At 47.4% G+C, this 144179-nt stretch overlaps 1 protein-coding gene and 1 pseudogene across 2 annotated transcripts; both read left to right on the forward strand.

The window, feature by feature from the left end:
* Positions 1 to 11429: 11429 nt before the first annotated feature.
* On the forward strand, positions 11430 to 118825 carry LOC311233506 (matrix metalloproteinase-18; the record flags this gene model as incomplete). Its single annotated transcript, XM_084320473.1, has 8 exons — positions 11430 to 11725; positions 17769 to 17917; positions 19145 to 19270; positions 92906 to 93067; positions 102001 to 102130; positions 110691 to 110827; positions 117052 to 117211; positions 118693 to 118825. The coding sequence occupies exons 1-8, from the start codon at positions 11529 to 11531 to the stop codon at positions 118823 to 118825; spliced, it is 1194 nt and encodes a 397-aa protein (XP_084176599.1). The 5' UTR covers positions 11430 to 11528.
* LOC311232896 (putative nuclease HARBI1) lies at positions 13990 to 16241 on the forward strand (annotated as a pseudogene). The gene is made up of 2 exons: positions 13990 to 14589; positions 16211 to 16241. The product of its transcript is annotated as a putative nuclease HARBI1 (transcript).
* Positions 118826 to 144179: the final 25354 nt, after the last annotated feature.

Here is a 144179-nt window from a genome sequence, read left to right on the forward strand (position 1 = left end):
AGAAGCAGTACGACGCTTCCAGCGGACCTGTCTAGACTGTCGCAAGTGGCGAGCACAGCCCAGTATACCCATGATGGCCGACCTGCCTCCCTGTCGCCTCCGACTCGGCGAGAAGCCCTTTCACTCCACGGGCGTGGACTGCTTCGGCCCGCTCTATGTGAAGAAAGGAAGAGGGACAGAGAAGAGGTGGGGCATTGTATTCAAGTGCATGACCACCCGAGCAGTACACATAGAACTCCTTCGGACCATGAGTACGGACTCATTCCTCATGGCCTTCCGGAGATTCACAGCGCGAAGAGGAAAACCGTCTACGTTGTTGTCTGATCACGGGACAAACTTCAAAGGCGGAGAAAGAGAGCTGAGAGAGAGCTTCCAAGCCATGGGTCCAGAACTTAAGACCCACCTCGCTCCTTATCAGATCGACTTCCAGTTTAACCCCCCGAACGCCCCTCACTTCGGGGGAACCTGGGAAAGAGAAGTACGTTCCATAAAGACAGCTCTGTACGACTACGCCGTGCTTGGGGCCCAGACCGTGGCTGAAGAAGTCCTCACGACAGTCCTCACGGAGATCGAGGGAGTATTGAACTCAAAGCCCCTCGGTTACGTCTCAAGTGATGTAGCAGATGTCGACCCAGTCACCCCCAACACTCTCTTGATGGCGCGGCTGGACCCCGCGCTTCCACAGACGGTGTACAGACCTGAAGAAGCGAACGGCCGAAGAATGTGGAGGTACAGTCAAATATTGGCTGACAAGTTTTGGAACAGTTTCCTTCTCCACTACCTACCGTCTCTCCAAACCCGTCAGAAATGGGTAAAGGACAGAGACAACTTACAAGTGGACACAGTCGTTATGATCATAGACCAGTCACTACCCCGGCCGGCCGGCCGCGTAAGCAAAGTGATCACTGGTGCCGACGGAAAGGTCAGAGCGGCAGAAGTTATTGTCCAGGGGCGGACCTACACCCGACCCGTGGCGAGGCTGATAGAGTTGCCGAGGCTCCCTGACTCCCCTGATGACGATCATGACCCACTGACTTTGTAGATTGCCCTACTCCCCACAACAGACATTGAGCAGTTGACTGGACTATTAATCTGTCTCCTTTAACTAATTAGGTGCGGACTAATTAGGAGGCGGCTGTTGTGAAGGGCCAGATTAAACTGAGAATCTACCTTTATTGTTTGATATACTTTGTATATTATTTATATATATACACGGAATATCCCTTTACCTGCGTTCAAACCAGAGTAATATTCGCTCTCCTTATTGGACAGCGCCCCCAGGCGCCAGCGCGCAGGCCCCCAACGGCAGGTTCAAAGACAAGTTCAGGCATGTCAGGACATGCCCGGAGTCAGCGTATTGATACCAGACAAAGACTGCGGTTTGGGACTAGATATTCACTTAAGTATATATACAGCGCAAGGTGCGCACACCAGTAGTTCAGTTCAGTACCTTACCCCACCTTCACCCCGAGTCAACGTGCAGTGAAGTGAGCAACCTTGCGTCTAACAGAGCGGTGAGAACCACGTGCGAATAGAATAGCAAAGTGTCAGAGTTTAATGCAGTAACGTCGAGTTCGACCTAATCTAATGTGAAGTAAATAGTCGTTCATTTATTGTATATCGTGCGGCCACAGTTCGTTCGTGTGTAGCATTACCCAGCGGTTCGTCGTGTCTTTAGCTAGTGTACTTAGCCAGGGTGTATGGCCTAAATACGTCGCCCACACCCGAGGAGTCCTAGGCGGAGAACCGTTGGACATGTACACAGGAGAATCGGCGTCGGCGATTGCAGAACCATTACTGGTTGGATTATATTGATTTGGAACGTGGTACCCGGAGAAGAGCATCGTTGATTTCCACTATCGTTTGGGATTCAACCTCGTGAGGATTACAACTCGGGCTGGCCTCGTGGACGGAGGCTGGCTAACTGTCATCAATGCTATCGAGCATTTGGATTACAATTATTGCTTTGCTGCTGATCAAGGGAGTTTACAAGGGCCGACTCCTGTACCTGGAGTCTCTTTATTCCTCATTGAATCAGACGGAGCATCCGAACATTCCTCTACCCTCCAGGCCTTACACCCCCGGAGGGAACCCATTGTCTCCAGGCGGTACCAGTGTTGCCCTATATAGTTGTTACTATACGACAGGTGGTGTCAACTTAGACCCATCGTAGGATTCCTGCTATTCTTAGTGACTCATGCTATTAACTGACTTTACGTATATTCTTCGCCATACAAGCGCGACCCTAATTCTCATTCTGTAACCTAATGTTGCATAATAATAATAAATTACCCTCAAATACTATTTCTTTGTCAATGCCGTGTTCTTGTGGGTGTTCACCATCTATATTTGATGTACTGTCTGGCCAGTAATTAAAGTACATAACTAGCAGTGGTTTAATCTATCACAATCTTTAATACAGTCAGGGTTTTGTAACCCCTCAGGTACAATGGGTATATACACATTTCTTTTAGATTTAACTTTGTACGCATATTATTCATTATACATTTGATTTTAACATAAAGAAGAATTTTCTATGTAGGACATGTTTTGTCCCGACTTGCAATAATCAGTGAAATATATAATACTTTAGTAAAGTTATAATGTATGCTATTTGAGATGGCAAACAAAGTATGGTGTAAAGTTGCCAGTTATATGTCAGGATATATGTAACAGTATATGTAAGGGTTCATATTCACTTAGCTACTTCATAAACTACTTACACTCTCCATATTGAAATGCTGACGTTTTGTGATCCATTTGATGTTTGTCATGCTATTACAAAAGTAAATCAAATGGTATATGTACATATACACTTCTCATGCAACCACTAGATGGCAGTAGATTTCCATCCTTTTTCCCCTGACTGATTTCATTGCTATATTATTATCCAATATTGCCATAATATTTCAAGTGCTAATAACTACACTCCAGGCATCTGGTTGTTTACAACAGTCTTGAATTATGCTGGATTTATGTTCCACAATGAAAGGGCTGCATTTGTCCCAACGTGTGTTTTGTCGCAGCACAACTGTGACAATGTAATGAAAATATACTGTAAGTTACTATTGTAAACGGAAAGAGCAGATGTACAATGTGCATGCAGTATAAAGCTGCACATGAAACTCCACAAGTGTGTGTGTGTACTGTACATATTTAGTATCGGTGTCAGGCTCGTGCAGCCGATATGTGCTGGATCGTCTGATAAGACATCACATTTAACCTATTATCGAGCCTTTCATTATGCTTGAACATTAACGTCATATACCTGTCAGTCACAACCACGCTGACATTATTAAGCACAATGTATGAAATACTGTACAAGTATGAACATTGTTCAAACTTTTAACTGTTTGAATCCACATCGTATGTAATTATCTCGAAATCACTGCTTTAACCCTTTCACTATACCACACTACCAAATGGTTAACCCTTTCACTGTGACAATACAGAAGGTTAACCCTTTTACTGCCACATGACAAAGTGTTAACCCTTTCACAACCACACTACAGAAGGTTAACCCTTTCACTACCACACTACAGATGGTAGTGAAAGGTTAACCTTCTGTAGTGTGGTAGTGAAAGGGTTAAGGGGTCGGCGGGGTGGGGTGGTATGGCTGTGGGTGTGGGGGCAGCAGTTGCCAATGAGGGTGCCTTATTTTTTTCCCCTTGCAGAGTACTCCCAAGTGGCCTTGATGTTCATGATAAATATATAGACCATGCGATATAAACCTGTGTTTTACAATGTCCCCTCACTCTACTGTTGGCCTGGTGTATTTGAGAGTAAACCATCAAAGCACCAGGGAAAAGAGAAGAAAAAAATAAAACAGCTTGCAATGCAAATGTTTGCCTGATAATCTCAAGTTTCAAGTTTCTATACAGAAGTACAGAATACTTTTATACAAAATGCTTCTTACTGTTACGCTCCAGAGACTGTGCAAGACAAGATAAGTATGAAATAAAATAACATAGTATAGCATGTAAATTAGAAGTAAAAAATGAGGTCACAGTGTTCAGTATAGACATATGTACAATGTTCGATGCAGAATAGACGTAACTGAGTTACCATATAATATACAATACTGTGCAGTGTACTAATATACAATACTATATAGTGCAAGGCAGAAATGGGATGAGGTGCAATTTAGGTACAATTTACAGTAGGTGTACGAGTTGTAATGCAAATCCTTTATCAATAAATATAAAGTGTGTTTGTGTGCTCTAAAGTGTGGAGAGTGGGTGCTGCAGTGTGTTGTTTGTTTAAGTGAGTGCGTGTGGGTGTGCGTGCTGTGTGCATTTGATGGTTGTTGCATAGTGTTTATTGTTCGTTTAGCAGCCTGATGGCCTGGGGATAGAAGCTTCTTCTGAGTCTTTCTGTGCTCGCCTTAAGACTCCGGTATCGCTTGCCTGACCGCAGCAGTTCAAAGAGGCAGTTGTTCGGGTGGCTGGAGTCCTTGATGATTCTCTTCGCCTTCCCCCTGCACCGCTTGTTGTAAATGTTCTGGAGGGTGGGAAGCCCCCCTCCAATTGTGCGTTCGGCTGAACGTGTCACTCTTTGTAGTCTGCTACGGTCTTGTGCAGTGCTATTCCCAAACCAGGAGGTGATGTTGCCAGTCAGGATGCTCTCTATTGTACATGAGTAGAAGTTCCTAAGGATCTTCTGACTGACTTGGAACTTCCTTAGGCGCCTGAGGAAGTAGAGGCGTTGTCGTGCCTTCTTTACAACACTGTCAATGTGTGTGGTCCATGTCAAGTCCTCGGATATGTGGGCTCCGAGGTACTTGAAACTGTTCACTCTCTCAACCGGTGCCCCGTCGATGCTGAGGGGGCTGTAGTCCTTGACCCCCGACCTCCTGAAGTCCACAATCATCTCTTTTGTTTTGCTGACGTTCAGGGAGAGGCAGTTCTCCTGACACCACTGTGACAGATTCTCTACCTCTTCCAGGTAGGCCCTCTCGTCGTTGGCAGAGATCAGGCCCACCACTACTGTGTCATCAGCAAATTTGATGATTGTGTTGTTGTTCCGCTGTGCCACGCAGTCATGTGTGTACAGGGAGTAGAGGAGGGGGCTCAGAACACAGCCCTGGGGGGCCCCTATGTTGAGCGTGATGGATGAGGAGGTGCAGTTGCCTGCTCTTACCACCTGGGGTCTGCCCGTCAGGAAGTCCAAGACCCACTGGCAGAGGTCATAGTTCAAGCCCAGGTCCCTGAGCTTGGCTATGAGTTTGGAGGGGACTATGGTATTGAATGCTGAGCTGTAGTCGATGAACAGCATTCTCACATAGTTCCCCTGCCTCTTGTCCAGGTGTGATGCTGCTGTGTGCAGCACATGGGCTATGGCGTCCTCCGTGGACCTGTTGGGGCAATATGCAAATTGCAGGGGGTCCAGGTTGATGGGGAGGGAGGAACAGATGTAGCCCTTCACTAGCTTCTCAAAGCACTTCATGGCTATGGAGGTGAGGGCTACAGGGCGGTAGTCGTTGAGGCAAGCGGACGTAGATTTTTTGGGTACAGGGATGATGGTGGACTTCTTCAGACAGGTGGGGATGACAGCCTGTTCCAAGGACAGGTTAAAGATGTCAGTGACAAGATGTGGCCATATAAACTAACCCCCACTATTATTATATTATTATTATTATTATTATTATTATTATTATTATTATTATTATTATTATTATTATTATTATTATTATTATTATTATTATTATTATTATTATTATTATTATTATTATTATTATTATTATTATAGTACCAGTTGGCATTTACTTTGAAAAAGAAAACAGCCACCAAAGTTTGCACTACAAAATGTTTGTGTAGTTGTTTTGAGTTGTTTCTTTGAACGTAACTAATTATTTTAAACCAACAACAATTTGTAAAATGTATTTATTTCATTGTACACAATGCCTCTTTGCTGAAATAATGTTGTGTTGAAAATGGAGGCATGTGTTTTCTTTCATTATGCCCAAAATGTGAACCACCCTTTATTGCAGGGTGTATGACAGGGTTCATGTTGTTGCCCTCGTGTTTCATAATGGAAGGAAATTATAATTTAAGAGGGTATGTATTCTTCAAACATGTAAAAAAGTAAGAACTAATGTAAAAGCTAGATGTGTTTCAATTTTGGAAGTTAAACTATGGAATAGCCTTAGTGACGGGTTGAAGTTGTGTACTTCTCAGGGGAGATTTAAAAAAGGCTTATTAAAGAGTAAAATAATTCAGGAGTACAGTTTTGAGTAAAACATATATTTTTTCTCTCTCTTATCTTGCAAATTTTTTTAATATTAAAATATATTTTGAGTTTAAGAATTGTAAAGGATAGGCAAAAAATAAGCATGTGCTTCAGCCTATTCCTTTTTTCGGTCATTGAGTTGGGATTTTGTGTGTGAGCTTACTTTGAATATGTACATTTGTGATTTTTTCTTTTTGTAAGTCCACACAAGTGTGTTTTTGATTTGTTGTAAACAAAGACGGAAAAATCAACTATTCATTCATTCATTCATTCATTCATTCATTCATTCATTCATTCATTCATTCATTCATTCATTCATGATGCTACAGTACATGCCTCTTCTGACATGATCAAACTCTGCACGAAACGCTGTTTACCCACTATGTTATTAATTGCTTGTTATTTCACAACATCCTGTGTACCGGGATTGAGGAATTCTACTGCAAAACAAAACACGACACAACCTTTAAAAAATAAATCACGTCCTTCCTTCTCTATAAATCCATCTACACTATAACCACATCAGGCCACCAATTATCATTGCATCATTACTTCTCACCACATGTTATTTCGTCTTTACCAAGCATCATCAGCTCATCTTTTGTTTCCCTCTAAACTGTTTCAATTTACAAATTAATTTAATCAAACACAGGATGCAGCTAAACGCAGGAGCCAATTCGCTGGGTCCCTGCAGCCAATGGGAACACACTACTCTGTCCCCTGCAGCCAATGGGAATACACTGCTCTGTCCCCTGCAGCCAATGGGAATACACTGCTCTGTCCCCTGCAGCCAATGGGAATACATTGCTCTGTCCCCGCAGCCAATGGGAATACACTGCTGTCCCTACAGCCAATGGGAATACACTGCTCTGTCCCTGCAGCCAATGGGAATACACTGCTGTCCCTACAGCCAATGGGAATACACCGCTCTGTCCCTACAGCCAATGGGAATACACCGCTCTGTCCCTGCAGCCAATGGGAATACACTGCTCTGTCTGCGGGCTACAAGTCAATATGTGTGTAATCTACGCTCTTTAACCCTTCAATTACCCACCGTCATAACATTCCTTCACAGTGTTTCATAACATAATGGTTATCCACAAGTCAACCACTGATGACGACTGTGTTGACATGCAATAAAAGGGTAAACTGAGCGTTTGAAAGCCCCCTGTAACATTGTCTAGTGTTCTTTGATGGGCCGTTTAAAAAGGACCCTGGTGTGCTGCATGGAGCCACTGCGCCGCTCTTGTCGGGACAGGAGCACACGTACATAATTAACACTGGGATCCAGGTGGTCCCCACTGCCACTCCACATACACAGCTCTGCATCTCAGAGACAGAGGTTGACTTACAGCCAGAGGACCCTATATATACTGTATAGCCTATCAGACGATGGAGACGCTTTGGCTGGGCCTTCTGATTTTCACGACGCTCTGCGAAGTAGTGACCTTTCCCCTCCGACCTCCAGAAGGACCCGTACGGACCCGGGCTGGACCGCCCGAAGCTGACCTGGAGTTTGCGGAGGTATTTATTTGGTGGATGCATGGGGATGTGTGGCCCTTGGTAAGAATGATTGATAAGAGAAAATTAGACGGCCTTTAGTTTTATTTATTTTATATTTGTAAAACGTTTTTATTGAGTGGTGCTTAGTTTAGGTGTGTTCGTGTTATGGTACTATGAGGATGTTCCAGGGCTTGAGTGGTGCTTTGTTTAGGTGTGTTGGTGTAAAAACGGTCTCCCGATCTGCCCTGTTTCCCTGAAAACTTTACACTTTTCCTGTTGTGTCCCTATTGGTACTTCATGATATTTTGTCAATATTTCTTTTCTTAAATGTTTTTTTCCCAGATCAGATTTTATACCATATGTTATCTTGCACTATTATATGACAATAATAATGTATCTTTCCTCTGTGGCTTTGTATGAGATAAGATGAAATTAGTCATCGTTAGTGGGCAGAACAGCCACTAGCAACAGTTGATAATGTTAGTTAAGTTCAGTGTTATAGTGATAAGCAATGCTACAGTAGGTTAGAGCTGACCACGTACTGTACCACATCTGACATTTAAAAAAATGTACTCATAATTTGAAGGCCTTGCTCAAATCAGGAGCAAAGTAATATATTAGGATATTTTGTATCTCGAAGAATTCCTCTCTTCATTGTCCACTTTCAGCGCCATAGGTCGCTGTTTACTGTTACTGTTGAAAGGCCACCGCTTTAAATAAATGGGAATACGTGGTGGTGTTTAAAGCGCTAAAGCTATATTATAGCTATGGATCTAATAATATAGCCGATTGTCATTGAGTTTCTTCTGGTCAAGATGCAAAAAACAGATAATTCCATCCATACATTCCCGTTTTATACCGTTGTGAATATGAGTGTAGTTTCAGGGCGATCTGGTGTCATTTCCAAAAGGCTACGTAATGGCCGGCAACGTGTATTCTAGTAAACGCGTTATCGTTTCTTCCCTGGACTAGCTACTGTTCTCAAATAAAATTTATATTATCGGTATTATGTTTCATCATGAATGCGTGAAAGGGGGGGGGGGGGTTTGATGCTCTGATCGCCACCAACGGCATACGTTGTGGAGTAACCTTACAGTAACACTTTCGGATCACAATGAAGGCATGCTCGGATCAATGCAAGATTGATACCATATAGGCCTTACCTTGACTAGGATGTACTGCAAAAAGAATATTCCACATGTTGCCAACGTAATCCAGCAATGAACATGAACTGCGACTGCTTGATTCTCGTCGATGCATGTGTTATAAGCGTTTGGCCTGCCCGACTAGTTAGACTCCGCCCGCAGGCCACAGATCGACCGCCACACCAAACCACATTGTTTCAAATGGAGTGCAATAGCAGCCGCAAGGCGGAAGGCGGTGCTATTGGAATTTTGCCATCTCAAACCCATCCCCAGTGATAACACAGGCTCCCGGGATGTTTTATGAATGGAAATATCGAATAAAAGAAATAACGATGAAAACCCGACTATACTATACTCTGGTTTTCAGGGGGTCCTGGCACTCAACGTTCGGCGAGTTAACCCGACTATCATCGGATCCGGCGCTAAAAGTGTTAATGCTAATAGGATCGCCTGTATATTTTCCCCAATGGAGTTTCACTTCCGCGTTTGCTCGATCTGATTGGCCACTGACGTTTCTCTCAGCGCCAATCGCGTTACTCCTAACAAACTGGTTAAGCTTGGCGACTCTTTCGAAGTCGCTCTCTTTCGAAGTTGGTTAAGGTTAGGGTTAAGGTTAGGGTTAGGGTTAGGGTTAGTTGGTTAAGGTTAGGGTTAGGGTTAGTTGGTTAAGGTTAGGGTTAAGGTTAGGGTTAGGGTTAGTTGGTTAAGGTTAGGGTTAGGGTTAGGGTAACAGCCTGCTGGTGCGATTGTTAGGAGTAACGCGATTGGCGCTGAAAAAAACGTCAGTGGCCAATCAGATCGCGCAAACCGAACGCGGAAGTGAAACTCTGTTGGAGAAAATATACACGCAATAGGATCGGCCACACCTGTCTTCTGCACTTCTGTACAGTGCTACACTTAAAGTGTGAAGAAAGGTCTGGGATCTTTTTGTATGTCTTTAAAAAGGAAATTGGGTTTCAAAATATCAATTCATCTTGAGAGTAGAACAGATTTTAAAGGCTGTAAAGAAATGTGCATACTTCGGTCGGATAACACATTCCCGGCAAGCTCCAGACACAACGGGAAAGATTGTGAGGCCATAACTTCTGGGGATCTTCCTGTGGCTTCTGTAAGCTGATGAAATAGAGCAGCAATATTTACTGACACTGCTCACTGCTCAGTGATTTTCCTGAGGGCTAATATCTAGGTTAATGTACAGCTGCTGCCAGGGCTGGACCTAGCCCATTTGGCGTGCTAGGCAAGAATCACCACTGCACCCACTTCCCAAAAGAAACATCGAATGTAAAGTGCACACTAAAGAATAAAAAAAATAAAACAACTTAGCTAACAAACAATAATAATAATAATAATAATAACAACAATAACAAACAATAAAATAATGTGAAAATTTGCTTTCAAAGAAAATGATGTATTGTAAAATATGTTACACATGTTAAATAATCAAAATATAATATGCAAAATAAACTAAACAAAAAATAAATGACTTTTATCAATAGCTGATAGCATTCAACATGATGATCTTGTTGAATGTCTTGTCCAACCAATATTGTTGAAAATGTGCTTCCGAATGCAAACATGGGGAGACAGCTAAGGAGCGGGGAAAGGGAGTTCAAATAAACACCTCTGCCCTGGAAACAGCTCAGCTAACACACCACCAGCACACCTCAGACACACATCGGGTGCAGGAGCAACACACCTCAGACACACAGCAGGTGGAGGAAAAACCTTGATTAGGGGCTTGCTGTTCACAGGTCAATATCCAACATACAAGCACGTTTTCAAGAATGCACTTAACTGAGGGGTGATCTGTCAGACTCTGGAGAAGGCATTCTACCATTCATTCCAAAATACCCACAGCTGTGCGCATTCATTCAGTCTCTACAATTACACGAGAACACCTATTTTCCTGCACATGTTTGTTTTTAGCTCTTTAAATGCCTGGAATGTGTACAGGAAAGAGTCTACCTATTTTTTTTCTACACTTTTGCTTTTTTACTTTTGAACTAGTGTGCTTTTAGCTTGGACTGATTTACTGTAGATGAAATGCACAGAATGCTCAGCCTTCAGGGGATGAAAGAGAATGATACATACATACTGTAACTAGAAAGGTGTGCTCAGTAGAGTGTAAATCTCCTAGTGCCAGATGATTCAGAGACATACATTGTAATTCTTTTTTTTATATATAATTCACGGGAAATTCACTGTATTATTTCACAGATTACTTTTGTTTTACTACTTTAAGTGTAAATGCCATAAAAATACAGTAAATTACCTTTTATCAAAATATTAACCATTAAATAAAGGTTGTAATCTGTAAATGTATTTGATTTTACTGTAATTGACACTAAGTATTTGGCAACCATTGCTGCCAGACATTTACAGTGTTTTTTTACAGTTTTCTCTTTTACAGTGTACAGTAGTCTTAGATCTGTAAAGCATCTATTCAGCTCACATTCATTATCTTTTTGTCAACTGAGGTAATAGTTCATTCTAAAAGGGAAATCAACACCCCCCCCCCCCCCCCCCCCCTCTCTCTCTGTTTTTCAGGCCTATCTGAAGCACTTTTATGGTTACAAGCCAGAGAGACAGAAGAGGGCCGCGGACGACTCCAGTGCAAATCAGACGACTGAATTCAATAGGAAAGTTGAGACGATGCAGCGTTTCTTTGGGCTGCAGGCGAGCGGAGAGCTGACCGGGGAGACTGTAGCCGTCATGAGGAAGCCTCGCTGTGGTCTGTCGGACGTGGAGCCGCACGTAGAGCCGGTCGCGAGGAAGCCTCGCTGCGGTCTGTCAGACGTGGAGCCCTTTGGTCAGACCACGCGCTGGAAGAGGAGAACCCTTAGTTACAGGTAGGGGAACTCTGGACCACCTAGACACCTGTGAGAAACATGTAATAAATGACTCAGTCGAATGGATCCGGTTCATACGATTTATTAACGATTTACATATACGGTAGTCAGAGATATGGTTGAATGGCCCTCATCCTGTGACCAGCTTTGACACGAGGAAGTAAGAGGAAGAATCAGAGAGAGGGGGGCTCCTTTATAGTCAGGAGGGGGAGGGAATGAATGAATGAATGAATGAATGAAAACTTTATTTAACAGATTGCAGAATGGGTACAATACAGTACGGCTCAATACATACAATTGTTAAGGGGATGCAGACCTGAGAAAGACGTTTGTCTTGTTTCCATCAGGGTCCCCCCATCATAAACTGTAGATTTGGGGGAAGGGAGGGGATAAAGACATGTCCTCTCAGGGAAGATGGGACAGAGGGAGGAGACAAGCTCCATATTTCCCCCACACACCACTACAGTAAAGTTCAGACACCAGAGACACATCAAATGATTCACAGACAATAAAATCATAAGCCCGGCAGTTGCTTATACGATGTACAACAATCAATCCATTGCTCTAAATCACAAAAGGGCATTTGATAATGGATTAGCATTTTTGCATTTAACATTTTAGTTGTGTATATTGTATATTTTGTGTGGTCTACCCTGGAGTTTGGTGCTTGGTCTTTTACTCCTTTACTCTTTAGTCTTTACTGTATGAAGCACAATCTCAGGAGGGTCATAAAGAACCAAGCATTTCACTATAATGTATGCACCTTATATGGGGCACCAATGGCTCAGGAGGTACAGTAGAGCGACCCCAGGAGTTCAAAACTTTTAATCCCCATCTGATCCGATCAGATTTGTAAATCCCATTTTTTGTGATCCAGGATCAGACAACTCGGACAGATTTTGTCCCGGTATTTCAAAGCAATCCAGGATAGGATCACCTTGATCCAGATTGAGATTTTTCAAGATTACTAGATCCTGAATATCAGTGCTTTAATCCTACCGATCTCCATCTAGTGGATATGAAAAATAATACAAGGAAGACAAGAGACCACATTGCAGAGACATCTATAATGTCTATTTATATTGTTAAATACATAAAAGACATAAAATCATAATGGAATTCTAATTAACAAAAAGACTCCAACTAGGGTAAAAAAAAAAAAAAACATTCATACAAAGGCAGCTGGATCATCCAGGCTTGCTTTGAGGAGCTGAATTCGAAGTGAGGTTTCAGTTTGCTAACGCCGGCACAGCTGTATTTGTTCTTTGGCCAGACGGATCTGCATCTCTGCCCTCTCCGTTTCACGGCTCAGCAGTGTCTCGTAGGCATCATCTCTCTGCTCTGGGTGTCTGGTGCGCTTGCATCTTCTCTTTCGAGGTGGCTCTTGCAGTGTGTCATCAGGCCTGGCTGAAGGTCCAGCTTCTGCATCCACATGGGTCAGGAGGACGTCGTCTTGAATGGTGTGTGTCACATCAGGTGCATTGACTACCTGAAATGAAAGTTTATCTATATACTTTATCCCCCTTAATAAGATCATGCAAAATCATGCAACTCCTGGAAAATAGTAGTACTATAAGAACAATGACGCTATATAAGAAATATAGCCATTGTAGTACTATGAAAATAGAAATGATAAGATAATAATTGTAGTTATATAGGGACAAGGATAAAATCACACATACCTGCGACTCACCATCCAGTACAACGTTTGGTATTCCATGTAAAGATTATGACTGCTGACCACCAATGATATCAAGTCTGTATATTCTCCCCTTTTATATGGTTTCTTACCGATCTGTGGGTGTTTAGCCTGGCTTTGGTCTTTGGTAGCTTGCTGCTTCAAATTCTTCCACCTCAATCTCACTTGGTCTACCGTCCTCTTGTGTCCAGACCCTGTAGCATTCACATTGTCTGTTATCGCCATCCATATTTCATTCTTTACTTTGGATATTTCTGCTCCACCCTCTGTATTAAAACTACTAACTAAAGAGTCATACTGACACCTTACACTCTCCAGCAGTGATTGGGTCTCAGCAGATGTACAATTAGGCCCCTTTCCATCCATTATTCCACCTCACTGGTTTTGTCAAGAATGGCTTTTTATAGGTCTTGGTTACTGTTTCTCAGTGACATAAGTGACTACAAGCCCTAACAAATCTAGGCTAACAGCTCAATTTGCTCTGCAATAACGTTACAGGTGTGTATTCTAAATGACCAATTACAGAGACTCCTTATTTAGAGACACTGACTGAGGGAACACTAGCATGGCAGGTATTGTTCACCTCCACCATGCTGGAAGGAGAGGTTACCGCCAAATGGTCTATACCGAGCATCCCAAACCTCTTCAGCAATACACAACAGATGAACTTTATGCACGTTTTCGCTTTGGACTTGCTGACATTAGCTACAGTACATTGTAGATCTTGTTAGGCCACAGCTGCAACACAGAACCCTATGGAGTCATGCTCCGACTGTGGAAGAACAGATCCTCATTGCTCTGTGCTTCTATGGATCTGGAGCATTCTACCAAGTCATAGGTGACAGTGTGGGAGTCCACAAAACTCATGTTGGTGAAGTGGTAAAAGCTGTGTCCTCCGCATTGGCCAGCCTGGTCAATCACTTTGTTACATTCCCAAATGATGGCCAAATTGTAGTAAGTAAGTAAAGCGCACGTTTTTTCTTTTGGGAAACATGCCCAACACTATTGGGGTGATAGACTGAATCCATGTGCATTTGCTAGCACCTCATCGGAGGGAGTGGGAATTTGTCAACAGGAAGGGGAGACACAGCATCAACATTCAACTTGTGGGAGATGCTGACCTTGCCATCACCAACTGTGATGCACGCATCTTCAGGGAGAGCCGGTTATTCTCTCCAACCCAACAGTTCCAACCCAACAGACCGGATGGCATAATAATAATAATTAATTTAATTTATATAGCGCTTCTCAATAACCCGAAGTCGCTGACAATAGTCGGGAGCAAGAGTACAAACAAAGAAACAAAAGCAAAGAAACAAAAACAAAGAAACAAAACAAAAGGAACATGAGACCATGGGGGGAACAGGGAAGACAGCATGATAGCACAAAAAAGACTGGAGACAGACATCAATCAGGTTGGGGGGGGGGGGGGGGGGCGGGGGGGGGGGGGGTTTATGGGTGGGGGGGGGTTGAAGGCAAGGGAGAACAGGTGGGTTTTGAGGCGAGCTTTGAAGGTGGAGAGTGTAGGGGAGTCTCTGATGGACTGGGGGAGGGAGTTCCAGAGTCGGGGTGCAGTACGAGAGATCTCCAAAGTTTTTAAGCTTGGATGTCGGGACAGTGAGGGAAGCAGTGGAGGAGGACCAGAGGGAACGAGTGGGGCGGTAGGGAAGAAGGAGATCAGTCAGGTAGGGGGGGGCCAGGCTGTGGAGGGCTTTGAAGGTGAGGAGTAGTGTTTTAAAGTTTATGCTGTGTTTGATCGGGAGCCAGTGGAGGGAGTGGAGGACAGGAGTGATGTGTTCGCGGCACCGGGTGTTAGTGAGGAGGCGGGCGGCTGAATTTTGGACCATTTGCAGTTTATGGAGGGAGCGGGAGGTGATACCAGTGAGGAGGGAGTTGCAGTAGTCCAGGCGGGAGGAGATGAAGGCGTGAATGAGGGATTCAGCAGCAGGGGGGGAGAGGCAGTGACGGATTTTTGCGATGTTGCGGAGGTGAAAGTAGGATATTTTTACGATGGAGCGGACGTGGGGGTCAAATGAGAGGGTGGGGTCAAGGAGGACACAGAGGTTTCGGACTAGGGGGGAGGGGGTGATGGTGGAGTCGTTGATGGTGAGTGTGATGGGTCCGGATCTGGTGAGGGTGGTTTTGGTGCCAATGATGAGAAGTTCAGTCTTGTCACTGTTCAGTTTGAGGAAGTTGTGAGTCATCCAAGTTTGGAGTTCGGTGATGCAGGATTCGATGTGACTGAGGGGTGGGCTGTGGGGGGATTGTGTACTGATGTAGATTTGGGTGTCGTCAGCGTAGCAGTGGAAGTTGAGGTGGTATTTACGGATGATGTGACCAAGGGGGAGAATGTAGCAGATGAAGAGCAGGGGGCCAAGGACTGAGCCTTGGGGGACCCCCTGTGTGACTGGGGAGGGGGAGGAGGTGTGGCCGGAGAGGGGGATGAATTGGTGTCTGTCTGTGAGGTAGGAGGAGAACCAGCCAAGTGCTGTGCCCTGTGCAGCCTTTGGAGGAGGATGGAGTGACACACTGTGTCGAAGGCTGCACTGAGATCGAGTAGGATCAGGATGTTGAGGGCACCGGAGTCAGCGGAGATGAGGAGGTCGTTGATAACTTTAACCAGTGCAGTTTCGGTGCTGTGAGCGGGACGGAAGCCAGACTGAAGGGGTTCATAGAGGGTGTTGGACTGTAGATGGGAGTGGAGTTGGGAGGCAGCAATGCGTTCCAATGCGTAGGTGACAGTGCCTACCCACTCCTACCATAGTTGATGACACCTTTTCCCACAGCAAACACACCCTCACAGACACGCTACAATAGTGCACACGGAAAAACAAGGTGTGCCATTGAGCGTCTGAATGGGATTCTGAAGAGGCGCCTTATTTTTCACCAGACAGCACGGACTTTCAGCGGCGAGGAGTAACACGTGGGAGGCTCACGCTGCCCCTGATACTTCCTGTCTCTGCTGTACAGGCGTCACCCAACCGACCTGTAGGAGTCGCTGTCCACAATGTCCAATCCCCACCCATCGACTTTCCACCCACTACCTCTGCCAATTGAGATAGTATGACGACTGGCCCAAGCCGCAGGCAATGCTGACTCGGGGAGTCGAGACCGGAGTCTCTTGCATTGGTGACGAGCGCAATCTCCGCTACGCCACCCAGCTGCTGATGGCCTATTATTTGTAGATAATTGTTTGATGATTCGAAATGTAATTTATGATTGATATAATATTTGTTGAGATACTTTTGTGATGATAAACGTATTATTTGGTTGAATGCACTGTTCTGAGAGGTAGGCTAGAGGCCACTGTAAATGTGACAGAAAAAAGTTAATAAAATGTTGCATCCACTGAGCCTACAAACAATGGATTATTTTAATTTACAAACTCTACCATCTTTTTATATTGAAATGTATTTTGAAATGAATTGTATACTATATTTTGTTCTGGTAATCCACTCTAAATCCACCCTTCTACTGGGATCAAGGTAATCCTGATCAAAATGATCCCAATCCTATGTTAAAGTTTTGAACTACGCATTTTGAAGATTTTATCCAGATTGAAGCTAGAATTCGATTACCTGATCTGATCGGATTCCAAAGTGATCCCAATCCTGTTTTTTGGTTTTGAACTACCCATTTGCAGGATTTAATCCAATCCGATAGTCAAAATCTGATCATATCACTTTTGAACTCCTGGGCCCTGGTGATCGGAAGGTTCCCGGTTCGATTTCCGCTTCGATTTCGATTTTTCTGTGTCGAAGTGTCCTTGAGCAAGACACTTAACCCCTTATTGCTCACGATGAGCAGGTTGGCACCTTGCATGCTTGCCTCTGCCATTGGTGAGTGAATGGGTGAATGGGAGGAACAACAATTGTAAAGTGCTTTGCATAAAATCGCTATATAAATGCAGCATTTATGATTTACCATATGAAACAAAACTTGAAGATTGAAAACTTTATTACTACATCACACTGTAATAATGTAAAGGTCCAGTCCGAATACTTTTGTGATCTTTATTTCAAGCTGTCAAGTGCAATACAGGTCCAATGCAACACACAGCTGTTACTCATTATCCTACCTACTGTAAGTAGGAGCCTCCTAGGACCCTGCAGGTGAAGGTCTGACTGCCTGAATGAAAAGTAACCCACATTATAACAATCACTATGATCTATTATCTGAGAGAAAGTTGAATCGTATGCCTCTGTACTGTTCCTGATTCCGATGTAGTGGGGCCTGGCTCTTCTGCTATCAAGGCACTTGTATGGAAATAACTGGCAAGTTAGCAAGCTACGTATGTTCATTCTTTCCTGGCAGCTGGGTGACATCTCTCTGCCTGTCCCTCAGAATCTCCAGCTACAGCCCGACCATCAGGGCGTCCCAGACAAGGAGAGCCTTCAGGGCAGCATGGAAGATCTGGGCTGAGGTTACCCCCATCCGCTTCCACAAGAGGAGCAGGAGGGATGCTGACATTGTCATCTCCTTCCACAGTGGCGGTGAGGTCTATGGTGACCAAATGTGTCCACACATCACTGTGAACTGAGACGGTTATCTGTGCAATGATCCTGAGGTTTACATTATTAAAGGAACACGCCAACTTTTTGGGAAATTCATCACCTCAGAAGCCCAGTTTTTCAAAAAACAACATGGCTTTTGAGGTGATGAAATCACTGCGCCCAGGCAGCAGTGGTTCGGCCAAAAATAGTTCAGAGTATACCGTAATTTTCGGACTATAAGCCGCGCCTTTCCCCCCCATTTTTCGACCCTGCGGCTTATATAACGGTGCGGCTTATATGTGACTCGACGTGACCAAACCCAAAAATGTAAAAATCTAAATATTGCTTTTTTGACTGCATTGAAATGTTATTTATCTGTTCCCTTATTTGCTAAACTTAATACAACTTGTAAATGAGTTAATTCTTGTTATTTGTCCGACAGTATTGTGTCCCAATGCTAATTACATATGGTAATTAAACATTAAAATACCTGCGGCTTATAGTCCAGTGCGGCTTATATATGTACACATCATTCAATTTAGCTGCTGCGGCTTATATTCAGGTGCGGCTTATAGTGCGAAAATTACGGTATATCTGCTTAGAAAACGAAAATGTCAATTTCTTTGTTTTTTTTACGTGGTAAATACACAGGTTACAACATGTTTATAGGAACATTTTGGAGTTGTATTTGGAGTGTATTTTGTGACTGTTGGGAACTAGGCTACACTGGTACACCTACTTCCAGTGAATGACACTAAGCTAGGCTAACGGTGTTCCCTAAGCCTAATGCATGCACAGAGAAGAAAGGGGTATGTATCTGCTTGTCTAACTCCAGGGTAGATGGCAAATAAGCTAATTTCCCAAAAAGTTGGCGTGTTCCTTTAAGGAAGGGATCAAATCAACAGTTGTAACAACGTCTCTCCCAAAGACAACACATGAAAGCATTAAAACACAGCATGGTCTTTAATTGATTTGATTTGATTTGATTTGATTTTTATTTAGTACATACAATTTATACAAAAGTATAAAAACAAGGGGTACAAGGATAACATGTGAAAGTCTGTCGACTTGTTTCCAACATGGTCCCAAGAAGAATACAATAAATCACAAAGAAAGAGTTAAGAAGATAAGATAGATACAACAAGTAGATAAAATAGACAACACAATTTTCTGAAAGAGCCTCATTGCATATTTAAACATTTCTTTCTTTCTTTTTCTTTGTGGCAGACCATGACGATGGCTCCCCTTTTGATGGAAAAGGGGGCATCCTGGCCCACGCCTTCATGCCTGAGTTTGGACTCGGAGGGGATGTCCACTTCGATGTGGCGGAAGACTGGACCTTCAATGCCACCGGTAGGCTACTAGTACCAGAAATTACTCAAGACTGAAAATGTTGAACTGCTCTAATATTTTCAAATAGCTCATTTGCACTCTGACGAAAAGATTCAGCAACTACAGTATGCCTCCACGTTTTGCATTGTGCATTTCTGAACTGTATTAACTTTTACTATGCTAACTTAAAAACGTAAACTAGTGTTAATGACCACTAGTTTATAAGGATGTATCCACGGCTTCTCAGTTACAGTGGGTGACAATATTGTCACAAGGAAAGATGAAATTACCTACCTGGGTTCCATCCTAGAGGCTAATCTTTCCTGTGACAAAATGGCATCCAATGTAATAAAAAAAAGTCAACCAACGAACTCGATTCTTGTACCGGATCTCCTCTCTGGTAAACAAGAATACCCAGAAGACTCTGGCTGGAGCACTCATTCAAGGGTACTACGACTATGCTTGCATCTCATGGTACCAAAGCACCTCAAAGGCACTAAAAACCAAATTACAAACATCTCAAAACAAACTAGTCAGACTACTGCTTGACCTGACTTCTAGAACTCACCTCACCCCTGCCCACTTTGACAACCTAGGATGGCTTAGAGTAGACGACAGAGTACAGCAACTTGCAATGGGCCTGGTCTACAAGATACACTACACGACCAAGGTACCCATGTACATGTCAAAATACTTCCCAAAGGTCAGTGAATACCACGATCACAACACCAGAGGGAGCTCCACAAATCATGTTAAACCCAGATTCAGCTCAAACAAGGGACTAAACACGTTTCGCAATTATGCCACATCAATGTGGAACGCCCTACCCAAAGCTGTAAAGGAATGTGAATCACTACCCACTTTCAAAAACACTCTCAAAGAACACCTACGGGAGACTGCATTTCAAAACTGGCCCCTACAAATGTCCTAACCCAGTTGTACAGTAAATGACCAAGTATGGCTTTGTCAGTATTCCAATGTACAGTGTCTGTGAGGTTTGGTCCGCTCCCCACCCACTCGCTCCGTTCCTTTAAGGTATTTTGTTAATTAATTGCATTCCCCGCCACACGCTTCTTTCCTGTAAGATGCCGTGTTGATTGGTGCTCTTCCCACCACACGCTTCTGGAGCAATGATCAATTTCATCCCGCAGCTGTCACAGCTTGTCATCAGCGCCCTGTGGCTTTATATACCCTGATTCCCCTAGTATCGATGTTGGATCGTTTTGAATATTCCCTGCATCTGCCTGTCTTTCCCGTCGCTGTTCCCTGTCTGTTGCTCCCCAGGACTTTCTACCCGGGCCAACATTCCACTTGAGGACCTAGTGAGGCCATTGGAGGTATTCGCATTGGACCAACACCGCCTGGCTGACATCACTCAACGCACTTGCCCTGTCCTGCTCACCATTGCTGGTAACCACGTTGAGAGACTCCAGTTCCTTATCACCAGATCCCCTCTTGTCCCAGTAGTCCTGGGCCGGCCCTGGCTCGCGCTGCACGAGCCCCACATCGCCTGGTCCTCCGGTACCATCAAGGGTTGGAGCTCCTCCTGTCATGCCCAGTGTCTTCAGGCGGCGTCCTGTCCCCCGCCCCGGAGATCCGTTGGTGAGCCGCCTCCGGACCTCTCGACCATACCCCCCGAGTACCACAACCTCATGGAGGTTTTCAGTAAGTCCAGGGCTCAGTCCCTTCCGCCTCACCGGCCTTACGACTGTGCCATCGACCTCCGCTCAGGGGCTCCCCTTCCCGGCAGCCGCCTCTACAGTCTGACCGTCCCGGAGAAGGCAGCGATGGATCAATACATCTCTGAGTCCTTGGAAGCAGGACTCATTCGGCCTTCCTCCTCTCCTGTGGCGGCCGGTTTCTTCTTTGTTGGGAAGAAGGACGGAGACCTTCGACCCTGCATCGACTATCGCCAGCTCAACGAGATCACCATTAAGAACAAGTATCCTCTACCTCTCATGAACTCCACCTTCGAGCCTCTCACCCAGGCTACCGTCTTTACCAAGCTGGACCTCCGGAGTGCCTACCATCTAGTCCGTATCCGAGAGGGCGATGAATGGAAGACCGCCTTCAAGACTCCCAGGGGCCACCTGGTGATGCCGTTCGGCCTCACCAACGCTCCGGCGGTATTCCAGGTGCTCATGAACGACGTCCTTCGTGACATGCTGGAGGAGTTTGTGGTAGTATACCTAGACGACATCCTCATCTTCTCCAAGACCCTCGAGGAACACATCCAGCATGTCCGCCGTGTGCTGGAGCGCCTCCTCCACAATCGGCTCTTCGTCAAGGCGGAGAAGTGCCGATTCCACTCCGACTCCGTCGATTACCTGGGCTTCATCGTGGAGAAAGGCTTGACCCGAGCTGATCCTCGCAAGATCCAGGCCGTGGAGGAATGGCCGGAACCCACCTCTCGGAAGGAGTTACAGAGCTTCCTCGGGTTCGCCAACTTCTACCGAAGGTTCATCCGGAACTACAGTCAAGTGGCGGAACCGCTTACCAGACTGACCTCTCCCGCCCTGCCGTTCGACTGGTCCCCAGCGGCGTGTGCTGCGTTCCGCTCCCTCAAGAAGAGGTTCACTTCCGCCCCGATCTTGCTCCATCCAGACCCCAAGAGACAGTTCATCGTTGAGGTGGACGCCTCGGATACTGGACTGGGAGCTATCTTATCCCAGCGGTCAGCAACGGACCAGAAGGTACATCCGTGCGCCTTCTACTCGCGTCGGTTCCTCCCTGCCGAGAGGAACTATGACATCGGCAATCAGGAGCTGCTGGCGGTTGTGGCTGCCTTGGAGGAGTGGCGTCATTGGCTAGAGGGGGCCGAGGAGCCGTTTACCATTTGGACGGACCACAAGAACCTGACGTACATCCGTGCTTCCAAGCGCCTCAATGGCCGGCAGGCAAGATGGGCCAGCTTCCTCAGTCGGTTCGCCTTCTCGCTGACGTTTCGCCCTGGTTCCCGCAACACGAAGGCCGACTCCCTGTCCCGGTTACACTCCAAGGGGGCTCCAACCACTGAGGACCCGACTCCCATCCTCACAGAGGCCAGGGTGGTAGGAGTCGTCACGTTGGGCATCGAGGGGGTGGTAAGGCGTGCCCTACGCTTCCATCGCGCTCCAGGCAATGTACCGGTTCATCGTCTCTTCGTCCCCGACTCGGTCCGGTCCTGGGTCCTCCAGTGGGGCCATACCAGCCGGTTCGCCTGCCACCCGGGCGTTCATCGCACGTTCTCCTTCCTGGCTTGTCGATTCTGGTGGCCCACCATGAGGAACGACGTCAAGGAGTTCGTACTGGCCTGCGCAGTCTGCGCCCGCAGCAAGGCCTCCCACCAGGCACCCTCCGGGCTATTACAGCCGCTTCCCATTCCGAGCCGTCCTTGGTCACATGTGGCGCTGGACTTCGTCACGGGTCTTCCCTCCTCCCAGGGGAACACGTGCCTTCTGACCGTGGTGGATCGGTTCAGCAAGGGGGTTCACCTCGTGGCCCTTCCCAAACGGCGGCCGTGACGGCGGACCTCCTGACACACCACGTGTTTCGCCTCCATGGTTTTCCCCAGGACGTCGTCTCGGACCGGGGGCCCCAGTTCACTTCCCAGGTATGGCGGGCTTTTTGCAAGAGATTGGGGGCAACGGTCAGTCTTTCCTCTGGTTATCATCCCCAGACTAACGGACAAACGGAGAGGATGAACCAGAGCGTGGAGTCTGCTCTTCGGTGTGTGGCTGCCGAGAGACCAGCTTCATGGAGCCGTTTCCTTCCCTGGGTCGAGTACTCCATCAACTCCATGGTCAGTTCCGCCACCGGCCTCTCACCCTTTGAGGTATCCCTGGGCTACCAACCCCCTCTTTTCCCTGCACAGGAGACGGAGGTGGCAGTTCCCTCCGTACAGGACCACCTCGACCGGTGCCGTCGGGTCTGGGAGATCACCAGGACCGCGCTGCTCCGGTCATCAGAGCGCACCTGTCGTGGGGCTGACCGGCACCGGGTTCCTGCGCCGACGTACCACCCTGGGCAAAGGGTGTGGCTTTCCGCGAGGGACCTCCCACTTCGGTCCTCGGCCAAGAAACTTAACCCCCGGTTCGTCGGACCTTTCGAGGTTCTGAAGGTACTCAGTCCGGCGGCGGTGCGTCTTAAGCTTCCTGCGTCCATGCACATTCACCCCGTTTTCCATGTGTCCCGGGTTAAGCCTGTCTCTCTCAGTCCCCTGATGCCTCCTGCTCCGGAACCACCTCCTCCCAAGATGGTGGACGGTCACCCCCAGTGGCAGGTCCGCCGGTTGATGGGCGTTCGACGGCGGGGTCGGGGGTTCCAGTACCTGGTGGACTGGGAGGGGTACGGTCCGGAGGAACGGAGCTGGGTCTCCCGCCGGCTCATCGTAGATCCCGGCCTGATCACCGACTTCCATCGTGCCCATCCGGGCGAGCCGGGTCGGCCTGGTCGCCGGGTGGCTCCCGTGGAGGGGGGGGTACTGTGAGGTTTGGTCCGCTCCCCACCCACTCGCTCCGTTCCTTTAAGGTATTTTGTTAATTAATTGCATTCCCCGCCACACGCTTCTTTCCTGTAAGATGCTGTGTTGATTGGTGCTCTTCCCACCACACGCTTCTGGAGCAATGATCAATTTCATCCCGCAGCTGTCACAGCTTGTCATCAGCGCCCTGTGGCTTTATATACCCTGATTCCCCTAGTATCGATGTTGGATCGTTTTGAATATTCCCTGCATCTGCCTGTCTTTCCCGTCGCTGTTCCCTGTCTGTTGCTCCCCAGGACTTTCGTGAAGTATCCCTGTGGAGAACCTGATTCCCCGTACGAAGCTGCGCCTCGTTTATCTGCCCGCTTTACGCGTTGCGCTCTGGTGAGTTTTTGGAAACAGTTCTTTTTGGATCACCCGTTTTTTGTGTGTTTGTGAAACACCGAAGAGATCCTGTTTTTTGTTATACTGTTCTCACCTAATTTTTGTTGTTGGATTTACACTTTGGATTACCGTATTGTTTTTTCTCTGGACTCTGCTAACTGTGTGTATCACACCGAAGATCAAGTCACTTGGATATTTATTTGGATCAGTCACCTCTCTGTTTCTGTTGTGCGCTGGGCTAACTGGGATTTCTCTCTCTCCCTCCGTTTCCACCTGGAGTGTATGCTGGGAGGATCTGCAGAGCGGCTCAGACGTCACAAGCTAATTCCTCACCACCACCTACTGGGAGAATCTGCAGAGCCGCAACATTCTTCACATGCCAGATTCCCCGTTTGTTCTGTTGCTCAACCTAATTCTATCTTGTGACTCTGAGAATAAATACGCCCTTGCTTTGGCTAACTCTGAAACAACTCTCTCTGTGCCGTTGCGCTTGGGGTCGGTTACAAACCCTAACAGTGCCCCCCCCCCCCTACCCCCCCCCCCCCCAACCCCACCCCACCTGACATATTTTGTATCACAAACAGTACTGTATTTGCAAATCTGGTATGTCATAAATGTATAGATGTAGCAGTACTGTCTATCTGTATGTCGTGTGTGTCATATATGTTATGATGAATTGAAAATGGGGGACCCTGATGTAAACAAGATGAAAGTCTTTCTCTGGTCTGCATCCCCTTAACAATTGTATGTATTGAGCTGTACTGTACCCATTCTGCAATCTGTTAATAAACTTTTCAATCAATCAATCAATTCATAAGCAATTGCAACTATGAATCAACAGAAGCCTGTATAGTTAAGTTCTATAATCCCCCCCTCCAGTGGTGTAGTGGTTTTTCAGAGGTGTATATAATAAAAGTTGTATAATTGCCTAAGAATAACTTTACTTTGATGCAGCAAAGATATCGTACAGTGCCAATAATACTGACTTGCTCATCTGATCATCATGTGTGTGTGTGTATGTGTTTAATTTAATTTAAAACCTTTATTTAAACTCTAAATGCAACTGAGGTTTCCCTCATTTACAGTCAGTGGTGCAGTCGTAATATGGGAACTGGTAACACGCCACGCCACGTGCACACGCGCGTGCGGGTACGTGCATGCGCACAGAACTGATTTATACACACGCACACACACACACACACACACACACAAGCGCATATACGCAAGTGCAATCTTTCTATCATACAAGCTCTTCTTGCTCTCTATTTGTGTATTTGTGTGAATGTGCGCGTGGAAAGCTGGTGCGCAGCACAGACGCTTGATTCAATATCATAAGCAGGTAGACCCCCATCACGAATTCCGAGCCACATTAGTATTCACCTCCACTGCCTGTGTCACACAGAATGAAGGGGGAGATGCATTCAGATAGCCAACACCCAGACACTTAGTCTACCTGCGCTTTTTGTTATGTAAAACGGTGGCCGGGTACTTAGTCACAACGAATGGATACAGCGCATTTTTGTGTGCGCGTACACGCGAGTACACATCCGTGCGCGATCGCGCGTACTTCTGCCTCAGTGATCTGGTAACACGACTGCACCACTGTTTACAGTCACATTGAGTGATTGAGCCTACCCACCCAACCACCTCCAATGTGCAGCCCCCCCCCCCCCACATACCCAACCCCACCCAACCTACCCAACCTCCTCCAATGTACAGTTTCTTCCCCCTCAAATGTATTGTATATACTCTCTTTGTAAACTCTTTTTGTACTCATAATCAGTACTGTATATTTGTAGATCTGGTATGTCATAAACTGTCTATCCGTATGTCATGTAGTATGTCATATATTATGATGAATTGAAAATGGGGGACCCTGATGTAAACAAGACGAAAGTCTTTCTCTGGTCTTCATCCCCTTAACAATTGTGTGTGTATTGAGCTGTACTGTATTGTACCCATTCTGCAATCTGTTAATACAATTTTCAATCAATCAATCAATCAATCAATCAAGAAGAAAAGGCATATCAAATCACACAGCACATAAGAAATCACAACAATAAGACAAGTAAGGATAACAATCAATTATTTAAAACATGTACAATTTGATTGACAAAGGTTGGAGACCAAGATTTTAAACTCTGCAACAGAGGGGAGAATCTCAAGCTTTAAGAACTGTTGGAGTTCATTCCATGAGCTATAGGGGCATCATAACAAAATTCAGATTTACCAAGTTCTGAACAAACTCGAGGGACCTCAAGGACCAGCCAGTCATTAGAACAGGGTCTATAGTTACCAAAATTCCATTCCAATAATGATGTTTACAAACATACTGTGTTCGAGCCAATCAACAATACCAACTGAGTCACGTGACTAAGTTGCCCCCTGTGCGAGCTGCTGCGCTAAAAAAGTACAACAGGGCTCTATGGAGAAACCATGACACTCCCCTGACTAAAAGGTGTTTCAAACGAAAACGGCTGGATGTTCACCTTTTACATATAGCTGTGGGATAATGACCCCCCCCCAGTGTTGCGTTGCTCATATCAACACTGGTTGCACGCATCCCAGGTGGCCAAAAAGTTCCGGCCCATTAATGGCCTGTATCCGGCAGGCCGGAAGAAATTAATCTGCCCAAGTCCGGTTACCAGAGTCGGCCAAGTAGGCGGCAATGACTGACTGGCCGATTCCAGCCCGAGTACACTGGGCCAGGTCCGGGGTTGCCGGAAGCGGTGAACGTCCAAAATTGGCGGAATCGGCCCAGTAGGCGGCAATGACTGACTGGCCGATTGCGGCCCGAGTACACTGGGCCATGTCCGGGGTTGACGGAATCGGTGAACGTCCGGTTCCCTAAAGCAGCCCAGATGCGGCCCAAACACACTGGGCCAGGTCTGGTTGCCCGAAGCCTAGCCGACACTGCCAATGCAATGGTACTACACAGTAAATTCCGCAGAGTACATTTGACTCAAACTGAGTAAAGAAATTTTACTCAGTTTGAGTGAAATGTACTCAGCTTGAGTCAGCGGAATTTACTGTGTACCCAGTATTCTGCCAGAGCTACTCCACTATCTGCCTATGACCGTACATTACCGGAAATACAGTAGGAAATGGTTGATTAGTAATACAATGCCACATATTTAAGGACCCTTCCCTTTACCAATTCAGTATTGGCATGTCCCTCATTGAAAAATTCAGAAGTTTACATGCTGTCTCCTACCTCACTGAAATATATTCTCAATGTATGTGCATATTGTACACAATATACATCATTCTGCAGTGAAGCTCAAATATCAAGTAAAGTAACAATGCTACTTTTTCCAGTTAAAAATGACAACTTGAATAGATATTTAAACATTTATTAACAAAGAAATATCACATTAATCACATTAATGACTTTACTGGGCCATTACACCCAAAATGAGGTTTAATCAAATCAACATCACAATAAATCATAGTACAGATAGATTACTCAAATGCACATAAGGAGACTGGTATATATCTCCTCCTCTCTCTCTGGAGATGACCGTAAGCATGAATGATCAGTTTCAAATTTTTTCGACCTATGGTGGTAATTACATTACCTTAAAAAAAAAAACATTTGAATATCCATTATTGCTCATTATGTAAATATACCTACACCAACATACATATAGAATAATGTATTCTCTCTCTCTCTCTGTGAACATTAGTAAACATTTATTACCATAAAACAGGCCTTGAGATAATTAACAAAACATGTAACAAAATAAAATAGTCCATACACCCAACATGGGTGTAAAGAACAAAGTGCAATTAGTCAAAAGTACATTAGTATTAGGTTTGCGGATTGGTCCTTGTGCAAGACTATAGAAGGCGGGGATCTTTGATTAAACACTGCTATCAGAAGAATAGACAGTCAGAATTTTTTTTTTTACTTTTAACTAAGTACATTTAAAAGTAGAAACTTTAGTAGACTTTTACTCGTGTGTTTTACTTGAGTACAATTTTGAGACGGTACCCATACTTTCACTTAAAACTCCCAACATTTTGTGAAATTAGCTTACAGTATTCTCCAGAGAGAGAGAAGAAGATGGATACCAGTCTCCTCTGTGCGTCGAGTAGAAAGCTATCTGGCTGCATGTTAACCTAGCTTAGCACAATGAATGGAAGCGGGCATGACTGGTTAGCCTAGGCATTATCCAACTAACACCTCTCCCGAAGGCTATACACAGTCATGTCCGCTTCCATTCATTGTGCTAAGCCAGATAGATTTCTACTCAATGCAGATACGAGACTGCAGGTATACATCTTCTTGTCTCTCTCTGGAGAAGACTGTAAGCATGAATATGATCAGTTCAAAATGTTGTCTACCTATGGTGGTAATGTTCTTATGTTGGTCCACCATTCCTGAATGAAGTGTAGAGGAAACTAAACAATTTTGTCTTTCAGATCCTTTACTTAGGGATGGCTGGGGGATTTACTGTGTTTGCATGTGTATACGACAGTGGTTTGGTCGGTAGAGCAGTCGTCTTTATCCGGAGGTTCCCGGTTTGATTCCCGCTCCTGGATAGATAGAAAGATAGATAGAGAAAAGTAGGGGGAGGGGACAGATAGTTAGTTCAGGGATGTGATTGTGCCTTAAGAAAAAAACATGAAAATCTTCTAAATGATATATATATTATAAACACTCCATTTGAATGAATGAACACATTTTATTTGTATAGATTGAACTGTTCCCAGGGAAGAGGAAGGTGGGAGAGGAAAGGGACAAAGAAAATGCATCAAATATCTCAGTGTCCCCCTAAAAAATTTTAAGGGGGTCATCGGACCCCTCCCAAGTCATCCTGGCTCAAACACTAACGGTAGGACCTTATCTTTTCTTCTTTGCAACCTGTAACCGCCTCCTCTAGTCTTGCCTACTGTGAAGGGCTGCAGTTGGACTAATGGACTCTTTCACTCTCAAGTCGATTTTGAGAATGAAGGTGGTGACATTTCTCCATCTGCTTCTTGGTTATGTCTAGGTTGGCTTCTGTACCTCATGCTTGAGAGTTTGATGTTTCTACAGAGCGGTACACTGGTGTCACCAGGGTGGAGTTTTCAATACAGTCTTCACTGTGATAAATCAATAAATTGTGATAGTGTAGGCTTTTATAAGTGAAATAATCTGTCTGTAAACAATTATTGGAAAGATTATTTGTGTCATGCACAAAGTAGATGTCCTGACTTGCAAACACTAGTTTGCCAACATGAAATCTGTGGAGTGGTTAAAATGTAGTTTTAATGACTTCAACATTCAGTAAGTATGTAAACATAGACAGACAGACCACAACTTACTAAGAATGAACTTGTCTCAAGGCCCGCTCTCTCCTTCCTCCATCTCTATCTGCTGAGAGCTGAAGCCACCTTTTAGTATAGCGCTCTACATCTGCATCAGATGCACTTTTAGTGCCCGCATTGAGTCTCACGGACCCTAAAAAAAGACAAAGAAACTTCCATTAACTTTTTTTTTAATGCTTTCTTGATACTCATCCAACTATAAGTGTTTTGAGAGTCGGTCAGAGTGATGAAAGGCATTCGATTTACATCTGCTCAGAGCTCAAATAAATCAAGGATGTGATTTTTCCGGCCTGAAAATGTGATCCACGTGAATCCACGTACATTTCCGTGCTAATTCATATTTAAAGTATACAGACATGAATGGTATCAATCTCCTCAACTCTGGTCAAGAAAGAAAATAAGCATATTACCCAAAATGTTGAACTATTCCTTTAGAAGATTAAAAAACCATATAATAATAAAGCAAAACTTACTCAGGAAAACATCTTTAATTGCAAGTGGCTCGAAGGCCTGCTTGCCATTTGCCCCACGCCAGTTAATTTTCTTGGCCAGCTGGTTTGTCACTAGTTTCGCCATAGTCCTCCAAACAGTTTCTTTAACAGTCAATCCCACAGCCATCGCCAAGTAAAGGATCTGAAAGACAAAATTGTTTCGTTTCCTCTACACTTCATTCAGGAGTGGTGGACCAACATAAGAACATTACCACCATAGGTAGACAATTGGAAACTGATCATATTCATGATAGCAAAAAAAAAGAAGAAAAAGCATAAGGCCTAGTACGTAGAAGTAGCCCTAATCATGATCAAGTAACCAAATATATAATAATAAATAGAATGGGAGAAAAAAAGTAGATAAAAAAAAGGGGGCCATAGGTCAAAAGTCTCAGCAAATGTCAATTCCTCAAATATACATTTTCACCTACCAATTTTTGCTTATAAACATCCTCCTGTGCAATGCGCTCATCAAGGGTTCTCAGATCATCCAGGGTGGAAAGTGGTAACATCGTAAATGGAAGGCCATCTGGGACAAGTGTTGCTGCTGCTGCACCATTTTTTTGCAGTAAGGTGTGCATTTCCTTTATCATTTGATTAGTCGTTGCCACAGTAGTTAAAATCTCACGGAGAATAGCTGTAAAAAAACAAACACTTAACAAGTTAATATCTGAGATTTGGAAACACAGTAACATCACTACAATAAACTCAAATCGGTCTACATATAAATCAGAAAATCTGACAGGTTTGTCCAGATTATCTTAATTTGGAGGCCTAACCAAAAGTAAGCATATCTGACTAGGGGCAGGTTGGTGTAGACTGACTAGGGGCATGGTGGTGTAGACTGACTAGGGGCATGGTGGTGTAGACTGACTATGGGCATGGTGGTGTAGACTGACTAGGGGCATGGTGGTGGTGTAGACTGACTAGGGGCATGGTGGTGGTGTAGACTGACTAGGGGCATGGTGGTCATGTAGACTTACTAGGGGCATGGTGGTGGTGTAGACTGACTAGGGGCATGGTGGTGGTGTAGACTGACTAGGGGCATGGTGGTGGTGTAGACTGACTAGGGGCATGGTGGTGGTGTAGACTGACTAGGGGCATGGTGGTGTATACTGACTAGGGGCATGGCGGTGGTGTAGACTGACTAGGGGCATGGTGGTGGTGTAGACTGACTAGGGGCATGGTGGTGTAGACTGACTAGGGGCATGGTGGTGTAGACTGACTAGGGGCATGGTGGTGGTGTAGACTGACTAGGGGCATGGTGGTGGTGTAGACTGACTAGGGGCATGGTGGTGGTGTAGACTGACTAGGGGCAGTTTTCTGTGAAAAAAGAAAGGAAATGCATACACTGTATTGCTGCAACAATTACCAATGTGTTTTACACAAATGGCTAAATAAAGGAATCTGAATCTGAATCTGAATCTGGGGCCTAGGATTTACTAACCTAGACGTGTAGTGTGCTGGTCCAGCTTTAACAAATTATCTCTGTATCTTTTCAATGTAAATAATAAATCAGTAACCAGTATTGTTATGTTAGCGTACTGAGCTGCGGTTAAAGGCCTTAACCACAGGTTAAAGGCCTTAACCACAGTTGTTATGTTAGCTACTGAGCTGCTGGTTAAAGGCCTTAACTAGAGTGTTGTTATGTTAGCTACTGAGCTGCTGCAGGCCTTAACCACAGTATTATGTTAGCTATGAGCTGCTAACTATAGAGGCCATAACCACAGTATTACATATACTCTTGTTAGCTTTATGAGGCTACATCAACACGCTCCTATGAGTGCAGCATATGCAGCTTTATGAGGCTACATCAACATCCTATGAGTGCAGCTATAATGTTAGCTTTATGAGGCTACATCAACATGCAGGCTCCTATGAGTGCAGCTATTTAAAGGCCTTAACCACAGTTGTTATGTTAGCTATTGAGCTGCTGGTTAAAGGCCTTAACTACAGTGTTGTTATGTTAGCTGGGGAACCCTGATGTAAACAAGACGAAAGTCTTTCTCTGGTCTGTGTGACAGATCGGTTCGGACTCCTCTGCGTTGTGTATATTAAAATCTGATGTCCCGAGGGGGAGTCGAACAGGGGAGCTCCCGCTCCGCGGGCGACGACATAGACCGCTGCACTAAGAAGTGAATCCACTCCTAAGTACCGTACCTATGCGTCTATTAACCCTGTTATGAGGAAGTGAACTTACCAGCCCGTAATGCCACAGTCACTTGTCAACACCCCTGTTTCTGTGACCGTGGATATACTCACGGGCTTCCCCGTTACATCTGCATCCCCTTAACAATTGTGTGCATTGAGCTGTACTGTATTGTACCCATTCTGCAATCTGTTAATAAAGTTTTCAATCATCAATCAATCAACGCCAGGTGCATGCGCGCTCCCGCACGGGCGCATAAATGTTCCCAGCCTCGCATAAGGACAGACTAAAGACAGTGCCTAATTGCCTCTATGAATGGAATGTAACACCTGACGACCGGCGCTATTGATATGCAAAGTAGCCAGGTGGGTACTGCGAGTTGGCGCATCAGTCGAGTTCAGCGCATTCCTGTGTGCACTCGCGTGCACATCCGCGCGTGTGCATGCACACGCTTCTGCTCACAAAACTTTGGTTGCACAGTGCAACCCCGTCCCATGAGCAATGCATCACTAATCCCCCCCCACCCTCAAACAATCTCCCAGCCATCTTTGGCATGGATTGGTTGTTTAGATTGCTAGCATGGCTAACAAATGCAAATATATTGTAGTCTGCCCCGTTGTTCTGACCAGGATTACGTTCCTTTTGCTCACTTGATGCGTTCACTCACTGAGTCTGACATATACAGCGAACAGGTCTATAAGGAAGGGTAGCTTACCAATAAGGGCCTTACAAATGAACAAATACGAGTGTTTCTCCATCAGCAAGGATCAACCAACCTTCAAATACAGGACACAGTGATGAGTGTCGTATCTATCATTAGTGATGAATATGAGGGCAGAGCAGGGGTGCAGTCGTAATATCAGAACTGCCTGTACGCTGTTTAAATGACGCCATGTGCATGCGCGCTCCCGCGCGTGCATGCGCATACATGTTCCCTTGCGTGCGCACAGAACAGATGATTATTATGCATAAATAGTAGAATGATGAATGAATGAATGAATTAATTAATAGGAAACATGTTTGTATAGGAAATTACTAGTTTTAGTTTAGTTTTTGTAAATATTGCCTTGAAATAGAGAAGCTGAAAAAGGTAGCAGGATGTAGCCTTCAATATATAAAGAAATTATATTGTCAACAGATATGGTTGAAAAACAAACAATGTTTTAAATGTAATTGTAGATACAATATTGTAGTTACAATTTCTTTAATTGAATGAACTTAAACTAGAAAAGTAAATACAAACTAAATTAACAATGTAACTTACAGTTTACAGTTTCCTTCTGAAGCACAACGAAATGTCTACTTCCAGTCGAGACCATTTTGGTTCCACAGCTCAAGCAAACCCCCACCAATTGGTACAGGCAGGGCCGCCTGGGAGAAATGCGAGGCCCTGTGCAAGATTTAACGCGAGCCCCCCCCCCCCTAAAAGGCTAAAAAATAAATAAAAAATTATATATATATATATATATTTTTTTTTTTATTAATTTTTTTTATACAGTCAACATATTCTTAAATAATAGCGCTGCCCGAGGCGGGGCATGATACAGTCAACATATAGCAAAAGAGAGAGCGAGAGAGAGCTCCCGTTCTACAGTCAATATACAGTGTACAGAGAGAGAGAGAGAGAGAGAGAGAGACACATTGGAAAGAAATTGAAATGCTATTTGGCCCTAAACAGAGAGTACACAGTGGCAGAATACCTGAGCACTGTGACTGAAGATCCTTGACTATACAGACTCAGCGAGCACAGCCTAGCCATCGAGAAAGGCCGCCATAGGCAGACTGTGTGTGTTAGAAAGAGAGAGAGAGAGAGAGAGAGAGAGAGAGCATGTGTGTTAGAGAGAGAGCATGTATGAGAGAGAGAGAGAGAGAGAGAGAGAGAGAGAGAGCATGTGTGTGTGTTAGAGAGAGAGCATGTATGAGAGATCAAAAAGGACAAAGATCAACACTTAAATCCAAAGAGAAGAGGGTCTATAGAGAAACCAAAGCAGCAAGGAGCCAATGGCCGACATCAGCTAAATAGGCTAGCCAGGTACTGTGACACACACAGCTTTGGCCAACGGCCCAACGCTACCCAAGCTACACAAACGACCAAGACATTCACACACAGCACATGTCGTATCTCCAAATGTTGTGAAGTAGCATATGTTTTGCCTGGAAAAAAACATCGTTATTAACAAAACATTCGGGAGGGGAAGGAAGGAAAAGTGGGGTAATGTCATGACATTTTCATTAATCTTACCTGCACCAAGGAACGCAGGGCGAAAGGCCGTAACACAGGTCTCCACGTTGACGAAAGGCCTCTCGCTGTCGGGACAAAATAAGCTGCTGCCAGAGCCTTGTCATGGTGCAGGCCCGACTACATCTTCTGTCAAAGATGATGTCGTAGTCAGAGTGCCAGAACCCCCTGCTATTCTCACAGCTAATGTCAATGGTCGTAGCACAAGCTAACAGCTAACTCAAGGCTAACTGATAGCATCAAACGAACGTTCCCAGCCGAGCGCAGCCGGCAGTTAACGTCGAAGCTAAACAGCTAACTGGCTAACAGTTAGCTCAATCAGGCACCTGGCTGTATGTAGCCGCATAGCTTGCTTCTGCGTTAGCTAATGGTTAGCACAAGCTAACAGCTAATTAGCTAACAGCTGATTGAGCTAACTGTTAGCCAGTTAGCTGTTTAGCTTCGACGTTAACTGCCGGCTGCGCTCGGCTGGGAACGTTCGTTTGATGCTATCAGTTAGCCTTGAGTTAGCTGTTAGCTTGTGCTAACCATTAGCTAACGCAGAAGCAAGCTATGCGGCTACATACAGCCAGGTGCTGACACCAGGCACACACCGTTAGCTACTAGTAGTACTTATGTAATGTTAAACTTAAAGAGAAGACGGAGGTCTCTGTGTGCCCAGTTGAGGTCTGGCACCCTGCCATTGGCTGTGGAAGTGGGTAGATTCCAGGGTAAACCTGAGGAGGAGCGGCTGTGTGTTCTGTGTGATCTGGGAGTGGTGGAGGATGAATATCATTTTGTTTTTTATTGCCCTTTGTACACCACTTTGAGGAGGGCTTTATTTGAAAAAATTCAAATTGCAAACCCAGATTTGTTTTGGCAGTCTGAGAGCTGTATGTTGAGTTGTTTTTTTGTGGAGGACATCTTCGGTTTTGCAGGATTTTTGGAGAAGGCATGGCACCTGAGACAAAACACACTGTATCCTATATAATTGTATTTGAATTCACCTTGTTTTTCTGTTTTTCTGTTTATTTACATTGAGTACAGCTTGTGTTATATTACGTTTTATTGTATTTTCTTGTATTTTTCTTTTTTTATGGCCATCTTGGTCTATGTAATTTGTTAAGTAATTGGTAAAGTATATTATTATATACTTATTGTTATGTGTCTTGTAAGCCCATATGGGCTGGGCATACATCTGTATGTAAGACACGAAAATAAAAAATATCAAATCAAATCAAATCACTATTAGCTAGTCGACCAGTTTGGCTCCAGAGAGAGAGAGAGAGAGATAGGTCCACGGCGGGAATATAATAATAGCTTGACTCACCATAACGCAGTATCATGCCAATGGTAAAGTTGGAAGGAGACTTTCTTGGCCCACGGTGTAATTTCTTCTGATCCATGCTGCTTTTGAAAAGACATCCACTGGCTCCTATGAATAGCGCTGAATTATCTACCTCGTGTGTCTTCTTCTTCTTCTATTTGGTATTACGGCGGACGGGAGAAGAGCCCGGGCCGGAAACACTATCCTAAAATCTGTAGAGCAGCAAAACCGCAGAAACCGGAAAACTGCAGTCTGCAGAGCCGCAGAGGCAGGAACAAGTCAGACACATTCTACAAACGTGTCTAATGTGAAATATATAAGCATATAAGCAAAACTAGATTTTAGGTCTGTGATGAAAAAGGGCCTCGCGGGAAGGGGGGCCTCGCAAAAAAAAAAAATAATAAAAAAAAAAAAAAAAAAAAATTGCGAGGCCCCCCTTCCCGCGAGGCCCTGTGCGACCGCACTGCTCGCACACCCCCTGAGGCGGCCCTGGGTACAGGGCTTGTATTTTGGTTTTGCACTTCTCTTTCTTTGTTATGCTATTGGTATCCTATTATTATGCAAAGACTAGGTGATAGATAAGTGCCGGGTACTTGGCGCACGGCGCGACGAGTCGAGTGAAAGTTGTGAACGCATTTTTGTGTGCGCGCGCGTGCACGCGCATGCACATCCGTGCGCGTACTTCTGCTCAGAAAACTGCTGGGTCGGCGTGGTACCGCATGGGACCACCACTGCACCACTGGGGCAGAGTGATATACAGAGTGCAAGGATTTAAGGGTTGAGGCCGCAGCATGCCTATAAATAACGTCACCATAGTCCAGGACGGTGGCGGCTGGTGAATTCTTCTCCAGGGGGGCCGCTATACCAAACATTTTGCAAACATGTACAAAGGTATCACAATGTCACACACACACACAAACACGCGCATGCACACATTGGCGAAACCACACACTGAGTAGCCTACTGTGCACGTCAGAGCTTCGGCGAAACCACAAGGTACGAATATTTAAGTAGGTACAGTACAACTCAGTGGCGGCTGGTGAATTCTTCTCCAGGGGGGGCGCTATACCAAACATTTTGCAAACATGTACAGAGGCACGCATTGGCGAATATTTAAGTAGGTAGTCAAGGTAGAGTACAACTATCACCATTGCCATCAATCAATATATGATTATATGATCACAGTCAGTCAATGCAGCCACGTTTCAAATAGCCCTACACAAACATGCACGCCCAGGTCTCTCTCTCTCTCTCTCTCTCTCTCTCTCTCTCTCTCTCTCTCTCTCTCTCTCTCTCTCTCTCTCTCTCTCTCTCTCTCTCTCTCTCTCTCTCTCTCTCTCTCTCTCTCTCTCTCTCTCTCTCTCTCTCTCTCTCTCTCTCTCTCTCTCTCTCTCTCTCTCTCTCTCTCTCTCTCTCTAATAATAATCACAGTTGTATATCTTGTCATTTTAAACAAATTACCATTATATTGTCCGAAATTAATTAGTTAGTATCCGCCTCTATCTCTCTCTCTCACACAGACACACACATCCAAGCTATCGTTACAAGACTTACTTACCATCACAAGAGTTAAATGGGGCGAGATATTCAGCTGTCCAGTCCACAACAAGGCTTGTTGTTGTTGTTGTTGTTGTTGTTGAACAAGCCATAATCCACTTCAAAAAGAAACTCCAGTAACGTTTAAACAGTCTATACCGTCGTTAGCTGCATCCAGCTACCAGGTGACGACTGACGAGTGAACACAGAGTGTGGAGGGGGGCGTGAGCACAGAGTGCTTGCTTGGAGCGCCTGGAACCGCGACCAGCCAGCCCCCCAAAGCCCGCCCCCCAGATCATATTTATGACCATTGATAGGCAAAAATGTATTTACTAGATTCATTACGATTGGCCGCTTGCCAATCAATCAATGCGTCAATGCGTTTTGTAGAGCGCCCCGGATTCGGAGGTAGTTTCTAATAGACTGACGTCACTGACAAATCAATCACAAACGGGGGGGGGGGGGGGGGGGGGAGATAGAATAGCATGCAAAAAACAATGATTTAGATTTGCTATATTAATGTTATTGTGCATTTTAATAGTAATTGTAGTGTCCGCTTGTCGCTCCCCAATGAATCGACAAGCGTCCACGATGCACCCGCAATTAATTATCTTACTCAGTCCCAAAGTTTGTGATGTAAATATGGAATGTCCCAAGTTGCTGCTGTTTACAGAGTTTATTGTTGTCCAAAGGTAAATGATGGTGAATGAAGGGTTAAATCAGAACAGTTGTCAATTGCTCCATTGTCAGTTCCAAACGGTGAGACAGGTAGAAAAATGTATCCTCATCACAGGTGCATGGGATTACGGTAATTAGCTAGGCTATTTATAGAAGAGGGGCTATAATGGAGGCGGTGAGCCCTCTAGTGTTCAAACATAAATAAGACACTTATTCTAAACAAAATAATAATAATATTAATAACCAAAACACTCATATGGCCTTTACACCGGCCCCTAATTGTGTCTACACAATTATAAAACAAATAACATGGTCAGGTGAGTGTTCATTATAGCTGGCCATTCTTCTACATATCGGCGCCTAATTGTGCTTTAAACTAAACACAGTGACAAAATATATATATATATATATCGGAGAAGCTACCGACATAATCAATTTCAAATCATAATTCCAAACACAAATAAGCTTGACTGGGTCCTGGTTTTCGCTTGTTGTCCCTGTGCATGGGAAGAACAAATTAGTTAGCGAGTCAAGTAACAGTCAAGGTATTTCCATAATATCAAAGTACTTCAAGCACTAGGCTGTTGGTCAGGCTTTGGTCCAACAACTGGTTCCATTATTATGGGTACTGTTCTAAAATATAAACATACAAGATCTACATACATGAGCCAAAGAAATAATGCCTCTCTTTTTTCTTTCCTTTTTTTTTAAACAACAGAGCCATATAGCTCTGATAGGCATATAGCCAATGTCTATTCGATGGTCAACAGAGCCCTATAGCTCTATAGGCATATAGCCAATGTCTACTGGTTGTGACTCTCCATCAGGGTCATCAGGACTGTCTGCGGTAAGTCGGTCGGGAAGTCTCAGCCATTCTTTCCCAGTTTTCCTTACGCCGTCGTCTTTCGTAGTTTCTCCTCTTGGAAACTGGCACATTCGAAAGTGTTCGGCCACCACCGGCCCCGGTAACACCATGGGCTTCCATGGGCTTCACTTGATAAGCTTCTTCCTTATGTGCATCTTCCTCTTCCTCTGCTTCATTCTCTGAGGAGCTGCAGTCGTGCACATCATCTGGTTTCCCAGTACCCTCATCTGTGGAGTCATCCGATGCCTCTCTCTCATCATCATTTTCATCCTCGTCTTCATCAGGTGTACATGTAGCAGAGTCAATGGTTGGTTTTGCTGGTGCTGTTTCAGGTTCTTCCTACATTTCCTCTGCAGCACTCTGTATCATCGACACTGTACCTCTCCCTCTCAGCGTCTGTTATGTACTAGAGGCCTGGTCACTCCTGTGTCACCAGGGCAGGCAGGTGAGGGCTGCCAATTAGCCAATTAGTGCTGATTGGTTACCTGCTGGGGAGCTTCAAAGGCAGACCCAGAAACACACATGCACGGTCTGTGCCTAGTGAAAGAGCTGTCAGGTTCTTACAGTCCTTGTCCGTTGGGTTACCAGTACATTAGCTTATAGTTATATTAGTAGTTCCTTGGTTTAGTAGCATTTTTGAGTTAGAGCACATGGTTTTGGTGTTGATTACACATAGGTTGCGTACCCATGAGCCAGGGTCGTAACAATTGGGCGCTCGTCCGGGATCTTTTACCCCTAGCACTTTGTTTGGTGATTTTTTTTTGTGTTGCACGGGGTGTCATCATATTATGGTTTGGGTGGTGTTCGTTACACATGGTGTAACGTGGGGGCTGAGCCATTTTCATCAAACAGGTGAGTATGCCGTATTTGTTTGTAATTTGATGTGACTACTTATGCTGTTAAAATATATAGTTTAGTAGGCACCACATGTAGATAGGGATATTATTTTCTGGTTGTTGGTTAGCGTCCGGTGCACCGCGTACTCCTGGGGCGGTCAATGAAATGATTGTATATGATCTTTGACTGGTAGCAGGTGTGGTTGAAGAAAGTTAGGTCTACAGGGCATTAGTTTAAGGGTAGGTAGGTTAGGGCGGCCAGGAAACACAGGTAGTGTGGTAGGGCTTGATTTAGTGTTTCTTAGGGTAGACATGTGGTAGGCCGGGGTTTTCTGCAGTTTAGACGTAGAAGCATATGTGGTCACATCAGGTTAGAAGGCGCACCTGTTTGGAATATTTTGTTGGATTTATTTTGTTTGTTTAAGTGTTTGGTGAGCATACCTGGTAGCACCTAACACCCTGCGTGTATGACACGTCTATTTAGGGTGGGTGTGTTTTTTTTATATATTTTTTTTGTTTGTTTGTGCAACCTGGAAAGGTGCGCTCCGTAGAGCTCACATTTCCACCGCGTCCCTTTATGGTTGTTATTATTGGCATTACCATTCTTCATGGTTCTTCAGTGGTTCTTTGGTGGTTCTTCGTGGTTTGTTAGTGGTTCTTAGTGACTGTAGGGTAAAGTGAGTAGCTTGTGGTGACTGGTACAGTAACGATGGCTACCATTAAGGATTTTGTTGAGAACCCCTCTGACGAGATGTTGGGAAGGTTTTCCAAAGAGCAGCTTCTGAAGCTTGCTGTGCACTACAATGTGGAGCTTACTGCCAGTGAGAAGCGGTTAAAAACGACTGCCTTGGGGACTTTGAGGGCTATACTCATTGAGGAGCAGGTGATTGTGGCAACGGTGGATGAGCTTCTTTTGTCTGAGGTGTCTCCACAACTCTCTGGCGTGGCGGAAGGTGTTGCCATCGATTGGGGGCCTAGGGAGTTGGCATTTAGGGAAAAGCAGCTACAACAAGAGCGTGAGTTTAAGGAAAAACAGCTACAACAAGAGGAGAGGAGAGATGAGAGAGAGCGGGAGCTTAAGGAAAAACAGCTACAACAAGAGGAGAGGAGAGAGAGCACGATCGTGCAATGAAGGAGCTTGCATTTAAGCATGCTGCCTTGCAGGCGGGTTCTCTGCATCCAGAGTCACGTTCCGGGTTTGATGTAGGCAGGAATATTAGGATGGTGCCACCATTCTTTGAGAAAGACGTGGAAAGATATTTTCCCCTTTTTGAACGGGTGGCAACCACATTGAAGTGGCCTGATACCGCCTGGACACTGCTGCTGCAATGTGTTTTGGTTGGTAGGGCACAAGAAGCCTACACTGCTCTGTCCCTTGAACAAAGCGCTGATTATGAGCTGGTTAAAGCTTCCATATTGAGGGCTTATGAGTTGGTCCCCGAGGCCTATCGTCAGCGTTTTAGAGGTTATCGTAGGCAGGAGGGGCAGTCTTATGTTGAATTTGGAAAAGAGAAGGAGAACCTGTTTGACCGGTGGTGCACCTCGCAAAAAGCAGAGTCAAGGGAGCAGCTCAGACAGTTGGTTCTCCTAGAGGAATTTAAGAGGTGTGTTCCTGATAACGTTTCCACACATCTAAATGAGCATAAGGTATCGAAGATAGCCGACGCTGCTGTCTTGGCTGATGAGTTTGTGTTAACACACAAATCTGTCTTTGTAGAGGAGGGCCGTGTGGAGTCCAGGGGTAGTAGGCGTCCTTCTCAGGGGAGCCGGTTCCCGGCACCCGTGTCTGCTGGTCGGTTTACTTCGACTCCTAGGCAAGGTGGCTCTGCTAGTGCATTCCCAGAGGGGGTTATCTGTTTTTACTGTAAGGAGCCTGGTCATATCGTTGCTGGATGCCCTGTGCTTAAGCAGAAAAATGTAAAAACTGTGGCTCTGGTAGAAATCATAGACAGGACACCTATGCCGACATTAGAGGGTGGGGTGCAAAGTATCAAAGGTGCAGACAGGGAGCTAGAGGGCTCCTCAACATTTAGGATGGATGGATTTGTTTCACTGGTTGGTGAATTAGGATCAAGGCAGGCTATTACAATATGGAGAGATACAGGAGCTTTCCAGTCTCTCATTCTGGATGGGATTTTGCCATTTTCGGAAGATTCTTCATTGCATTCCGGTGCCATTGTTCAGGGCTTTGGAGGAGGCTTTGTGAATACTCCTTTGCATGAGGTCTCGCTAAACTCTCCCTTAGTATCAGGCAATGTTGTCGTAGGAGTGTGTTCTCACATTCCCATAAAGGGGGTGTCCTTCATTCTAGGGAACGATTTGGCCGGTGGCAAAGTGCTGGCTACTCCAGTTGTAATTCCCGTCCCTGTAGTTTCTGAGGTTCCTGATGAGCTCGCACAGAAGCATCCAGGAGTGTTTCCTGTGTGTGCGGTAACACGCGCAATGTCAAAGGTCAAATGTGACACCCATGAGGTTGTTAACTTAGATGGTGATATGACACTTAGTGACACGTTCTTTGTTGAGTTGAAAAGTGGCCCTGATGAGGGGTTTGGTAAGGTGATTCCGTCTCATGAGCAGTTGGTACTAGAGCAAAACAAGGATGTCTCCTTGTCGTCCCTCTTTGAAGAGGCGGTTTTAGAGGATGAAATGTGAAGGATCAGATTAAACCGAATATATATATTTATTTATGGATATATATTGAATAGTATTTGTATATCGTTTGATATCCCTTGTATATTCCTTGTACATATACACGGAATATTCCTTTATTCTACTACAGCCCATAATAGTTCATTCTCTTATTGGACAAAAGGACCAGGCGCCAGGGACCAGCCCCTGGCGTTCAAGTTCAAAGGTACCGACGAGACATGCCCTTACTAGCCCCGGCTCCGCGCAGGAATACGGCTACCGAAAGCAGAGTGGCCCTATTTGTTCACTGTGCGTATAAATATGGCGCAAGAAATGTAGAATTCCTCTTAGTCCTTTACCCTTCTACCCAACTAAGTAACAGAACGTGAAGCCTCACCCCACGATACCGCGTGCGGTGTAGTATGGCCTGTTTGGCCTTAGAATAGCAGTGAGACCTCGTGCGAATTAATAGCTGAATTGCCAGAGTTTGGCACCGTATTTCTATTAAGTAATAATAGTCTATTATGTATGGTGCATCGTGCGGTTAGAGTTCTAAAGTGAGCAGCACCCCCATCGCTTCCTCGTGTTATCTAGAGTCTTAACCAGGTTGGGCAGACCACACGTGGTGCTTTCATCCGAGGAGTTCTAGGCGAGGACCGAGTGGACCTGTACATTGGATTACCTACCCGACGACTGCTGAGCCCTATGCGGCATGGAATATATATTTGCTTTGGTACTTTGATTTGTGGAGCGGATAATCGCCAACACCGGTGAGTGTTGGATCTACCCCGAAAGGAGTAAAGGTGAGACGGCGCTCAGACCAGACTGAGGTCGCCTCGCTTCTTCTTCACTGTGGAGCTACAGCTACAGCTACAGCCTACAAGAGAGCCAAGGTGTATTCATCTGTGGATCAAGATTCTACTGCACTGTCTTCTGTACGTGAAGTCTCTCTAGACATCGTTGACCAGACGGGATACGGCCGACGGCTCTCCTACCCCCCCTACCGGCCTACAACCGGGAGGACCCCTACAGTATATCCAGCTATAATCATTAAGTGACCATAGATATAATTCCCTAAGAGCCAGGTTGTATACTTGCTTCCTGCGTAACCAGAGATTGGACATTCAGTGTTGATTTGCCTACGAGTACTCATTTGCCTTACAAGAGCATTCAAATCATAAATGTAATGGTGAATATTATATGTACCTTTTGCTATATATTAAATATTTGATTATTACCTTTGTGTGGACTTGGTTTCATGGTGGGAAAGTGTTCATCATATTTAGATATCGTGTACTGTATGGCCAGTAGTTAAAGTACATAAAGCGGTAGTGGTTTAATGATACCATACTTATCAATACAGTCAGGGAATTGTACCCCTCAGTTACAATTGGTCCTTCGAGCCGGAGAGTAATTAGTGTAATATTAATATAGTGGTATTAATATTGAAATGGCCTATGATGAACACTCCACGAAACGGTCCTCCTAAAGTAGAACGCCCGCAGCGTAGACGACAGCCACCTCAGTACTTAGAGGATTACGCTGCCAGTATACTACCTAGCCTTCTACAAACGGTAAACGCGGTAAAAGTAGAAAGTAAAATTATGTCCGACCCTATCAACCAGGATACCCCGACCACAAAGGCCCTAGTGGGTTCTAATGTAACTGACCAAGCTCACGGTGGGGACCAGGAGGGAACTGACACGACTTTACCCCCCGCCAAGACCGAAGAAGTAGTCCCCCAAGAGCTCCGGGAGGAAGACAACCCTGCAGAGATGGAACTCTGCACGGAACAAGATGAGGAGAGCGCCGAGGAGATAGAGCTCCAGGACTCCCCGCAGGGGAACGCATCCCCAACGGGTACAGCCAGGAGCGGCTCACCTCTACAAGCGTCTTCCCCCAGCGAGGCGGAGAGGATGCTGTCACAGGCGTTCTTCGCCAGCCTGACAGCCTCTACCGAACGCGATCGACTTCAGGGTGAACGCGATCGACTTCAGGGTGAACGCGATCGACTCCAAGCACAGACGCTTAGCGAGCGCAAACAACTCCAAGCGCAGCAACGGAGCGAAGAAGAGCACATACGGCTGGAGCTGAGACGCCTTCAGACAAAAGAGAATATGGCAAGAGACCGGGCCGACACCCAGCGTGCCGCTGCCGGTGCCCAAAGAGAAGCAGTGACAGACTACAAGCCGAGCGCGACAGACTACAAGCGCAGCTAATGGAGCAGCTGATCACCAGGGCAACACCCCCTCCCTCCACAAGGGGTTCCAGGGCCTCGTCAAGACACGTGTCAAGGGCACCCTCCCCTGACCGAGCAGGCGACCTTGAACTCGACCACCAGAGAGAGTCTACACCCCCCTCCGAACTCCTTCCCCGACCGGTCCAAGTGAGACCCAGCTACAAGGAAGGAACGGCGGACACCGCGGAGAGGCTAAATAGACGACTACAGGATCTAGATGACCTGGCAGAAGAAAAAGAGGGAGAAGAGGAGAGTCAAGCCCGACAGCAGCACATTACTCCACAGGACCAGGAGGTCCAGTACAGCCCAAGCTATACCCCCGCGGCTCTGCGCTACAGACCCCCGACTCGATTCACGGGTGAGCATGACGCACGACCAGTCCCGAGGAATAGCACCTGGACCAGCGGGCCATGGTACCCTGCCAGTACCAGCCCACCGAGAGGCGTAAGAAGAGACTCGCCCAGGAGGCCTCTCTTCCAACGCTCACCGATGTGCCAGCCATCCATGGCGTCATACATTGGCACACCGACGTTTCCAGACTTCACCCATGAGAACCGAGCACAGTACACGGAGCTACGGATGTGCTTAGAGACAATGATGGTGGATGTAGCTGATGAACGCCACAAGTATGCGATTCTATTGAAGCACCTGAAAGTGCCCAGAGCGCACAACATAGCGTTGGCCTATGCCACCTCTACGACCCCATACACCGCGGCTCTAGCAGCGCTGGACCAGAGATATGGACGTATATGGGATTACGTAATACAGGAGATAAGGCATATTGACCGCCTACCCCCAGCAACAGACAATCGCTCACTAGACGACCTGTCTATAAAAGTACAGTCCCTGGTAGGGATGCTGGGGGCGCAACGAGAAAAGGGTATGCACGAACTATACGCAAACTCGAACGTCGAGAGGATTTTAGAGAAGCTGCCGCCCGCCCGACAGGAGCGCTTCAGGCGGCAAAGAGACCACCGTGATCCTAACGGTCCCGAGCCATCCCTCCTAGACCTAGCCGACTTCCTGGCGAGAGAAGTCAGCAGCCTACGGCTGGATACGTTCGTGCGGAGCACATCCAGCTCCAGAGAGGGACCTAGGAGAGTAAACGATGGCCGAAGATCGGTGACTGTCATGCACCAATCAGAATCAGTACCGAGCAGCAAGAACCACAGTACCCCCTCGATGAAAGAGAAGTGGAAGATGGTGTGCCCGTACTGCGAGAAGGAACACTGGTTGTCACAATGTGACCAGTTCAAGAAGATGACCGCTGAAGAAGTGAGTCACTGGATAAAGTCCAACAGGCGCTGTTACCGATGTGCGCGCAGTCACATGGCAGCCGAGTGCCGCCTAAAGAAGAGGTGTAGTCGGTGTGACGGAGCCCATCTAGATGTCCTACACGACAGTAACAAAAGAAAGCCTGCACCATCCAGCAGCACAAAGGCAAGTGTTATGTACATTGACCCCGCTAGCAGCAGCGGCGCCCAGGTGCTCTTAAAGGTGGTCCGTGTAACACTGAGTTACCAAGATAAGGTCATGGACACTTACGCCGTCCTTGACGACGGGTCAGAGAAGACCCTTCTCCTCGCGTCCGCTGCGGCCCAGCTGGGGCTGCGGGGGAGCAAGAACCAGATGACGATTCGGACAATAAGAAGAGATCTAAAGACGATAAAGGGCGAGAATGTCTCCTTCACTATCGCAGCAAGCGGGCAGCCCGAGAAACGGTATAGGATTACTAATGCTTTCACCAGCCAAGAAATAGGACTATCGCAGTACACCTACCCCATCGCCAAGCTGATGGATAAATATGTGCACCTGCGTCAACTCCCTATCCCGCTCATAGACGGTGCCACCCCGACCCTGCTGATAGGCTCCGACCATGCAGACCTCATAGTCCCGATAGACCGGGTCCATACAGGACCCAGAGGCTGTCCTGCAGCAGTCGAGACCCGCCTAGGATGGACATTACAAGGCCCCCTCGCCAAGTCTCTTAACCGAACAGCAGCCACTAGCTGCCTCCACTCCAGAGCGACAGAAGGAGACACCACACTCCTGCAGCATGTCGAGAGGCTATGGACACTAGAGACAATGCCCTTTAAGAACGAAAAGAAAGACATTCGTTCTAAGGAAGATATCTACGCTATAGCCCTCCTCGAGCACGGGACAAAGAGAGTCAACGTCAACGGAGTGATGAGATACGCAACTCCACTCCTGAGGCGAGAGGGAATGCCCACCTTTCACGCCACAAAAGAGGCGACGGAGCGGTATCTATTGAACACAGAGCGGCGCCTAGCCAAAGACCCCGCTCAAGAGGCTGTGTACCGCGCTGAGATTAACAAGCGAATCACAGCGGGACACATAAAGAAAATTGACTGGGGACGTTGTGCGCTGCTCCGCGCCTCCCTGATCAAAGGCGGCTTTGATCTCAGGCAGTGGGCCAGCAGCGACCCGCAAGTACTGCGCAGTCTCTCCCCCGATGATAAGGCAGCGAGCAGCGACACCTGGATGGCGACCATCCCAGGAGAAGCCCAAGAAATGACACTAGGACTAGTCTGGCGCTTCAAAACTGACTCGCTCCATTATAGACACAAACCCCTGATCAAGGAGCAGGGAAGGTCGACGGCAATACCGACCACCAGACGGAGTGTATACAGAACACTCGCCAGACAATATGACCCGTTGGGATGTATTCTACCTTACACCACCAGGGCAAAGATGATTGTAAGAGCGCTATGGGACAAAGACCAGGGCTGGGACGATCCCATACCCGAACACCTTGCATCCACATGGAGAGAGTGGGAGACGGAACTCCGCTCACTCCCAGGTGATATTATATACGCCGCAGCTACTTCCCACCCACAGTGAGGCCAGAGACATGCAAGATCGACCTGCACGTATTCAGCGACGCCTCCGAAGTAGCCTACGGTTCGGTGGCTTACTTGCGTGCCCGAGAGGAGGGAGGAGAAATACATACTGCTTTCATCCTGGCTCGCTCAAGAATAGCCCCACGCAAGCAACAATCTATCCCGCGTCTAGAGCTCTGCGCAGCCCTAGCAGGAGCGCAGCTCGCCACGTTAATCCAACGTGAACTCACCATCCCGGTGCAAAGAACAATCTTGTGGTCAGACTCCACGACAGTACTCACATGGATCCGGTCTGATTCGTGCAGATACAAGGTCTTCGTGGGAGTCAGAGTCACCGAGATTCAAGAGTTAACAGAAGTAACCAGCTGGAGGTATGTGGACACCAAACACAACCCAGCTGACGTCATCAACCGGGGAATGTCCCTGGATGACCTCACCCGTCACAACCTCTACAGTGACGGGCCAGAGTTCCTCAAGCTCCCGGAAGAAGAGTGGCCTACACCCACCCCACGGGAGGCGAGTAAAGAGGAGGCAGAGAACAAGAAACCTATGTTCTGTGGGTTGACACACACACTCGTCCCCACAGACCCGGTTCTAGACGATTGCCTCACCCTAGAGAGTGCGCAGCTAAAGACATTTCTGTGGCACCACCCAGAGGTTCAGCCCACAACTGACATTTCAGCAGCTGACTACGAAGAAGCAGAACTTCTTCTACTACAACGAGCCCAGAGAGACTCGTTCCCCGATGAGCTAGCCTGTCTACAGGGAGGAAAGCCCGTCCCATCAGACAGCAGACTGCTCCACCTGGCACCCGAGAGTGACGCCCTTAGTCTCATCAGAGTGGGTGGTTGTCTGCGGAGAGCCCCAGACTTACCGGATGACGTCAAGTACCCGATAGTCTTGAACAGCCGACACAAGGTCACGGAGCTGATCATAAAGAAATACGACGAGGATGTGCACCACGCAGGGGCAGAGAGAGTCTTCGCGGAGATCAGACGTCGTTATTGGATACTGCAAGGGAGAGAAGCAGTGCGGCGCTTCCAGCGAACCTGTCTAGACTGCCGTAAGTGGCGCGCGCAGCCCAGTATACCCCGGATGGCTGACCTACCTCCCTGTCGCCTCCGACTCGGCGACAAGCCCTTTCACTCCACCGGTATGGACTGTTTCGGCCCGCTGTATATAAAGAGAGGAAGAGGAACCGAGAAGCGGTGGGGTATTGTATTCAAATGCATGACCACCAGAGCGATACATATCGAACTCCTCCCAACCATGAGCACAGACTCATTCCTTATGGCCTTCCGAAGATTCACATCACGGAAAGGAAAACCGTCTACATTGTTGTCTGATCACGGGACAAACTTCAAAGGCGGAGAAAGAGAGCTGAGAGAGAGCTTCCAAGCTATGGGCCCAGAACTTAAGACCCACCTCGCTCCATCCCAGATTGACTTCCAGTTTAATCCCCCGAACGCACCTCACTTCGGTGGAACCTGGGAACGAGAAGTACGTTCCATAAAGACAGCCCTGTACGCCGTGCTTGGGGCCCAGACCGTGGCAGAAGAAGTCCTAATGACAGTCCTCACGGAGATCGAGGGAGTATTGAACTCAAAGCCCCTCGGTTACGTCTCAAGTGATGTAGCAGATGTCGACCCAGTCACCCCAACACACTCTTGATGGTGCGGCTGGACCCCGCGCTACCACAGACAATGTACAGGCCTGAAGAAGCGAACGGCCGAAGAATGTGGAGGTACAGTCAAGTACTGGCTGACAAGTTTTGGAACAGCTTCCTACTCCACTACCTACCGTCTCTACAGACCCGCCAGAAGTGGGTAAAAGAGAGAGACAATTTGACAGAAGGAACAGTCGTTATGATTATCGACCAGTCACTACCCCGAGCTATGTGGCCGGCTGGCCGCGTAAGCAAAGTGATCACCGGTGCCGATGGAAAGGTCCGAGCAGCTGAAGTGCTCGTCCAAGGGCGGACTTACACCCGACCCGTGGCGAGGCTAATAGAACTGCCAAGGCTCCCCGATACTATCGATGACGACCATGACCCTATGACTTTGTGAGTTGACTGACCCTTACAGCGGACATTGAGTAGTGGACAGTGCGGTTAATCTGTCTCTTCTTAGCTAATTAGGTGGGACTAATTAGGGGGCGGCTGTTGTGAAGGATCAGATTAAACCGAATATATATATTTATTTATGGATATATATTGAATAGTATTTGTATATCGTTTGATATCCCTTGTATATTCCTTGTACATATACACGGAATATTCCTTTATTCTACTACAGCCCATAATAGTTCATTCTCTTATTGGACAAAAGGACCAGGCGCCAGGGACCAGCCCCTGGCGTTCAAGTTCAAAGGTACCGACGAGACATGCCCTTACTAGCCCCGGCTCCGCGCAGGAATACGGCTACCGAAAGCAGAGTGGCCCTATTTGTTCACTGTGCGTATAAATATGGCGCAAGAAATGTAGAATTCCTCTTAGTCCTTTACCCTTCTACCCAACTAAGTAACAGAACGTGAAGCCTCACCCCACGATACCGCGTGCGGTGTAGTATGGCCTGTTTGGCCTTAGAATAGCAGTGAGACCTCGTGCGAATTAATAGCTGAATTGCCAGAGTTTGGCACCGTATTTCTATTAAGTAATAATAGTCTATTATGTATGGTGCATCGTGCGGTTAGAGTTCTAAAGTGAGCAGCACCCCCATCGCTTCCTCGTGTTATCTAGAGTCTTAACCAGGTTGGGCAGACCACACGTGGTGCTTTCATCCGAGGAGTTCTAGGCGAGGACCGAGTGGACCTGTACATTGGATTACCTACCCGACGACTGCTGAGCCCTATGCGGCATGGAATATATATTTGCTTTGGTACTTTGATTTGTGGAGCGGATAATCGCCAACACCGGTGAGTGTTGGATCTACCCCGAAAGGAGTCAAGGTGAGACGGCGCTCAGACCAGACTGAGGTCGCCTCGCTTCTTCTTCACTGTGGAGCTACAGCTACAGCTACAGCCTACAAGAGAGCCAAGGTGTATTCATCTGTGGATCAAGATTCTACTGCACTGTCTTCTGTACGTGAAGTCTCTCTAGACATCGTTGACCAGACGGGATACGGCCGACGGCTCTCCTACCCCCCCTACCGGCCTACAACCGGGAGGACCCCTACAGTATATCCAGCTATAATCATTAAGTGACCATAGATATAATTCCCTAAGAGCCAGGTTGTATACTTGCTTCCTGCGTAACCAGAGATTGGACATTCAGTGTTGATTTGCCTACGACTACTCATTTGCCTTACAAGAGCATTCAAATCATAAATGTAATGGTGAATATTATATGTACCTTTTGCTATATATTAAATATTTGATTATTACCTTTGTGTGGACTTGGTTTCATGGTGGGAAAGTGTTCATCATATTTAGATATCGTGTACTGTATGGCCAGTAGTTAAAGTACATAAAGCGGTAGTGGTTTAATGATACCATACTTATCAATACAGTCAGGGAATTGTACCCCTCAGTTACAACGTGCTCATGAGAAAGTGGACACCACCTAACCTGTCCAGTCTGGATGACTGGGGCAGTGTGTTTCAGATTGTTGTTCCAGCCGTGTATCGTCCTGATATACTGCATCTAGCACATGATCATGATCTTGCTGGTCACATGGGGGTCAGGAAGACTTATGACCGTGTGCTGAGACATTTTTGTTGGCCTGGTTTGAAGTCAGATGTGGCACAATATTGTCGCTCGTGCCATGTGTGTCAGGTGGTTGGTAAACCAAACCAGAAGATCCCTCAGGCTCCTCTGCAGCCTATCCCTGCCGTTGGGGAACCTTTTGAGCGGATCCTCATTGACTGTGTTGGTCCCCTCCCTCGAACTAAGACAGGGAACCAGTACCTTTTGACTATTATGTGTGCAGCGACCCGTTTTCCTGAAGCCATTCCTTTACGCAAGATCACAGCCCCAGCTATATCCAAAGCTCTGGTTAGGTTTTTTTTGACTTTTGGTCTACCAAAGGTCATTCAATCAGATCAAGGGTCTAACTTCATGTCCCGTCTCTTTGCTCAGGTCCTCCAGCAGTTGTCTATCCAGCATTGCCCTTCCTCTGCCTATCATCCAGAGTCCCAGGGGGCGCTGGAGAGATTTCACCAGACTATCAAAACAATGCTGCGGGCATATTGTACGGAGTTCGACAAAGACTGGGATGATGGAATTCCTTTGCTTCTGTTTGCTGCTAGGGAGGTAACCCAGGAGTCTCTTGGATTCAGCCCGGCTGAGCTGGTGTTCGGCCACACAGTGAGGGGTCCTTTGAAACTGCTGAAGGAAAAGTGGTTGGCTGACCAGACTCCTTCCTCTACTAATTTGTTGGACTATGTGTGTGACTTCAGGCTTAAGCTTAGTAGAGCATGTGAACTAGCGAAAGAGAACCTAAAGGTAGCCCAAGGAAAAATTAAGGTGTGGTATGATAGGCGGGCCCGACATAGGGTGTTCTCACCGGGAGACAAGGTGTTGGTTCTCTCGCCTATTCTTGGGTCTGCATTACAGGCTAAATACAGTGGGCCATACTCCATTGAGCGCAAAGTTGGTGAGGTCGACTACTTGATTAAAACTCCCGACCGCAGGCGCAAGAGTAGATTATGTCACGTCAATATGTTGAAGGCGTACAATGATAGGGCTCAGATTGACCAGTCAGGGGTCAAGCCTGTGGCTGTTCTAACAGTTTCTGCATCTCCTATTGTAGCAGACTGTTCTGTGTCGAAGGAGATTTCTCAGGGCCGGTTGCCAAACACCCAGATACTAGGTGACTTGGACTCACACCTGTCGTACTTACCACTTCCTGAGTGTACGGATGTGGTGCGCCTACTTAGACAGCATACACTTTTGTTTTCTGATGTCCCTAGTCGTACTAATGTACTCGAGCATGACATTGATGTTGGTAGTGCAGGGCCAATTAAGCAACATGCCTATAGGGTGAATCCGGAAAAACGAAGGATCTTGAGTAAGGAAGTAGACTATATGGTGAGACATGGCATTGCGGAGCCCAGTTCTAGTGGGTGGAGCTCCCCCTGCCTGCTTGTTGATAAGCCAGACTGCACTCATCGGTTCTGTACTGATTTCCGTAAAGTTAATGCAGTAACCAAGCCGGACTCGTACCCTCTGCCTCGGATGGACGACTGTATCGATCGGGTGGGTTCAGCAGCCTTTGTAAGTAAATTGGATTTGCTAAAGGGATACTGGCAGGTTCCGCTTACTCCGCGAGCACGTGAGATATCCGCTTTTGTCATACCAGAGAGTTTCTGCCAGTATACAGTGATGGCCTTTGGCATGCGAAATGCCCCAGCGACGTTTCAGCGGCTAGTGAACAAGGTCCTGGGCGGGGTAGCGTTCTGTGAGGCATATCTGGATGACCTGGTTATCCACAGTTCCTCTTGGTCACAACATGTGGAGCATCTGGCCGAAGTGTTCAAGCGGTTGGGTGATGCTAACTTGACAGTTAACCTTGCGAAATGTGAATTTGGACAGGCCACGGTTACCTACCTGGGTAAGGTGGTTGGACGTGGGCATGTGTGCCCCATTACAGCTAAGGTGGAGGCTATAGTGGGCTTCCCTGCTCCCATCACCAGGCGGGAGTTAAAGCGCTTCCTAGGTATGGCAGGGTACTATAGGAGTTTCTGTAGGAACTTTGCTTCTGTTGTTGCCCCTTTGACCAATCTGCTCAGTCCTAAGGTACCTTTCGTGTGGACTGATACTTGTCAACAGTCTTTTGAGAGCATCAAGGGTATTCTGATTAGCGCTCCCATTCTGTCAGCTCCCGATTTTCAACTGCCATTCAAGTTGGCAGTGGATGCTAGTGACCTCAGTGCTGGAGCCGTCCTCCTGCAAGAGGATGCATTAGAGGTGGAGCACCCAGTGTGCTACTTTTCTAAAAAGTTTGACAGGCATCAACTGCACTACTCTACTATAGAGAAGGAGGCGCTCGCTTTGGTTCTTGCCTTGAACCATTTTGATGTTTACGTGGGATCCTCCAGTTTACCCCTTGTTGTGTATACAGACCATAACCCTTTGGTTTTTCTTCGCAGCATGGTGAATTCGAATCATCGTTTGATGCGATGGAGTTTGTTCCTCCAGGCGTATAACTTGGATATTCGCCACATTCGTGGGAGGGACAACGTGCTAGCAGCCGCCCTCTCACGATCGTAGTACCGGTGTTTGTGGTACCCGTTATCGCTGTTGTGGTAGAGGCCCTGACAACTAAGGGGTCACAGTTGTTTTTGTTTTGTTTATGGGTTGTTGTGTAGTGGTTGCCTCTTGGGCAACCAGTTTGGTGGGGGAGGTGTTATGTACTAGAGGCCTGGTCACTCCTGTGTCACCAGGGCAGGCAGGTGAGGGCTGCCAATTAGCCAATTAGTGCTGATTGGTTACCTGCTGGGGAGCTTCAAAGGCAGACCCAGAAACACACATGCACGGTCTGTGCCTAGTGAAAGAGCTGTCAGGTTCTTACAGTCCTTGTCCGTTGGGTTACCAGTACATTAGCTTATAGTTATATTAGTAGTTCCTTGGTTTAGTAGCATTTTTGAGTTAGAGCACATGGTTTTGGTGTTGATTACACATAGGTTGCGTACCCATGAGCCAGGGTCGTAACAGCGTCTTACACAGTGATTTCCTCTGTCACTGCTTCTTCCTCTCTGCTTTCGTCATCGGCATCCTCCTCTTCATCAACTTTGTCCTCCTCCTCACCGTCCCCATCATCATCATCGTCTGGTTCATTCTGAGGAAGTCTCTGGGTAGGACTCAGCAGGTCGCCTTCAACCCACACCCTGGAGGGAACATAAAGTGGGATTGAATAGTCATTGTCATCCCCATCTTCATCAACGTCGTCCTCCTCCTCATCATCATCTTCGATGTCCTCTTGAGGCACAGTCAGAATGGAGGGGACATAAAATGCGATCAAATCGTCGTCCTCTTCTTCATCCTCCTCTTCATGGCTATGTTTCATCAACCACTCCCTGGAGGGAACATAAAAGGGAATCGAATCGTCATCCTCTTCTTCATTATCGACGTCATAATCGACGCCGTCCTTGTCCTCCTCCTCACTGTCCCCATCATCACCGTCGTCCTCGCCTTTGGACTCCAACCCCAACTTTGGCTTAAGGGGGAGTTTAAGTATTTTGTACTTGCACTCCTTGGAGCTGAAATCATCACAGTGATTAATATAAACATTATCAGCGTTATTATTATGATATTCATCTGCCAATTCCTTGCTGCGCCTCTCAGTCAAGATTTGATTATACCGTTGATTTTGTTCCTCTAAACTTGACAATGTTCTTATTTTTGCAGCTATGGCTTCGATGTTAGTTTGCAGCTCAAGCTCCTCTTGTAAGGCCCTTATAGCTGCTTGCTGCTTCTCAAGCTCTTGCCTTTTCTTTAAATAGGCAAAACGTGTCACCAGGCCTGCCTTTTCAGCTTTAGCCTTTCTAATCATAGAGGCTGTCTTACTACCTCCATGACTGGTTGGACTCATCTTGGCTTCAGACATGTTATTTATTCTTTTTATTTATCCTTTGTAGTTTGAATGTTGCATTCACTTGGTGTGACGTCAGAGCCTTCAAAAGTGGGTTTCCTTTTCTTTCTGCTTATGAATGCAGTAACGTAATATAATACAATAAAAAGAAACTTAAATTTTTCACCGATGTAGGCCTATATAGAACTGGGAATTTATTGCCACACATCCGCAATGTCCAAGCGAACAATTTCGTTTCCACACGTCCAAACGACATTAATTGTGATGGTTCAACATAATACGGCATCCAATCCGTTCCATTTAATACGGCTTCCAGTCCGTTCCATAATCCACAATATCACAATTAATTTGTCTGACGTTAGGATCCTCCTCATGGCGTTCGCACAGAACTGCAACAATGTAGCAATTGTATTGTCTGAGATGTTTGTAAATCAAAAATGCAAATAAAAATGTAAGTTAAAAAAAAACAATGTAGCAATGTGACAATGTCCCGACTCACTTTCCCATTTGCAATTACAGCATAGCGTCCAAACAATTCCATCTTCACGGAAGGCGTTTACAGCTCTTCACGCTATCCATTTCAATTTCAGGTAATCCAATAACAGAGGTTTCAAATCTTCTTACCTCGCTTTCTTTTGTGAGGAAAGTTGTCCTATACTTATAATCACATCTTTTTATCATGTTTCATGAGGGAATTCTCACACATGTCCTTCTTTCGTGAGGAGTTTTTCCAGCGTTGTACTCACTCAGCACACGTCCTTCTTCCATGAGGAATTTTCCTATTATGTACTCACTCAGCACACGTCCTTCTTCCATGAGGAATTTTTCTACTTTGTAGTGTCCACTTGTCGCTCCCCAATGAATCGACAAGCGTCCACGATGCACCCGCAATTAATTATCTTACTCAGTCCCAAAGTTTGTGATGTAAATATGGAATGTCCCAAGTTGCTGCTGTTTACAGAGTTTATTGTTGTCCAAAGGTGAATGATGGTGAATGAAGGGTTAAATCAGAACAGTTGTCAATTGCTCCATTGTCAGTTCCAAACGGTGAGACAGGAGGAAAAATGTATCCTCATCACAGGTGCATGGGATTACGGTAATTAGCTAGGCTATTTATAGAAGAGGGGCTATAATGGAGGTGGTGAGCCCTCTAGTGTTTAAACATGTTTAGTTTATTTTTAGGGCTTCAAGCCTTCAAAATATCTAAAATAAAAAAACACAAGTTCTTCTTCTCCTACTATCTCAATGCTCTCAACCAGGGCGGGCGGCGCTCCAGCGGCCCTAGTGGACAGGCCGCCACTGGTACAACTATCACCATTGCCATCAATCAATATATGATCACAGTCAATGCAGCCACGTTTCCAATAGGTGCAGGCACAAACACGCACGCCCAGATCTCAAAACTCTCTCTCTCTCTCGCTCTCTCTCTCTCTCGCTCTCTCTCTCGCTCTTGCTCTCTCTCGCTCTATCTCTCTCTCTCTCGGACTCGGGAGCAGCATATTATCACTGTAATATCTTTGTGCATGCTCCCACGCGCACGCCCGTATTCAGATCCGTACAATAATAATCACAGAGGTATATCTTGTCATTTGAAACAAGTTACCAATATATTGTCCCGTGGGTTATACCCCCCACGGCGAAATTAATTAGTATCCCCCTCCTCTATCTCTCTATCTCTCTCTTTCACTCTCTCTCAAACACACAGCATGACGTGGAATCCCAAGCACTAACGTTACACAAATGAGAAGGAACTGCAAAGGATCAGACCTAGTAGTATACAGTATATACCAAGAATAACTTCAGTATGAGTACAGCATATTTTGCATATTGTTAAAAGAGCCAAGGCTGGCTTGGGTAAATTAAACATAGACTTACCATCAGAAGAGTTGAAGGGGGCGAGGTATTCAGCTGTCCACAAGCCTTAATCAACTTTTTTTTATTTTTTTTATCCACTCAAAAAGAAACTCAAGTAACAGTCCATGGGCATTGTATCTGTCCCGTCGTTTTAAAAAGCAGGAATGGAAAGCAACAGCATTTACATGACTGCATCCAGCTAGCATATAGCTTCTTGTTAGCCAAGTAGCCAACACTTCTTACCACCAGCTAGAAAACGACAGAGTATATTGTCTTCCTCTGTCTGTTGATTGTTTCTGAATTGAGATATCAGGCTGATAAGGTCGAAACTCTTTCACTCCAGTGTTCATCTCTCAAAAGGTATTGTTTTGAGGGATTTACCTGAATTTTCGAGGTTGGGATTTTCTGCCTCCATGATCCATGGTAGCTACTAGTAAGCTAGCAAATTCTCCGTTCTGTGTGGAGGGAGTGACAACACACCAGTGACCCTGCTTGCTTGGAGCGCTAGAAAGCCGCGCCCCAAGACATCATATTTATGACCCTTGATAGGCTACATTTATTTGCTTGAATCATTTACATTGGCCGCTTGCGCGCAGTGACGCCGAGTCAACGTGCGTTAAGGACTAGCGCCCAGGTTTAGAGGTAGGTAGATTTCTGAGAGTGACGTCAATCACAAACGAGGGGGGAGAAAGAATAGCATGCACAAAACAATGATTTATATACTATATTAACGTTATTGTGCATTTTAATAGTAATTATTATTCATTTTAAACATGTTTAGTTTATTTTTAGGGCTTCAAAATATCTAAAATAAAAAACACAAGTTCTTCTTCTCCCTCTCTCTCAACCAGGGGGGGGGGCGGCGCCCCAGCGCCCCCTATCGGCCGGCCGCCACTGGTCCAGGACGCGTCTATTCGAAAGGGAACCGGTTCATGCATTTTGCGAATCTGATTGGCCACTGACGTTTCTGGTCATGTGACATGTGCGCCCAATCGCGTGACGCGCCCATTTCCGCCTCGACCAGCAGCAAACTACCTAACGCCTAGTTTATCACTGGTTAAGCTTAGGCGACTCTTTTGAAGTTGGTTAAGGTTAGAGTTTGGAATCAACTGGCGTTGATTGGCTGGCGTTCTATCGCCATGCTCTAAGACAAACTCTAACCTTAACCAACTTCGAAAGAGTGCCTAAGCTTAACCGGCGAACGAACTTGCCGTCACACGATTGGTGCGACCAGAAACAGCAGTGGCCAATCAGAGCGCAAAACGCGAACGCGGAAGCATGAACCGGTTGCCTTTCGAATAGTCCAGGACTGATAAGAAAACGAAGGTTATCCTATAACCTTAGTTATATGAGTAGTGGCGAGCACTCTGCTCACTATTGAAATATTCCCCATCACATACTGTGAATTTGAAAACTTTCAGCAACAATGCACCTACACCTGTCCGGCCACGCCCACATCCGCCCATGCATATAAGCGAGGGGTGTGACCGTACTCCTGCTCTTCCCTAGTCTTTCACCGTTAAAACGGAAGACCAACAGGGGTCCTCAGTGAGTGAAGAGCAGAGTGCTCGCCACTACTCATATAACTAGGGTTATAGGATAACCTTCATTATATTTCGTAGTGGCTCCCACTCTGCTCACTATTGGAACACAAGAGCGGAGCAGAGCAGAGAGCCAGACAAATGTACCCGCTGAGGTCCCCGTAGTGAGGGGTGGGGGGGGAACAGGACACGACTGTGCAAAAGAGGAGACAGCACCCAACAAACGCACAGGGTGAGAAGACGCGGGACAGAAGGGCACGTGACTACCCGACTGCGTGCCCGCATGCTACCAGGGAACGTACGTGAAAACAAAAAGCCAGCGTCACTGCTCCCACACCTCGCGGGGTTGGGTTGTTAGACCCCGACGCTACCCGCAAGGTATTCCGAGGGGTCGGGATTAAAAAAAACAGACCCCGCGGGTGAAGCTATAGCAGCAGGGCGCGAAGGAGGTCCCAGCCCCAGGCCACACAAGGTGGGCTTACCGCCGGGGGCCAGGACCCCCAGAAAAGGGACCTGGTGAGGTCAACGAGGCTGTGGCATCGAGACCTCTCCAGGCGTTCACTGGTGACACCACCCTCTACACCGCCAGCGTATCGGACAGGGCCTACAACAGGTGAAGGCCCTTCTCCGCCTGGCATGCCGCAAAGACCCCAGAGGAAGAGGCTCTGAAAACTCCCGGAGGAGGAGGCTCTGTAAGGAAGTTCTCTCTTTGAGGAGGAGGCTCCGCTGAGGGGGGCAGGCTCCGAAGAACTTCCTAAGGAGGCTCTGAAACTCCATGAGGAGGAGGCTCCGAGGCTCTCCGAGGAGGCTTTCCCTCATAATCTCGCGGGGTCAGCTGGCGCACCGGGGAGACTCCGCCAGTAAACAGACCTTGCCACGAACCCTGATCTCGCCAATTTATTAATCCCACGGGGTCGGGGTTCAGAGAAAAAGTTCTACACAATTGGCAGACGTCATAAAACATGCGGGGGCATACCCTCGGGGAGCCGGGGTCAAACCCGGGCTCTACCAGAGAGTTGACTCCGCTACCGGCATACCGGGGAGACAACCATCCCAACAGAAAAGGGTTGCTCCCTTAACCCATTAAAAAAAACGGGAAACACAACTGCGCATATACACAGGCTATACAATGCAGTTTAAGGCGTTTCAGGCTTAAAAAAGGGTTAACCCAGGTCAACAGGTAACGAGGGCAAGGCCCGACCTGTGCCTGGAGGACCGGGAACTACACAAGGGTGCTTAGAGGGGCTGACTGACAATAAGCAGCCCCCCCCGATGGCCCCCTCCCATCCCCCGGTCGAGCGGGGAGGGAGGGGTGAAATGAATGGAGAAAGGACAAAACCCACTTAACAGTTTTGCAAAAAGGGTACAACATAGTATGAACCAACGCACACAACTGTCAAGGGGATGTAGATCCTCTTTAGAGGAAGACTTTTGTCTTGTCTACATTGGGGTCCCCCATTTTCAACTCGTAGTGGCATTTCTATGACACACAACATTCATGACATCAACCCCCGTGGCGTCTGGCCCGCCCTGGCATTTTCCCCCTGGAAAAGCTCAGGGCCCTTCGGGTTAATCAAAACGTATCTGTGACCCGGCTGGCATCGGGTTAAACTGATCCGGTCCGGCGTGAGCAGGATGAGTCCTGTGCCCTTACACGCTGACGCCCCTTTCCAAAGGAGAGGGGGTTAGGTACACGTTTCGGTAAAAAAACATCACAGAGGGCGCCACCAAGACGGTCTGCACACGAACGCACAGCTCCCGGTGGCCCACCTAACAGCCATGAAACCCCCCGCCGATGTTTGACCTTCCCCGTCATCTCCCCCCGGAGATGCACGCGAGCCATCGAGCTAGCCTAGTGTGCTGGCGCTCGGTAGAGATAAAAAAAAAACCTTCCCGGCCGACCGCATAAAAAACTGCGTTTTATGTTATTGGTCAAACCAGGGCGCGCCGGTCCCGAAGGCGGAATCAAATATTTTGAAAAACACGCCTGGGTCAGCGCTGATATCGGTCCCGTAAGACCAAGCGCTGATTTATGAACAGCGTGTAGGCTCATAAAACCCGAGAACGGTGGCGGCAAATTCTTTTTTTAAACTTTATTTTTTAGCGTTTATCGCTTTTCTGGTCAAGCATGACCGACAGAAACAGGTTGAAAATGGGATGTAGAGCAGGGGAAGACATTCTGAGAAATGACAGCGGGTCCGGGAATCGAACTCGTGTCCCCCAGATCCGTGACGAGCACGGTTTTCCCCGACGCAGAAATAGCGCCGAGATATGCGGTGAGCTACGGGAGCTCCCCCGGCGGCGAATTCTAACAAGAAAGAGCCCCTACAACGTTTCTCCCCACTGTCTGGGACGACCAGGAGGGAGTCGGTCCCGAAAAAGGACACTGACACTGGGTTTTATATACAGAGCCTGGGAAAAAAACGTCAATTCCGCTCTTTATATGAGAGGGGAAGACGCCGGGTTTATCCCAGAGAGACCTCAACGTGAGTGAATAAATTAATGAAAATGTTTATTTAACAGATTGCAGAATGGGCACAACTTTTTTTCATATTTTCATTACAGATACTAGCAGGAACATTGCAGGTATTGGTATTGTACAATCTTGTTATTTTTTTTTATATAGGACAGCGATCCGCCTACACCCTTTACAAATCATCACAAATCGAGAACTTGTCTCGGTTTGATAGTGCGACCTGATTTTGTGGTGTGACCAGGTTGTGTGTCTGGGGGTTCAGTGGGGTCTTGCTGACTGTCCATGTCTGGGGGTTCAGTGGGCTCTTGCTGACGTGTGTTTTGTCGTTGGTGCTGGGGATCGTCTGCTGTATGTTGGTAGCGGTAGATGGTGGCATATTAGTGTGAGTGTTCTCTTTGTTTTGACAGAGGTGCTGACGTTGCGTCGCTAGCTCTGACCTTCGGGTGTTTGGATGTGATAGCTCCTGTAGGTGTGTGCAGGCTCTGTCATGGTTGCAGGTCTCCATGATCCATCCTTGTGCCGGAAGCGGATTGGTGTGCCTGTGGGCAGGTGGGGCAGAGGTTTGACAGATCTGTTGTAGTATGCCTGCTGGCATTGTTGGCACACCTCTCTCTGTTCGCGAACCTTTTGTTGACTGGCGATCTGTGGCTGCAGGTGTTTTGCTGTTGCTGTTAGGATAGACTGCAGCCTTCGACTCATCAGGATCTGTGCTGGTGATTTCAGATTGTCCACCGGTGTGGTACGGTATTCCAGCAGGCTCATGTAGGGGTCTTTGTTCTCCGCTTTGGCTTTGTCCAGGATGCGTTTTGCCATCTGAACAGTCTTCTCTGCGAGGCCGTTGCTATGTGGGAAGTGGGGACTTGCAGTGGTGTGTGTGAAACCCCATGTCTGTGCGAATTTGCGGAACTCACCAGAGCTGTAGCACGGTCCATTGTCGCTGATGATGGACTCAGGGATGCCGTGTCGAGCCATTGCTGCCTTTAGTTTCCTGATGACGGCTGATGAGGTGCAGCTGTGAAGTCTCTCCATATCAAAGAACCTGGAGTAGTAGTCCACTGTGACAATAAAATAAAATCTTGTGAGTTCCATTGGCTACCACTCACCACTTGCCACGGATGCTCAGGTATGGCGTGTGACTTCATCAGTTCCTTTGGGTTTGCGCTGCGCCGTTCTTGCCATATGCTGCAGGCTGCTACAGTCTCCTCGACTTGTTTCCCCATGCCAGGCCAGAACAGTAGGTCTCTTGCTCGGGATTTGTTTTTCTCAATGCCGAGGTGACCGGGGTGAATGCGCTTCATCATGTCCTCCCTGAGTTTTCGTAAAACAATGATTCTCTCGCCGTGGAATAACATGCTGTCTGTAACTGAGGGGTACAATTCCCTGACTGTATTACTAGATATGATACTTACTACCACTACCTTTGTACTTTATATTCGGCCACCCAGTACTCGGCATAAGTATATTATGATAAACACTCTCACGTAGATGAAACGGATCCAACACAAATGTACGAAGTCGAAGTATGCGTTTATTACTACACAGCAATGGTGTGTAGAGCAAGCACGTAATCACTTAATTACATTTATGAATTGAAATAGGATGCACTTTTATGGCAAAGAGTATTCGTTGGTATATCAATAGAGAATGTCCAATCTCTGGTGGCGCAGGCGGTAAATATATGACCTGGAATAGTTAAGGAATAACAGCAATGATACTTTAATGATTATAAGACTGGATACACTAAGGGGGGTAATCCGGTCGCTTGTAAGACAACAGGAGTAGGAGGGGGGGGGGGGTAGAGTCTGGCTGCCTCGTCCGGCCAAGGGTATCCTGGGTGAACCCACAGTTGTGCAGTTCGGTGCGCCAGCGATCCTTGGACCACAGATGAAAGCAGTTGGACTCTCTGTGAGCCGGCTCTCTCCGGTCCACGGGGGAGAGACGTGAAGCGACCTCGTCTTGCAGAGCGTCTCCTCACCTTGCGTCCTCTCCAGGGGGGGGGGTTCCAACACACGGCAGTGTCGGGGGTCTTTATCCATGGAATAATCACTGTATACAAAGCATAATCCGTGCCTGGGAAGGCGGGCTGTCGTCGGTAGAATAATCCGGTATACAGGTCCACTCGCTCGTCGGCTCTGGGGCTCCTCGGATGCAATCTCACATGGGGTCGACCATCCTGGATAAGCAGCCAGTTCTCTGCCCGAAACGATGGGGTACTGACTACGATAGTATTCTCACCGCACGAAGCACTACATATGAATAGACTATTATTAGCTTAATAGACTACGTCCAACTCGACGATATAGTGCCAAATATGACTATTCAAATATTAATATACACGATGTCTCAATACCGATGGTAGGCCGAACTTGGCCTTACTCCCACACGTGGCGTCGCGGGGAGGCTTTACGTCTGTCACTCTATTGGAGGGTAAGAAACTGGACTAAAAAGGAAGTCCTACTTTAGTAACGCAGTATATATACGCACTATGAACAAATAGTACCGTTAGTGGTGCGGTAGCCAGATTCCTACGCGGAACTAGGACTTGTTCGTACATGTTGAGCGGTACGTTTGAACTGGGTCTGGGGGGTATGGCAGCCTGGCACCAAGGTCTCGACCAATAGTAGAATGGAGACTATTATGGGATGTTCAGTAGGCTAGAATGGATATTCAATGCATATTGTACAAGGAATATACAAGGGATATCAAGGAATATTAGAGAATATACAAATACAATTAAATATATATATATATAATAAATATATATATTCGGTTTAATCTGGCCCTTCACAACAGCCACCCCCTGATTGGTCCCAGACCTAATCAGTTAAGCAGAGACAGATTAATCGCGTTGTCTATTTACACATAAGGGTTTGCTGTAGGGGTCAGTCAACTTCACAAAGTCATAGGGTTATAGGGTCATGGTCATCATCGATTGTGTCTGGGAGTCGGGGCAGTTCTATGAGCCTCGCCACGGGACGGGTGTAAGTGCGACCCTGGACAAGCACTTCAGCTGCTCGGACCTTGCCGTCGGCACCGGTGATCACTTTGCTTACGCGGCCGGCCGGCCACATAGCTCTGGGCAGTGATTGATCAATAATCATGACGACTGTTCCTTCTGTCAAATTGTCTCTCTCCTTTACCCACTTCTGGCGGGTCTGTAGAGACGGTAGGTAGTGCAGTAGGAATGTCCTTTGTTGTGCACTCTCTATGGTAGTGCAATCATCTATGTTAGGGTCTGCGGAGATAACAGTGCTCAATCCACAGAACACAGGCTTCTTATTCTCAGCCTCCTCCTGACTGGCTTCCCTCGGGATAGGCGTGGGCCACTCTCCTTCCGGGAGCTTTAGGAATGCTGGGCCGTCACTGTAGACATTGCGACGGGTGAGGTCATCTAGGGGCATTCCCCGGGTGATGACGTCAGCTGGGTTCTGTTTTGTATCAACGTAGCGCCACTCTGTTTCTCCGGTTAACTCTTCGGTTAAGTCTTGAATCTCGGTGACTCTGACTCCCACGAAGACTTTGTACTTGCATGAGTCCGATTTGATCCAGGCGAGTACTGTCGTGGAATCTGACCACAGGATTGTTCTAGACACCGGTATGGTGAGCTCACGTTGGATGAGCGTGGCTAGGTGCGCTCCGGCTAGGGCTGCGCAGAGCTCTAGGCGTGGGATAGATTGTTGCTTGCGTGGGGCTATTCTCGAGCGGGCGAGGACAAATGCTGTGTAGATCTCTCCCCCCTCTTCTTGGGCCCGCAAGTAGGCTACTGATCCGTATGCGACCTCTGAGGCGTCACTGAAGACGTGTAAGTCCATTTTACATGTCTCTGGCCTCACCGTGGGTGGGAAGTAGCTTCGGCGCATATTACCGCCTGGGAGTGAGTGGAGCTCCATCTCCCACTCTCTCCAGGTGGATTTAAGGTGCGCGGGAATGGGGTCGTCCCAGCCCTGGTCCTTGTCCCACAATGCTCGTACAATCATTTTTGCCCTGGTGGTGTACGGTAGAATACATCCTAGCGGGTCATATTGTCGGGCGAGTGTTGTGTACACACTCCGTCTGGTGGTCGGCGCCGCCGCCGGCCTTCCCTGCTCCGTAGTCAGGGGCTTGTGTCTGTAGTGAAGCGAATCTGTTTTGAATCGCCACACCAATCCCAGGGTCATCTCCTGGGCTTCTCCCGGGATTGTAGCCATCCAGGTCTCGCTGCTGGCTGCCTTGTCCTCGGAGGAGAGGCTGCGCAGTACTTGCGGATCGCTGCTGGCCCACTGCCTGAGATCAAAGCCGCCTTTGATCAATGAGGCGCGGAGTTTAATCAGGAGAGCCTCGGCTTCTTCCTGGGTTGAAAGGCTTTGTAGACAGTTGTCTACGTAGAAGCTGTTCTTTACGCTGTGTCGGACCTCTTCGTCCGCTGCTGGGCCCTCTGCTACATGTTTCTGTAGTGCAAATGTAGCACAGCAGGGGCTGCACGTCGTTCCGAAGGGGAGGACTTCCCATTGGTAGATGGCTGGGTGCTCATCTCCTGGCTTCTCTCTCCATAGGAACCGTAACAGGGTCCTTCGTCCTCCTCTACTAATCTCACCTGCAGGAACATTCCTTTAATGTCCCCGCTGATGGCCACCTTTTCCTGGCGGAAGCGGAGTAGAACGCCGAGTAGGGAGGGGCCGAGTGTGGGACCGGGCAGTAACTCTTTATTCAGATTTTGGGATCCGATCTGGTAGCTGCAGTTAAATACTATGCGGTCTTTACCGTTGTGATGGACCTTGTGGTGAGGCACGTACCACGATTCAGTGGTCTGGTCAGCCTCTTTAATGTCCATCTTTGTGACGTGTCCCGCTGTGATGAGCTTCTCAATCTCAGCGCGGTATACACTCTCTTGGGCGGGGTTCTTGGCTAAGCGCCGCTCCGTGTTCAGCAGGTACCGTTCTGTGGCGTCTGTCTTGGCGTGGAAAGTAGGCATTCCTTCTCGCCGCAGGAGTGGCGTGGCGTATCTCAACACGCCGTTGACCGGGACTCTCTTGGTCCCTGTCTCGAGGAGGTGAATGGCGTAAATGTCATCTTTAGAGCGAATGTCTTTCTTTCCGTTCTTAAAGGGCATTTGTTCCAAGGTCCATAGCCGATCTACGTGTTGCAGGAGTGCGGTTTCTCCCTCTGTGACTCGGGAGTGGAGACATCTAGTGGCTGTACTTCGGTTGAGAGATTTGGCGAGCGGGCCTTGGAGAGTCCATCCCAAACGGGTCTCGACTGCTGCAGGACAGCCTCGGGGTCCGGTATGAACCCGGTCTATCGGGACAATGAGGTCTGCATGGTCGGAGCCTATCAACAGGGTCGGCATAGCATTGTCTATGAGCGGGATCGGTAACTTGCGCAGATGTGCATATTTCTCCATCAGCTTGGCGACGGGGTATGTGTACCGCGACAGTCCTATTTCTTGGCTGGCTGGTGATCGTCTGTAATCTGGTACCGTCGCTCAGGCTGGCCGCTTGCTGCGATAGAGAATGAGACATTCTCGCCCTTTATCGTCTTCAAATCTCGTCTTATTGTCCGAATTGTCATTTGGGTTTCGCTTCCCCGCAGCCCTAGCTGGGCCGCAGCGGAGGCGAGCAGAAGGGTCTTCTCTGACCCGTCATCGAGGACGGCGTAAGTGTCCAGGACTTTATTCTGGTAGCTTAGTGTCACACGCACTACTTTTAGGAGTACTCGGGCTCCACTGCTGCTGGCGGGATCGATGTACATGACGCTCGCTTTGCTGCTGGATGGTGCGGGTGAAGGGCGCCGTCTGTTACTGTCGTGAAGTATGTCCAGATGGGCTCCATCGCACCTGGTGCACCTTTTCTTTAAGCGGCATTCGGCTGCCATGTGTGAGCGCGCACAGCGAAAACAGCGCTTGTTGGACTTTATCCATTGACTTGCTTCCTCCGCGTTCAGCTTGGGGAAGGAGTCACATTGCGCTAGCCAGTGTTCTTTCTCACAGTAGGGGCACACTATCTTCCACTTCTCCGTTCTGGAGGGGGTACTGTGGCTCCTGCTGCTCGGTACTGACTCCGATTGGTGCATCACAGTCACCGATCTTCTTCCATCATTTAGTCGTCTGGTTCCTTCTCTGGAGCCAGGGGTGCTCCGTCCGAATGTATCTAGCCGTAGGCTGCTGACTTCTCTCGCCAGGAAGTCTGCTAGATCGAGGAGGTTCGGTTCGGGGCCATTCGGGTCTCGGTGGTCTCTCTGCCGCCTAAAACGCTCCTGTCGAGCGGGCGGCAGCTTCTCCAAGATCCTTTCCACATTTGAGTTGGCGTAAAGTTCATGCCTCCCCTTCTCTCTCTGCGCTCCCAACATCCCTACCAGGGACTGCACTCTGATGGACAGGTCGTCCAGTGCTCGATTGTCTATTGCTGGGGGTAAGCGGTCGATGTGTCGGATCTCCTGGATCACGTAATCCCATATGCGCCCATACCTCTGGTCCAATGCTACCAGCGCTGCTGTGTATGGGGTGGTGGAAGTCGCGTAGGCGAGCGCTATATTATGTGCGCGGGGCACCTTTAAGTGCTTCAGTAGGATGGCGTATTTATGGCGTTCATCCAATACATCCACCAACATGGTCTCCAGACACATGCGGAGTTCTGTATACTGGGCCCGGTTCTCTTGGGTGAAGTCGGGTACCATAGGCGTGCCAATGTATGACGCTGACTGTGGATACATCGGCGAGCGTTGGGGGAGAGGCCTCCTAGGCGAGTCTCCTCCCGCTCCTTGGTATGGGCTGGTACCGGCAGTGTACCATGGCCCGCTTGTCCAGGTGCTGTTCCTCGGTGCGGGTCGTGCGTCGTGCTCACCCGTGTATAGAGTCGGGGGTCTGTAGCGCAGCTCCGCTGGAGTATAGCCTGGGCTGTACCGGACCTCCTGGTCCGGTAGAGTACTGTGCTGTCGTCGGGCGTGGTTCTCCTCCTCTTCCTCTTCGTCTTCAGTTAGGTCATCCAGTGCTTGTAGTCTCTGGTTTAGCCTCTCCACAGGATATGCTGCTCCTTCCCGGTTGCTAGGTCTCGCTTGGACCGATGGGGGGAGGTGGTCTGTGGGGGGTATAGACCTCGTCTGTTGGTCAAGTTCAGGGTTGTTTACTCGGCTAGGGGATGCCGCCCTGGAGGTGTGTCTAGACGAGTTCCTGGAGCCTCTGGCGGAGGGAGAGGGTGTTGTCCGTCTGATCAGCTGTTCTATTAGTTGCGCTTGCTGTCTGTTGCGCTCTGCGTCCCGTAGAGCACCAGCAGCTGCTCGCTGGCTGTCTGCTCGGTCTCGGGCCACATTCTCTTCCATCTGAATGCGTCTTATTTCTAGACGTATATGCTCTTCTTCGCTCCGCTGCTGGATCTGCAGTCGGTCGCGTTCAGCAGCGGCGTTCAGGCTGATGAGGAAGGCCTGCTGTAGGGTCCTCTCTGCCTCGTTGGGAGAAGGCGGTTGTATAGGGGAGCCTTCCCTCGGGGTACTCCTTGCGGAGCCTTGGAGCTCTATCTCCACGGTGCTCTCCCCGTCTTCTTCCGTGCCGAGTTCTCTCTCGGTAGCGTTGTATTCCTCCCGGGACTCATCGGGGACTACTTCTTCAGTACTGGCGGGGTGTGAAGTCATGTCTGGTTCCCACTGGTCCCCACCGTGAACTTGGTCAGTTACATTAGAACCCGTAGGGGCCTCTATGGTCGGGGTAGTCTGGGCGTTGGGGTTAGACATACTTTTACTTTCTAGTTTTACCGCGGTTACTGTTAGTAGAAGACTAGGTTGTTGACTGACAGCGTAAGCCTCTAAGTACTGAGGGAGCCGTCGTTCGCGCTGCGGGCGTTGGTTAGGAGGATCGTTTCGTGGAGTGTTCATCATAGGCCATTTCAATATTAATAACACTATATTAATATTACACTAATTACCCTCCGGCTCGAAGGACCAATTGTAACTGAGGGGTACAATTCCCTGACTGTATTACTAGATATGATACTTACTACCACTACCTTTGTACTTTATATTCGGCCACCCAGTACTCGACATAAGTATATTATGATAAACACTCTCACGTAGATGAAACGGATCCAACACAAATGTACGAAGTCGAAGTATGCGTTTATTACTACACAGCAATGGTGTGTAGAGCAAGCACTTAATCACTTAATTACATTTATGAATTGAAATAGGATGCACTTTTATGGCAAAGAGTATTCGTTGGTATATCAATAGAGAATGTCCAATCTCTGGTGGCGCAGGCGGTAAATATACGACCTGGAATAGTTAAGGAATAACAGCAATGATACTTTAATGATTATAAGACTGGATACACTAAGGGGGGTAATCCGGTCGCTTGTAAGACAACAGGAGTAGGAGGGGGGGGGGGGTAGAGTCTGGCTGCCTCGTCCGGCCAAGGGTATCCTGGGTGAACCCACAGTTGTGCAGTTCGGTGCGCCAGCGATCCTTGGACCACAGATGAAAGCAGTTGGACTCTCTGTGAGCCGGCTCTCTCCGGTCCACGGGGGAGAGACGTGAAGCGACCTCGTCTTGCAGAGCGTCTCCTCACCTTGCGTCCTCTCCAGGGGGGGGGGGTTCCGACACACGGCAGTGTCGGGGGTCTTTATACATGGAATAATCACTGTATACAAAGCATAATCCGTGCCTGGGAAGGCGGGCTGTCGTCGGTAGAATAATCCGGTATACAGGTCCACTCGCTCGTCGGCTCTGGGGCTCCTCGGATGCAATCTCACATGGGGTCGACCATCCTGGATAAGCAGCCAGTTCTCTGCCCGAAACGATGGGGTACTGACTACGATAGTATTCTCACCGCACGAAGCACTACATATGAATAGACTATTATTAGCTTAATAGACTACGTCCAACTCGACGATATAGTGCCAAATATGACTATTCAAATATTAATATACACGATGTCTCAATACCGATGGTAGGCCGAACTTGGCCTTACTCCCACACGTGGCGTCGCGGGGAGGCTTTACGTCTGTCACTCTATTGGAGGGTAAGAAACTGGACTAAAAAGGAAGTCCTACTTTAGTAGCGCAGTATATATACGCACTATGAACAAATAGTACCGTTAGTGGTGCGGTAGCCAGATTCCTACGCGGAACTAGGACTTGTTCGTACATGTTGAGCGGTACGTTTGAACTGGGTCTGGGGGGTATGGCAGCCTGGCACCAAGGTCTCGACCAATAGTAGAATGGAGACTATTATGGGATGTTCAGTAAGCTAGAATGGATATTCAATGCATATTGTACAAGGAATATACAAGGGATATCAAGGAATATTAGAGAATATACAAATACAATTAAATATATATATATAATAAATATATATATTCGGTTTAATCTGGCCCTTCACAACACTGTCTATTTCTTAGATTTCAGCTCTGTGGTTCCAGTACTCCTGGATGCTGGGCGGGCATTTCTTTCTAGTGTCTGGCCAGCCAGCGAACGTGGCTCATCTTAGCGAGCTGTGCATCCTGTCCCGTTTCCTGTTTGATTTCCATGAGTCTTGTGTCGCTCACAGGAATGTTGCTGAGGACTGTGTGAATCTGGGCCTCCATCCCTTCCTGCAGGGCACTGTCATGGTACTCGGTTGATTTGCGTGACAGTGTATCGGCCACGGTATCTCTTTTCCGGGGCGGTGAATGATGTGGATGTCATATTTCTGTAGCGCTAGGATCATCCGTTGCAGCCGGGGTGGTGCTGCCGCTAGTGGTTTCTTCAGTATTGCCTCCAGAGGCTTGTGGTCCGATTCCACAATTACTCTTCGTCCATACATATATTCGTCGAACCGTTTACAGCCGAATACTACCGCGTAGAGCTCTTTCTCTATCTGTGCGTAGTTTTCTTCTGTGCTGTTGATTGACTTGGAGGCATAGGCGATTGGTTTGCCATCCTGGAGCATGACAGCCCCAAGGCCACTTTTAGATGCATCAACCTGGAGTCGCAGCTCTTTCTGTGGGTCAAAATATGTTAGTACTGGACCTGGGTGTTGTGTGATGAGGTTTTTCATCTCCTGGAAGGCCTTGTCGTGGACTGTATCCCATATGAACTCGCTGTCCTGTTTCAGAAGCTGTCTGAGAGGTGAGTTTATCTCTGAGAGATGTGGAGCGAACCTGGTGAGGTAGTTAATCATCCCGAGGACTGTCTCCAGCTCTGCCTTGCTCTGTGGGGGTTGCATGTCCTTGACCGCCTTCACCTTGTTTGGGTCTGGTTTGATGCCATCACGTGAGAGTGTGTGCCCGAAGTAGCTTACCTCCGACACGCATATCTTGCATTTGTCAGGGTTGAGTCACACCCCTCTCTCCCTCGTGCGCTTCAGCGTCGCTCTGAGACACTGGTCGTGTTCCTCCTCCATCTTGCCGAACACCAGTATGTCGTCCACTATCGCTGTCACGCCCTCCAGTCCTTCATATGTTTCGTCCACGCGTCTCTGGAACTCGTCTTGGGCGGACACGATTCCAAATGGCAGTCTGAGGAAGCGATACCTGCCAAACACTGTGTTAAATGTGGTCAACATTGACGATTCAGTGCTCAGTTTTATGGCCCAGTAGCCTGACCTTGCGTCTAACACGCTAAAATACTGTGCTCCTGCAAGCTTTGTGGTTGCATCCTCCAGAGTCGGGAGAGGGTAGTGTGGGCATTGTATGGCTTTGTTGAGAGCTCTGGGGTCTAGACACACTCTGAGTTTCCCTGTCTTTGGCTTCTCAACAACAACAAGCGCGTTCACCCATTCTGTGGGTTCTGTTACCTTGCAGATGATGTTGCCTTTCTCCATGCTGTCGAGCTCGTCCTTCAGTTTGTCTCGTAGGGCGATGAGGATTCTGCGTGGCGGGCAGACTACCGGTGTTGCATCTGGTGTGACCCGGAAGGTGGACTCGCCTGGGAACTCTCCTATCCCCTGAAAAACATCTGCATATTCCTCCATTATGCTCTGTGACACACTGTTATTTTCCTCACTCAGCCATCACTATCTTGACCAAGTTCAGGTCACGGCATGTTTTCATTGCCATGACTGGCGGGGCGTTTGTGTCGACTACATAAAAGTCCAGCATCATTGCATTGTCTCTGACTTTACATCTGAGTTGACATGTGCCTTTCACATTCAGCGGGCCTCCTCCATACTGAGTGAGTCTGTGCATGGCTGGTTTCAGTGTCACATTTTTGAACAGCGCCTGGAACATGTTGGTGGGAATGGTATTGACCTGTGCCCCAGTGTCTATTTTGAATTTAACTTTCTGTGGGGGCATGCCTATCCTAACCTCTACATAGGCCTGCCCCTTGCTCTTGCCGTCGTTCTCTATTGAGATGCTGTCTAGGTACAGTTCTGACTGTTCTCCCTCGGTGGTGCTTTCCACTGTAATGTTGTCGAAATACAGTTCTCCCTGTTCACTGTCTGTGTCCTCTTCTACTGTGTTCTCCCTGACGGCATGTACTGTACCGTGGTAGTTTCCTGTCTGTCTTTGGGAGCTAGATCTGCATACTTTAGCAAAGTGGTTGAATTTATTGCATTTAATGCACTGTTTGCACAGTAGTGGAGAGCTGGCGCAGCAAGTCACCACCCACCAAAGAAACCATCAGACCAGCCGACTGTCTCCCGGCGGGGGTGCTGGAGCCGGAGCTCGGCCACCTCACTGGAGACGGGTGCTCAACGGCTACCTGGCGACTCTTGCTCCACTCTGCGTGTCGCTTTTTTTGGCATCCCCTGTTATTTTACCCACGCGACGCCACTGGCGGCTTGGTCAGTCATCCCTACAAACACAATTGGCAGTGTTCACAGGTGGGAAGCTGGAGGGGTATGAGTCCAGGTTGTTGCAATAGCAACGGCTTCTGGTTGGTTGGGGTGCCTGTTCAGCAGGGAGGGGATATGGGGGAGATAGCATGAACCTCTGTACCGTGGTAGTTTCTTGTCTGTCTTTGGGAGCTAGATCTGCATACTTTAGCAAAGTGGTTGAATTTATTGCATTTAATGCACTGTTTGCACAGTAGTGGAGAGCTGGCGCCGCAAGTCACCACCCACCAAAGAAACCATCAGACCAGCCGACTGTCTCCCGGCGGGGGTGCTGGAGCCGGAGCTCGGCCACCTCACTGGAGACGGGTGCTCAACGGCTACCTGGCGACGCTTGCTCCACTCTGCGCGTCGCTTTTTTTGGCATCCCCTGTTATTTTACCCACGCGACGCCACTGGCGGCTTGGTCAGTCATCCCTACAAACACAATTGGCAGTGTTCACAGGTGGGAAGCTGGAGGGGTATGAGTCCTTTGCATCAAAGGTGTTAGAAAAGGTTGTAGCCAACCAGCTCACCACCCACATGTCACAGAATAACATCTGTGACAAATTCCAATCTGGCTTCCGCAAACTCCACTCCACTGAATCTGCCCTTCTCAGAGTATCCAATGATCTCCTGATGTCTGCTGACTCTGGTGAATGCTCTGTTCTGGTCCTGTTAGACCTGAGCGCAGCGTTTGACACGGTCAACCACAACATCCTTTTGGACAGGCTCAGGGAGTGGGTGGGCATCTCTGGGAGCGCTCTAAACTGGTTCGCCTCTTATCTGAGGGAGAGAAAGTTCTCGGTGGCTGTGGGTCCTTTTAAATCTGACCCCACCCCTCTCTCATGTGGGGTACCACAGGGATCGGTGCTAGGACCACTCCTCTTTGCCATTTATATGCTTCCCCTAGGCCTCCTCATCAACAAATTCACCGGCATTAAATATCACTGCTACGCAGACGACATACAACTACTCTGCTCTTTTAAACCCGACAACTTGGAGAAACTCAGCCTTCTCCAGGAGTGCCTGCTCGGTATTGAGAGCTGGATGGCGAGTAACTTCCTCCAGTTAAATGCAAATAAAACGGAGGTGCTGATCGTAGCAGCTGAAAAGACTGCAGCTAGAGTGGCCACTCACTTGGGGTCCCTTAAAGACAACTTACGTCCCCACCTGAGAAACCTGGGTGTTGTCTTTGACCAGGCCATGAACCTAGACAAACATGTCAAAACACTCACACGCACCTGCTTCTTTCACCTCAGAAACATTGCAAAACTGCGCACCATCATATCTCACTCTGAACTAGAACTATCCGTGCATGCTTTTATTTCCTCTAGGCTTGACTACTGCAACTCACTTTTCACCTGTCTCACCAAATCATCCACAGATAAACTACAAATGGTCCAAAATGCTGCAGCCAGGATACTCACAAGGTCAAAAAAATCATGTCACATCACTCCCATTTTGGTATCCCTGCACTGGCTCCCGGTACACTATAGAATTCACTTCAAAGTCCTCACTTTCACTTTCAGAGCACTTCACGGTCAGGCCCCTATCTACATCACGGAACTCATCCATCCCTACACAAACACCCGCTCACTCAGATCTGCCGATCAGCACCTCCTAGTGATCCCCAGGACCAGGCTAAAAACAAGGGGTGATCGAGCTTTCGAGGTGACAGCACCAAGGCTCTGGAACGCTCTCCCCCTGGACCTGCGAACTGCCCCCTCTGAGAACTCTTTTAACAAACAACTAAAAACACATTTGTTCAGGCAGGCTTTTAATCACACATAGGTGCCTTTTTCTGTTCTATAGTGTTGTTTTAATTAGTGACTCATGATTTTATCCAAATTCTTTTATTCTACTTTTTCTATCTGGTTTCACTGTTTTTAACTGCTGTTTGTCTGTTGTCATTTATTTCTGATTTTGTTTTTATTGTGTTTTTATATTAAGCTGTAGTGTAAAGCACCCTGTGCATTCGTGCTGTGAAGGGTGCTATATAAATAAATGTCATTCATTCATTCATTCATTCATTCATTCATTCATTCATTCATTCATTCATTCATTCATTCATTCATTCATTCATTCATTCATTCATTCATTCATTCATTGTTGCAATAGCAACAGCTTCTGGTTGGTTGGGGTGCCTGTTCAGCAGGGAGGGGATATGGGGGAGATAGCATGAACCTCTGTACCGTGGTAGTTTCTTGTCTGTCTTTGGGAGCTAGATCTGCATACTTTAGCAAAGTGGTTGAATTTATTGCATTTTTTTCTTTTTTCTTTTTTCTTTTTTTTTACCTTTATTTTACCAGGTAGTCACTTGAGATCAAAGATCTCTTTTTCGAGCAAGACCTGGCCAAAATGGCAGCAAAAACAAAAAACAAACATACAAAAATACATAAAAGGCAAAGTGGGGCAAGGGGATACATTTGAGCTGCAGCAAATCAGATTGAATGGGATTGGGGGAGATTGGAGGGTAGGGTAAAAAGGTAGAAAGAGGAGGGAAGGTGAAGCTTTGCAGGAGGTTGCTGGGGAGAGAAGGTCAAGTTAATAAATATAAAATATAACAGCACATTATGCAGTGAAGCATCGACATTCTCCCATCTCATTCTTTAAAATGCCCTTAATTTGAACTTTAAAATCAGATATGGTAGTGAGGGCCTGCAGTTTCAAAGTTTTTTGAAGTCCATTCCAGGCAGAGGGAGCAGAGAACATGAAGGCCCTTTTCCCAAACTCTGTGCGGGTTCTGGGTACTGAGGCATATAAATAGTCCTGGGATCGTAAGCTGTAAAATGGGTTTGATGTGATGGTGAGGTATGAACCGAGGTAAAAAGGGAGCTGACCAATAATTGCTTTATAAATGAAGGTGTACCAATGAAGCAGTCTACGGGCAGTCAAGGACGGCCAGTTAACTTTAGCATACAGAGTGCAATGATGGGTAAGTGATCTATATCCAGAAATAAATCTTAATACACCATGGTAAGCAGTGTCCAACATGTGTAGTGAGGTGGAACAGGCATTCATGTATAAAACATCACCATAATCTAATACTGGTAAAAAAGTGGCAGCAACTAGTTGCTTCTTTGCATTAAAAGAAAAGCACGATTTGTTTCTGAAAAAGAAACCCAACCTCACTTTTAGCCTCTTGACCAGGCTTTCAACGTGTGGTTTAAAAGACAAGCTGTCATCAAGTAAAAAGCCAAGGTATTTAAAAGTCGACACAATCTGAATAGGAATGCCTTGCGATGTGTGTATAGAGGCAAGACAAGGCATTTTTGTTTTGGATTTAGTAAAAATCATCATTTTTGTTTTTTCCGGATTTAAAACAAGCTTTAGTTGCTGAAGTTGGGATTCTATTTCTTTAAACGTATTTTGCAAACTTTCCAGAGCTTTTGTCAACGTATTAGCACAACAGTAAATGACAGTGTCATCAGCATAAAAATGAAAGTTTGCATTTGGAACATTTTTGCCTAGATTATTGATATAGATTGTAAATAACAATGGTCCTAGAACAGAACCTTGTGGCACCCCCTTGTGGACAGATAAAACATCAGAATAAAAACCATCAGCCTGAACACATTGAGTCCTGTCAGCAAGATAATTACAGAACCAGCCAACAGCAGAGTCAGACAGTCCTACATTAATTAGCCTATGCTTCATTATATTATGGTCCACTGTATCAAATGCCTTTGAAAAATCAATAAAAAGGGAAGCACAATGTTGTTTCCTATCTAAAGCCCCAATTATGTCATTTACTACCTTTGTAGCTGCTGTAACGGTACTGTGACATTTCCTAAAACCAGATTGATCACAAGATAAAATAGCATTGTTATATAAGAACTCCTTCAGCTGATTACTTACCAGAGTTTCCAGTATCTTGGCTAAAGCTGACAAATTAGAAATTGGCCTGTAGTTGTTGGGGTTTGAAGGCTCACCACCTTTTAACAGGGGTAGAACATGAGCCTTTTTCCAAATCTTGGGTATTTCATTACAAGTCAAGGTTAAGTTAAAAATATAAGTTAGAGGTTCTGCAATAAAATCAGCAGAAAGCTTTAAATAATAGGGATCCAGTTTGTCTGGCCCAGCTCGTTTTTTAGGATTCAAATTCTTAAGGGCTTTATGCACTTCACCAATAGAGAAGGGCTGAAAATCAAATGTATTATGTGATGGGGGCTCAGTTTCAAGTGGGACCTGTGTTGTGGTATTGTTTGTTACTTGATCAAAGAGAAACCCAGAAGAGACAAAGTGTTTGTTAAAGCAGTTGAGCATCTCAGTTTTCTCATACACAGTAGATAGACCAGATACAATACAGGGTGGAAGACCAGCTGTGCTATTTGGGGATAAGGATTTGATTGTCTGCCAAAATTTCTGTGGGTTATTTAGGTTTTCTGTTGTGAGAGTGAGATAAAAACTTGATTTGGCCTTCTTTACTAAGGAAGTACATTTATTTCTTAAACATCTAAAAGTGGTCCAGAGAGCTTCAGAGTTTGCCTTCCTTGCCTTGGCCCAGATGAGATTTCTTTCTCGTATGAGGTTGGATAAATCTTTAGAAAACCAGGGGTTATCCCTGCCCCTAACTCTATACTTCCTAAAGGGGGCGTGTCTGTCTACAATTGGCAAAAACATATCCAGGAAGAGATTCCATGCTAATTCAACGTCAGGTATTAAAGAGACCCTGCTCCAATCATTTAGGTACATATCCTGCCAAAATCCCTGTTCAAAAAAGTGCTTTGTATCACGTTTAATAATGTAGCGAGGTTTTGACTTCGATATCTTTGTATCCCTAACACCCGCAATAACACAATGGTCACTCACGTCATTAGGAAACATGCCTATCGAGGTATACTTATGAGGATTATTTGTTAAGAACAAGTCAATAAGTGTAGATTTTTCAGGACATTTCAGATTTGGGCGAGTTGGGGAGAGTATTAATTGCGTAAAATTCATTGAATTGCAATATGCTTTAAATTCATCTGACGCCGGAGATAACCAGTCCCAATTGAAATCACCAACAATGACTATTTCATTGTCCGTTAATTGGGAAATAATGTCAGATATTGCGGCTAACGTTTCCTTTACAGCAGAATTAGGTCTGTAACAGCCGACAACCGTGACATTGCAACCCTTTGATAATTCAATTTGTAAGGCGATTATTTCGAACTGCTTAGGTATAGATTTCGTTACTAACACTTTGGTGTGGTATTTGGATTTAACATAGACAGCTATGCCACCACCACGTTTAGGACGATCAGTACGACTTAAATTATAGCCATCAATGGAAATGTCGTTATCGCAAATAGATTTGTTTAACCAAGTCTCAGAAATTATAATGATATCAGCTCCCGTTGTCTGCGCCCAGATTCGAACAAAATCAATTTTCGGCAAGAGACTTCTAACATTTACATGAATGATGCCAAGTCCAGATCTTGCATTGAAGTCAGAAGGAGTCTGAATACAATGAAGATCAGGACCAGGATTTGGTTGAACATTACCAGAGATCATCAGCAGTAACACAACCATGCATCTTAATTTAGCCATTTTAGGGGAGTTACACTTTGAATTTACATCAGAGCTTAGAATGGAGTAGAAAAGAGAGTCCGTTGACATAGTGAAATAGTTTTTTAGTGCATAGTGACATATCATGGTAACAGACAATTGATCTGGGGATAAAGTCACAATTCTAGTAGGTCTACTACACCTGAACCTAGATAGAAAGGTCCAAGTGGATTTTGTGTGCTGGAGTGATAAACGGGACGAGAAAAGTTCACCAAGTCCATTTCCTTGCTGTTCCATTTGTGTTAGCAAATAGAACAGAGTTAGTACAGCGAACGCAACACGCATGATTTCAGCAAAAGTTCGATGCACAACAGAACGGCTTTGAACACAAATGTGTACGAGAGGGTAGGGGATTCGAGGGGTAGCAGTTGGACGAGACCAGGGGGAGGTATGAGAGGATCGCAGAGGGGTAAGGGGTCGTTGACTAGACCCGGAGCCAGGCCCGGGAACAGCAAGCAGTGTGAGATGAGCAGACCGATTATAGGAGAGGAGTGAAGAGCAGCACAGTTGGTGGTGATGCTTGGTGGTGTTTAGTCAGACGCAGTTGACAGTGACTCAGCTATTGTAGCAGCAAGCAGGAGTTTAGCAGTAAGCACGTAGTTCAGCTCAAAGATTGATTTTCATGTAGCATGTAGACTACTGTTGCTTCCAGACAAAATGATTGGGAATTTAATCCAGTTCAGCCGACATTAGTCGAGGTAAAAACAGAGACTGATTGATTGATTATCAATCAGACAAACTCACAACTCAGTTGACAGTGACTCAGCTATTGTAGCAGCAAGCAGGAGTTTAGCAGTAAGCACGTAGTCCAGCTCAAAGGTTGATTTTCATGTAGCATGTAGACTACTGTTGCTAGTGACTCATGATTTTATCCAAATTCTTTTATTCTACTTTTTCTATCTGGTTTCACTGTTTTTAACTGCTGTTTGTCTGTTGTCATTTATTTCTGATTTTGTTTTTATTGTGTTTTTATATTAAGCTGTAGTGTAAAGCACCCTGTGCATTCGTGCTGTGAAGGGTGCTATATAAATAAAGGTCATTCATTCATTCATTCATTCATTCATTCATTCATTCATTCATTCATTCATTCATTCATTGTTGCAATAGCAACAGCTTCTGGTTGGTTGGGGTGCCTGTTCAGCAGGGAGGGGATATGGGGGAGATAGCATGAACCTCTGTACCGTGGTAGTTTCTTGTCTGTCTTTGGGAGCTAGATCTGCATACTTTAGCAAAGTGGTTGAATTTATTGCATTTAATGCACTGTTTGCACAGTAGCGGAGAGCTTGCGCCGCAAGTCACCACCCACCAAAGAAACCGTCAGACCAGCCGACTGTCTCCCGGCGGGGGTGCTGGAGCCGGAGCTCGGCCACCTCACTGGAGACGGGTGCTCAACGGCTACCTGGCGACGCTCGTTGATGGCGAGCGCCTTGCCCACTACACCACCTAGCCGCCCTGGTTACGTCATTGTTGTTTCCGGCCGGTCCACCTCACTTGAAATGGCAATGTATTTCCAATGGACACATTTCTAAACCGTCTTGTTTAAAACCAATAAAGCATGAACATTGGCATGGTGTACCTTTCTGTGTGTATTGCATGAAACAATTCGCAATTAATCATAAAAGTAGCAAATTAATAATGTTTAGTGTTTACGTTTTCATTCACTGAGGAACTACACTTCACTTTGGCGCTGCTGACTGACGTCACCACAGCGCAGACTCCTGGCTTTAGTCGCAGACCTAGGACCTAGACCTGTTTCACCCAACACTAGTGCTCTGATGATGCCAGGGAACTTATGGACACGACAGTAGTCATTGCTAACGTCTAGTACGTTTAGCTAGGTAATGTTAGCTATGGTAAAGTTAACGTTGTCGTTAACGTTAGCTTAATGCAACGTGTTAGCAATGCTATGTACAGAAATATGCTATTTACATTTACATGAACTATTTACATGAACCCCAGGCTGCAAAAAAATATCAGATCAGATAATGTTAACTAACGTTAGGTATTTTAGATTTCACTGATAACTTTAGCTCGGTATCAGCGCAACGGTGGCGACAGCACTGAACGACAGGCTTTCTACTGGTAAGTGTAGTTATTTTTTAACTCATTGACCGCCACGCTGTTTTGCCATCTCTACTCAATGGCGCCAGAGTTATTGACCATTTTAGCGATGTTTGCGGACCCATCGTGTGTTCTGTATTATAGCTATGGAGACAATAGTATGGCTCATTTGACAGGCATTGTTCATAGTCCAACACTGACTAACCAGTTCATTTCTACATACTGAAGTTTGTGCGCTATTCCATGCTAAACATCGCCCCTTTCCAAAATAATCCAGTCTTTTTTCATAGTACTGGTGATACTGCCACCTGGCGGGATTCGATCATCATTGCAATTCCAACGTAGGCAGCTGTGCCAGGGAGACCCAGGCAGCTCCGAGCGAGTGTTCAGAACGGGGATCAAAGGAACAAGATAAAATGATCCAAAAACTAGTATACTTGTTTTTGGCGCTCAAGCGTTGGCGACGAAACACGAGTATACTCGTTTTTGGCACCCAAATTGTTAAGGCCAAATTAAAGGTCCCCTGTCTTATAAATTGCCTTTTCCAGTGTTTAGCATTGTTTTCTAGCAATGGGGGTTTGTATCAATGAGGTCTGTGTCTCTAATTCTCATTTAAGCTCATCAGTCATTATTATTATCATTAGTCTAGTCTCGAGTTCACGAGATCCTCCCTCACTGAACTAAGCCATTCTGATTTGACTGTTTTGCTGACGTGAATAAGGCACTGGTTGTAGTCACCGCCCACAATCAACAATTCGCTCAACAACAGAGCGAGTGGAAATACTGACACTTCCTCAAACGGGTTGACGTGCGCGGGTGCCGACAGAGAGAATCAACAATCAACAACGGAGCAGTGGGAATAATGCGGAAGCGGTCTCCCTGTCCTTGACTCTCCCTCTCTCTCTATGTACTGTATATGTATCACGCTGTGTGGGTGACTGTCATTCAAAGCGCTTATGAGCGGAGCCCAGCCCAAAACAGCTTGAAATCTTGAAGTGGAAAAATGCTGCTTTAGAGTACTTGATTAGAAATACAAAACAATGAATTTTTTTGAAAAAAACCTTACAGATGTGTTCCATAGACTCACAGGAATTGTGTAACATTGCCCAAATAGTGAAAGGAATAGCAAAACATGGGACCTTTAAACAACCTTATAACAAATTGTATTTCAACCAAAAATGCTCAAATAATAATGTTAGTGATAGAAGGGAATTCATTTTGTGCAAAAATGGAAAGCTTGCCAATGTTCATGAGGCAGAATTATTACAATAGCCGATAGGGAGGTGTAGTGGTTACGTCATTGCTGTTTCCGGCCGGTCCACCTCGCTTGAAATTGCAATGAATTTCACCATTGCCCATTTCTAAGGCCCTGGTTACACTTACAACGTTTAATTTTCGAATTATTTCGTTTGCATGTCCAAGTTAATAGGCAACGCCGTTTTGGCAGGCATTTTCGTTTTCTTAGCGGCAACGCTCAAAGGGGGTTTTCATTTTCAAAACTCCCCTGCAACGGTGCCATGTAAACTGCGCGAGCCAGATACGGAGCCGTTCATGCCCAATGCCCATGCGCAGTAGACACCGAAGCATGGTGATCGAGTGTTCGTTCGGACGTCTGCAAGGCGCGCTTTGCGATGCTCCGGAGAGATTATGGACTTTACATATGCTGTGCTCTCTCTATCTGTCTGAAGCGGAGCGGGGCTCTGCTGTGCTTTTCACACACTCCTGACCGAGGCGCACACACAAATACAAACGACAAATGACGTCTAACTTGCCTGCCAATACACAACGTTCTGAAAAGTTAAATGAAACGTTGTTGTTTTTCCTTTCATGTAACCGCAGCCTAAATCGTCTCGTTTAAGCATTTTTGGTTGAAAAAAAATGTGTGAGTGAGTTTCATTGAACAGTAGGGATGGACAAAGACAGCCTCCACGTGGCCCTCCCCGCAAGTAGCTAAAGGGTAGTTGCAAGGTTGCATGCCCTCCAAGCGAAACTAATGTCTTTACCACGTTTGCAGACCACAAGCCAAGCCCCCGCAGGCCAGGCGGGACATTTAAATGCCGCCAACTGTCGAGGCTTAGCGCTACTGCAGTTCAATGTTGAAGGCCTCACCACCGCGAAGCTCAACATCATCGAACAGATTGCCATCAAAAACAAGGTGACCATGGTTCTACTGTAGGAGACCCACACAGAAAACAAGAACTTCCTGAAGCTTCCTGGGTACGCCCTGGCTGGCTATACTGCAGACAAACATCACGGTATAGCCACGGTCGTCCACAACGACATTGACTGGTCAGCTGTAACACAGTCCGCAGAGGATGCAGAGGTGGAATGGATTACAAACAAAGTGCAAGACACCGCCTCCGATTAGGTTGTTCCCAACATCCCTGCCGGATGTCCCAGCCCCTGCCGTATATGCTGGTGATTTCAACAGCCATCATACAGACTCGGCATACAGCAGCTCCAATGCTGTTGGTGACTTCCTGACAGAATGGGCCTCGGCTGTCGATGCAACACTCCTGTATGACCCAAAGGAGCCACGCACTTTCCACTCTGCACGCTGGAACAGCACAACCAACCCAGACCTGGCCTTCAAAAAATGTTGCAACAACGAAGCAGTCCCAGTAAGGCATATCCTGGACAGATTCCCCCGGTCACACCATCACCCATCACTCATAACCATACCATCACTGATCCAGCCTGTGGAAGGAAAAGACGCCAAAAGGTGGAACTTCCGGAAAGCAAACTGGGTAGGCTTCACGCAACAACTGAACAAGGCAGCTGCTGGTCTCCCACACCCGTGCCCCTCCAACTTGAACAACGCCTATGACTCATACTGCAAGATGATACTGGCTGCCGCCAAGAACAACATCCCCTGTGGTGTACGCAAAGCCTTAATTCCCTGCTGGGATGACGAATGTGAGGACCTATTCCGCGCCCACACAGAAGCTCAAACCAGTGAAGACCGGGATGTAACAGCGAACAACCTATTCTGCAGGCTGAATGAGAAACGAAGGCAAAGATGGACAGAGACAGTGGAATCTATCGACTTCACACACTCCAGCCGAAAGGCGTGGCAGACCATGAACAAGCTGACAAGCAGGTCGACAACCACAGCACAGTGTCCCATCACGGCAAACTCCATCGCATCGCTACTGCTGAGTAACGGCCGTTTCCCCAATGCAGACAAGGACAAAGCCGAATAAGTCTAGCGACGACCCCAAGGGATACCGGCCCATCTCACTACTATGTGTGCCTTTCAAGCTCCTGGAACGCCTCCTCCACTCACGTCTCAACCCAATGATCGACCCCCAGCTGCCCAAAGAACAAGCTGGCTTTCGAAGTGGTAGGTCTACGGCAGACCAGGTGACCCTCTTGTGCCAAGACATAGAGGACAGCTTCCAGGCAGGTGAGAAGGCCGGCGCTGTATTCCTGGATCTCACAGCTGCATATGACACTCTATGGCTGCGTGGTCTCCACATGAAGCTTCTGGAAACCATCACAGACAAGCACATGGTGAGCTTCATCATGGAGATGCTGAGCAACCGCAGTTTCCGGCTACACACCAGCAATGGCCAATGCAGCAGAGTGAGGAAATTTAGGAATGGCGTCCCACAGGGCTCAGTGCTGGCACCGATGCTGTTTAACATCTACATATACGACCTGCCTGCAACTCAATCAAAGCAGTATGGCTATGCAGACGACCTGGCCATCCTACTCAGCAAGCCAACTTGGGAAGCAGCCGAAGAGGGTCTCACTGAAGATATGAACATCCTGTCTTCCTACCTGAGGAACTGGCATCTCAAGCTCAGCATGGGAAAGACAATGTCTACAATGTTCCACCTCAACAACAGGGAAGCGACCCGTGAGATGAGAGTCATTGTGGATAATGTCCGGCTACAGTACCAACATACCCCCACATACCTCGTGTGAAGCTTGACAGAACACTATCATTCAAATAACACCTGGAAAAACAACCGCCCGTGCCGCGCTGATACGAAGACTAGCCGGCACCACATGGGGAGCCTCAACAAAGACACTGCGCATCTCCTCGCTGGCCCTGGTGTTCTCTGCCGCCGAGTACTGCGCCCCGGTCTGGTGCTGTAGCACCCACGTGAAGAAGCTGGATGTTGTTCTCAACAGCGTCCTGTGGACAGTCTCTGGTTGCCTACAAGCCACACCGGTAGACCAACTGCCCGTACTCGCTGGTATTGCCCCGGCTACCATCAGACGAGAAGCAGCCACACTGGCCCTTTCCCGCAAGGCACAGATCAGTGCATCCCACCTACTTCACAATACCACCACAGAGACACCACGACGTGTGCGCCTAAAGTCACTGCGCCCCTTTTCCATCCAAGCCTACAGGCTACTCCACACAACACCATCTGACACTTGCAAGGCCTCCTGGGTCAGGACGAGATGGAGGGACCAGTGGAGGTCAACAGAACCATCCAGGCAGTGTTCATTTTGTCAAAGAATATTATGACGAAAGATTTTTTCATGACGACAACGAGACGTGACGTCACGTTATTGAAGACCACGTGACGCTAACGTGACTAAATAGTTAATTAAATAACGTTGACCACAACTGAGAACACAAAAATGTTATTTACAAAAACCAAGATGAAATTTCTCTTCATGTTTGTTGATATTGTTGACTAAAACAAGACAAGACAAAATAATTATAACTTTTCGAATAATTCATTATTATTTCAGTATTTCGGTTTCCGGCTGTGACTGCAGCCAAAGCAGCGCGTGGGCTTTGGTTCATTCTTTCCCTCACACAGCAGCACAAGCACAGAGGTCGAAAGCCCAGTAGGTGGCATACTAGCATTATCAAATAGCTCAGTCAGACAATGGCGGCCGCGGGCCAACAGCAACAGGGTGAGGCCGAGGGTCTTCTCAACAATGATCCATTATCCCGTGGGCTTGGAAGAAAACGAAGACCAGACCTCTGGGCATACTTTAGATATATAGAGCTCGAAGGAGCTACAGAATGCATTGTTGAAAAATGTGGTCATCGAATTAAGGGAAAAAACACCACTAATCTCAAACGACATCTGAAGACCTTCCACAAGGAAATCCAGGTAAATGTAAAAATGCATTAGCACCATATGACTGAGTGAATTTGTATGGACTAGTATATCATGGAGCCATTTGTGGTGGATTAGCCCGTCTGTTGCTAGCTACTAGCTAGCCCCCTGATGCTAACGCTAGCCACATGACGGCTCACAGGGCCCGGGGTTGGCTCACAAAGTATAAGTACGCTTAAACCTAGCTAACGTACATCCTGTGACTGAGCCAGACGGACACAATTAATGACCAACAGATTGATTAACAGTAGCCTAGGGTGTGACAATGCATCGAAATGCATAGATCCTAGGTGACAATTCAACTGCATCGATTTGAAAATGTTAGAATGTTAGATTGCTCTGATTCAGCTCAGCCCCTTTCCTCCTCCAGTAAATCAGGCCATTTTGATTTGAACGACTGAGTCACGTCATTCGGACGCTGGGTAGCGCACAGTGATGCGATTGGCTCTGTGGTTGGAGCTAATGCCCGCCACCATTCTACCTAGACTAGACAGCGAGTGGAAGCCACTTCCTCATGCTGCGAGGCGGAGTGGGGCCGACGCCTCTGCGTGCGCTCTGGAGGGAGAGAGGGAGAGAGAGATGGAGAGAGAGGGAGCACTTGGGGGGGGGGGGGACCTGCTGCGCGGCACACGGGAGAGGGGAGGAAGGGAGGCCCACAAGCCTGTGTGTGCAGAGGTGTCGGGTTTCGCTCTGGAAGAAGCTCTCTCTCTCTCTCTCTCTCTCTCTCTCTCTCTCTCTCTCTCTCTCTCTCTCTCTCTCTCTCTCTCTCTCTCTCTCCCACCCCCCCCTCTCTCTCTCTCTCTCTCTCTCTCTCTCCCACCCCCTCTCTCTCTCTCTCTCTCTCTCTCTCTCTCTCTCTCTCTCTCTCTCTCTCTCTCTCTATCTCTCTCTCTCTGTCTACCAGTCGCTGTGTGGGCTGACTGAAGTGCTTATGGGCGGAGCCAGGCCATAACAGCCTGAAATCTTGAAGCTGGAAAATGATGGTTTTGAGTACTTGATTAGAAATATAAAACAATGAATTTTTTTGAAAAAAACCTTACAAATGTCTTCAATAGACTAACAGGAATTGTGTAAAGTTGCCCAAATAGTGCTAGGAATAGCAGTACATGTGTAAGTGTAAGAATGGCGCTGCTCCGACCGGCTGCCTTTCTGTTCGCTCCGTCGAGACTGTGCTTACTTTTGTTAATTTTTATAGTTTTAAGAGTTTTATTTGCACCAACTGTTGGTGCATTATATGTGTATGACCGTCAGTCACTCATTGACATTGGATTAAGGAAAACTTACCGACTGGATTGCTCTCTGGATCGGATTGCTGAGCAACAACAGTGGCCAACGGGGATCCTTTGTTGTGGCCGAGGCAAGGAAGGGGGAGACGGCGAGGAAGGAGAGCCGGCGTCCGGAACAGACTGAGATCCAAACGGCACAGAACCACATTGCCCAGCATATTGTTGGCCAATGTGCAATCGATAGGGAACAAACTGGACGACATCAGAGCACGGATCCAATTCCAGCGGGACATTCGGGACTGCAACGTCCTCTGTTTCACAGAAACTTGGCTGTCTCCAGACGTCCCAAATCATGCAATAGAACCGGCAGATCACTTCTTCGTTCTCCGCAAGGACCGGACGGCAGAAGAATCACTCAAGACGAAAGGAGGCGGCATTGCTTTCATGGTAAACAAGGAGTGGTGCGATATAGGCAACGCAAAGGAATTGTCTAACCACTGCTCCCCAGACCTGGAGTTTATCACGATCAAATGTCGACCCTTCTTTCTCCCGAGGGAGTTAACGTCCATCATCATGATCGGAGTATATATCCCACCACAAGCGAACACTGGGGCCGCACTTTCAAAGCTACACGATGAGGTAAACAAACAACAGACAGCTAACGTAGACGCTGCTATTTTAGTTCTGGGCGATTTCAACAGCGCGCGTCTTAAAAAGGTGTTGCCGAATTTCTATCAGCATGTGACCTGTCCCACCAGAGGCGAGAACATATTAGACCATGTATACTCGCAATTTAAGAATGGGTACAAGTCACAGGCTCTTAGTCCTTTCGGCAAGTCGGACCACGCCGCCAACTTTCTTTTGCCAAAGTATAAACAAAGTCTCAAGCGAACGCCGGTAGTATCGCGAGAGGTTAAGCGTTGGACTGTGACGTCAGAGGAGACACTCCAAGCTGCACTTGAATGCACAGACTGGAATGTATTCTGTGATAACACAGCCAATATTAACGAATACACTGAAACGGTGCTTGACTTTGTCTGTACTCTGGTAGAAGAAACAATCCCCTCTACCACAATTAGAATCTACCCAAATCAAAAGCCCATGGTAGATAAATCCGTCCGTGAGGCTCTGACAGTGCGCACCTCAGCCTACAACACCGGGCTGGTGACAGGCAACATGGATGAACACAAGATGGCAAGATACAACGTCAGGAGAGCAGTAATAGAGGCAAAACGGCGTTACAGGGATAAAGTTGAACTTCAGTTTGAACAGGCTGACTCTAAAGGTATGTGGCAGGGCCTCAGAACAATGACAGATTACAAAGGCACCCCCCTCAAACTGAACAGTGACATCTCCTTAGCAAATGATCTCAACACCTTCTATGCAAGGTTTGAGGCTGTAAACAACAACACCAGCCTACAAGCCACGGCAATGGGGGGGGGGGGGTCTGCTGATGGAGACTCAGTGTTCAGGGTAACAGAGCATGAGGTGAGGCGGACCTTTAAAAAAGTGAATATCAGGAAGGCAGCAGGACCGGACGGCATCCCCGGCCGCGTCCTAAAAGTCTGTGCCGACCAACTGGCCCCGGTATTCACTGACATCTTTAACCTGTCCTTAGAACAGGCTGTCATCCCCACCTGTCTGAAGAAGTCCACCATCATCCCTGTACCCAAAAAATCTACGCCCGCTTGCCTCAACGACTACCGCCCTGTAGCTCTCACCTCCATAGCCATGAAGTGCTTTGAGAAGCTAGTGAAGGGCTACATCTGTTCCTCCCTCCCCATCAACCTGGACCCCCTGCAATTTGCATACCGCCCTAACAGGTCCACGGAGGACGCCATAGCCCATGTGCTGCACACAGCAGCATCACACCTGGACAAGAGGCAGGGGAACTATGTGAGAATGCTGACTACAGCTCAGCATTCAATACCATAGTCCCCTCCAAACTCATAGCCAAGCTCAGGGACCTGGGCTTGAACTATGACCTCTGCCAGTGGGTATTGGACTTCCTGACGGGCAGACCCCAGGTGGTAAGAGCAGGCAACTGCACCTCCTCATCCATCACGCTCAACATAGCGGCCCCCCAGGGCTGTGTTCTGAGCCCCCTCCTCTACTCCCTGTACACACATGACTGCGTGGCACAGCGGAACAACAACACAATCATCAAATTTGCTGATGACACAGTAGTGGTGGGCCTGATCTCTGCCAACGACGAGAGGGCCTACCTGGAAGAGGTAGAGAATCTGTCACAGTGGTGTCAGGAGAACTGCCTCTCCCTGAACGTCAGCAAAACAAAAGAGATGATTGTGGACTTCAGGAGGTCGGGGGTCAAGGACTACAGCCCCCTCAGCATCGACGGGGCACCGGTTGAGAGAGTGAACAGTTTCAAGTACCTCGGAGCCCACATATCCGAGGACTTGACATGGACCACACACATTGACAGTGTTGTGAAGAAGGCACGACAACGCCTCTACTTCCTCAGGCGCCTAAGGAAGTTCCAAGTCAGTCAGAAGATCCTTAAGAACTTCTACTCATGTACAATAGAGAGCATCCTGACTGGCAACATCACCTCCTGGTTTGGGAATAGCACTGCACAAGACCGTAGCAGACTACAAAGAGTGACACGTTCAGCCGAACGCACAATTGGAGGGGGGCTTCCCACCCTCCAGAACATTTACAACAAGCGGTGCAGGGGTAAGGCTAAGAGAATCATCAAGGACTCCAGCCACCCGAACAACTGCCTCTTTGAACTGCTGCGGTCAGGCAAGCGATACCGGAGTCTTAAGGCGAGCACAGAAAGACTCAGAAGAAGCTTCTATCCCCAGGCCATCAGGCTGCTCAACGAACAATAAACACTATGCAACAACCATCAAATGCACACAGCACACACACCCACACGCACACACTCACTTAAACAAACAACACACTGCAGCACCCACTCTCCACACTTTAGATCACCTAAACACACTTTACACTTTATATTTATTGGTAAAGGATTTGCACTACAACTCGTACACCTTACTGTAAATTGTACCTAAATTGTACCTCATCCCATTTCTGCTCTGCACTATATAGTATTGTATTAGTACATTGCATAGTATATTGTATATTGTATGGTAACTCAGTTACTTCTATTCTGCATCGAACATTGTACATATGTCTATACTGAACACTGTGATTTTTATTTATTTTTTTGCTTCTATTTTACATGCTATACTATTTTATTTCATACTATCTTGTCTAGCACAGTCTCTGGAGCATAACAGTAAGAAGCATTTTGTATAAAAGTATTCTGTACTTCTGTATGACAACTATTAAAGAAACTTGAACGTGTCCCCTTTAATAATAATAATAATAATAATAATAATAATAGATCAAATTTATATAGCGCCTTTCATAGAACCCAATGTGTGCAGTAGTGCTGCTGTTATTCTCAATGTCCGTTACAGCCAACACTATGCTATACGATACTGCATCAACGTTATGATTAACAAAGGCATACGTAACGTTGTGTGGCATTAACACATATATTACACTTTAAGTTACTAGTTACTACTATTAGTTACTTTATTAATTCGTATCTTTGTGAGGTTACTGTTATAATTTACATTACATTGAAAAGATACAAAGCTATATTTTTTAAAGCTGCATTTTTTTTTATACAGAAGAGGTATTATTTAGAACGTGAATTCATATTTAGTAAGGCTTGAAAGAAAAGAGCTATTTTGTATTACTGTGGATCGCAGTGTGTTGCTGTGTATTACAGTGTATTGCTGTGTATTACAGTGTATTGCAGTGTGTTGCTGTGTATTGCAGTGTGTTGGTGTGTATTGCAGTGTGTTGCTGTGTGTTGCTGTGTATTACAGTGTATTGCAGTGTGTTGCTGTGTATTGCAGTGTGTTGCTGTGTATTGCTGTGTATTGCTGTGTATTGCAGTGTGTTGCTGTGTGTTGCTGTGTATTGCTGTGGAATGGATTGCTGTGTGTTACTGTGTATTGCAGACAGCCTGGGCGCATAATGTGACTGTCTTATTTTTTTTTTGGTCCACTTTTTCTCCCATTTTCTATATTTTCTCCCATCCCAATTTCGTATCATCCAATTCAACCCTCCCCTGTCACGAACGCTGTTTCTTGCCTCCCACAAGCCGGCTGCAATGTGGACTAAGTCACCTCCGGTACTTGAGGTAACAGCAGTCGCATCTTTTCACCTGCGCAGCTCGATCTCTCAGTAGCGAGGAGTAACGCGTGGGAGGCTCACGCTGCCCCCGACACTTCCTGATTCTACTGCGCAGGCGCACCAACCGACCTAGGAGTCGCTGTCCACAGCGCCCGATCCCCACCCATCAGTTTCCCACCCCCTAATACGGCCAATGTGTATTAGTATGAACGACCAGCTAAACTGAAAGCAATGTGGAGCGCTGGGCTCGAACAGGCGAGCCCAGCGTCTCCGCATTTGTGGCGAGCGCCTTGCCCACTACGCCACGTAGCCGCCCCATAATGTGACTGTCTTATAAAGTTATTTCTCCATTCACAGATCGACAGTGCACCCTTCCTGTGTATTACTTGTGCCGCCGACTCAGATTCCTATAGGTTAAAAAATAAATACGCAATTTAAATCAGAATATGTTCCATGTTGACTATTTCTGACTTCTGACAAGTTTTTTCCTTTAAAAATAGACAAAAATGTCATCCGTTTTCGTCGACTAAATCTAGACGAAAACAAAAAAGACAAAATTGAGACAAAAACTTACTAAGACTAAAATGCTCAGACATTTAGTTGACTAAAACTGACTAAACGAAAAATAAATGAAAATGACTAAATATGATGAAAACGAAAAAGCAGCACTTGACACATGACTAAGACTAAAACTAAAATGAAAATAGCTGCCAAAATTAACACTGCATCCAGGCTGCACCTCTACATCAATGACCCTCTGGATGTCTCTGGTCAGGACTTGCTCTGGAAGCAGTGAACAATGATGCAGTGGTGGTCCCACTCGGTACCACGCCGTCCTAGCAGTTTTTTCTGCACACAAAAATGCGTTTCACAATTTTCACTGGACTCGTCGCGCCGTGCGCCAAGTACCCGGCACTTATCTATCACCTAGACTTTGCATAATAATAGGATACCGATAGCATAACAAAGAACGAGAAGAGCCAAACCAAAATACAAGCCCTGTGGGGGTTTGCTTGATCTGTGGAACCTCTCACTATGTGACAAATGGTCCCGACTGGAAGGATGAGGCATTAAGTTGTGCTTCAGAAGGAAACTGTCCTTCTGTAAACTAAGTTACATTGTTAATTTAGTTTGTATTTACTTTTCTAGTTTAAGTTAATTCAATTAAAGAAATTGTAACTACAATTACATTTAAAACATTGTTTGTTTTTCAACCATATCTGTTGACAATATAATTTCTTTATATATTGAAGGCTATATCCTGCTACCTTTTTCAGCTTCTCTATTTCAAGGCAATATTTACAAAAACTAAACTAAAACTAGTAATTTCCTATACAAACATGTTTCCTACTATTTATGCATAATAATCATCTGTTCTGTGCGCATGCGAGGGAACATGTATGCACGTGCGCGTACACGCGTGTGCACGTGGCATCCAGGCAGTTCTGATATTACGACTGCACCACTGGCAGTGAACAACCCTCAACCGCCTAAGGACTGGCGTCGGACGCTACGGCGCCTCAATGAAGAGGTGGGGCCTCAAGGACAGTGCCGCATGCGAGTGTGGACCCCCTGCACAGACTGTGGAACATATAATCACCAGTTGCCCCAAACACCGGCCACCATATGGAGAACGCGGTCTGATGGAACTGGACGATGAAACGTTGGCCTGGCTCAACGGAGCTGCAGGTCTAAAGACACACGCCAGAAGAAGAAGATTGAACAGTGTAGCAGCAGTGCAGAGATATTCCAATCTGAGGTTTCACTGTGAGGCTCCCCCTTCTAACCAGTCAGAGAAGCTCAAAGCACACAATGTAATGGTTATTTAGTGGTTAGTCTCTACATGGTCCTCCTTGTCAGACTGTGTTGAATGAGGACCACATAGATTCAACCACTAGTGCTTATTCCAACGGAATTGCATTTGATTGGTTAGAAGGGGGAGCCTCTCTCTGAAACTTTAGAATGGAACATCTCTGCACTGCTGTTACACTGGTCAATGATACTGAGATATCTCTGCATTACTGCTACACGGGTCTTCCAGATTGTAGTTTAATGCCAGGGGTCATTTTGAGTTAAGGCGAGACAGTACCCCCTAATAGGCAAAACAAATATTTGAATAGATATCACTTTGAAACGTTCCCATTTTGTATACATACTGTATAAACTAAGAAAAAATATATTTCACGTTTTCTGAATTGTATGTGTATATGCAAATGAGGCACGTCCTCATTAAATATGCGCACATATCGCCGAGACACGAATCACCAACATGGATAATGCCAGATTCCAAAAACTGGTTTCATTTTGTTGATACATTCAAAAACGAAACTTTTTCCAGAAGGGATTGTGGAGTTCAATGTAACTCCCTTCCCATGGAGACTCTTATTTATTTATTTTTTTACTTCAGGCTTCAACCTGTTTGCTGTGGCAGTGCACGAGTTTGGCCACGCCCTTGGCCTTCCCCATTCCACTGACCCCGGGGCCATCATGTTCCCAGCATACAACTTTGTCCCTCAAGCTGACCTTCAGCTCTCCTTCCAAGATGTCAAAGACGTCCAACACATATACGGTGAGTCTGGTCGCATCAGGGGACATTTTCAAAAAGAGTTGGACATGTTGGAGAAGGCATGGAAGATTTGGTGCTTGGATTCACAAACCTTGTCTTATGAAGCATACGGAGAAAAGAAAATAGGATAATAATGTGCATTATATAGGATGATTGACTGAGGTGGTAGAAGGTATAGATTATAGGCGATATGGCCAAAATATCATCGTTCTTGGTTTTAGTGCCCTGGCCAAGGGCAGGAGTATACACTGTATCTACTGTAGCATGCATGTTTTTTATGGTGTGGGAGGAAACCATAGCAACCGGAGGAAACCCACACGTGTAAATGTCACCAGACCCCAATGAAAAGCACCCCAGTCTACAGCTAGGAAGTGCAAGCGCACAGGTGTACTTTCCAAAGAGCTCAGCTGAACTACCACAACAGATTCCCCAGGACCACAGACAGACAAGGAGAGAATGTTTAGCAAAAACAAGCAATACTTTATTACATAAATGGTATTTCAGAAAAACAGGCAATACTTTAATACATAAGATAAAAATTCATAAACCTACCTAAACACTATTAGACTAGATTAAAATACCCACGCCTCTTAAGCCTAGGGTAGTCTAAAAAGAGGAAGTGCTCCATGCCCCGTAAACCCACCCCCAGACGGTTACTCCCACCCACGTCACCTATCCCCACCCCTGAGACACTACACACGTGAAGGCAAAAAGAGTCTACCCTGCACACGGGTCTATGACTTATCAAACGTCAACTTAGAATCACACTATACCACACGGTTCACTGCAAAACGTCCTGAAATAAGCATCGATATCACACTATCCCTCGGGGAGCCACGGCAAATGCTTTAGGGAGAATATAGGTAGATAAATACACACTAAGTGTTCACACGGTAAATTAAGGGGGTTTGGATAGGATAGTGGGTGTTGTTCACCACTAGGGGTTATGACCAGGCCTAGAATATTCCTCCCATATCCTAACCTAGGTCTGGGGCAGTGGAAGCGCTGAGTTACAAACAATACAAAAAGGAAGGTTATTAATAACCGGGGCCCGAAGCTGAGGGCCGGAAGGACGTCACCTCCTTCCGCTCCCGTAGCCCATCTCGGCTTCGGGCTAAAAACTGTTTGGTCTGCACTGGGGTGTTTTAGGCCCTCCAAGCACCAGGCGTGCAATAATGTCCTTCCGCCTGTAATGAAAGGCACAGTCAGTACGAGCACGGTTCCCCCCCCCGTTCACGGGTTCGTCACAATGCACAATTGATTAGATATCCTCCATATGATTTAGAAAAGAGAGAGAAAAAGGTAGTTCACAGAGGATGGAGAATCCACAATACTAGGTTCCAGTCTTCGACAGTATTACTGGCTTTACTGTATGCCGTTCCGATAATCTTCAGCTTTACGCCACTAATAATATTCCTAATTCAAATGCAGTCACCGTTCGTCTATGTCTTCATTTACCACTCGGGAAAATAGTTTGTTTGTTTAGGCACGTATTCCACTGTCTTGTGTTCTTTACTCACGGCGCCCGGTGTGGCGATAATGTCCCTCCGGTCTGAAGCTCCACTCGTTTCCACTCTGGAGGAAACACCGCAGTCGCCGCTATGAACTGGTTCCACTGGAGGAAAGGTAAAACACAAAAAGAGCCGTGTATCCTCGCAGCCCTGCGTCCTCTGCTAGTGTCCTCTCGACTCCCGTTTTCGTTCTGGAAGCAGCAGTAGCACCGTGTGTACCAGAAATATCACCAGTCGACGTCCTCGGGTTTCTCTTTCCTCCTCTGCTCCGGGTCTCGTCCTTCTGTGTCTCGCCCCCAGCTGACAATACTCGCCTCCCTTTTGAGCGAGTTTGCGGGGTTCCAGGGCACCGCCCCTATGCGCCAGCCAGCCAATCAGCTTCCTCCAACGGCACAGCCTGTAACGCAAGAGAGGGAACGCCCATGGGTAGATCCCACCGCTCCATGAATACACACAGACACACACATACCCCCACCCGCGACATAAACTCCAGACAGAAAGGCCCCCACCTCCAGTCAGGTTGAACCCAGCGGGACGTTATTGCTGTGAGGCAACATACTTACCACTGCGCCACCATGTAAGGACTTCCACAACAATAATAGTCTCATGAAAACAGCTTTCAACCTGCAGATCATGTAACCTTTATCTTACCTTTTTAAAAGGGAGTTTTCACCAATCCTTGCACTTGTATCTTTTGTATTTGATTTGATTACGGATCCCCATTAGCTGGTGCCATAGCAACCAGCTAGTCTTCCTGGGGTCCACACAAAAAGAAACATGCAAAAACAATTATTATTGCAAAACAAAATTATTAAAAGTCAGTACTCAACACACAATGCATAATGAAACTAACAATTAAGATGGCTAAAATTACATGCAAGCAAAGAAACAGAACACAAAAAAACAAAACAAAATACTTTACAGTGTTAAATACAATTTAAGATTATTTTAAAAAGTGAATCTACTGTAAATTCAGCAGAGGTTTTGAGGCAGGTTATTCCAAAGAGTTAATGCTCTAAAAATAAAAGATCTCCTTAAAGCGTTGGTTTTTGGACCTGGCAATTCAAGCTGCCCACTACTGGAACCTCTAGTGTAATGATCATACACAGTATTACTATAAACAAAAAACAGGAGTTTTACTGCTCATGACCAACTTGAACAGCAAAAGTGTATTAAAACTGACAATCTATTTTCAACGTTAAGCCAAGAGAGGCGGGCATGCATACGGCTCACATTAGACCTTAGTGAGCAGCCCAGTACCAACCGTGCTGCCCTGTTCTGGACCACCTGGAGCTTCCTGAGGTCACCACCGGCAGCAGATGACCACATCGCAGAGCAATAGTCAAGATGACATAAAACTAAACTTTGCACTATCTGACATAAAAGGGGACGGGCAACAAAAGAAGCACATTTCCTGGAAATACCAATTGTTCTTCCCATTTTCAAAACAATATAATTAATATGCTGAGACCAAGACAGAGTGCAATCCAGCATCACTCCAAGGAGTTTAGTACTTTCAACTTGTTGAACTGCCAAATTACACAAGTTTAAATGAAGCTTTGGATTTGTAGATAACCTGTGCCTTGTTCCCAGCACAATACATTTAGTCTTGGAGATATTAAGGACAAGTCTATTACATACTACCCAGTCATGCACAACTTTAAGTTCTCTACTCAAAACTTCATTAAGTACATTGCATGATGGAAAGATGTAATGCTTTTTATTTTTTTGACCATAGACAATACTGTAGCATATGAATGGCCTACCAAATCAGATACAGTAAACAACATTGAAAAGTTGTAGGTGGACATTTTGATACCAGAGTTGCAGAGTTGTGCTTTATGCCTGTTGACTGGCGCCACGCCACCATTGACTACTGTTCTTCAGCCACAATCAAAACCAAAAAGTAAAGAAAATCACATAATATTTGGTAGAGTGCAGTAGAAAACAACGAATCAATAACGTTATAAAAAGTTGTGGCCTAAAGCCATAGTAGGGAAGCGTATTGCTGCCACACCAGAAACAGAAACAAAATATCAGTATCACGTTATAACGTGATAACTTATTGTTTTAACATAAAAGTAAAACGTTTCACGTTATAACGTGATAACTTATTGTTTTAACATAAAACTTTTCACGTCATATGGTGATAACTTATTGTTTTAACATAAACCGCTTCACGTTATATCGTGATAAGTTGGTATCACGTTATAACGTGAAACGTTTCTGGTGTGGCAGCAATATGCTTCCATACCATAGTTTCTGTGTTTCTAATGATTTACTTTGTTATTTGTGCAACATTTAATCAGACTTTTGACAGGTGAACGCAAGCAGGTAGAATGAAAAACGTCACACCATTTTGTTAACGTGGACCTTCCAAGTTTGGGAGGATCTGTAAAGACATAAGTCACAGATCATGTTATATATCGTAATAGCTTACGCTCTGCTCGTAGTGGAACATATCCCATATCCAGTCTAATACTGAATACATTTATTCACATGTACACACCCATCCGCCTGGCCACACCCCCATCCGCTCCTCTACATAAGCGGGGATGTGGCCATACTAACAGCTCCTTCCCTATTTTCACCACAGACAAGTGTCTGTATACACCACTTGAGTTTAGTGCCGAAATAGTTGTTGGAAAGGAGCTACATGGACATTGTATCTTATTTTTTTCTCTCTCTCGCCAATTTACGAGAAAAGCTAAGTCATAATGTCTGCACCTTCGGGGGGTTCGAGTGCTCACAACGTCACCCTTCACCAGCGCTTCTCCATTGCCGCATCCGCCGTGCGTCGTGGGGCTGCTCTGACTCCACGGTCGTGGCAGTCAGATACGCCCGAGCGGTGCCCGGTGGTGAGTCTGCCTCTCCGAGGGGCCGTTGAGCCGCCGTCTCCCGTGAGATGGCCTGGTTCCGGCCCTGGTCCCCCCGCCAGTGGGCCGACAGCTCCTCTGGTGCCTGGGGATTTGCGACGCAGGCTCTTCGCCTCTGCTCGCTCCCATCGTAGGGCGACGAGCTGCAGGGGCGAACGGCCTGGCTTTGGGGTTGTGCTGGAGCCGAACGAGAGTGCTCTTGCCCTGTCTCCGTTTCCAATGGAAACTGAGGATCACATGGAGGGGGCGAGAGCGCTCTTGTTTGATGCTCCAATGGATTCGTATCATTCTTCCCCTCGGGGTGTGGCAGGGAGGGTTGCGTCTCCTTGGGGTCCCTTGTTCTCCGGTGTTGGGTTAGAACCTCCGACCCTGAGACAAGATGCCCAGCTATCTGCCCCGTCGGATGGTGGCGCCCGACACGCCCGTACGTGAGGGACGCGAGTGACGTGGAGGGAGGTACGCAAGGGGAGTTGCTTGCCTTGTTCCCCGAGCTCATGACGGCCGCCGCAGCCGCTAATGGTGTGGCGTTGCCGCAGCCTCTGCCTGCACCTGTTCCTGATGACATGATAAGTCATCTCTGGCAACATCGTCCTGTGAGAGAGACAGGCGTTGTCTGCCCATTCTTCCCTTCGATGGAGGCCTACGTGAAACAGGGACAGGTAATCTCCCGCATCACTGGCCTTACTCCCGCCTACGTGCCAGTCATGCGGGTGGCGGGTTTGGTCCAGGGACTAAAGGACGGGGTGCCTCGGCTTGATAGCCCGATGACATCCATACTTTGTCCCGAAGTGGTGTGGGAGCCGTTGCGGAAGCCGGTTCCCCAGGGGAAATCGGCTAGGCAGATGGCTAATTGGAGTGACCAGTCGTACATTGCCGCGACTCAGAGCCTAGCTGCGACGTCTAACATCGCGCAGCTAGCGCGCTACATGTCGGGGATGATGGCGGGTGGGTCGGTATTGGATGACCATCAACAGTACCTTCACTCCCAGGCGGCTGGAGCCATCCTGCACCTTACCCAGCTGCAGGCGATAGCCGCCGGGAAGGGGCGCGCCCTGGCCACTCTGTCCCAGCGCCACCTTTGGCTGGAGCAGGCGAGGGTACCGGAACAGAAGAGGATTCCCCTGCTCACGACCCCCCTCTCCGATGCTGGGCTGTTCGAGTCGGCCATTAAGCAGATGACGGCTGCCTGCAGAGAGATGGGGGCAAGCACCGTGCTGCATGCGGCAGGCGCCGCTAGTGACTCTCCCCTGTTTACCCCTGTCCCTTCCCCTCCCCAACATATAATTTTGTTACTAAATAAAAGGTCCCTCCTGGTGGGGGACTGTTTTTTGTTACAAACTGTGTTTATTCACTGTTATATATTGGGGATACGATGTATAAACCCTCACCTAGCTGTGGGGTTGTGTGTTGTTTAGGAGAGTAGGACAGTTTCTTGTAAATCGTTCTGGTTGCTATATATATGTGTGCTTGGCAAGGCCTGTGGCTAGCACTCTGTCGAAAGACTTGTAATGGTACATTTGACCGTTTTTTATCTGAGGGGGTTGTGTGTATTCTGTTACGTTGGAAACATGGCATCGAGTCCACAACTTGGTTAGAGTGTTAGCCTACAGAAGTGCTCATATATGTAGCTTGTACCGAGGTCTTGACCCTCTCTTAAACGTCTGTGTTTTTCTTTAGACATAAAACACAGGTGACGTGTTTCGCACATAAGCCTAAAGCCTTGTATATAAAACCCATTTGCAAACGAGTTGTCGTCTGTGGCTGGCGTGCATTGGTTTAGCTTATCCTACGCTTTTCATGTAGCATGCTAGGTACACAGGTATCATCGCTGCTGGTTGTTTTTCATCGTATCCGGGGTGGGGGGTCATGAGGGGGTGAACTGATAAACCTCCCTCCACTTTTTTTCTGATTGGTCAGGGGGTTGGGCCTCCTGTCCTTCGGGCTTCCTGTCGCGCTGGGTCAGCGGGTCACAGGGTAGGGAGAGGGGGGGGGGTGGGGGGGGGGAGGGAGTTGGCCCTGGTCCCACGCCATATTTGGGCAGGTGGGTCACGGAATTCCCCCCACCATAGAGTACGTCACTCGGCGCGTTCTATTGGTTGAGACTTCCGTGAGTTCTTTTCAGGCTCCATGTTGTGGACCTCTGTTATTGTCAAGATGAGTTATGCGGTGCGTGAGAACTTAAAAAGACGTTTTCTGCTCTGCGCTCTGTTGCATATGTCTTGAGCTTTTGGTCACGTAGCTCAATGTTACATATATCTTTTCAATTGTTACTCACGTGGGAAGTCTCTCTGGGGGTTCCCTGTCTCCTCTATTTTATACAGAGCAGGGTTGACAGGGGTGTTTTCCCTCAGACGCGTCATATGGGACCCATATCTGTGTCTCTTGGCCGGCTTCCTGCCGCTCTCCCAGGCGGCTTGGAGGGAACGTTATATGGGTTCTTGTTAGAATTACCATTGATATGTTTTGGGTCTCGACGTGTACATAGTGCAGGCCCTGGGTGCTTCTGTGTGGAACCACGCATGGGCTTGCGCGCCTTGTTTGCTCATCATGGAAACAGCATTTTTATGGGGCAACTAGGATGGAGTTTGTCTCTTCCGAGCGGCAGTGTACTAGGTTAGTCTCGATGAATTCTCGTTCATCTCTGGGGGGAGATAACGGAATAGATCAAAGCATTGGCGGAGGGGTCTCACGCTTTTGGGGTGGGCCACTGGGCGCGGTGCTTTTATGTTCTGACCGTCTTGGTGGCGCCCTCTGTGATGTTTTAGATCGACACGCGTACCTACCCCCCTCTTAGGACTGGGGATGGTGGCGTGATTAGGACACAGGACTGGTTCTGGTCGCGCCGGACCAGGTCAGTTAACCCATTGTCCGCCGGGGCGCAGATCTGCTGTTCTGGTACCCTGAAGGACTTGTGCTTTTTCGGGGGGAAAATGCCGGGTTGGCCCGGGCGTTGCAGGGGTTGATGTTATGGAGGTGTTCGTGGTTATGTCACTGCGTATTATCCTTCACTATTGCTTGGTCCATATTGTGTTGTACCTTGTGCTGTGCTAAAGGAGCCTGGTCCTTCTCCATTCTTTTTTCGCCCCTCTCTTCTCCTGCTTGGTGGGGCTGGGAGGGGGCTGTCGAGGTGGTTCTTGTACCCCTCTGGCATCCCTGTGTACGTCCCGGTCCGCCGGGCCCAGGTCCGGACTCGTTCTTGTCGACCTGTTGGCCTGGGTTAACCCCTTCTTGAGAACTGAAACACTTGTACTGCTGTATAGCCGGTGTATACCCGCAGTTGTGTTTTGGAATTTTTTCTTGGGGAGGTTATAGGAACAACCGCCTCCTGTTAAACTAAACATAGGGTGGTGGTTGGTTTCCAGGTGTGTTGGTAGCGGAGTCGACTCTCGGGTTAGGCCGGGCTTGACCCCGTCTGCCTGCGAGTGTGCCCCCGCACCCTTCATGACGTCTGCCAATCATGTCAGCCTTCTCTGCCTCGGCCTCTCTAGAGGGTCAGGTTTTTTTTGTGGAGGCTGCGACATGGTGCACAGCATACCGAACGCCCCTTCCGCCGGGGTGCTGTTTTCAGCAGACCCCTTAGGTGCCTGTCTAGTCCGCAGTGCTCCAGGCACAGGTCGAGTCCTTTTGACCTGTTGCCTGGATTGAGGGATCAACCTCTTTGGGGGTTGTCTCCCCGGTGCGCTGCCTGGTCCCGCTGTGGGGGTGTAGCCTCTTTGAGTGCTTCAGGGCGGCGTGCTGTAGGGGGGAAGGGCCTGCTCTTGGCTGGGCCCTGTCCGATACGCTGGCGATGTGGGGGGTGCTGTCACTAGTGACCGCCTGGTGGGGTCTCGATGCTGCAGCATCGTTGGCCTCACCAGGCCCCCTTTTTCCAGGTGGCCCTGACCCTTCCTGGGGCTGGGTCCTCCTTCGCGCTCCGCTGCTACGGCCTTGCCACTGGGTTGGGTTCTTGACCTTGACCCCGTGATATTAGGGATTGTAGCGGGGGTTTTTTCTTCCCGTTTGTTCCCTAGTGGCATGTGGGTTGCGCGCCTGTGTAGTTGTGGGTTCTTCTGTGGGAAGGTAAGTCCCACGATCTGCTCACCCTGTGCGTTTGAGTTGCTAAACCCTCTTCGCACAGTCGGATCCGATTCCCTCCCGTTCTCCACTAGGGGGTTCCGGGGGCTCGGGTCCTCCCCGGTTCTGATGGTTGTGGGGGGCCTCAGCGGGTACATTTGTCGAGCTTCCACTCTGCTCAGCGCCTGTGTTCCACTACACCTATAACCATTGTTATATGAGTATAGCGAGCGCTCTGCTCGGACTCACTGAGGACCCCGTGGACTTCACCTTCGGTGGTGAAAGACTTGAGAAGGAGCTGTTAGTATGGCCACATCCCCGCTTATGTAGAGGAGCGGATGGGGGTGTGGCCAGGCGGATGGGTGTGTACATGTGAAGAAATGTATTCAGTATTAGACTGGATATGGGATATGTTCCACTACGAGCAGAGCACTCGCTATACTCACATAACTATGGTTATAGGATAACCGTATGCTTTTCTTATTGTCACTACCAGGTATCAATTCCAATTTCTATTCACTCTCCTTGAAGAGGCCGCCACCCAGAACACCTGACAAATGTGACCAGGATTTGTCTTTTGACGCTGTAACAGAATTGCAACAGGAGATTGTGTTTTTCAAAGACAGGTACTGTGTTGTCCTAGTACTGTACACATTACCTGGGGTGACAAGCAGGCTGATATCTCGTACCAGACATTAGTGTGACGCTGTGGACAACAACCTAATTTCCCCCTAGATATATAAAATTCTCATCTCTTCTTTACACCCTAATCTTTAGAGTTCAAACTAATTAGGTTCCAGGGATACAGGCACCCCAATTATATGTAGAACCATCAGCATGTAGCCTATATCACACCACCAACAATTTGTATAATTTCTGCTTCTGTATGTGTCACACTCAAAAGAAGGGGTGCATCAAAATGCTGGGTATTTGCTTTACTAACAGGCTTTATTTCCAATCAACGTCATGCAATGTATCATGATTTACCTATAATGACTGATTAGAGTCCCCAGTGCAGGTCAATGTCTCCTCATTCTCCTGGCCGTGGCCTAAGGAGGTTTGTAGGTGCCTAAATGCCTAGTCTGGTAATTAAGAGTAATTTCAGTTAATAGAAAAGCATTTTGGCCCTGTATTTCATAGGATAAATAGATGGATATTATTATTACAGAAGTTAAAATGTTAAGACAATCCATGTCTATCGGTAAGAATGATTTCTTTGTTGTTAGTTTGTTTCTTATGTGATATTTGGCTGATAGGCCGAGGGACTTTTAGTTTGACAGGATAACGGTGATGTCATTGATTACTGTCAGCTGCGGCAAGGTGACAGCTTTGGTTTAGAAAGAAAACAACGCAGATTGTACCGGTGGTCAGGCCAAGTGATGAGAGAGTGGAGCCAGACAGTTTTTAGACCTCTCTCTATTTCCCTGGATAAACTTTGTTAATCTCGCTGCTCTATATATAATTAGGAAACAAGAACGTGTAACCCGAGTTGGACATTAAATAGTTGATACTACGTCGTGGTCAGTGCTTTCTTGTGGGTGGATATGGAACGGGAGGATTCAAAGTTTGAGAGCGTCTGAAGCTTATGGCATCAACGAGTTTTGGATACTACATTTTGTCTAAAAACTAGCTCATTAAAAACGGAACTTGGATTTGGACAGGCCTGACTGGAAAAAGGAACTTTTCGCGGAACGAAAGAAAAAAGAAGACGTCAAACAAGTAAGCTGTATCTTGTATGATTTGCCTGAAAGAAGACGTCAACCAGTAAGCTGTACTATGCTGTATCTTGTATAATTTGCCCGAAAGTGCCGTATCCCATTGGAGCTATAACCAGGCATGCGTTCTTCATGGGACGGGGTTGCACTCCGTGCCACCCCATGATAAGTACTCGCTATTTGCATATCAATAGCGCCGGTCGTCAGGTGTGTTAAATACGTTCTCAGATACATTCACACCTAACTTGTTGTGAAGACATGTGTTACATTCCATTCGTAGAGGCAATTAGGCACTGTCTTTAGTCTGTGCTCAAGCGAGGGGACATTAAATGCGCATTCGCGGGAGCGCGCGTGCACGTGGTGTGTGCAACCCCTGATGATTTCAATAACGCACCACTGGCTATAACTAACGTTACAGAATATGGTCAATGGAAAAAAGCATAACAGCTTGCGGTCTGGATTGAAAGTAAAAGTAATTAAACGTGCGCGCTCTCCACAGGTGACTGACATTTTACTAATTGTGGAAAGCGACTGCCGACCGGTGATTCAATAACTGTATCAATATGGAAGGAATGGAAGTCAGTGGCAAAAGGATAGTAAAATTGACGGAGAAAGCCATGCAGGAGCAAGCTGCTAAACATGAAAAGGCACGCAAACACAAATTATCAGCGCTAAATAACATGATGAAAGAAATAGTGACATTAAAGGAAGATGATGCAAACGTCAGCATTGTCAATAACAAAATGCGTGTTGATTTCAGTCATTTGCAACAAGAGCTAATACAAGTCAACACTGAACTGGGTCGTTTTATGTCAGAGGAAGAATATGAAGCTGATCAGAAGAATTTTGAGCCTAAAATTGAATCACTGAATTTATTCTTCTGGAAATGTGAGGAATGGATGAAAGAGGTCACAAAACGATCTGAACCGGCTGAAGATGGTAACAATCAGGAAAAACCTATGGATACCAAATCTAAGTCTGGAACAGTAATAAGTAGATGCTCATCAGGCTCTCGCTCAACAATTACAATCAGACTGACTGCAGAGATGGAGCGAGCGGCTCTACAAGTAAAGGCCACCGCTTTAAATGAAAGGTTAGCTCTTGAGCAGGAAGAAGCAGACTGGTTAGCACAAAAACGATGCAAGGAGGCTCAACTACAAGCTGAGGAAGTGAGGTTTGAAGCAGAACAAAAAAGAAAGCTAGAAATACATGCAATGAAGACGGCTCTCGCTGAGTCAGATGCAAAAATGGGAGTTCTGGAAAATTATGAATGTACTACATCAAATGACAGGACTGTCTTAAACATTGAAAAGACAGATGAAAGAGAAGAGAGGAACTTCCAACCGCTATATCAGCGTGCCTCACCACCTCCCCCCAGTAAACCAGAGGACGTGCAGCTTCCAGCAGCACCACTAACGACCAGCATATTAAAAGCAACAAAAAGGGAATTCAATGAAGGATGGGAGCTTCATAGCCTAAGCCAGGCTATCTCCCAACAGGCGAATGTCACAGAATACCTCATGAAGAATCACAAAGCTTCATTACCTCCTGAGCTCACCATTCCAACATTCACTGGTGACCCTCTAGAATACAAGACATTCATCAGATCTATGGAACATGGCGTTGAAGACCGCACCAGTGACAATCGTGACCGTCTACAGTTTCTGTTGCAGTACACAAGTGGACAACCACATGAGCTGGTCAAAAGCTGCATTCACATGGAGCCTACTGCAGGCTATACCAAAGCAAAACAAATGCTGAAACAGTTCTTCGGCGACGACTTCAAGATAGCGGAAGCCTACATCAAAGAGGCTCTGGAGTGGCAGACAATCAAGCCTGAAGACGGTGCAGCATTGCAGTCATTTGCATTGTACCTCACAGGCTGCTCCAACACAATGACGGATATAAGCTACATGGAGGACTTGGAAAACGCATCCAACATAAGAGCGCTGGCTAATAAGCTACCGTACAGACTCAGAGAATCTTGGAGAAGACACGCCTGTGACTTACAAGAAAGAACCAACAAAAGGGCAAGGTTCAAGGATTTCGTAGACTTCGTCAACAAGCAAGTTAGATACGCTCTACACCCGCTCTACGGAAACATAAAGGACAACACTACAGCCACAAAAGAACCAAGTCAACAGAGAACAAAAGAATACAAGACAAGGACACACAAGTCACAAAAGGTGTACGCTACAGCAGTTGACTCCCCCAAGGCTGAAATGACTAGAGGCATGAAGGAGAGCGACGAACGTGCAACACCAAAGACTCCAACCGCTGCAGTGGACGCAAACAGCAAGCCCTGTGGCTATTGCAACGGAGAGCAGCATACCCTTACAGTTTGTAGAAAACTCAAGAGCAAACCACACAAAGAGAAGATAGACTTTCTAAAAGGCAAAGGTCTATGTTTTGCGTGTTTGAAACATGGTCACATGAGTAACAGCTGCACAGACAAAGTGCAGTGTCAAGAATGCTCTCGACAACACCCCACACTGCTTCACTACAACTTTAAAGATCGCTCTAAAGACTCTCAAGAGGAAGCGAAGTCAACGGAACAAGAAGTGACAAGTGCTCTTGTACAAATGATGGAGGCCTTCGGTGTCACTGGGGCCGGAAAGGAAGATTGCGCTCTCTCGATTATTCCAGTGCGCGTCAAGGCACAGAAGGGAACCAAGGAAGTAACGACGTACGCATTTCTGGACCCGGGTAGCTCAGCTACTTTTGCCTCAGAGTCGCTGATCTCACAACTGAACATGGATGGACGCAAAGCAAGCATCTTGCTGCGAACAATGGGATCAGAATCTGTTGTGGACACAAATATTGTGAATGGACTGGAAATAAGCAGCCTGGATGGAAAATAATTCATCGAGCTTCCAGAGGTGTTTTCTCGGAAAACCATTCCCGTCTCCAAGGAGAACATTCCCCGGCAAGAGGATGTCAGCCGATGGCCTCACCTAAAGGAGGTGAAGCTTCCCACTATCCAAGCTCAGGTTGGATTGCTCATAGGAGCAAACGTCCCGAAGGCAATGGAGCCACTCCAAGTGGTGAGCAGCGTGCACAAAGGACCATATGCCGTCAGAACGATCCTAGGCTGGACAGTTAATGGACCGCTCAAAGGCGGAAGTGACACAAGCCAGAAGAGCAAGCGGACAGCAGTGACCGCAAATCGGATCTCAGTCGCCAGGCTAGACGAGCTTTGGCAGCAGCAGTTCAAAGTAGACTTTCCGGACGCCGGACAAGATGAAGACATCGAGATGTCAAAGGACGATCACCAGTTCATGAATATGGTGTCACAATCCTCAACTTGTGGATGGACATTACAGTGTTTGCCTGCCAGTCAAGAACAAAACACTGTGCTTGCCCAACAGCAGATCAGTTGCCGAACAACGTGCGCTGAACCTACGAAAAAGATTCTCGAAAGACGACAAGTTTTGCACAGAGTACGTGGCGTACATGGATAATATCCTCAAGAAGGGCTACGCCATGAGACTCGACAACGCTGATCAGGAGTCAGCAAAAGGAAGAAAGTGGTATCTGCCTCACCACGGAGTCAGACATCCAGTTAAAAATAATCTACGTGTCGTCTTCGACTGCGCAGCAAGCTTTCAAGGAACATCACTGAACCAGCAGCTTCTGCAGGGACCGGACCTGACAAGCTCCCTAATAGGGGTCCTGACAAGGTTCAGACAAGAGACAGTGGCGGTCATGGCCGACGTGGAGGCTATGTTCCACCAGGTCAGAGTCAGCGATGAAGACACCGACCTCTTCAGATTCCTCTGGTGGCCTGAAGGGAACTACGAAAAGAAACTCGTCGAACACAAGATGTTAGTCCACATCTTTGGTGCAACATCATCGCCAAGTGTTGCAACGTTTGCACTGCAGAAATGTGCAACGGATCACGAGGAAGAGTTTGGCCCTGAAGCAGCCAAAACAGTCAAGAAGAACTTTTACGTCGACGACTGTCTTAAGTCGACCGCCGACGAAGAGACAGCCATCACTCTTTGTGCTGGCTTAAGAAAGATGTTGGCAAAAGGTGGATTTCGCTTGACGAAATGGTCGAGCAATAGCCGAATGTTGCTCAACTCGATCCCCGAAGAAGAAAGAGCCCAAGGGTTTCAAGACCTGGACTTAGACGAAGACAACCTGCCGGTGGAGAGAGCATTGGGGATCCAGTGGTGCGCCGAATCAGACCAGTTCAGGTTCAAGATCAACCTCAAAGATCGCCCGCACACTAGGAGAGGCCTGCTTTCCCTCGTCAGCTCTATCTTCGACCATTTGGGGTTTCTCGCTCCAGTGGTGCTGCCCGCCAAGATACTCCTACAGGATATCTGCAGGCAGAAGTATGGCTGGGACGAGGAGCTACCAGACAACGTCATCCAGACAAGGGAAAAATGGATCTCAGGACTGCAAAGGCTTGAGAACTTCGGAGTGGACAGATGCATCAAGACGAAGCAGTTTGGAGCTCCAGTCTCCGCACAGCTCCACCACTTTGCCGACGCAAGTCTAGAGGCTTATGGAACAACAAGCTACCTGCTACTGCGCGACTGGCATAGTTCAAACTGCCCTGATGATGGCAAAGGCGAGGGTCGCACCCTTAAAGTCTCCAACCATACCAAGGATGGAGATGACCGCGGCCGTAGCTGCCATCAAGATGGACAAGTTTCTCAAGAAAGAGCTCGAACTCGAGCTGCAAGATTCTATCTTTTGGACCGACAGCACAGCTGTGCTGAAGTACTTGAACAGCGAAAGCACAAGATTCAAGACATTTGTGGCTAATAGAGTCATAGCTATCCTGGAGCATTCTCATACCTCACAGTGGAGGTATGTCAATACCACTGTGAACTCCGCAGATCTCGTCTCAAGAGGACAGACTGTCGACGCATTCCTGAAAGAACAAAGCTGGCTGTCAGGACCAAGTTTCCTGCACTGTTCACAAGACCAGTGGCCCAAGAACCCAGATCCTGGAATGCTGGATGTCGATGATCTGGAGATCAAAGGAGTAGCTCAAGTGCATGTCATTCAGGCGGAAGAGCCGAAAGACGCAACGGGACAGTTGATGAACCATTTCTTATCCTGGACAAGGCTTAAACGCGCTGTTGCCTGGTTTCTGAAACTGAAGGTCCTGCTTAAAGAGCTGAAAGAAGACAGAAAGGCACCAGATGGAACAAGCAAAGTGAGCCGGTTCAAAAAGGCTTTCCAAGGAACAGGCCTCACCTGCAAAGATCTAGCCGTAGCAGAAAAAGAAATTGTCAAGCACACCCAGAAACGAACCTTCAAAGAAGATTTGACAATGCTAGTGGAACAAGGAAGGGTGAAGAGAAGTAGCTCACTCTTCAAGTTGAATCCAATACTGGAGGATGGAATCATGAAAGTAGGAGGAAGGCTGAGCCGAGCGGCAATGCCTGACGAAGCCAAGCAGCAAGTAATCTTGCCCAAAGACTCGCACATCACAAGGCTTGTGCTGAGACATATTCACGACAACACAGCTCACGCAGGAAGAAATCACATGTTGGCTCAGCTGCGTCAAAGGTTCTGGATACCTGGAGCAAATGGAGCCATCAGACGTTTTTTGCATAAGTGCGTCACCTGCAAAAGGCTACATGGAACAACTGGACAGCAACTCATGGCAGACCTACCTACCTGCAGGGTCCTGCCAGACGACCCCCCCTTTACAAGAGTCGGCGTTGATTACTTCAGCCCATTCCTAGTGAAAAGAGGAAGAGGGGAGGCAAAAAGATACAGAGTCATCTTTACGTGTCTCGCTATACGAGCCGTGCATCTAGAGGTAGCATCTTCACTCGACACAGATGCATGCCTGAACGCAATCAGGAGATTCCTTGCGAGAAGAGGACAAGTAAGAGAGATGTACTCGGATAATGGAACCAACCTCAGGTCAGCTGACACTGAGTTGAAGAAAGCGTTGAAGACGTGGAATACCAGCGAGATCGAGAAAACCTTGCAGCAGAAAGGTATCCAATGGCACTTCAACCCGCCAGCAGGCTCTCATCACGGAGGGAGCTGGGAAAGGATGATCCGTTCCGTGCGGAAAGTTCTAAACACAACAGTGAAGGAACAAACCTTGGATGAGGAGGGGCTTCACACTCTGTTGTGTGAAGCCGAAGCCATCATAAACAGCAGACCCATCACAAAGGCATCGACGGATCTCAACGACCTGGAGGCTTTAACGCCCAACCACTTGTTGTTACTCAAGGTCAAGCCCCAACTACCACCTGGAGTATTCAATAAAGACGATCAGTACGCTAGACGCAGATGGCGACAAGTTCAGGACATCACAGATGTTTTCTGGAAACGCTGGTGCAAGGAGTACCTCACCCAGCTCCAAGAACGACAAAGGTGGTCCACACCTAGAAGAAACTTCAGTGAAGGTGACGTGGTGCTGATCGTGGATGATACTTCGCCCAGAAATTCATGGCCACTTGGGAGGATCGTGGAGACCTTTCCTGACAAGAAAGGTTTTGTTCGCCAAGTGACAGTCAAGACCAAGACCAACGAGCTTCGTCGCCCAATAACAAAGCTTGTCCTTCTTCACGAGTCTGAGGACTTTTGATGAACTTTATTCCGAAGGCAAAGCCTCACCTCGGGTGGGGAGAAAAAGATGATGAACCGAAGTCAAGTCTCTGTCATGGGCAGAGCGAAGATCAAGAGCTTCACTTCTTCAGTCTAGTTTAATTTTGAGACTTTAGATTGTGATATTTAAGTTAAATGACATTTAGACGCCTTAAGTTTATATTTTTGGGTAATTGTTTCAAGGCTGTTGATAACAATTAGGGGCCGGCAATGTAGGTGCCTAAATGCCTAGTCTGGTAATTAAGAGTAATTTCAGTTAATAGAAAAGCATTTTGGCCCTGTATTTCATAGGATAAATAGATGGATATTATTATTACAGAAGTTAAAATGTTAAGACAATCCATGTCTATCGGTAAGAATGATTTCTTTGTTGTTAGTTTGTTTCTTATGTGATATTTGGCTGATAGGCCGAGGGACTTTTAGTTTGACAGGATAACGGTGATGTCATTGATTACTGTCAGCTGCGGCAAGGTGACAGCTTTGGTTTAGAAAGAAAACAGCGCAGATTGTACCGGTGGTCAGGCCAAGTGATGAGAGAGTGGAGCCAGACAGTTTTTAGACCTCTCTCTATTTCCCTGGATAAACTTTGTTAATCTCGCTGCTCTATATATAATTAGGAAACAAGAACGTGTAACCCGAGTTGGACATTAAATAGTTGATACTACGTCGTGGTCAGTGCTTTCTTGTGGGTGGATATGGAACGGGAGGATTCAAAGTTTGAGAGCGTCTGAAGCTTATGGCATCAACGAGTTTTGGATACTACAAGGTTACTGCATTACTGTTTCAGTCTGTTAATGAAGTACATACTGAGCAAGTTGAACCCGTCCCCCTCTTCTAGGTTTGACACTGAGTAACTAAGAAATGCATATTCATGTCTTTTCAGATTTATGTGGCGCAAACATCCCCAGTTTGATGTGATATCAATCACTCTGATAACCAGTCTGTGGTCAGACAGGGCACCTCCCTATTTGGACGCCGCCTATCAGAATGTGGAGATGAATAACTTGCTGTTTTTCAAAGGTGACAAACTACATTTAAATTCAAAGGTATCTGAGAGTTTTTCTTGTAAATAATTCCACCCGAATAGACCAAGCTTTCTATTGCTGTTCGAAAATTGACACGCTGAATATATTTCCTACCTCACATAACTTTGTGAAGTTAATAGTTTTTGTTGTTCTCGCAAAGCTTACATCCCATCCATGTTAAGTTTCACTTGTTGTGTGTTTGGTGGTGATGTAACGAGTCCAACCTCCTTTGATTGACAGTCTAGTGGCCACAGGTTTTGCCCTTGGAGGCTGAAATTGGGCATGGAGGTCAAGTGTGTGTGTCTGTGTGTCTGTGTGTGTGTTCATGCCAATTTACCATATTTACACAGTGGCCATTTTACTCTTACGTAATGCTCAGGGTGGGATTTCTTTCTACCCTGTTCCCTATAGATATATAAAGACTAGATGACTCACCCGCACTGCTGGCCAATGGAGACCGACGTTGCCACATGGCAGCCATCTTGCTACAGGGTAGCACGCCCACTCATAACATGAATGTCTATAGTGCATGTTAGAGCTGACCCCGATTAGTCAAATAGTCGACTAATCGATCGAAAGGAGAATGCAAAAAATAAAAATGTATTATATATATATTTTTTTTTGTATCATTCTTTCCAAAAGCAAAGAGACCTAGAAGCGTGGCTAACGCTAATGGCGTGCATACCAGCAAGGCTAACTGTCTAAGAAAATGGGCACAGAGGCACTGAAAGAGGATTTCACCCATCTAATGAACACACTAGACTAGACAAATATCAAGATGTATCCATCAGTGGACCAATTGCATGCTTTTGCAGAGGACGAGAAGCCTTCAGTCGACTCCTTCAGACATTAAGCACCCCCCCACAGCCCAAATGGAATGATACAAAAAATAATTATAATAATAATAATAATAATTTAATTTTACCACAGTCGACTATCAGCAAATTTCAAAAGTCGACTATCCAAATAGTGTCCTTAGTGTCCACTAGGCCGCCTCTAGTGCATGTACTATTGAAATAACCATAGCTTGCAAAATGTTTAACCGTTTGGTTTGTTAAAAATGCCAGAGATGTAGTTGGTTATCATACTGCATACTTATAATGGATTTTTTTTTTTTTTTTTTTACTTTTTTTTTTAGCGTTTATCGCTTTTCTGGTCAAGCATGACCGACAGATACAGGGTGAAACGGGATATAGATCAGGGGAAGACATTCTGGCAAATGACGGCGGGTCCGGGAATCGAACTTGGAGTCCACCAGATCCGTGACGCAGCACGGTTTTCCCCGACGCAGAAATAGCGCAGAGATATGCGGTGAGCTACTGGAGCCCCCCCCTTATAATGGACTTTCATATGAAAATAATTTTTTTTAATAAAAATTCTTCCAAGCAAGAATCAAGTTCAAGTTCAAGTTTCTTTATTAGTTGACATGCAAAGATACAGAACACCTTCACATGGAATGCTTTTTTCTGTTATGCTCCTATGAGGATCATAGGACGCTTGGATCATACACATACAGCTCATTACAGTAATATTCCACAATTATTACATTTTAGATAGTAATAATGGTACAGAGCCTTGAGACAAACATATGCATATTCACCACCGCAAACAGACTGGCAGCCGTCATAGGCAGCGCCATTTACGGAAGGAGGGGGGAGTGGGTTGGGGTTGTTACAGGGCTGTAGGGGGGGGGGGGGGGAGTGGGAGGGGGGGGGGAAGGTGGGGGGGAGTGCACAAGCCAAGTCCTGGGTGGGGGAGGTCTCCCTCACACGAGGCAGCCGACAGTGCAGCGCCAATGCAGAGGAAGGGGGGGGGGGGGGGGGGGACTAGGGATTGGGGTTGTGGGACGCCGCTCGCCACTCTTATCTCCCAGAGAGCCTTCGACTCCAGAGCTCTCGGTTCGACCTTGGTCCAAGAATTTGTTTTGGCTGACTGACTGGCACAATTTATCCCAGCCACGTCCCTTTAAATTTGATTTGAATAGAGTGGAATAGCCACGTTAATAACGTTTGTAATAAACCAAACCGTTTGTAAATCTGTCAAGATTTCAGGGAGTTAAGAGTATTTTTGTTTGTGCAGATCACTCACCTTAAAGCAGTAGTTAACTGTAGCAAGATGGCCACTGGTGAACTATGCGGGAGACTCCGCCTTGCGCCATCTAGTCTTTATATATCTATGGTTCCCACCCTGAACATTACGTAAGATCAAAATGGTTGCTGTGTGAATATGGTCAATTGGCTAAAAAGGGGAATAGCAATGGAAGGAGCCTATTGCAAAAAGGTTACAGCTATTGCTAATTCACACTTGTTGTGTTTTACATCACCCCATTGCTCATGGCATGCGTAATATGTGCACACTGGAAGAACACACATGATACATGATTTCCGGGGGTCGTTTTTTTCCCTACTGTGTTCTATAGTGCCAATTTCACCAACTAGTGGTCAAAAACTCCATTGGATACCTTTTAATTTAACAAATTATAAAAGTAAATGACTCAATCTTTAATGGATATGAAATGTAATGGAAATATCTGAGGCAATACTTGTATTTCATTTGAAATAGGGACAGTACATATTAATTTACATTTTCATATAAATATGACGGATTATAATTTCCATCTGTAGGTTGATGTTAACAGATCAGACAAATTACAAATGTACACAAACTTCAGAACAATAAAAAAAACAGGCAATAAATAAAACAGACAATACAATATGTGCGATGTGACAAGACAAACTGGGAAAGGAAGAAATGTGACTAGTGCTTGTGCCAAAGTGCTAATGTGCTTATTTTTATTGCACTTGAAATTGTAAAGTGCTGGTATATATTGCATATTTTTATTGCACTTGAAATTGTAAAGTGCTGGAATATATTGCACATTAATTGTAGATTGCATAATACAGGGTTCCCACAGTCATTGCTAAATGAAATTCAAGGACTTTCAAGTATTTTCCTAAGCACTATTTTTCATTTTAAAAGGGCATTTAAAAGGATACACTTCACTTTTAAATGCCGTTTTTTATAGAAAGGAAATCGGATCCAATATTTATGGCTTAACCCTTTATAGGGCACTCGTTGAAATACTTTAAAATCCAAAATTTCAACCCTAGGGTGTTATTGGAGTGTTTCTACAAGATATTTTTTCAAAGATTTTCATTTTCATGTTGCAAGGTCATGTTGCAAGGTCATTGACATGTTCATATTATGGTTCCTTGTCGGTCTAGGGTAAACTATAAATATCAATGAAGTGTTCAAATATGGTTCCTCGCCCTTCGAGGGAAAAACATTTTCCAGAAAGTGTATGTATAAGAAATATAACAAAACACATACAATTAAAAGAATACTGTATTTATTTTGAAACATCAGCAGAGGTGTTGGGGTTGCCTGGAAGTACTGAACTTCTACTGGGGCGAGATGTGACTGCATGGCCTCTGTTTGATGGCACTCTTGAACACCTGGATCCTGAAGTTCAGTGACAGGCCCTTCTCAGCAAGCGATGACCCAGGCATGCCTGTTGTGAGGCTGACATCATCAACATAGTCACACGTATCACAAGGGTCAGCCTTCTTCTCCATCTCATTGATGGACTTGAGTGGATGTACCTGCTGAAGTACTTGAATGGAGTCTCAACAAAGTCAGGGGGAGGGGTGCTGGTACTCAGGAGTGGCTGCATTGTCCAGGTCAACCTTCTTCCAAGTGGTTACCCTGGCTGCAGGCTTCCTCTTCTTCCAGGTGGTTACCCTGGCTGCAGGCTTCCTCTTCCTCCAGGTGGTTACCCTGGCTGCAGGCTTCCTCTTCTTCCAGGTGGTTACCCTGGCTGCAGGCTTCCTCTTCCTCCAGGTGGTTACCCTGGCTGCAGGCTTCCTCTTCCTCCAGGTGGTTACCCTGGCTGCAGGCTTCCTCTTCCTCCAGGTGTTTACCCTGGCTGCAGGCTTCCTCTTCCTCCAGGTGTTTACCCTGGCTGCAGGCTTCCTCTTCCTCCAGGTGTTTACCCTGGCTGCAGGCTTCCTCTTCCTCCAGGTGTTTACCCTGGCTGCAGGCTTCCTCTTCCTCCAGGTGGTTACCCTGGCTGCAGGCTTCCTCTTCTTGCTGGGCCTCTTGGCTTGTGGTAATGGCTGGTCTTCGTTGTCATCGTCGTCATCAGTGTCCTCCTCCTCAAGCACCTCCACTGCAGGCCGTACGAATGTTCTCTGGGGAGAGGGACCCATGTCACTCAGGGGGTGGGTGGGGTGTAGTCATGTCCTCTTGGGAGAGGGACCCATGTCACTCAGGGGGTGGGTGGGGTGTAGTAATGTCCTCTTGGGAGAGGGACCCATGTCACTCAGGGGGTGGGTGGGGTGTAGTAATGTCCTCTTGGGAGAGAGACCCATGTCACTCAGGGGGTGGGTGGGGTGTAGTCATGTCCTCTTGGGAGAGGGACCCATGTCACTCAGGGGGTGGGTGGGGTGTAGTCATGTCCTCTTGGGAGAGGGACCCATGTCACTCAGGGGGTGGGTGGGGTGTAGTCGGGATCTCCCATATCATCGTCTCCCTCCTCAGAGCCCTCATCATCACTGATGGCAGGGTGGACTGGCACAACATTCACCCTCTTTCCGTATCTTTCTTTTTAGTCAATATCAAGCACCGTTTGAGTTATTTGTAAAGAAAAACAGTAGCAGTGAAGTGTACTAATCTACTGAAAACAAAGGATATTTACATATAAGTTGTAAATAGCATAATATATAACATTATAAGTACTGGTGGTACCACTTATTTTCTTCTTAAAATTGAATTACTATGTACAGATTAGCAGGCTTATGTCTAAAAGTGTACACAATGTCAATTTTGCTAGTCTTCGGTGAACAGGGCATATGATCAAATATGGTGCCACCATCCAATGCACTATTGAGTATTATTGTCTTGTGTCATAATGCATGATTTGTAAGAAAACACCCTATCCTTACCCTATCCTTACCTTAGTAGATGCATTAGGCATATGTCTACAAATGGACATACTGTGGTCACTTGTGCTAGTCGTAGGTGAACAGGGCATATGATCAAATATGGTTGCTAGCATTTTCCATGCATAGGGTTCACACATTTCTAGAAGTCCTACACAAACAATATCTATTTCATCATTTAGCACAACTATTCAGTGACATAATATGTGAGTTTCATCAATTTACCATTGTTGGTTTTGATTGTATCACTTTAAGTGTGGGAGTAGGTGGAGGCACACAGGTGCACAAAATCAAACCTGGAAGAAATTGAAATGCCCCAGGCCACTGCTGATTGGTCAGATGCCATTGTTTGACGTTCTGTGATGTAGCCACGTTTCCCCTGATTGGCTGAGAGAAATCCATGTTGTTCTCCAACCTCACAGAGAGGCAAGGGGGCGGGATGAGGCATGTCCACTTAAGTTACCAAATATGGTTCCCCGACCGATAAAGGGTTAAAACCAATTTCCGACAATTAGTTACACTTTAAATAAAAATAATGTATTTCTTGATTCAGAACACTTTTATGATGGATGAACAAAACCTTCAATGCGAATGGTTGATTTGAATTTCAAGGACTTTTTAAGCACCTTGTTAAAAAATTGGCTGTTTTCAAGGAATTCCATGCCTTTTTTTTGGGTCAAAAATCAAGCACTTTAAGGAGTCTTGTGCGAACCCTGATAATACATACATAATGTATTTGTTTCAGGTCATCAGTACTGGGTGATACCTACCTGTACATAATGTGTTTGTTTCAGGTCATCAGTACTGGGTGATACCTACCTGTACATAATGTGTTTGTTTCAGGTCATCAGTACTGGGTAATACCTACCTGTACATAATGTGTTTGTTTCAGGTCATCAGTACTGGGTGATACCTACCTGTACATAATGTGTTTGTTTCAGGTTATCAGTACTGGGTGATACCTACCTGTACATAATGTGTTTGTTTCAGGTCATCAGTACTGGGTGATACCTACCTGTACATAATGTGTTTGGGTCATCAGTACTGGGTGATACCTACCTGTACATAATGTGTTTGTTTCAGGTCATCAGTACTGGGTGATACCTACCTGTACATAATGTGTTTGTTTCAGGTAATCCGTACTGGGTGATACCTACCTGTACATAATGTGTTTGTTTCAGGTCATCAGTACTGGGTGATACCTACCTGTACATAATGTGTTTGTTTCAGGTCATCAGTACTGAGTGATACCTACCTGTACATAATGTGTTTGTTTCAGGTCATCAGTACTGGGTGATACGGCAGGAGAAAGTCCTGGAAGGCTTCCCCAGGAACATCTCGGACCTGGGCTTCCCTCCCAGGGTGCGCTCCGTAGACGCTGCTCTTCACTTCCGCACGGCCCGGCTCACCGTGTTCTTCGCGGGGCATGAGTGCTGGAGGTAAGATAAGATATTCCTTTATTGATCCCCTTGGGGAAATTCAGGCTTCATAGCAGCATGGGGGAGGGGGGAGGGGAGGTACAGGTAGTAAAAAAGCAGTGTAAACAATATAACAAATCAATATTATTAACTCTGGACATGTGCATATGGGCAACAAGGTGCGAGATGAGGGTATGTGCCCTCTCAGTTATATTTGCCCTACAATAAATAGTTACAATATATATTCGAATAATCGAATAATGTAAATATAATCTAATATATAATCTAAAAATGCTAAATGCTAAATATATGATCTGATGAGGTATACAGTATTCACATAAGGTGCGGTATGCATAAGTTAGTATATTGTCCTTTTAGGTACTGGGTATTTGAGGTGTAAAAATTACACCGGTGTGTCTGTATGTGATTTCGAATTCTGAGAACTGGATATTCAAATGATGGCTTCACAATGGCCCGACGGTCACTATGGAGAGCTATGGAGTTGTAGAATGAACCTATCTATAGTTGTGATTGGAGGATCAAGAAAAGTGGGTGGAGTTTGAGATAAGTCACTTCTAAGATAGAATTCAGGGCAAGTGTTTGAAAACATTGACGTTCAGACAGAATGGTATATGTGAAATCTCAACAGTAGCATAGTCAGCATTTTTGTGAATGGGATGATTTTTAAATGCAGCCTATTCAAATTGTCTTGGCTGCAGCGCATTCAGAGGAATCTAGGAATAGGAATCTACCTTGCCTATATTACTACCTACTATGCTAACATGCACTCAAGTCTGTAGCACTCAAGTTCAAATGTAAATATAATTGTTACCGTCTCCTCACACAGTGTCAAACTCACACATCTCAGAATAGAGTCTGTGAAATTATAATAAATACTAGACTCAACTCGACCCCAGCTTAACCCTTTCACTACCACACTACAGAAGGTTAACCCTTTACTGATAATAAAGGGTTAACCTTCTGTAGTGTGGTAGTGAAAGGGTTAAAGGGTTAACCTTCTGTAGTGTGGTAGTGAAAGGGTTAACAATTGGTTGTGTGGCAGTGAAAGGGTTAAACCATTTGGTAGTGCGGTAGTGAAAGGGTTAAGAGTTTACAGTGATCTGAGTCTGATCAAAATCTGACTATGTCGTCTTCAACTATTTCTTTTGCATGTTTTCTAAGAAAGGACAATTTAAAGGAAGGAAAAGGACACTTTAAGAAAATAACTTGTTGTGATTGTTGTATAGTATAGTTAGTAACAGCAAGTATAGCATAGGGACATAGAAGAAAAACTGCACATTGTATAGGTATGTACATAGGATCCAGTGCCTTTAAACGATTTATTAACATGTCTATTTACCATGTCTATTCTAGTTATCTTTTTATTATTATTACTAGTACTACTGTTTTTATTGCACAATCGAAGCGGGCATGACCAACCGCATTTCACTGTATGCCCTGGTATGTATGTGATGAATAAAACTCTTGAATCTTGAATCTAGGTACAATGAGGAGCGTATGCTGATGGAGGAGGGTTCACCCACATCCATCGTCCAGGAATGGCCAGGGGTTCCCAGTCCCTTGGATGCAGCTGTCTCATATGAGGGTAGTTACTGTATTCTCTTCCACTTTTGATCGACATCATACCATATCTAAAGCTGCATTATGCTATTTTGGGAGAGAAATGTCTCTAGAATCAACCAACCCACAGAGTGAGGTGCTCATGCTGAGAATAATTGTCCCCAATGGAACATTAAAAAGCTAGGAAGTTACATAGAATGTTATGGTTTAAATGTGTTATTTACACGTACAGGGTGGGTCTGCAATGTAGCCTACTTTACAATACTGGTACATATTTATTAAACAAAGCTCTTGGCTTATGTTTGACACACTGCCTCTGAAAGATTTTGTTTTGATATATTAGGATTATGACAAGATCAGCTCATTTTAATAATTTCTAAGCAAATTTGTTCAGAGTATTTCCCCCCCTACACAACTAGCTTTACTGTCCTCACTTCTACCCAAACATCACTATGCCTATATACAATAATTGATTCCATCCCCAACAGGATTTGTCTACTTCTTCAAGGGGAATGTCCAATATAAATATGATCCCAAACTCAAGTATGTCATCTCCACAAGGCCTGCTAATGATATGATGGACTGCAAAGAGGAGGCAACGAATGACACATTGCTGAAGAAGAGAAGATGATATGTTGTGTCTCAGGCCCCCATCAACACAAAACGAAAAGATGATGGGGTGTGTCAGTGTGTTGTGTAGGGGATAGGGATTTTATGACTTGTGGATTCAGTTAAACATTTTGAAGGGAGAAACTGAAACACTTTTTTATTTTCATTACATTAGCATAGCATGTGCCATCTTAAAGTTACATCCAATATATTTGACTGGACATTCAAATTATGATTTATATAAACCTTCTCCAGACCTCTCTTGGCAAAATAAGGGTTCACTTATTTTGATAGCTGGCTATTCCCTGTCATTAACCGGATGAAAACACAACAAGCTAATGCATAATGTTAGCTAACTACAAAAATACAGCATCCCTTCAAGATGACTGTAATTTACTCATTAGTAGCAAGTTTAGCAACACTTGTAAAACTGACTGAAACTCATGTGTCCACAGTACAGTACAGACTCCAGGTGGAGAAGATTGTGAAAATTATGACTCAGCCAGTCTTGCTTCCCAAACAAAGGCCATGTGCAGCGCACTGATAGAAAATATTGTTGCATCTTCTGACATGATAACGGAGCCAAGTAAACACTATATGTATGCCCACAACGATGGGACTTTTATTTGACTAAACTAATTTCACCATACAGCACACACGCCCACTAGCTGTGGGGTTTACAGTGATACAGTGCAAGCATACCATTTGTTCAAACCGTTGTTCTGGTAAATCCCTGTAACAGCTGTCCATTAAATCAGTAAAGCAGCCTGGTTTGTTTTCCCTTTCCAGACCGACACAGTGGGTGAGTGAGTGTACTGCCCTCTGCTGGATAAGAAAAGTATATCATGTAAGGAGTGACCAGGTTGCGTGAATACTTTTCATATTTTTTCTTTTAATTCAGATGTCCATTCATATGCTACACGTCAGTCCAGGGACCTGCATATACCTTATTGTGGTACTTCACTTAGGCAGTTCTCAGTGAGGTATAGAGGGTCCAATCTTTGGAATGCAGCTGATCCTATGCTGAGGAAATCTCCATCTCTGCTTATTTTTAAAGCAAACTACAAAGAAATTCTCATCCAAAAGTAGTAGATAGATAACAGGTCATACATGTAGGTATGCATTTGGTTATGTGGGTGGGTAGGTTTATAGGCAGGTGGGTGGGTTGTTATATATTATGTACACAGTATATCCATGTATGTACTGTGTGTATGTATGTTTGTATTAACACGAATCTTTTAATGTATTCTGGTATTTTATAATATGCATATTCTTGTATTTTTGTATGTTTGATTTTATAAAACGGGGGACGTTCTTGATAAGCCTCTAGGCTTCTAACTTCTCCTTCACAATCGTTATAACTTATTATGTATTGTTTTTACTTCTGTTTAACTGTGTTAATAAACAAAAAAAAAAAAAAAAATAATACTTTGGGCAGCCGCGTTGCCCTGATTCCCATCAACACATAGGTTAATAGGTGCGTTTTAATAGGTTTTGCAGCGGCATTCGTCACTACAATTGACGCGATTCCCATCAACACAGGTTAATAGTAAGGCTGTCAAAGTTAACGCGATATTAACGCGTTAACTCCCGATTCTATTAATGCCAATAATTTTTTTTAACTCAAGATTAACTTAAAAAAAAAATGTTTTACTAGACTTCACTCAGGTGTATTATTGATGCTCTCATTGATACTATGTTTGTTTCTGAAGTGTGTGTGTGTGTGTGTAGAGAGAGAGGGGGGTGAGAGAGATGAGGAAGGGGCAAGAGAGAAAGAGAGCTGGGAGAGTGTGTGTGTGAGGGAGAGAGGGGGGTGTGTAATTAATCAGCCCTTGTGTGTGTGAATGTAACAAGTTCCTAACGTTTTCTTTCCCCTATTATTTCATGCACACTTTATTCATTGTTTTAAATTATTATTTTCTTTTAAGTTATTTTGTGCATCACTCTGTTATGAATTTGATGCAAATTTGCAATGCATGAGGGTCATCCTTTTGTGTTAAATGGCTGCATAAAGCAAGCATGTGTTGACTCGCATGTTGATAAGAGTATTAAAACTTGAAAAAGATCTGTTAAAGGTAAAAAAAAATAATAATAATAAAAATGCGATTAATTTGCGATTAATCGCGAGTTAACTATGGACACTCATGCGATTAATCGAGTTAAATATTTTAATCGTTTGACAGCACTAGTTAATAGGTTTTGTCGCGATTCCGCCAACACATAGGTAATATTAATAGGTTTTGCTATGCATAATAATAATAGCAATACTTAGAATAATAATACTTAGACAAACGCACGCAATTGGTACAAGTGTAAATTATGCATTCGTCACTACATTGACGTGATTCCCATCAACACATAGGTAATATTAATAGGTTTTGTCGTCACTACATTGACGCCATTCCGCCAACACATAGGTAATATTAATAGGTTTTGCTATGCATAATAATAATAGCAATACTTAGAATAATAATTAAATTATGCATTCGTCAGGGACATTGCACGGGGGGGGGGTGCGGGGGGGGCTACAGCACCCCCTCTCAATTATTGCAAAAAAAAATATATATATATAAATATTTTTTTTTTATGTTTTTTTTTTATGACAGTATTTATATATTTGTATATACTGTAACTGTATAACTGTAACACTGTATATTATAAGTTTATCCTGTTCAAAGCACTTCACCATTTTAATATTGTGTGTATTGAGCCGTACTGTATTGTAGCCATTCTCCAATCTGTTAAATAAAGTTTTCATTCATTCATTACACTACTGTATGTACACAATCATACGTGTAAAACCGAGTAGATTTTCGAGTGATGACAGACTGTCACAGACTGATTGAATGACAGGTGAAACAACTAATTGTATTCACCTCCCGTCTCCCGCCCTTCCCACGCGCCACGAACCACTGAGCTACTGTGATACAGTGCTTGCGCAGTCAGTCGATTTGAGCTAGTAGTCAGACTTTGCTAGCACAGAATGTCTCACTCGCAGAAAAGAAAAATATCAGATTTATTTTCGAAACGTCCCGCCGGTCCCAGTGACAGTCCCACTAAATCTGATAAACGTCAGAGAGAGACAGAGACGACAGGTTCAGCCTCAGCATCAGGTATTGAGGAGTTAACTGAGTCTGTTCCCCTATACCCCCCCTCGGGCACCAGGGGCTTCCACTGAGGGGTGATGCAAATAGGGATGGGGTGTTATGGCAGCTCATGATGGAAAGAGTGCGCACCGAGTCTGATCCCGAGTTGAAGAATTGGCTCCAAAAGAGAGACAACTGGATGTCCAACAACATCCAAAACGAAATCTTACAGCTGTTTGCCCATGATATTCAGCGACAAATTAGAGGCAAAGCATCCAAAAGCCCATTCTTTGGCTTGAGCGCTGACGGAACCACTGATGTCACTCACTGGAAAAGAACAATTCTCGTGTAATATACAGTTCGCCGATGACAACTTGGAAGCTCAGAACTTCTTTTGGGGTTTTTACAATGCCCGGCCCAGACACAACAGCCGAGACGCTGTTTTTGTGTATAAAATACTTTTACGCCTCAACCTGCCCATGGAGAGGCTGATAGGATACTGTTTTGACGGGGCCAGCAACATGTCTGGGGGGTACAGGCTAGACCAGGGGTTCCCAAACTTTTCAGGCCGTGACCCAAAAGAAACGGTGTCAGAGAGCCGCGACCCCCACTATTATAGGAGGTATACAAAAAAAATTAAATGGAAATGTATGGTTGAAACATGCAAACGTTCAAACGCACACACACTAATAAGCATTGGAGGCTTTTAACCAGGGCCCCGTTCCCCGTACCTGGATAACTGAGTTAGCCGGATAACTTTCGGTTAAGTCTGACTTAAGCCGGACTTTCCGGCTCCCCGTACCTGGATTTTCCAAATCACCATGACAACAGATCCAAAAGTTTGAGCCTGGTCGAAAGCAGGGTTTAAGTTCAAGTTAGCCGGATCAACCATCGCCACGCCCCCGCAAAGAAGTGACAGCCCGTTTCCTGAAATTATTCCCACAGTCTACGATCTGCATTATACCATTCTGAATTATGTTTTTGTGCTCCATTCTTCCAGAGGGGGCTTTTGAAATGTAAAATAGACCCAAAATGCTGATACTAAATTCACTTTGTCCTAAATAATGCACGTTATATATACCGTGGCGCTCGCTCGGTGCGATGTACACATTATGACTTTGTGGTTATTTTAATTGTAACTGGGATTAAGATGTCTGATGAGATGCGCTGTTTGACGGATTTGAGAAATTGAATGAGCCGTTGACGTCACATTAATGAATGAGGATAAAGAAATAAAACTTCATTCAAAATAAAGAATATTCTAAACACGGGTCTCTCGTTCATTAATGTATAAACAATGAATTTATCCCATCTGGCACAGTGGCGCAGCGGTAGTGCTCAACCCTGCCAACCCAGCGACCGGTGTTCGAAACCCTGTGTTTCCAAAATAATTTTTTTGAATATAATATTAATGATTATACGCCAAAGTAGCCTGGTTTTAAGTTAAAATATTATAAATCTACATGCATTGAGGATGTCATTCTTTATATAGCTCTCAACGTGCACCAAATTGAATTATTCCTATATTGCAAAAAGAAGGAAAAGACTAGGGTTTCGAACCCCGGTCGTCTGCGTGAAAGTCAAAAGAATAACCCGTTAGACCACAGTGGAGATAAGTAAAAGATCGACCACACATCAATCAATGGGTAAGAGAGCCGTATCGTAATTCTGTATAACAGTTTAACTAATTATTTCCGCTAGCAAGATCTCATTTGATTATTCAATCCAGCAGGCAAGTTTAAAGAAATATAATCTGATTGATTGAGGTAATGAGGGACTTAAAATTAGCCTAGATAACGCATTTAACTTGTCGGCGAGGCGATTGAGCCGTATTGCAATCTGTCAATAAAGTTTTAAATCAATTAATCAATCAATGCCGTTAGAGAATCAGGATCTCTGCCATCGATACGTGCTGGCTTTTCAACTGAAGCGGCCGCGCGCATTTATCCTGGGGCCCAAGTCTGAATCGAGTTAACGAGACTGAATCCACCTTCGAGGAACAGGAAAATCCCGGCTTCAAACATCGGGTTAACTGAAGCTGGATAATGACATCTTGATCGACTTAGTTGAACCAGGTACGGGGAACGGGGCCCAGGGCCGGACTGGGGAAATCATTCAGGCCAGGAAATATAGCCCCAGTCAGGCCACTTTTTAAGCAGGCCCCACCAGGAATTTTTTTGTTACAAAGACTTCATTTCCTGCATTCTGGTGCAGGCATTTTTTTTATTTGTACCCTTTAAATGCCAGTGTTTGTGATGGCATCACAAATTATTGTTAAAAAACAGGCTAGCATATGTATGATTAGCAACAACACAGATTTTTATGGATTTTCAGTTTTTTGTAATTGATAAATACAATATTTTATTCAACTTCAGCCCTGATCATAACACCACATATTCATTTTATAATTCTAACCCTTTAAATGCCAGTGTGTGTGACGGCATATATTTGCAATATATCAAATGCAAAGTACATTTTTCTGGGGGGGATTATTACAGGCTAGCATGTGTCAATGATTAGCAGTTTTTAGTAAGGATCCCGCCTCCACCAATCACATGTGGCTCCCTTTGTGTGTGTGTGAGAGCAAGAGAGAGAGAGAGAGAGATAGTTCTCCAACTGTGAGGTTTGGTCCGCTCCCCACCCACTCGCTCCGTTCCTTTAAGGTATTTTGTTAATTAATTGCATTCCCCACCACACGCTCCGTTCCTGTAAGATGCCGTGTTGATTGGTGCTCTCCCCACCACACGCTTCTGGAGCAATGATCAATTTCATCCCGCAGCTGTCACAGCTTGTCATCAGCACCCTCTGGCTTTATATACCCTGATTCCTCTAATATCGATGTTGGATCGTTTTGAATATTCCCTGCATTTGCCTGTTCTTTCCCGTCGCTGTTCCCTGTCTGTTGCTTCCCAGGACTTTCGTGAAGTATCCCTGGGAGAAACCTGATTCCCTGTACGAAGCTGCGCCTCGTTTATCTGCCCGCTTTACGCGTTGCGCTCTGGTGAGTTTTTGGAAACAGTTCTTTTTGGATCACCAGTTTTTTGTGTTTGTGAAACACAGAAGAGATCCCGTTTTTGTTATACTGTTCTCACCTATTTTTTGTTGTTGGATTTACACTTTGGATTACCGTATTGTTTTTTTCTCTGGACTCTGCTAACTGTGTGTATCACACCGAAGATCAAGTCACTTGGATATTTATTTGGATCAGTCACCTCTCTGTTTCTGTTGTGCGCTGGCTAACTGGGATTTCTCTCTCTCTCCCCGTTTCCACCTGGAGTGAGCTGGGAGGATCTGCAGAGCGGCTTCAGACGTCACAAGCTAACTCCTCACCACCACCTACTGGGAGAATCTGCAGAGCCGCAACCATCTTCACATGCCAGATTCCCCGTTTGTTCTGTTTCTCCACCTAATTCAATCTTGTGACTCTGAGAATAAATACGCCCTTGCTTTGGCTAACTCTGAAACAACTCTCTCTGTGCCGTTGCGCTTGTGGTCGGTTACAAACCCTAACATTACGATCCAACCATGACGACCCCAGCCGACACAGAGAGAGTCAGAACAGCATTGGCAATCCAGATAGAGTTAACCAAGGAACACAGCCAACAGCTAGATGCGGCTGCGGCTGCTGTACAGGAACTCCGAGAGCAGGTCCTGCCTATTCAGGGGTCCCTGGGCTCTCTGGCTAGCCAGCAGTCTAGTATTCTCCTCCACTTACACACGCTGAGTGAGACCGTTAACACCTTGCTTGTAACCCCACTTCCTTCAGGAGCCTTGGCCGGAGCATCACCCGCAGCCCTGGCAGGCCCCGCGCCTCCCGATCCCGCACCTCGGGAGCCCCGTCTCTCCGAACCACGGCTGTTCGACGGTAACTTCGAGGATTGTGCCACATTCATCATGCAATGTGAGTTGGTTTTTCGTCATCAATCCAGTCGTTTCACTTCAAGGGGAGCCCGAGTGGCCTACATGACTAACTTGCTCTCAGGCCGGGCAGCCCAGTGGGTCACTGCCTCCTGGGCAATGGAGGCAGACTTCTGTTTCTCCTACCCAGACTTCGTGGCTGAGCTCCGCAGGGTTTTCCACCACCCAGCCCGTGGCCAGGACCCTGGAGCCCGGTTGGGTACCTTCCGGCAGGGCAGTGGCGGGGTTACCGACTACGTGCTGGAGTTCAGACTGGCGGCTACGGAGAGCGGTTGGAACGATCAAGCACTTCGTCTTACCTTCATGAGGGGGCTCAACGACGCAGTCAGGGACCAGCTCGCGACCCGTGAGGAACCTGAGTCCCTCGAGGACCTGTTCAGCCTCGCCATTCGCATTGACGGACGCCTCCAGAAGAGAAGACGTGAGAGAACCCGACAGGGACCTCCAGAGGTACTCCGGACCCCCCGTACTCGTGACGGTACTGCTGGTCGCCCTGCTCCCAACACGACTGGTGGCTCTTTCCCCTCCCGTTCGGTGCCCGAGGAGGAACCCATGCAGCTGGGACGTTCTCATCTTAGCCAAGCTGAACGGGAGGCGAGGTTCAGGTCCGGCCTTTGCCTCTACTGCGGTCGGGAGGGACACCGTATCGCCAACTGCCCCACCCGGCCAAAAGACCAGGCTCGCCGGGACCCCGGGAGATCCTGGTGAGCCGTTTTCCTCGTTCCCAGAGCCGTGCACCACCTGGCCATCTGATGAGCGTCACCCTGGCCTGGGCGGACCAACGGGCCACGGTGGAGGCACTCATTGACTCGGGGGCTGACGAGAGTTTCCTAGACTTCGAGTTTGCTACCCGGGCCAACATTCCACTTGAGGACCTAGTGAGGCCATTGGAGGTATTCGCATTGGACCAACACCGCCTGGCTGACATCACTCAACGCACCTGCCCTGTCCTGCTCACCATTGCTGGTAACCACGTTGAGAGACTCCAGTTCCTTATCACCAGATCCCCTCTTGTCCCAGTAGTCCTGGGCCGGCCCTGGCTCGCGCTGCACGAGCCCCACATCGCCTGGTCCTCCGGTACCATCAGGGGGTGGAGCTCCTCCTGTCATGCCCAGTGTCTTCAGGCGGCGTCCTGTCCCTCGCCCCGGAGATCCGTTTGTGAGCCGCCTCCGGACCTCTCGACCATACCCCCCGAGTACCACGACCTCATGGAGGTTTTCAGTAAGTCCAGGGCTCAGGCCCTTCCGCCTCACCGGCCTTACGACTGTGCCATCGACCTCCGCTCAGGGGCTCCCCTTCCCGGCAGCCGCCTCTACAGTCTGACCGTCCCGGAGAAGGCAGCGATGGATCTATACATCTCTGAGTCCTTGGAAGCAGGACTCATTCGGCCTTCCTCCTCTCCTGTGGCGGCCGGTTTCTTCTTTGTTGGGAAGAAGGACGGAGACCTTCGACCCTGCATCGACTATCGCCAGCTCAACGAGATCACCATTAAGAACAAGTATCCTCTACCTCTCATGAACTCCACCTTCGAGCCTCTCACCCAGGCTACCGTCTTTACCAAGCTGGACCTCCGGAGTGCCTACCATCTAGTCCGTATCCGAGAGGGCGATGAGTGGAAGACCGCCTTCAAGACTCCCAGGGGCCACTACGAGTACCTGGTGATGCCGTTCGGCCTCACCAACGTTCCGGCGGTATTCCAGGCGCTCATGAACGACGTCCTTCGTGACATGCTGGAGGAGTTTGTGGTAGTATACCTAGACGACATCCTCATCTTCTCCAAGACCCTCGAGGAACACATCCAGCATGTCCGCCGTGTGCTGGAGCGCCTCCTCCACAATCGGCTCTTCGTCAAGGCGGAGAAGTGCTGATTCCACTCCGACTCCGTCGATTACCTGGGCTTCATCGTGGAGAAGGGCTTGACCCGAGCTGATCCTCGCAAGATCCAGGCCGTGGAGGAATGGCCGGAACCCACCTCTCGGAAGGAGTTACAGAGCTTCCTCGGGTTCGCCAACTTCTACCGAAGGTTCATCCGGAACTACAGTCAAGTGGCGGAACCGCTTACCAGACTGACCTCTCCCGCCCTGCCGTTCGACTGGTCCCCAGCGGCGTGTGCTGCGTTCCGCTCCCTCAAGAAGAGGTTCACTTCCGCCCCGATCTTGCTCCATCCAGACCCCAAGAGACAGTTCATCGTTGAGGTGGACGCCTCGGATACTGGACTGGGAGCTATCTTATCCCAGCGGTCGGCAACGGACCAGAAGGTACATCCGTGCGCCTTCTACTCGCGTCGGTTCCTCCCTGCCGAGAGGAACTATGACATCGGCAATCGGGAGCTGCTGGCGGTTGTGGCTGCCTTGGAGGAGTGGCGTCATTGGCTAGAGGGGGCCGAGGAGCCGTTTACCATTTGGACGGACCACAAGAACCTGACGTACATCCGTGCTTCCAAGCGCCTCAATGGCCGGCAGGCAAGATGGGCCAGCTTCCTCAGTCGGTTCGACTTCTCGCTGACGTTTCGCCCTGGTTCCCGCAACACGAAGGCCGACTCCCTGTCCCGGTTACACTCCAAGGGGGCTCCAACCACTGAGGACCCGACTCCCATCCTCCCAGAGGCCAAGGTGGTAGGAGTCGTCACCTTGGGCATCGAGGGGGTGGTAAGGCGTGCCCTACGCTTCCATCGCGCTCCAGGCAATGTACCGGTTCATCGTCTCTTCGTCCCCGACTCGGTCCAGTCCCGGGTCCTCCAGTGGGGCCATACCATCCGGTTCGCCTGCCACCCGGGCGTTCATCGCACGTTCTCCTTCCTGGCTCGTCGATTCTGGTGGCCCACCATGAGGAACGACGTCAAGGAGTTCGTACTGGCCTGCGCAGTCTGCGCCCGCAGCAAGGCCTCCCACCAGGCACCCTCCGGGCTACTACAGCCGCTTCCCATTCCGAGCCGTCCTTGGTCACATGTGGCGCTGGACTTCGTCACGGGGTCTTCCCTCCTCCCAGGGGAACACGTGCCTTCTGACCGTGGTGGATCGGTTCAGCAAGGGGGTTCACCTCGTGGCCCTTCCCAAACTTCCCTCGGCGGCCGAGACGGCGGACCTCCTGACACACCACGTGTTTCGCCTCCATGGTTTTCCCCAGGACGTCGTCTCGGACCGGGGGCCCCAGTTCACTTCCCAGGTATGGCGGGCTTTTTGCAAGGGATTGGGGGCAACGGTCAGTCTTTCCTCTGGTTATCATCCCCAGACTAACGGACAAACGGAGAGGATGAACCAGAGCGTGGAGTCTGCTCTTCGGTGTGTGGCTGCCGAGAGACCAGCTTCTTGGAGCCGTTTCCTTCCCTGGGTCGAGTACTCCATCAACTCCATGGTCAGTTCCGCCACCGGCCTCTCACCCTTTGAGGTATCCCTGGGCTACCAACCCCCTCTTTTCCCTGCACAGGAGGCGGAGGTGGCAGTTCCCTCCGTACAGGACCACCTCGACCGGTGCCGTCGGGTCTGGGAGATCGCCAGGACCGCGCTGCTCCGGTCGTCAGAGCGCGCCTGTCGTGGGGCTGACCGGCGCCGGGTTCCTGCGCCGACGTACCACCCTGGGCAGAGGGTGTGGCTTTCCGCGAGGGACCTCCCACTTCGGTCCTCGGCCAAGAAACTTAACCCCCGGTTCGTCGGACCTTTCGAGGTTCTGAAGGTACTCAGTCCGGCGGCGGTGCGTCTTAAGCTTCCTGCGTCCATGCACATTCACCCCATTTTCCATGTGTCCCGGGTTAAGCCTGTCTCTCTCAGTCCCCTGATGCCTCCTGCTCCGGAATCACCTCCTCCCAAGATGGTGGACGGTCACCCCCAGTGGCAGGTCCGCCGGTTGATGGGCGTTCGACGGCGGGGTCGGGGGTTCCAGTACCTGGTGGACTGGGAGGGGTACGGTCCGGAGGAACGGAGCTGGGTCTCCCGCCAGCTCATCGTGGATCCCGGCCTGATCACCGACTTCCATCGTGCCCATCCGGGTGAGCCGGGTCAGCCTGGTCGCCGGGTGGCTCCCGTGGAGGGGGGGGTACTGTGAGGTTTGGTCCGCTCCCCACCCACTCGCTCCGTTCCTTTAAGGTATTTTGTTAATTAATTGCATTCCCCACCACACGCTCCGTTCCTGTAAGATGCCGTGTTGATTGGTGCTCTCCCCACCACACGCTTCTGGAGCAATGATCAATTTCATCCCGCAGCTGTCACAGCTTGTCATCAGCACCCTCTGGCTTTATATACCCTGATTCCCCTAATATCGATGTTGGATCGTTTTGAATATTCCCTGCATTTGCCTGTTCTTTCCCGTCGCTGTTCCCTGTCTGTTGCTTCCCAGGACTTTCGTGAAGTATCCCTGTGGAGAAACCTGATTCCCCGTACGAAGCTGCGCCTCGTTTATCTGCCCGCTTTACGCGTTGCGCTCTGGTGAGTTTTTGGAAACAGTTCTTTTTGGATCACCAGTTTTTTGTGTGTTTGTGAAACACCGAAGAGATCCCGTTTTTGTTATACTGTTCTCACCTATTTTTTGTTGTTGGATTTACACTTTGGATTACCGTATTGTTTTTTTCTCTGGACTCTGCTAACTGTGTGTATCACACCGAAGATCAAGTCACTTGGATATTTATTTGGATCAGTCACCTCTCTGTTTCTGTTGTGCGCTGGCTAACTGGGATTTCTCTCTCTCTCCCCGTTTCCACCTGGAGTGAGCTGGGAGGATCTGCAGAGCGGCTTCAGACGTCACAAGCTAACTCCTCACCACCACCTACTGGGAGAATCTGCAGAGCCGCAACCATCTTCACATGCCAGATTCCCCGTTTGTTCTGTTTCTCCACCTAATTCAATCTTGTGACTCTGAGAATAAATACGCCCTTGCTTTGGCTAACTCTGAAACAACTCTCTCTGTGCCGTTGCGCTTGTGGTCGGTTACAAACCCTAACACCAACTTGTGTGAGTTGCAGTGATCTCCTGGTTGTTCCCCACCTAGGTTATCTAACTATTGCGCTGGTGCAACTAGAAACACTGGCCTGGCCTGCTTCTAAGTTCAGTGGCCTGACTGCACAAAAAAAAATAAAAAAAAATCATCTGGCGACCCCCCAGCACCCCCTGCCGTTTTATAGTTCCAACGTGCCTGTTCGTCACTACATTGACGTGATTCCCATCAACACGCAGGTTAATAGGTTTTGTCGTCACTACATTGACGCGATTCCGCCAACACATAGGTAATATAATAGGTTTTGCTATGCATAGAATAACAGAACAGATTGACAGGTGGTGACAAAGCACTGGGCATTTATTTAAAAAACATACATACCCTAACCACATAACAGATATTTAAAAGGTAATTAACAGGCATGTTCTGCAACATATATCCACTCTTGAACTATGAAAAACTCCTTTTTCTCCTATTTACAAATAAGAGCAGCTGTAATTAACAGGCATGTTCTGCAACATATATCCACTCTTGAACAATGAAAAACTTCTTTTTCTCCTATTTATAAATTCCTGAGAGAGAGAACTGCACCCTGAGAGAGAACATAAGGTTATGTATATAACCTAGTTATATGAGTACTGGCTGAGCGTCCCGCTCTTAAGCCTATCGAGATATCCCGTATCTCATGTACCTACTGTACTCCACTAACGAAAAACAAATACGCCCTCACCTGCCGGGTCCCGCCCCTATGGAGGCGTAGCCTATAAGACACTAGGCATGGTCACCAAACACTCTTCCTCGCCAAAATACCCGTTTCCAGGAAAAGATTCCTCAAAACGGGGACTCAGGGCCGTTAAGAGCGGGACGCTCTGCCAGTACTCATATAACTAGGTTATATACATAACCTTACGTTATATTATCGTACTTGGCCATCGTGTCCCGCTCTTAAGCCTATCGAGATATGGGGTAGAGCGGACGCGAGGCCCAACAAATGCACCCCCTGAGGACCCGAAAGCCCACATCAAGGGGTTGGGGAGTCCCGTCACCCCATCCTTCCTAATGAAGGGGGGGCGCAGTCAACTCCACCCGAGTGTGAGCAAGAGGGAACTAGAACCCCTTGAACACACAGCACAGGCGGAACCACGTGTGAACCAACACACTGTGGCCCATACCCACACACTCCTGCTACCCTACCAAAGGACGGGAAGCAGGAAAGGCCACAGACCCCAGAACCGCCTGGGAGACAGAACCCCCGGTCATGTCCATGAGGTAAAACCTTACAAAGGGGCCCGGGGAGGACCATGAAGCTGCAGCACAGATGTCCTCCACCGAGGCCCCACCCAGCAGAGTGGCGGAGGCAGCCACCCCACGAGTGGAGTGCGCCCTGACGCCCCCAGGGGGATCCAGCCCGGCCAACGTGTAGCAGAGGCCAATGCCCTCGCACAACCAATGGGACAGGCGCTGTTTCGATAGTGCCTTACCGGCACGAGAACCACCGTGACAGACAAAAAGCTCATCGGTAACCCTGAGGTCCTGAGTACGGCTGAGGTAAATACCCAAAGCACGGACCGGACATGACAGGTGAAGGCCCGCATCTAACTCACTAGCGTGAGGAGGCGGATGAAACGCCTGAACCACAATATCCCTGGAGCGGAAGGAACTCCGGATATTCTTAGGCACGAAAGCAGGATTAGGCCGCAGAGTGGCACCGCAATCGCAGTCGAGTGCCAAGCAGGAAACGCTTCACAAGAGGGTGGCTGAACAAGACATCCCCCTCAAACCCCTCATGATAGGAGGATATAGCTGCTGCATATACCCTCACCGTCGAAGCCGACAGTCTACCAAGGAGAGACTGGAGGTAATTAAGGACAGCATCCAGGGGGCAGGAGACTGGGTCCTGGCCCCCCGCCTTACACCACTCTTGGAACATACGCCACCTGCCCGCGTAAAGCGCGACAGTGGAGGGAGCATGCGCATTCCGGATGGTATTAACCACAGAAGGGTCCATCCTCTCCAGACCTACCCTCTCACTAGCCACACCGACAGGCGTTGGCCAAACGCCGGGTGATGGAACAGCGACCCGCGTTGCTGAGAGAGGGCCGTCACCAACCAAGGAATAACCCAAGGCGGAGCGACGAGTAGCTGGATCAAGACCGGAAACCACACTGCCGTGCCCCAGTCCGGCGCGACCAGGATCACCGTCCTGCGCTCCCTCCGTATCCGCTCCAATAGCTGACCCAACAGCTGTACAGGAGGAAAGGCGTACAGAAGACCGGGCGGCCATTGAAAGATCGAGAAGGCATCCACCCCCAAGGGGGGATGATCTGCTCGACTGACCGAGAACCACAAGGGGCACTTGTGAGAGAGTCGGCTCGCAAACAGATCTACCGAGGCCTCCCCGAAACGATCTCAGATCTGTCTGACTATGTCGGGGCGGAGTTCCCACTCGTCGTAACGAGGACCGCCCAGAGACATCATATCCACGCCCACATTCTCTGCACCAGGGATGTGGAGCGCCCTCAGACTGCGCAGCCTGCGAGATGCCCATAGCCAAAGTTCGACCGCCGCCCGGTGCAGGCGGATGGAACGAGTCCCACCCTGCCTGTTGATATACGCCGCTGCCGTCATACTGTCTGTCCTGACCAAAACGTGCTCGCCTACCACCAGGTGGTCGAACCGTTTGAGGACCAGGAGGACCGCCTTCAATTCCAACACATTGATGTGCAGGGTAGACAGGCCAGCACGGACCTTCGTCCAGCTGCCCCCCACTGCGTGGGTCCGACACGTCCCTCCCCAACCCGTGAGAGAGGCGTCGGTGAAGACCGTGACGTGTGAGCGCCTGCTGCCCATGGGGACCCCAATGGTGAGGATACCCAGCCTCCTCCAATGGGCGAGATCTCCCCATATCGACAAAGGAACCGTCAACCGTTTCCCTTTGTCCCTCACCGGATCTATTCCCATAGAGAAAAACCACCTCTGTATTCTCCTCATGAAGAGGAGGCCAAGAGGAACCACCGTGTGAGCAGATGCCATCATACCGAGCAGGCGCATCACTTGCAGTGCCGTGACCGTCCCTCCCAGACAGAAACCCCCGAGCGCGCGAAGGATAGAAACCCGCCGCTGCTCCGAGAGGGTTACAATCATGGGCCTTGACCTCAACGTCAAGCCCAAGTACTCCACCTGTTGACTGGGAATAGGCGTACTCTTCTTCCAGTTCACAGCAAAACCCAGCCTGGTGAGGAATTCCACCACCAGCCTGGTATGAGACCTGGCAACCTCCTCCGAACTACTGAGGAGCAGAATGTCGTCGAGATAGAACAGAACCCGTATACCCCGACGACGTAGAGACTCCAGCGCAGTCGCTACGCACGTGGTGAATGTGCGGGGAGCCAGAGAATAGCCGAACGGCAACCTCTGGTACTCGTACGCTACGCCCTGAAACAGGAACCGCAGGAACTTCCTGTGAGGAGGGAAAATCGGGATGTGGAAATACGCATCCTTCAGGTCTATGGAGGTGAACCAGTCTCCCCTTCTGACAGCAAGCAGAAGGAGTTTGACGGTCAACATCCTGAACGGTCTCGCTACAATCAACCGATTGAACGCAGACAGATCCAGTATAGGTCTGACCCCCCCTTTTTTCTTGGGCACCAGAAAATAACGGGAGTAGACGCCTGACATCGCGTCCTCTCTCGGGACCACGACTCCGGCCTGCTTCGCCAACAGAAATCGGATCTCGTCGGCCAGGGCTGTCACTGCTTCTGACCCTGACAATAGGGTCGGCACCAAACCTGAGAACGGAGGTTGGGGTTGCGCGAACTGCAACACAAGCCCCTCTGTCAACGTTCTCTCTATCCACACCCCCAAACGGCATTCCTGTCGCCATATGTGACAATAATCCCACAGCGCACCCGCCGTCAACTGACGCTGGGCCGCAAGGAACAGTAGATAGTTGGCCCGGTCCCTCCCGCTGTGCGACGCACCCAAGGGGGGACCCCGACAGAAAGGGCCGGTTTGATACGGGAGAAGCTGTCATCAAACTGGTTGACACACACCCCCCCCCCCCCTGAACACCCCTCTAGCGCATGCTGAGGAGTTGTTCTACAGCTAGACACGCAAGGCATGAGAGTCTTATGGGCTCCTACACGCCGAAGCCCTGCAGTGATATTGCTATCACCCAAATCACGCTCGCCTCTTCTTTGCAGACCACTGCCGCTCTCACGGGAGTGGGAGGCATCAGCGCGATACCCCGCCTGGCGAAGGCGAGGCCGGGGTAACCCTTGCTGTGCAACAGAAGAGGCCTCGAGTCCCCCTGCTGACCACTGTAGCTAGTGGCAGCCGTAACACCAGACTCCCCCATCACACACCGTGTGGTGCAGGAGCCACGCGACAGCACAACATTCTCACGGACAGACCCAGGCTCAGCCATTAACTGGGTGTCAGCCCCTGTCCCCATGAAAAGTGAAGAATGGGGCCGCATGCGCTTCAATGAAGGTTCGCGGCCCGCAGCCAAAGGAAAACGATCAGAGCCCCGCTTCCATGGGTAACAGAGAGAGGATTGAATGGGGAGCGGGCTGCTCGCGGCAGAATGACAACGGCTTGTTTTATCCAAGCCGCATACACCCAAAATGGCCGATCCCTCGGCCGCCAAGGCTGTCGGCCTTGTGGATCTCTGTTGACTCTCCGCCCAGGGCACCACTGGCGGGGGAAACATGGCCGCCTGTCGAGGGCCTCGCCACAGTCGTTGACGAGGCTGTGCTCCCACCTCTGGCTGCACAGCGTGAGGCGGTGTGGGACCCAGATCAACAACCGCCTGCGCCTCCACAGAATGACCAAAAAGACTTTCCGTGGAAAAAGGAGTCGTGAGGAGAGAAAACCTATCCTCTTCCCCAAGAGGAGAGTGCTCGAACCAAACATGCCTAACAACAAACGTTGATAGCATCCTAATCCTCCCCGCAGTTATAGCTTACGACCGAGTCAAGATCTCTATAACACCACAAACATGCAACATGTTTACAATGTCGGCTGGACCCATAGCCTCACTACCCGACGACAATGTGGACAGGATCAAAGCTACCTGGCTACGCAGCCACGGTACACTCGGCCTGCACCCTGTTGTTAGCCCCTTTACCCGTAAAAAAGGTAAATAAGACTCAGCGAAACCCCCCACATTAGCAACCGACTGACCTTCATAAATGAACCGGGCAAGAGGAGGGAAAAGCGACAACGTCCCTCGGCGGGGAGTATTAGAACAACGACCAATTTCAGCATCAACATTAGCATTAGTGTTACAAAGGGTCAGATTAAACCGAATATATGTATTTATTGATTGATATATATTGCATAATATTTGTATATCGTTTGATATCCTTTGTGTATTCTTTGTACATATACACGGAATATCCCTTTAACCTAGTACAGACCATAATATTTCGTTCTCTTATTGGATAGCGTTCCACCAGCGCCATTGCCATACCCCCAGAGTCGAGTTCAAAGCCACCATCAAGACATGTCTGTACATGCCCGGCTTTGCCCAGGAATACGAGACAGGAATAAGGTTGGTACTAGTTTATTCGCCTAACATATAAATACGGCGCAGGTGAATACAGCAGTTAGTTGAAGTAGTTCGAGTTACCCAAGTGAAGCCTCACCCACGATACGATGTGCGGTGAAGTGGGCCCGTTTTGCCCCAAAATAGAGTCTTGTCTTATCCTAATACGTTTGTTCAACGTATCGTTCGCTCCTTACTAGTAAAGCCTTCATCACGAGTCAACGACCAAGTGAAGTGAGCAACCGTGCGTCTAAATAGAGCACTTATAGCCGCGTGCGAATAGGATAGTAAAGTGTCAGAGCTTAGTTGAATAACGTCAAGTTCAACCTAGTTAATGTGAAGTACCGCGCACCGGAGTATCTACAACGGTGAATGCAGAGCCCCTTTCCGGCTGGATTATTATTATTATTATTGCTTTGGACCAGGCTGTTGGAGCGGATAAGAATCGTCTACACCCCACTACTGTGGGATTTACCCGTGACGTGAGGAGCATCATTCGAGCCCGTCTCAAGGAGAGGCTGGCCGGCTTTCACCTGTGCTGCACGCATACTGGGATTACAGCTGCTGCTTTTCGTCTGCCGATCAGGGAGTAATATACCGCCTCCCATAGCAGGAGCTTATTGAGTCCCCGCTGATCCAGACTTTGCATTCGAACATTTCCTCCCCCTGCTGGCTTACAACCGGTGGGAACCCCCTACCAGAATCTCCCGCTGCTTCCCCAGAGTACCATAGATATAATTCCTAAGATTCAGGTTGTATTCTTATCTCATGCGTAATATGAGAATGGACATTCGTTATTGATTTGCCTACGCACATTCCTTTGCCTTATAAGCGCATTGAAAGTAAAATATATTATGTATTCTTGCTGCTAATAAATATTCGTAAACCCAGATTTGTGTGGAAACCGTATCATTGTGGAGGTGTTCTCATCATATACTCGTGTACTGTATGGCCAGTAGTAATGTACATAAGACGGTAGTGGTTTAATGATACCATACTTATTAATACAGTCAGGGAATTGTACCCCTCAGTTACAATTGGTCCTTCGAGCCGGAGATAAGAATTAGCGTAATATTAATATAATATTAATATTAACATGGCCGATGATGAACACTCCACAAACGGTTCTCCTAAGCTAGATCGCCCAGAGCGCAGACGGCAGCCACCTCTTCACCTAGAGGACTACGTTGTCAGTCCAATACCTAGCTTTAAAAGGAAGTTAAATACGGATAAAGTAACTAAAGCGGATAGTAAAATTATGTCCAACCCTACCGACCAGGCTACCCCGCCAGTAGAGACCCTAGTGGGTTCTAACGTAACTGACCAAGCTCACGGGGGGGATCAGGAGGGACATGACATGACTTTACCCCCCGACAACGCCAACGGGACAGTCCCCGGAGAGCTCCAGGATAAAGAAAGCGTTCCAGGGACGGAACCCGACCCACTACCAGAAGAGAAGCGCGCCCAGGAGACGGACCTCGAGGCGCGCCCAGAGAACAGATCTCCAACGAGTACTACCAGGAGCGGATCACCTCAACCAGTGTCTTCCCCCAGCGAAGCGGACAAGATGCTGGCGCAGGCACTCATCGCCACCCTGGCAGCCTCCACCGAACGCGATCGACTTCAAGCGCAACAGACGCGCGAGCGCGAACATTCTGCAACCGAGCGAGAGCGCTTCCAGGCGCAACAAAGGAGTGAAGACGACCGCATAAGACTGGAGACCAGACGCCTTCAGACGGAAGAGAACATTGAAAGAAGCCGCGCCGATGCACAGCACGCCGCCGCCAATGCACAGCGCGACGTCGCAAATGCACAGCTCCACGCCGCCCATGCCAGCGCCAATGCCCAGCGTGACGCCGCCAACGCACAGCGCGACGCCGCCCAGGCCAGCGCCAATGCGCAGCGTGACGCCGCCAATGCCCAGCGCGAAGCAGCGCGCGACGCCGCCCATGCCCAGCGCGAGGCAGAGCGCGACCGGCTGCAGGCGCAGCTGATGGACAAATTGGTTGCCATGGCGACACCCCCTCTCTCCGCACGGAGCTCCCGGAGATCGTCACGACAAGGGTCTAGGACGCATTCCCCTACCCGACCAAGCGACCCGGGACCCCGCCAACAGGAGGATCCTGTCCACGTCTCCGAACCCCCTCCCCGGCCGGTCCATACGAGACCCAGCAACCGGGAAGAACCGGACCACGCCGAGAGACTGAACAGAAGACTCCAGGTCCTAGCAGAGGAAGAGGAGGAAGAGGAGGAATGTCAAGCCGACCAGCAGCAACGTACTCTGGAGCAGGAGGTCCAGTACAGCCCAGACGTCAGCCCCGAGGCCCTGCGCTACAAACCCCCGACTCAACTCACGGGTGAGTTTGACGCACCGCCAGCCCCGAGGAACAGCACCTGGGTACCCGACCTTCGGTACCCACCAAGTACCAGCCCAAAACGACACGCACGGGGAGACTCGCCCAGGAGGCCTCTCCCCCAACGCTCACCGATGTGCCAGTCATCCATGGCATCGTACCTTGGCACACCGACGTTCCCGGACTTCACACACGAGAACAGAGCACAGTACACAGAGCTACGAATGTGCTTAGAGACTATGCTGTCCGACGTACCAGATGAACCGTACAAGTATGCTATCCTACTCAAGCACCTGAAGGTGCCCAGAGCGCACAATATAGCGCTGGCATATTCCAGCTCTACTACCCCATACACCGCGGCTCTAGTAGCCCTCGACCAACGTTATGGACGCATATGGGACTACGTGATACAGGAGATAAGAGACATTGACCGTCTCCCCCCAGCCAGAGACAACAGAGCATTAGATGACCTGTCTATCAAGGTACAGTCCCTGGTAGGGATGCTGGGGGCCCAAAAGGAAAAGGGGATCTATGAACTGTACGCTAACTCTAATGTAGAGAGGATATTAGAGAAGCTCCCTCCCGCCCGACAAGAGCGCTTTCGGCGGCAGAGAGACCACCGCGACCCCAACGGTCCAGAGGCATCCCTCCTAGACCTATCTGAGTTCCTCGCCAGGGAGGTCAGTAGCCTACGACTCGACACGTTCGTATGGAGTGGACCAAGCCCAAGACTCGGACCTCGGGGATCAACAGATAACCGCCGGTTGGTGACCGTTATGCACCAAGCCGAATCAGTACCACAGCACAGGAACCACAACACCCCCTCGACGAAAGAGGACCAGTGGAAGATTAAGTGCCAGTACTGTAAGGGAGAACATCGGCTGTACCAATGCGACACTTTCGGGAAGCTGACCACGGACGAGGTGAGTCAGTGGATCAAGGACCACCGCCGCTGCTTCCGCTGCGCACGCAGCGACCTAGCAGCTGAGTGCCGCTTGAAGAAGAAGTGCAGCAGGTGCGGTGGCACCCACTTGGAGGTCCTGCATGACATCAACAGGCGTCAGCCAGGACAACAGAGTGGGCCCGTCGCGGTAATGTACCATGCCGAGGCGGTGGCACCAGTACCGAAGAGCCACCAGACCGCTCCCTACTGTACCTACTGCGACGGCGGACACTGGCTGGCACAGTGCGCCGAATATAAGACACTGAACCCCGTCCAAGTTGACCAGTGGCGTGAGGCGGCCCAGGCGGGCGCCGCTTACCGCGCAGCACTGTGCGGAGCCCACCAGAAGATCCAAGGCAACCGACCAACAGGAGTGCTCCACATTGACCAGCATAGCGGGACCCCCCGAGTGCTCCTCAAAGTGGTCAGAGTGCTCCTGAGCTACGAGGACAAGGTCCTGGACACATACGCCGTCCTGGACGATGGGTCTGAAAAGACTCTCCTCCTCGCTTCCGCAGCAGCCCAGTTGGGCCTGCGGGGTGTCAAAGATACCATGACCATACGCACCATCAGAAGGGACCAGAAGACCATAAAAGGTGAAAAGGTCTCCTTCAAGATAGCAGCGGTGGACCAGCCCGAGAAGCAGTATAGTATAACCAACGTCTTCACCAGCCACGACATAGGCTTATCTCAGTACACCTACCCCATCCCACAGCTGATGGCTAAGTATGTGCACCTACGTCAACTACCTATACCGCTTATCGACGGCGCCACACCGACCCTGCTCATCGGCTCCGACCACGCGGACCTCATTCTCCCAATTGAGGCGGCCCACATCGGACCCAAAGGATGCCCAGTCGCGGTTCAGACCCGACTGGGATGGACGCTCCAGGGCCCTCTCTACGGACTTGACAGTCAACCCACGTCTACACGCTGCCTACACACAAAGGTGAGCGACACCGGCCACTCCCTCGTACAGCAGAGGCTATTGACATTAAGCGAGAGGCCCGTGAGAGAACCGTGGGCACCAGAGGGAGTTCGGAACTCCACCCCCCTCAGCTGCGCTCCAGACGTAGCTGACCTCGAACCCAGCACCCCAAGCGACTCCTTGACGGGGCGGCCGGCACCGGCCCCTCCTCAGACGGGGTACAGAGCAAACAAGAGAAACAGACAGAGGAGGAGGAGGCACAGCCAAGCACAGATCAAAGCAGTCTCAGGCCCGCTCCCTCCTAAGCCCCCCTTCATCCCGTCCAGTCGTCATGACCATAGACCAGTCACTACCCAGGGCTGCGTGGCCGGCCGGCCGCGTAAGCAAAGTGACCACTGGTGCCGACGGAAAGGTCAGAGCGGCAGAATTGCTCGTCCAAGGGCGGACCTACAACCGACCCGTGGCGAGGCTGATAGAGTCGCCAAGGCTCCCCGACTCGCTTAATGACGACCATGACCCCCTGACTTTGTGAACTGCCTACCCTCACAACGGACATTGAGTAGTGGACAGTGCGGTTAATCTGTCTCTGCTTATCTAATTAGGTGGGACTAATTAGGAGGCGGCTGTTACAAAGGGTCAGATTAAACCGAATATATGTATTTATTGATTGATATATATTGCATAATATTTGTATATCGTTTGATATCCCTTGTGTATTCTTTGTACATATACACGGAATATCCCTTTAACCTAGTACAGACCATAATATTTCGTTCTCTTATTGGATAGCGTTCCACCAGCGCCATTGCCATACCCCCAGAGTCGAGTTCAAAGCCACCGTCAAGACATGTCTGTACATGCCCGGCTTTGCCCAGGAATACGAGACAGGAATAAGGTTGGTACTAGTTTATTCGCCTAACATATAAATACGGCGCAGGTGAATACAGCAGTTAGTTGAAGTAGTTTGAGTTACCCAAGTGAAGCCTCACCCACGATACGACGTGCGGTGAAGTGGGCCCGTTTTGCCCCAAAATAGAGTCTTGTCTTATCCTAATACATTTGTTCAACGTATCGTTCGCTCCTTACTAGTAAAGCCTTCATCACGAGTCAACGACCAAGTGAAGTGAGCAACCGTGCGTCTAAATAGAGCACTTATAGCCGCGTGCGAATAGGATAGTAAAGTGTCAGAGCTTAGTTGAATAACGTCAAGTTCAACCTAGTTAATGTGAAGTACCGCGCACCGGAGTATCTACAACGGTGAATGCAGAGCCCCTTTCCGGCTGGATTATTATTATTATTATTGCTTTGGACCAGGCTGTTGGAGCGGATAAGAATCGTCTACACCCCACTACTGTGGGATTTACCCGTGACGTGAGGAGCATCATTCGAGCCCGTCTCAAGGAGAGGCTGGCCGGCTTTCACCTGTGCTGCACGCATACTGGGATTACAGCTGCTGCTTTTCGTCTGCCGATCAGGGAGTAATATACCGCCTCCCATAGCAGGAGCTTATTGAGTCCCCGCTGATCCAGACTTTGCATTCGAACATTTCCTCCCCCTGCTGGCTTACAACCGGTGGGAACCCCCTACCAGAATCTCCCGCTGCTTCCCCAGAGTACCATAGATATAATTCCTAAGATTCAGGTTGTATTCTTATCTCATGCGTAATATGAGAATGGACATTCGTTATTGATTTGCCTACACACATTCCTTTGCCTTATAAGCGCATTGAAAGTAAAATATATTATGTATTCTTGCTGCTAATAAATATTCGTAAACCCAGATTTGTGTGGAAACCGTATCATTGTGGAGGTGTTCTCATCATATACTCGTGTACTGTATGGCCAGTAGTAATGTACATAAGACGGTAGTGGTTTAATGATACCATACTTATTAATACAGTCAGGGAATTGTACCCCTCAGTTACAATTAGCATTAGTAGCATTAGTGTAAGCAGCATGCTCCAGGATAGCCAGGAAAACGTCCACTGCAGTGGAACGTTCACCAAGCCACCCCGGCCCTGGCGCCGAAACACACTTCAAGTTCAAGTTTCAAGTTTCTTTAATAGTTGTCATACAGAAGTACAGAATACTTTCATACAAAATGCTTCTTACTGTTACGCTCCAGAGACTGTGCTAGACAAGATAGTATCAAATAACATAGTATAGCATGTAATTTAGAAGAAGAAAATGAGGTCACAGTGTTCGGTATAGACATATGTACAATGTTCTGAGTTACCATATAATAATATACAATACTATGCAGTGTACTAATGTACAGTACTATATAGTGCAAAGCAGAAATGGGATGAGGTACAATTTAGGTACAATTTACAGTAAGGTGTACGAGTTGTAGTGCAATCCTTCATCAATAAATATAAAGTGTGGGGAGTGGGTGCTACAGTGTGTTTGTTTAAAGTGGGTGTGTGCTATAAAGTGTGTGGAGTGGGTGCTACAGTGTGTTTGTTTAAAGTGAGTGTGTGCGTGTGGATGTGTGTGCTATGTGCGTTTGGTGGTTGTTGTTGTGTAGTGTTCATTGTTCGTTTAGCAGCCTGATGGCCTGGGGATAGAAGCTTCTTCTGAGTCTTTCTGTGCTCGCCTTGAGACTCCGGTATCGCTTGCCTGACCGCAGCAGTTCAAAGAGGCAGTTGTTCGGGTGACTGGAGTCTTTAATGATTCTCTTAGCCTTGCCCTTGCAACGCTTGTTGTAAATGTTCTGGAGGGTGGGGAGCCCCCCTCCAATTGTGCGTTCGGCTGAACGTGTCACTCTTTGTAGTCTGCTTCGGTCTTGTGCAGTGCTATTCCCAAACCAGGAGGTGATGTTGCCGGTCAAGATGCTCTCTATTGAGTAGAAGTTCTTAAGGATCTTCTGACTGACTTGGAACTTCCTTAGGCGCCTGAGGAAGTAGAGGCGTTGTCGTGCCTTCTTCACAACACTGTCAATGTGTGTGGTCCATGTCAAGTCCTCGGATATGTAGGCTCTGAGGTACTTAAAGCTGTTGACTCTCTCAACCGGTGCCCCGTCGATGCTGAGGGGGCTGTAGTCCTTGACCCCCGACCTCCTGAAGTCCACAATCATTTCCTTTGTTTTGCTGACGTT

This window comes from Notolepis coatsorum, assembly GCF_963971535.1.
Source record: "Notolepis coatsorum genome assembly, chromosome: 8".
In the NCBI taxonomy this organism is placed as follows: Eukaryota; Metazoa; Chordata; class Actinopteri; order Aulopiformes; family Paralepididae; genus Notolepis; species Notolepis coatsorum.